This window comes from Miniopterus natalensis, chromosome 6, assembly GCF_054644295.1.
Source record: "Miniopterus natalensis isolate mMinNat1 chromosome 6, mMinNat1.hap1, whole genome shotgun sequence".
Taxonomy (NCBI): Eukaryota; Metazoa; Chordata; class Mammalia; order Chiroptera; family Miniopteridae; genus Miniopterus; species Miniopterus natalensis.
Genome location: NC_142086.1, coordinates 37,000,514 through 37,124,036, shown reverse-complemented (window position 1 = coordinate 37,124,036; position 123,523 = coordinate 37,000,514). Strand labels below are relative to the sequence as shown.

Here is a 123,523-nt window from a genome sequence, read left to right as displayed (position 1 = left end):
TAGAGTCTGGGCATCTTTGCAGGTGATTTGAATGGGAGCCATGGTTAACACTGTCCTAGGCCTTTATCACCCAATCTGTCCCTGTTGTTCCTTACACTCAGCACTTGGCTTCTCACCTTCTGATCTATCCATCATCCAATGTATGCATCTTTAACACCCAAGATGATGAGATTTCTTAGGGCAGAGACCTTGCCTCATTCACCCTACCATTCCCAAAGCTCTGCACAGCTACGTGATATTTAGAAAATGTTTGTCAACCTGAACTTCAAAATGTCTGTTGTGTCTGTGACCACTGTTTCCTCTCTCAGTGACTGAGTATCAGTCTTTTTAAAATCAAACGCCCACTTGGCTTTTGTCTCATCTTCTCCCAGAACCCCCAGGGTCCTGCTTTACCAGTTAACTTCCTTCATTCTTGTAACTGAGCTCACCCTCTTTCTACCTGCAAATACGCTGTGTTCTTTATTCTCAAATACCCTCTTAGTCTTCATAGTTCTAGCTTTGTTCCACCTCTTTCAGGTTTGACGTGAAAGGAAGAAGCCATTGTCTCATATTCCAATACTTTCTAGGTCAAAATTCTGAAAGAACACATCTACATTTGTTGACAATGCTTTTGCTTGGCTCCTTGCAATCTGGTTCTGCTCCTTCCTCTGTACGAAACCACTCTTACAGCTCCTAAAGGTCTCTGACCACCTTCTTGTTAGCAAATCATAAAACCTTTTGACCTTTAAGACTTTTATTACATGATTATTCCTGCCCTAAAATTTCCTCTTTCCCTGGTTTAAGGACCTGCATTTACGTTTTTCATCCTTTCATGATTTCTATGTTTTTTCATCATTTTTGCTAACTCCATTTCCTCCAAAAGATTCATAATTTTAAATGTTTTCAAGACTCTGGTTTTTGTTTTGTCTCTAATTTCCACATCAGAGAGTGCAATTTGGCAGCCCATGGGCTAGATCTGGCTCGCAGACACTTTTAGTTGGCTCATGTAATATTTTAAAAAATTTGAATTAATTGCTAGTATTTTTAAATTGGGAGATTTTACCCTAAAGCCTTGACTTATTGTCTAGGGTTGCTGTGAGGATTGGGTTAAATGATGTATATAAAGCACTTAGCACTGTGTCTTAATTTTACAAATATTCAAAAAATGGTACCTTAATTATCATTTTGTGGTTTTCAAAGCACTTTCATAGATATTATTTCATAATATTTAATTAGCCCCTACAGATTTTTTTGGTTGTTTACAGTTTTTTGGAATGAAAACCTCTGTTGGAATTAATATCCTAGTACATATATCTTGCATATTTGATATGCATATATATTCACCATCTATCCATTAAACACCTGACTCTTGTTAACATTTGTACAAAAAAGTCTGTCTCAAAGAAAAAAAGAAAGAAAGAAAGAAAAACCCACCAGAAAACAAACAAACAAAAAAATCTAGCCCAACGATATGGCTTTTATTAGCTCTGTGTCCTAACAAACTGATACAGACTTTGTGATTATTCTCAGGGAAAAAAATTAGGCCTAGCAATATGGTTTTTATTAACACTGTGTCCTAACCAACTGATACAGACTCTGTGGTTATACTGCTTTGGAAACTAAGACCAAATCTATTATTTATCATAATTAATTTTGATTTCTACTGATTCATCCACTGTTCATTATTGAATTCTTATGTTTTAGAACTTGTTACTTTTCTTTCTTTTTTTAATTTTTAAAATTTTTTTTATATCTTTATTGATTTCAGAGAGAGGAAAGGAGAGGGAGAGAGAGAGACAGAAACATCAATGAGAGAGTCATTGATCAAGCCTGCAACCCGGGCATGTGCCCTGACCAGGAATTGAACCCCGATCGCCTGGATCCTAGGTTGACGCTCAACCTCTGAGCCACGCCTGGCCGGGCTACTTTTCTTAAACATTTTTATAAACTAGCTGGGTGTTTTATTTCTCTCTCTAGGTTGTAGCTGAAGAGTGTGATTATAGATACTAGCTAAGTCATACTTCAACGTATATTAGTCTAATCTTTTGTCAGCTTTTCATATCTTTTGCCCATTTTTTTCAATTAGGCTGTCCACCTCTTTTTAAAAGTTGATTTATGTGTTTTCTGTATACTTTTTAGAGGAAAGCAGCCTTTTGTTTATCAAACCTATTATGAATATTCCACAAAGTTTTGCTTGTAAACATTACTTTAGGCTTTTATATATTTTTTTGCCCTACAAAAGTTTGAAATTCTTTGTACAGTCAAATTTCTCAGTATTTTACTTTATAGTTTCTATGTTTTGTATCAGGGTTGCAAAGGTTTCTTCACTTAAAACAACAACCGTTCCAGGTTTCCAGGGACTTTCCTGGTCCCGTGTCTCAAGAAACCCCTCAGTCCCAGACCAACCAGAAATGTTATCACCTTATCTAGTATTTAACATAAAAAAAATTATGTACATATTTTCCAGTACTTATTTACTCATTTACTTATACTTAAATCCTTGATTCATTTTATTTTAATGTGAGAAATGAATCTGGTTTTATTTTATTTTTTTCCAAATGGCTAGCTAATTTTCCTAATACCATCTATCAAAGATATAAATGATCGTCCTTCCTTCCCTTTATGAATTTGAATGATCGCTTTTATCAGATACTGAATTTCTATATGAAGCAACTGAGGTTCTGAAAGTAATCTATGCAAGATTACAGAGATAATAAACAGACGAGCCAAATGTCAATTTCTTACTCTATAAATGTTGGAGTTTTTTCTATTTTTGTCTCTGCTGAAACTTCAGTTTCCAACCAATATTTTGTTTACGGAACACCTAGTTAGGTGTTGTCTGCTACTAAATTAATGTATTTCAAAATATAAATCACTTTCATAAGTTAAAGTGTAAGAACACGAAATACATGCTGTGACACCAGGATCAATTGTTCACACTGTTATATTTAAAAAGTATTAATTGTACTTCATGTGTTTCTTTGTACTTTTTATCTGAACTTTTTAATATTAACATAAATAAGATATATTAAAGAGTGTATGATATTTATATGTTTCAAAGAATAATTATACAGTGAATATCTATGTACATTAAAAAATAAACTATTGCCTGGCCAGGTGTGGCTCAGTGGTTGAGCATCAACTTAGGATCCAGGAGATCAAAGTTTGATTCCTGGTCAGGACACATGCCCGGGTTGGAGGCTCGATGCCCAGTCAGGGGCATGCAGGAGGCAGCCAATCAATGATGACTCTCATCGATGTTTCTATCTCCCTCTCTCCCTCTTCCTTCCTCTCTCTGAAATCAATAAAGATATATTTAAAAATAAATAAATAAATAAATAAATAAATAAATAAATAAATAAATAAATAAATAAATAAACTCTTGTCCTTTCTTCCCCAATTATACCCTCAACCTTTGGTCTAAGGTAACCATTATCTTCTGGGACAGTCATTCTCTTTGGGGGATAATTATTCCCTGTTTTTCTTTTCTTTTTTTAAAAATATTTATTGAGAGCATACTATATGCCACTTGTCCTCATTCTTTTTTTTTAAAGTACATCTTTATTGATTTCAGAGAGAGGAAAGGAGAGGGAGAGAGAGAGAAACATCAATGATGAGAGAGTCATTGATTGAGCCCGCAACCCGGGCATGTGCCCTGACCGGGAATCAAACCCCGATCGCCTGGATCCCAGGTCGACGCTCAACCGCTGAGCCATGACCAGGCCCCTGTTTTTCTTTATATTTTACCATGTGTGTATGCAGTCCCTAATAATAAAATTTGTTTTGACTTTTTTCATATTGTGCATAAATGAAATCATATTGTGTATATTACTTTATCACTGCTTTTATTTATTCAGTATTATGTTTGAAATTTATCCATGTTTAAGTTTGTAGTTATAATTCATTAATATAAATAATTTTTAACCTAGAATTTCAGATGTTTGCAAAATAGTCTTTTCCTCTGGGAAAATTCTGGCTCAGAAATAACAAACATGACATAATTCTCTAATATATGTGATGGATCTTCACTCAAGTGCCATATGAATGAAAACTACTAGTGAGAGGCTGATCATCATCTAAAGCAGAAACAAAACATCTCCCTTACTTCCAGTGTTTATCATTAAATTAATGCATTAGTTTTCAGAGAGCTTTAGCAGAGAAAAAGATCAAATGTGAGGAAACAAGATGGCGGCGAGGTAACAGCTGCACCCGCCGCCTCCCTCAACCACATCAAAATCACAACTAAAATACAGAACCACCATCCCTCAGAGCCTCCTGAGATCTGGCTGCACAGAAGCCCCACAACCAGGGACCTGAAGGAGCATCAAGACCGGCAGCAGGGGCGGAGACGAGGGCGGATCGGGGCTGAATCGCGGCGTTGGGGCCACCGGCCCACACCTGGTGCTGCGGTTGCAACCCAGGAGGGAATCTCGGCAGTGGGGGTTTCCCGGAGGAGTGAGGGGTCCCAGCCCCACAGCAGGCCCCCAGCCCAGGGCTCCAGGGCCCGGAAGAGACGTCCCCACAACTCCGGGCTGTGAAACCAGTGGGGACTGTCCCTGAGGGTCGCGGAGGCTGCAGGAGCCCCAGCAGCTCCTCTAAAGGGCCCGGCACGGACTCACTCGGACGCTCCCTCTGAGCCCAGCACCGGGCAGCAGCCTGAAAGGACCTGGGACACTCAGGGAGGAACTAACCTGCCTGAAGTTAGGGTGAGAGGTGGAGGGGCGGCTTCCTCCCAGACAGAAGGGCTGGCGGAGGCCATGGCTCCTGTGGCGAGTCCTCCCCGCACAGCCGGCAGGCAGGCGCCATATTTGAGTCGCCAGCACCTGACTCTCACCTTTGGCCCCGCCCCGTGATTCCCGGAGGCCCCGCCCTCCCCACCTGCAGCTCATCCAGGCCATTTCCAGGGGCTTTTCTATGCAAGTGGCCTATCAAGCCTCATGCTTAGGACTTTCCTAAAATCTCTCAAACAAGCAGCAGCGGACCCCATACAGCTTGATAAGCGGCCTCAGGCCTGGCACTAGCGGCAGCTGCATTGTCTCAGAGCTTGGCCTCTCCTGGACACCGCCAAGCCCAGCACAAGTAGCAGCTAACTAAAGTTTGCTGTGTAGCTCATGCTGGGTGGCCCTGGGCAAGGCACTGGCAGAGGCTGACTTTGCACCTTGCCAGAGGCCCCAGAGACAGTGCATCTGGTGGTCAGACTCAATCACGCTGGATTACAACCCTACCACATCCATGAGTGACACTCAAGGGGCGCACTTGGTGAACACCAAAGCTCCACTGAAGTAAATCCTGCTCCATAGGGGTGTCTCCAGCACAGCAGCTCTCTGGCTGTAGCTTCAGCTGGTCCTCACAGCTGATTGGCCGGGGGGGTCAATTCCTCCCAGTGATGCCAACAGCAACCAAGGCTCAACTACAACAGGACAATGCACACAGCCCACACAGGGGAGCACCTAGAAGCCCAGCTCAGGGGACTGGGGAGGCTGAGCCACTGGACCCTACAGGACACCTACTACACAAAGCCACTGTACAAATTCCAGGAGACATAGCAGCTCTACCTAATACATAGAAACAATACATAGAAGCAGCCAAAATGTGGAGGCAAAGAAACATGTCACAAAGGAAGGAACAGAAGAAATCTCTAGAAGAGGAACTCAATGAAATAGATCCAAGCAAGCTAACAGATACAGAGTTCAGAATTTTGTTTATAAGGATGTTTAAGCGGACTATTAGGGAAATAACTGAGAAAATTGATAACAAAATAAAGTACCAATTGAAATGAAGGCTACAGGAAATGAAATGAATAATTTCAACAGTAGAGTAGAGGACACTGAGAATCAAATCAGCAATTTGGAACATGAGGAAACAAAAAACATCCAACCAGAAAAGAAAAAAGAATCCAGAAATACGAAAATAGTATAAGGAGCCTCTGGGACAATTTCAAGAGGCCCAATATTCATATTATTGGGGTGCCAGAAGGGGAAGAAAGAGACCAAGAAATTGAAAACCTATTTGAAAAAAGAATTACAGAAAACTTCCCCTACCTGGCGAAAGAAATAGACTTACAAGTCCAGGAAGCACAGAGAGTCCCAAACAAGAGGAACCCAAAGAGGCCCACAGCAAGACACATTATAATTAAAATGCCAAAGGTTACAGACAAAGAGAGAATCTTAAAGCAGCAAGAGAAAAGCAATTAGTTACCTACAAGGAAGCACCCATATGACTGTCAGCTGATTTCTCAACAGAAACCTTGCAGGCCAGAAGGGAGTGTCAAGAAATACTCAAAGTGATGAAAAACATGGAACTACAACCAAGATTGCTCTAGCCAGCAAAGCTATTATTTAGAATTGAAGGTCAGATAAAGAGCTTCACAGATAAGAAAAAGGTAAAGGAGTTCATCACCACCAGACCAGCACTACAGGAAAAGTTGAAGGGTCTTCTTTAAGAAGAGGCTAATGAACAAAAGAATCTGATGAACTAAATAGATCCAGAGACATTAATGCATGCAACAAAAGATCATATTTCAGAGGGAAGAGGGAAGGGGGGTGGAGGGTGGGAAGAGATTAACGAAAGAAGTTATATGCATATATGCATAACCCAGGGACACAGTTAATAACAGTGTGAAGGCCTGGGGAGGGGGTGGAAGTGAAGTGGAGGGAATCAATTGGGGGGGGGAATGGGACACCTATAATACTCTCAACAACAAAGATAAATTAAAAAAAAATCAAATATGTCTCTTATTTCAACTGAAATTCCTGTTTTCTATTTAGAAAATAACAGAATTTGGGGAAAATCAGTGATGTTTTCAGTTATTCATTCCTACAGGATGATACTATTTTTTACTTATATAGTAGAAATAAAATTCTAAATTAGACTCCCTCTCCAAAGTTACGAAGTTCATGGATATTCTGGCTATCACAGATTTCCACTAGTTCCCACATCACTATGTGAAAACTACTGCATTCGAGGCAGAAATATAATTAGCCTATCTAGATTACAATTCATCTTATTTTCAGGACCTTTGGAAAAGCAGACAATTTATTTCCACAACTTTAACTGGGAAATAATACTTTTATGTCTACCCTACATCTACAATATGCAGTTTTAGAAAATGCATTGCAAACATTCACTAACTAAAATGCTAAGGTTGATATTTTAAACTTTCTGGAGCCAAAAATTTATAGTAAAGTTTCCCACACTGTATTGACTTTTACCACACTGGTGATTAGAAAAAGTCCTGTGCTCAGTGTAACTAAATCAAGGTTATTTTGGCAGTGTAATTTGAATTTCCGGGTCTGTGTGACTAAGATCTCAGCCTTGAAACTGCATTCACTTAAAATAAAACCTTGAATCTTTAGGCGAGATGTACTGCTTCATTTATACTGGGTTTAAAACCTCAGCTTGTAATGTTTTGAATACTGTTCATGAGTTGTTCCTTAATTGTTAAGTGAGAATGATAGTTTGTGTTTTGTGAAGGGCAGAACTAGAATGTATAAATGTATTTGATTATATAAAACGATCCAGGAAAGAAGAAGGGCAAGAAGTAAAATTCATACCCTTCATATTTTCCAGCCATTGCTTAATACATAATGGTCCAGCTCTGTGTTTTTTAATTATAACTTACACTGTTTTGAAGTTTGAAAGCTTGAAATACAAAATGAAGAATGAAATGATTCTATCATCTGGGTTTCCTTGTGTAAAATATCAAGATTTTCCACAGATTTCAATGTACTGAAATGGATTCCAATGTATTCTGTGTTGTTTTTAAAAGTAGTAAATTCATTAAATGTTAAATAACAATAAAAATGACAAGTAAAGATGTGAAGGCTGTAGTCAGCCACAAGAATGACTTCTACTTAGTTCAGTACTAGCATAGAGGCCTCAAGTCCTGGAGAGAAATGTTAAAACAAAATTATTCCACATTATTCCCTTTTACATTTATATGGTCACCTTATTAGAGCACAGCCAAATATTTTATGCTACAGTTTTGCCCCAATTTAAAAATTCTTTTAGCTTAGAATTAATTTATCAGACTCTTTACTCCTTTGTTTGTCTCTCCCCAAACATGAATGAAAGTGCAGGAAATCTTTAATGTTTTTGTTTCTCATCTCTATGCATTAGAAATAATAAATAAATCAAACAAATATATTAATTTTTAAAGTATGGCATAATCTTTGTTCTATTTTGGTTAAAAATAGTTACTGAATCGGGGGTTGTTATTGGGAATGGTGAAATGTCAGAATTGCTTTTCACTAACTTTTTTGTCAGTAGAATACAGCAGAGCACAGGATTTTACAATAGATTAAAAACTGTTTCATATCACAAGAAAAGCATGTGCTGTTTCTGAGAGCCTTTTTTTCCCTCCCCGGAGGAAGGCTTGGGAGTATGGGCTTGCACAGTCATGCCTAGACAATGTCTGATGCATCGGCAGTGTATGCTTGCTCAGGCGTACACGGCAGTGATGATTTGGGAAAGGAAACTTCTGGTGCTCGAAGTGAGTAAGAGGTTTCATTAGTAGTAAAATCACAAAACATTCTTACTTCTGATGATGATTTTGACTTAGATAGAAAAGTTTTGTTTTTAGTGTTAAGCATTTTTGGTTTGCATTTTGTTTTGTGTTTATCTGCGTGGATGCATAGTCACCAACTCTTTCGATTTCTGTTAATTTGAATAGTGTATTTATCCTAGTGTAATTCTTAGGACCCAAACCTGGGTTTCTTCTCACTGCAGTAAGACCTACTTGCATCAGAATAATTGGGCAACTGGAGCATCTTACAAACTGGGTTGCCCTGTTCAAATTATTTCATCACTGTAAGTCTATATTTCTTTGTCTGTAAAATGAAGATAATGGAGAGGCTGAAATAAAAAACATATGTAAATTACCAAAAATCTGTTCCTAGTGTAAGTGCTCAAAAATTATTATAGTAAAATAATGTTTTATTAAAGAAAATGGCAATCAAGAGGGGTACTAGATTCAAAATTTCTCCATAAAAACACTGCATTAAATTTTACCCTAAAATGTTTCTCATTGCTAGTCAGATACACTCCCTGTAGATACCCTAGAAGTATATCACTTCATTGTGAACACTTTCTAAGAGTTTTGTGCCTTCCACAGTTAGAGCCTGCCAATATCCAGCCTCAACTCTAATCTCATATCCAATTTTTCTCACTTTATGGCAATACTGAAATATTTGTAGTCCTTTGAAAATTCCACCTGACTTTATGCCTTCTTCTGAATGCCATTCTTTTTTTGTGTGTGCAATTTTCTTTTTCCTTCCATCTTCCTGGAAAATTCTTCATCTGCTAAGATCCAGATCAAATATCATCTATTGTTGGGGGTCTTCCCTAATCTCTCACTCTTGCTCTCTTAGATGAAACCTCTCTTCTTTTTAACTTCTGGACATTATGCATACTGTTATCATTACAAAAAAACTTTACATGATAATTTTTTCATAGTTGCTTCCTCTCCTGGACCTTAAGCTCTTGGAGGGAAGACCTATTGTTTATTATGGTGTTTCTATGCCTAGCAAGTATTTTGCCAAGTAATTTCTACTCAAAATATGTTTATAGCAATTACCACTTAGAGTTTGCCTTATAAAATTTGAAGTTAATAGATAGTTGTTCACATAATGTGATTTCAACAATGTTTAGGAAAATCATTTTTTTGTTCCGTACCAGCATCAAATCAGCACAGCACTTCTAAAATTTTCCTGCCTAGTCACTGGTTCCTAAAGAGTCTGTGACAGATAGTAAAACCCTTTCTTCTACAGAGATAGACTAAATGCATATAAGCCTGGAAGAAGAAATACTTTTATTTGAATATCAAGACAGGAAGTAGTGAGAGGTATTCTGGGCCTAAATTAGGAGTATGACAAATGGGCAGGAAAATCTGGTCAAAAGTTCATACTGGGGTAAATTTTTTTTTAGACTTTTGTTTGCCTGTCATAATTTGTGTTTTCATTGGCAGCTACAATCCAAAGAATGGCTTCAAGAATGTGAAAAACAATGTGGTTTTAACTAAGAGTCAGAAATACTAATATTTATATCTCTCTTCACCCCACTTCAGAGAACATAAATGCAGGAGAGGAAGGTCATGTTACATCAAGCACCTCACTACAGCAAAAGGACAAGAACAATTGCAGTTCGGGTAATGGTCTTTTTTAATGATAATTCTGATAAGAGAGTGCTTGATGATTGTATAGCTCTTATGTTTTAGGATTTTTAATTGCCATATATGCATTTATAGACTATATTGTCCAAAAAAACCCCAAATACCCCTTGCCTGTCCAGGTGGCTCAGCTGGTTGGAGCATCATCCTGTTCACCAAAAGGCTCTGGATTTGATTCTGGTCAAGGCACATACGTAGTTTGATCCCTGGTTGGGGTGTGACCAAGAGGCAATTGATTGGTGTTTCTCTCTCACATTGATGCCTCTCTCTCCCTCTCTCTCCCTCCTTCTCTCTCTAAAGAAGTCAATAAAAACATATCCTCAGGTGAGGATTGAAAACAAAGTACAGCTTATGTTTAAGATTGTTGGTAAATTTTTCATTCTGAAATTATTTCTGTACTTAGTTCAAGAATATGATCACTAAACAAAATAATTTCCAAAATACTTTTTATTCAATTTTTAAAACATAAATTATTACTCTAAAAAACTTGACAAAATAGGTCTTAGTAGATGTTAGTAATTTATTTTCTCTACCCATTACCCAGCCCTACAGTCTACCAAACTTTTGTTTGCTGTTCTAGTTAACTTTTTCGTTATATTTTAAAATGTTACTTTTGCATTTATTAATGCTTGATGTTATATTAAGCATTTCATGGAAAAAATTCCAATGATTTCAAAATACATTCTTACACTTAATAAATACCCTCAATTATTCACTATCTAGAAAAATTACAGAAGAAACTATATTTACAGTCAATTACAGAATACAATAAATAAAATAACTATATAAACTATAAATCTCAAGGGTGGGGATAATGCATGAGTATAGCGGGTTGAATGGTGGCCCCAAAAAGATATGTCCACCTGAAACCTGTGAATGTCACTGTATTTGGAAAAAGAATCTTTGATGAAGTACTTAGGTTAAGGCTCTTGCGATGTGATCATCCTGACTTAGAGTAAGGCCTAAATTCAATGGCCAGTGTCCTTATAAGAGAAGATTCAGGGAGAAGGTCATGTGAAGATGGAGGTAGAAATTGAAATAATACACCTACAAGCCAATAAACACTAAGGATTTTTGGCAGTGACCCAAAACAGAAAGAAGCAAGGAAGGAAGGATTCCCTGATATCAGACTTCTGGCTTCCATAAATATGAGAGAATAAATTTCTGTTGTTTTAAGAGATTAAGTTTGCAGTTATACATATTAAGGTAGCCCAAGGAAAGGAATATAATGAGTAATTAAGTTACTTTTCTACTATACACCATTCACATTTATTTTGGTCTATATATATGTACCTTGTGAAAGAGTTAATTAGACCTCTGATATTGATAATGTAAAACTATAATCTTTCTAAATTTAAAATAAAATTTGGTTTAATATGAAGAAATTAAAGAAAGAACAGAGGAGCACTGATCAGCAATTTTAAATGTGTGTTGTACTACTTTGGAACTGTATACAAAGCTTCAAGCAAGACTAACCAAGAAGGACACTTTCCATTTTCAATTAAGTCATGATAGTTGATATGAAACTGGCATTTTATAGAAACTAGCTGCCAATTGAGATAATAAAACTAAAGGATTAGTATATTAACAACTAATAAAGTTTAAAAAGCATATCCAATATTGTAAAAATAATCAGAGGAAATTTGTGAAAATAAGCACAATTTTTTTTTCTTCTAAAAACAATTATTTTGCACACTTAAGATTACATTTCAACTTGTGAGTTTTATCTCTAGTATGAGAAGTTGCAGGGATAACTTACTGATTTTCCTTCTCAGGGTATTCTTTGCAGGGAGGTGGATTTTAACTGATTGTGGGAGGATTTGATATCTGGTTTGAGAGGCAGAATTCTCCATGGGTCTCCATTCACTGGAAAGCCTTTATTAAGCAGAAGGTCTCTTCCACATTCCAGGGAGTTTATTGAAACTCAAAATGCTTGAAGACTTCATTCAAGTCAATCATGAAGACACCACTTAATGCAAGACCAGGATCTTCTAACAGACTCCTGTGTTTCCAGACACTTATTTAGTTACATCTGCTAAGAATTAATGTGGCCAAGTTGCCAATATTTCCAGATGAGTTTGCTAAAATGAGAATCCACTGAAATGCCAACAATTTAACAGTTTAGATCTTGAAAAATATTTGCTTTGTCACTAAAATGACAATTTCTATGGGGCATATGAAGTAAAATCTAAAGGATAGAAGAAAAACCTTTAAATATCCCTTTAAAGACATCAATCAAGTCTTAGTTTTTGAACATTTCATTGACAAAAGCCTATACCTTTAAAACAGAGAGCAGATCTCAGGGCTGTAGAGGCTTAAATGGCCACAAGAGAAAGCCCTCATCGACCAAAGTAACCTTTGTCTATCACGGCTGCAATCTCTTAATCACCAGACAGCTTATCTTAGCTGGGAATGGAGCAGGGCGCATTGTAGTTTTCTGTTGTCAGAATCCTATTGGACGCTCTTGATAAGGCACACTTCCCTTAGGGTAAGGGAAGGAAGAAAGGAAGGAAGGAAGGAAGGAAGGAAGGAAGGAAGGAAGGAGGGAGGGAGGGAGGGAGGGAGGGAGGGAGGGAGGGAGGGAGGGAGGGAGGGAGGGAGGGAGGGAGGGAGGGAGGGAGGGAGGGAGGAAGGGAACTTGCTAGTTATGGTAAAAAAAAGTAAGAAACTTATTTAACTTGAGGAAGAATTTGCAGTTGTTAGTAGAGATTTAGTTTATTTTTAAAAGGCAAAGTAAGTAGAAGAAAATAGAATACTCAACAGATGTTTATTGTTTTAAATTGTGGTAAATGCAAGGAATTAGAATGAACAAAACACCATACTTTAAATCAAGAGTGAGCAAACTATGACCCATGGGCAAAATCTAGCCAGCCACAGAGGGTGGGGGGAAAGGGGACACCTAAAATTATGTCAACATTAAAACTTTTAAATTAAAAAAATAAGATGTTTTTTACCAACAAAAAATGTAAATAAAATTTTATTGGAACAAGACCACTCCAGTTTGTTTAAGCATTATATGTGGCTGCTTTCTTGAGGCAACAGCAGAGATGAATACTTACAACAGAGCCCGTATAGACTGAAAAGCCTCAAATGTTTACTTCTTGCCCCGTTATGGAAATGTTTGCAGATCCTTTTCTCTTTTCTAGTATTCCTACCCCACCTTACTTACACCCCTTATTCCTAATAAAACTTTAAATTTTCCTCTTGATGCTTCCAAATGGAAACTCCAACAATACCATAATCAAAAGTACCCACATCCTAAATTTTCTTCCATTACAAACACACAGTCTTGGTTGGTGGTGAATTGGACAATGCAAAAAACTGACAGACCCCAGAGCCCTCGGAAGCTGGCTGTGGTAGGATGGGAGAGATCTGGAAAGGCTAAGCTCTGTTTCGTGCTATGAATTTTAGAGCTCTGGAATCTAGAACATCTAAGTCATAGCTTGATCTGGGTAAGCCCTACAAGGTCAGCTCTGACTTTTTATCTATTTCTGAAATAGATTCTTGAGCCTAATATCAACTAAATGTAATAGTTAGAATCTCATTCATTGCCTTCCTTCTATCCCAAACCAATTACAGTTGCCTAGAAAAGCCAGATTATTTCAGAGGCTTGTTTGTAGCTCATTTCTAAGATCTTTGCTGAATTTTTTTGTTTATTTTTAAATGTGGTAGAACTGGGTGCAAAATTAGAATGGGGAGCAAGAGTATATTTTTATAAACTAAGGACTGATAAATGCTTATTGACTGGTTAAACTCACAGGAAGAACTTTTTTAGGCCCTTAAACCATAAGACATATTTTAAAAAATCTTTGTTGTTTTTAAAAAACAATACTACAAGTTTGACTTTCAGAAATCAAACTTGACGTAGATTAGCATTACTTTGATTATCAGGAACTCTGTAAAACCGAAAGGAAGGAATGCATGGGGGTCTTGGAACTATGAATTAGACATTTGAGCTAGGTGAAGACTGTCATCTCTCCCCGACCCCTCTCTTCTCCCCACCACTCTGCTTCTGTTTTCTTCTTCCCAAGGTAGATGTAATAGTCTGGGTTTCTCAGAGAAACAGAACAGCAGGGTTGTGTGTGTGTGTGTGTGTATGCTTGTGCGTGTGTGTGCACGCATGTGTGTATGTGGAAAGAGAGACAAAGAAAGATTTATTTTAAGAAATTGACTCACATGATTATAGAAGCTTGGCAACTCCAAAATCTGCAGGGTGGGCCAGCAGCCTGGAGACCCAGGAAAGAGTCGGAGTTCAAGTTTGAAGGCAGTCTGCGGGCAAAATTCCCTTTCCCAGGAGGTCAGGTCAGTCTTTTTTTTATTAAGGCCTTCGACTGTTGGATGAGGCCCACCCTCATTATGAAGACTAATTTGCTTCACTCAGTGTCTACTGATTTAAATGTCAATCTCATCTAAAAAAAAATGTCTTCACAGAAACATCTAGAATATTGTTTGACTCAATATCTGGGAACTGTGGCTGGGCAAAGTTGATATAAAATTAACCACCAGAGTCGGAAAAATGGGGCAGAAGAATGAACTATTCTCAGTTCTGGTTGCAAAATTCTCAAGAAAGTACCATAATTTATTCAGCTGGGCAAGGTACCTGTCACTGGACCAAAAATCTTTAATCAGGAGTGGCATCTGGAGAAAGGACTGTAATCAGCCCAGCTCATGTGAGGTGCCCATGATGGGCCCATCCATTGTTTCAAGGAAGGGGTGGAGGCAGGGTTAGCTCATACAAAATAGTAGTTAAATACAAAACGAGGTGTTTCACAAATGGAAAAACATTGATTAATAGTTTATGAATGTAATTTTCAAATGTTAATATATCTTTCCATTTAATGATGGAATAACTGATTTGTTTTGCAAGGCTTTTTAAAAATTTTATTTATTTCCCTAACTGTTTTTGTTCAGTGGTTAGAGCTTTGGCCTCAACTGAAGGGCCCTGGGTTGGATTCCGGCTAAGGACATGTATCTAGGCTGCAGGTTCGATTCCCAGCCCTGATTGTTGTGGGAGACTCGAGCATGAGGCAACCAGCTGATGTCTCTCTCACATCGCTGTTTCCATCTCTCTCTCTCTCTCCCCTCCCACTCTCTCTGAAAAGCAACGGAAAAAGTAACCTCAGGTGAGGATTAGAAAAATTTTTAATTAATTAATTTAATCCTCACTTGAGGATATATTCCCATTGATTTTAGAGAGAGAGGAAAGGAAAGAGAGAGTAACATCAACGTGAGAGAGAAACATGAGTCAGTTGCTTCTCATAGGTGCCCGGATGGGGGATTGAGCCTGCAATCTAGGTGTGCGCCTTAGCTGGGAATCAAACCTGCAGCCTTTCGGAGTATGGGAGGATGCTCCAACCAACCGAGCCACTGAGCCAGGGCTGTCTTGCAAGGCTTTTAATGTAATTTAGTTTTGGTTAATTGATTTTTCTATCATGTCCTATATAAGTTTTTGTGGAGAAATAGTGGTTTCCTTTATTTAAGTACCTAAAATTGATTTCACCTACTTTTCTCTGAATATTTTTCTAGCTTTATCTGTGGACAGAAAGCAGAACCATTCACATCCTCCTACAGAAGGTAATACACTCTTTTTGTATTTTTTCCCTAGAGGCCACTACTGAAGGGATGGCGTTTTGAACTTCCTCAGAAACATAGTTGATGGTCTGGTCTGAGGGCCAGCCTTGTGCCCAGTTGAAGAATATGGGGACCTGAATGCTGTGGTGTGAGGGACCCTGAAAGACCCACCCCTCCTTTCCCAAAGCAGTTGAATTCCATTTGTAAATTACAGAGCTTTCTCTCTCAGGCGCTGTGACAGGCTTCACAGGGAACACAGAGATGAGCAAGACTATGAGAGAGCCCTCAGGGAGCTCAGTTTTGTGGGAGCCCACAGACATGAGCACAGCTATCATGTGAAGTGTGCCAGGAGTCTAGAGGAGGGAGCTGTTAGCATCAAGGCTCAGAGAAGGCTTCCCAGGGGATGCATCATGTGAACTGGATCTTAAAGGAAGAGGGGCCCCGGCCTGGCATGGCTCAGTGGTTGAGCATTGACCAAGGATCCAGGAGATTGTGATTCAATTCCCACTCAGGGCACATGCCTGGGTTGGAGGCTCAAACCCCAGTTGGGGCGTGCAGGAGGCAGCTGATCAATGATGACACTCTCATCCTTGATGTTTCTATCTCTCTCTCTCCCTCTCTCTCTCTGAATCAGTAAAGATATATTTAAAAAAATAATAAAAGAACAGGGACATTATAATAGACAAAGAACATTGTGTAGGACATATGAGACCACAGGAACAATGTGAGGACAGATGTAGAGATGCATGGTGCTTGGTGTTTCCTTCTGAAGTGTGGGGCAATGTAGGGAGTGACAGGATTGGAAGGGTGAGCCAGTTTGAAAAAGGGCTTTCAAAGCCAATAGAAAGGCATTTGAATGTTTTCTTCAGGCAGTGAGAACTCTCTGAAGGGTCTTAGAGTTGAGTGAATCTCATCTGTGTTATAGAATGATGTACCTGGTTGTAATGTAAGGTATGAATTGAAGACAGAATAGTTTTGAGACCGAGACAGAGTTAGGAGGCTTTTGCAGTATCTAGGTGCATGGTGATTAGGACTTAAATTAGGGGATGGTAATGAGAAAAGAAAGAAAAATTCTCAAGAAAGTACCATAATTTATTCAGCTGGGCAAGGTACCTGTCACTGGACCAAAAATCTTTAATCAGGAGTGGCATCTGGAGAAAGGACTGTAATCAGCCCAGCTCATGTGAGGTGCCCATGATGGGCCCATCCATTGTTTCTAAGGAAGGGGTGGAGGCAGGGTTAGCTCATACAAAATAGTAGTTAAATACAAAACGAGGTGTTTCACAAATGGAAAAACATTGATTAATAGTTTATGAATGTAATTTTCAAATGTTAATATATCTTTCCATTTAATGATGGAATAACTGATTTGTTTTGCAAGGCTTTTTAAAAAATTTTATTTATTTCCCTAACTGTTTTTGTTCAGTGGTTAGAGCTTTGGCCTCAACTAAAGGGCTCTGGGTTGGATTCCGGCTAAGGACATGTATCTAGGCTGCAGGTTCGATTCCCAGCCCTGATTGTTGTGGGAGACTCGAGCATGAGGCAACCAGCTGATGTCTCTCTCACATCGCTGTTTCCATCTCTTTCTCTCTCCCCTCCCACTCTCTCTGAAAAGCAACGGAAAAAGTAACCTCAGGTGAGGATTAGAAAAATTTTTAATTAATTAATTTAATCCTCACTTGAGGATATATTCCCATTGATTTTAGAGAGAGAGGAAAGGAAAGAGAGAGTAACATCAACGTGAGAGAGAAACATGAGTCAGTTGCTTCTCATAGGTGCCCGGATGGGGGATTGAGCCTGCAATCTAGGTGTGCGCCCTAGCTGGGAATCAAACCTGCAGCCTTTCGGAGTATGGGAGGATGCTCCAACCAACCGAGCCACTGAGCCAGGGCTGTCTTGCAAGGCTTTTAATGTAATTTAGTTTTGGTTAATTGATTTTCTATCATGTCCTATATAAGTTTTTGTGGAGAAATAGTGGCTTCCTTTATTTAAGTACCTAAAATTGATTTCACCTACTTTTCTCTGAATATTTTTCTAGCTTTATCTGTGGACAGAAAGCAGAACCATTCACAACCTCCTACAGAAGGTAATACACTTTTTTGTATTTTTTCCCTAGAGGCCAGTACTGAAGGGATGGCATTTTGAACTTCCTCAGAGACATAGTTGATGGTCTGGTCTGAGGGCCAGCCTTGTGCCCAGTTGAAGAATATGGGGACCTGAATGCTGTGGTGTGAGGGACCCTGAAAGACCCGCCCCTCCTTTCCCAAAGCAGTTGAATTCCATTTGGAAATTACAGAGCTTTCTCTCTCAGGAGCTGTGACAGGCTTCACAGGGAACACAGAGATGAGCAAGACTAAGAGAGTTGTCAGGGAGCTCAGTTTTGTGGGAGCCCACAGACATGAGCACAGCTATCATATGAAGTGTGCCGGGTGTCTAGAGGTGGGAGCTGTTAGCACCAAGGCTCAGAGAAGGCTTCCCAGGGGATGCATCATGTGAACTGGATCTTAAAGGAAGAGAGGTGCCCGGCATGGCATGGCTCAGTGGTTGAGCATTGACCAAGGACCCAGGAGATGGTGGTTTGATTCCCACTCTGGGCACATGCCTGGGTTGGGGGCTCGATCCCCAGTTGGGGCGTGCAGGAGGCAGCTGATCAATGATGACTCTCTCATCATTGATGTTTCTATCTCTCTCTCTCCCTCTCCCTTCCTCTCTCTGAAATCAATAAAGATATATTAAAAAAATAATAAAAGAACAGGGACATTATAATAGAAAAAAACATTGTGTAGGGCATATGAGACCACAGAAACAATGTGAGGGCAGACATAGAAATGCATGGTGCTTGGTGTTTCCTTCTGAAGTGTGGGGCAATGTAGGGAGTGACAGGATTGGAAGGGTGAGCCAGTTTGAAAAAGGGCTTTCAAAGCCAATAGAAAGGCATTTGAATGTTTTCTTCAGGCAGTGAGAGCTCTCTGAAGGGTCTTAGAGTTGAGTGAATCTCATCCGTGTTATAGAATGATGTACCTGGTGTAATGTAAGCTATGAATTGAAGACAGAATAGTTTTGAGACCAAGACAGAGTTAGGAGGCTTTTGCAGTATCTAGGTGCATGGTGATTAGGACTTAAGCTAAGGGATGGTAGTGAGAAAAGAAAGGGAATGTTCAAAAGCCAATTGGATTTTGTCTGTGTGTATAAGACTGGATAAGCCTGGGAGATATTTATAGACAAAGGGTCCAGAAAAGATGTGATACGACCACTGGTTCTGGAGCACATGTGATAATCTACCCTCTATCTCCTCAGTGAAGTAGGAGGTGAAATCACCCAGCTGATCACAGGAGTGTGTAGAGCATAGTTGTGTTAGATGACAAATCCACTGGGTGTAGGGCCTGACTGGCCATTGCAAATTATCACTGCAGGCTTTAAAAAGGAAAAGGAGGGTGAAGAAAGGGTGAAGTACTAGCAATTCCATAAGAACTGTCATGATAAAGGGAAGGGTGGTTCGTTGAAAGTTATAGAATGGAGGAAGGTGAAAGAACATGGAACATCCACCATGCTTAGATTCCTCACCATGGAGTTACTTCTTTGGATATTGTGACCCTGTTAACATGCATATGTTTATATGATTACCTTCTTTTTAAAAATATAGAGTCAGCTATTGAGGATAAATATTAAACAACAACCCCTATAGTGTTTACAAGCTAAAGTTCAAACTCTCGAGAACGTAAGAGCCTTCACAACTTGCTTCCCCACCAGCCTCTTCTTTCTGGTTTTATCGTCAGCATCTTTCCCTTGTGCACCTGCATGCTTACCCACATCTAACTAGTTGATCCCAACAAGCCATGCTCCTGCTTGCCTCTAAGCCTTTGCCAAGTTGGAGTTTCCCTCTGTCAGGGGATGCCACCTGGAGTGGCGGAAAGAGCATGGCCCTACAGGCTTGCCCCTCAGATTAATCCAGTGGTCATCACTATGGCGGGCAGCACAGGGGTCAAGTGGTAACACCTGATGGAGACTTCCATCATCAATGTCTCTTCCAAGTGTCAGGTAAGGAGCGTTATACGTTGAGGTGTTTCAGATGATCAGATTTGGGACTGACAGAAATGTCTCTTTAAATTCCATATTTAACTGCCTCTCAGATCTGCTTTAAAATCCTCTCTCTTCATCTATGTAAGTGATCTCTATTTGGCTGTGAAATTCAAGGGCGTGTGTATATCACAAAAGAGGCAGGTGACAGCCACAGTGGAGAGGAGAGAGAAATGCCAAGTTTAGCACAAGCAAGTTTCATTCACATAAAAAATTGGCCCCATTACGGCTGATGTTAAAGTGCTAAGATTATTGACACTCACCTCTGTTACAGGTGAGCTGTAACAGGTACACCTAGTCACCTCTCAGCAAACCCTACCTGTCATGGGCACACTGTGTCAATTTACGGGAAAAAGTGAGCTTCCATGTTGGAAAATACTTGCAGGTTGCAGGGCTTAATTTTTACGTTAAAAGACAGACAAAAGGAATTAACTTTGATATTTAAATCTCATAATCAGAATGATTATGTGAGAACAAAAACTGTGAGAAAAGTTTACAGTTGAACTCTTTGGAAGTATGTGTAACTGAATGGGAAGGAAGGAAAGAAGGAAGGGGGGGAGGGAGGAAGGAAGGAAGATCTGTTGGTTTTGCCGACTTTCTGATTCTCCAAATAAGAAAAAAAAAAAAAAACTTAAAAAAATTCCAACTTGTTCATCCTGAATGCCATCTTAGTTATTTTTAATACCACTTACTTTCCATATTTATTTTGGCCCGAAGTGCCACTCTTAGGGGTAGGCATTTAGATTGACATTACTGATTTATTCTCTCTCATTTAAACTTAGAAGGACACAACCACATCACTAATTATTCCATTTTCTATCCTAAGGAGCATGAATTATAAAATAAATATAATAGTCTCTGAACAAAAGATTCATTGTCTTTGTGTTTTAGTTGAGAATTGTTTTAGTTTTCCATAGATATCAAAACTCCTGAATTTATTTAAAAACACTGAAAAACACTCTCACCCATGTAATACATATTGTTTACATAATAATATAATAAAGGAGAAAATGAATTAATCTTTGGATTAGATTTTGTATGTTACATATATCTTGTGAATATTTAATTTTTTAATGTAAGCCTAATATTTTTGAAATAAGATTACCAGCAAAGTAATGCTCTAGTACAACTTCATGTAATATGTTGTGGAAAATTTAACACATGAAGCTCTTACCAAGCTTTTCTTTTTCATTCTTCGTGTGTGTGTGTGTGTTTTTGTCTGTGTGCAGTTAATACTTCCCTGCCTGTGTTGGTGGATAAAAAGGCTGTGCTCTCTTGCTCTACTGTCCCATTGAAAAATGTGCTTTTAACAACATGGGAAATAATCCTCGGAGACAAGCCTCCCTGCATCAGAGCCCACAGGAGAGATAAACATGAGGCCACAAGAACAAACTGTACTGACAAGAGAATGACCTGGTTCTACAGAAATGAACAGAACATCCTTCAGATTGATCCAGTGGTCATCACTGATGATGGCTATTACAGGTGTGAATCGGTAACACCCGATGGGAATTTCCGTTATGGATATCAGCTCCGAGTGTTAGGTGAGAAACATTATACATTGTGGTGTTTCAGATAACCAGATTTGGGGCTGAAAGAAATGTCTCCCTAAATCCCATATCGAATGTGTTAGGACTAAAGCATTTTCCCCTCCATCTCTGCAGTGGCCCCTGAGGTGACCCTGTCTCCAAACAAGAATAGGACTGCACTGTGCAAGGCAGCTGCAGGGAAGCCGGCTGCCCAGATCTCCTGGACCCCAGAGGGAGACTGTGTCCTTGAGCATGAATATTGGGGCAATGGCACAGTGACTGTCCAGAGTACATGCCACTGGGCAGAGAGCAATGTGTCTATTGTGTCCTGCTCTGTCTCTCATGAGACTGGCAACCGGACTCAGTCCATAGAGCTGAATCAAGGTAAGTAATTCTAGTTTTGTGTTGGATTTTTCCACTTTCTGAGGAGTTATGGTAAGAAGGAAAAAGGAGTGTGCAGAGAATTTCACTCAAGGATGTTCTCTCCACTCTCTGTTTTATCTCCTCCTACAGCAAGTAAGAGGGATATCAAGAATAATAATACAGAAATTTGTTGTAAGAAGCCATAGTTTAAAAGAATGATGTTTATTCTTTAATAATTAAAATAAAAAAACACTTACCCTAGCTGGTTTGGCTCAGTGGCTAGAGCAGTGGCCCCAGGACTGAAGAGTTTTGGGTTCAGTTCTGGCCAAGGAAGTGTAGTTTGGTTGCAGGCTTAATCCCTGGCCCTGGTCATTGAGGGGAGAGGGAAGCAAGCAATGGATGTGTCTCTCTCACATCGATGTTTCTCTCTCTCTCTTTCTCTCTCCCCCTTATACTCTCTCTGAAAAGCCATGGAAAAAATATCCTCGGGTGAATATTAAAAAAGTAATAATAATAAAATTAAAAAATATAAAAGAATCCAATGTTCACTTCTATCTAGTAGTAAATTGGCTTGAGTAGTGTACTTTTATTTATTTACTTAGTTATTTAGTTATTTATTTTCTTTATCTTTATTGTTGAAAATATTACAGATGTCCCCTTTTTATCCCCATTGATCCCCTCCACCCTGCATCCATCCCACCCCCAGGCCTTCCTCATACCAATGTCTGTGTCTATGGGTTATGCTTGTAAACATCTAAGTTCTTTGATTAATCTCTCCCCATCTCCTTCCCCCTCCCCACCTTCCCTCTGAGATCCCTCAGTCTGTTCCATGCTTCTATGTCTCTGGATCCATTTTGTTCATCAGTTTATTTTGTTTATTATATTACATATATAAGTGGGATCCTGTGATATTTGTCTTTCTCTGACTGGCTTATTTCACTTAGTGTAATACTTTCTAGTTCCCTCCATGCTGTGCCAAAGGATAAAAGATCCTTCTTTTTTATAGCTGTGTAGTATTCCACAGTGTAAATGTGCCACAGCTTTTAAATGAATATCTATGGTTATAGTATAGGGGTAAAGAGTAATGTTAAATAAAAGCTTATACTTTTACTAGAAAGATAAAATCACCCATAAATTTTCTTCACAAAATTTTAGTCTGGTAGAATTTTCTTCTTCAGGCTTTTTCTAGAATTTCTTAAACATATTATTACACAACATCTATGATTAATTCATCATTGTTCAGTTTCTCCACTCTCTCCTCCCAGCCTACTTCCATTTCTTGTTACTAAGAAATTAAATATTATTTTAATCTTCACACATAAAGTCAAATTGTTCTATAAGTCTTATAATGAAAAGATAAGACCTTCCCCTAACTCTCCACCTCTACCTCTCCATGCTCACTCAGTTCTGTGGAAGCAAGTACATTCAAGTTTTTAGGTGTTACTCTTCATTATTTTTTTTAATCGTCACCTGAGGGTAGTTTTTCCATTGCTTTTCAGAGAGAGTGGAAGGGAGAGAGAGAGAGAGAAACATTGATATGAGAAAGACACATCGATTGGTTGCCTCACACACACACACATCCCGGTCAGGGTGCCTGAGTTTGAGCCTGCAACCAAGGTATGTGCCCTTGGCCAGAATCGAACCTGGGACCCGTCAGTCCATGGGCTGATGCTCTAACCACTGAGCAAACTGGCCAGGGCAGACCTCCTTTCCTTTAATACCTCTCTTCAGTGTGGAACCTCATCTCTACCCCTCATTATGTCTGGATCCTTGACTCTGGAGTCTCCCGTTCATCTACTCTGGGTCAAACTTCCTTTTGTGTTGGCTGGGGAAGGTGTAGTGACCTGGCTGCACAGGGTGGGAGGAAGCTTGGCAGCTACCTGTTCTCAATGCAGACTTTCAAAGAAGCCTCCAACTTTTAGCCCACACTTGTCCTCCTCCCCCACATACCCTTTTCTTTACATTTAGTTCTTCCTACTTTAGAATCTTCCCGAAGTTCTGTGGGCACTGGGGTTTTTACTTATTTTACTCTGAATTATTTGCCATTCTTCTGTTCAGTTTTCATCTAAAAACAAGTTGAAATCTGTCATCTACTCATAACTTCATCCATGTTTTCTTTGTCTTTGCTAGTGTATACTTTAAAAAATTTCTTTACTGATATTTTAATAAGTTTTAAGAAGGGAGAAGCGACAAACCCATGTGTTTGAACTTCCTATTTTCAATGTCCATTCTTACAGTGCTATTTGTTTTTGTTTTTAAGGAGTTTAGCAGTATTTACTAAGAAGAGTAATTGTGCCCTAGTTATGTACGATGTCCGACCATCCAGTAGTAGAATATGATGTTGTATTTGTAGAATTTCAGAATTGAAGGGGCTGCTTAGACCACTCTCACACAGTGCAGGGATCTCCTCTGTCTTCCCTGCAGGGGGATCTTCAGCCTCTCCTGGTACACTTCCAATGAAAGAAAGTGCAGTGAAAGGGAGGGTTTCAAAACAATGTTGTTATTTTAAACTGTGAAACCACGTGTTTCTTTTTCCTTCTTTTTCTTAAAAAAAATATATCTTTATTGATTTCAGAGAGAGGAAAGGAGAGGGAGAGAGAGAGACAGAAACATCAATGATGAGAGAGTCATTGATCTAGCCCGCAACCCGGGCATGTGCCCTGACTGGGAATCGAACCCCGATCGCCTGGATCCTAGGTCAACGCTCAACCGCTGAGCCGTGCCCAGCTGGGCAAGTGTTTCTTTTTCTAATGAAATACCAAGAAATCCAGTGTTTAACAACAAACCGTGCCTGGCCAGAGTGGCTCAGTGGATGAGCAACAACATATGATCCAGGAGATCCCGGTTCGATTCCCTGTCAGGGCACATGTCCGGGTTGCAGGCTCGATCCTGTGTGCAGGAGGCAGCTGATCAATGACTCATCATTGATGTTTCTACCTCTCTCCCCCTCGCCCTCCAAAAAAAAAAAAATCAATAAAAACATATAAAAGCAAACAAATGGTTAAAGGAAGTTGGAGGACTGGATGCAGCCTCCTCAGCCTCTACTTCACCTCCCTCTGCTGCCCCCAATCACACTCACCCAACACCAGGAGCATGTTTTAAAACCACTGCCTGGTCATTCCTTTGTTGACTTTTCCTTTGTCAGACTGAGCTTTGTATTGCTGCCAACAGTTAATAAATAGCTTAAAGTTGCTGCCCTACGTTCATTTTAGTTTCAATGCCCTAGTAGAAAGGTGACTTCAAAATTAGGGTTATTTTTCTAACTACCTCCGTTACAACTTCCTATTTATTTCTGAATCTTGGAGATGATAAAGGCTGCCATTATTATAACATAGAGATACAAAAAATTTACATCTTTGCTATAGCAATTCACTATTCATGAATCCTTAGGGCAACAAGATCCTGACATAAGATAATGTCTTGTTAGAAACCCTAGAGTCTTAACTTTATTGTAACAATTATTAATGATGAACAGGTCAGAAGTGTTTAAAATAAAATGACAGAAATGAATTTCATGTACTGTGAAACACCCTTGAACCATATATATGTATATGAACTTTATTTTATTTTTTAATAGATTTTTATTTTTTAGAGCAGTTTTAGGTTCACAGCGAAAGTACAGAGTTCCTGGACACCCTGTCCCAACACATGCATAACATGCGCTCTATCTACATACCCCACCCCACAGTGGTGCATTTGTTAAAACAGATGAAGCTACATTAACACAGCATTATCATCCAAAGCCCCTAGTTTACATTAGGGTTTAGTCTAGGAGTACATTCTGCCAGTTTTAACAAATGCATGAATGACATGTATTCACCATTATAGTATCATTCAGAGCAGTTTCACTGCCCTAAAAGTCCTCTATGCTCCACCTATTCATTTCCCTCTTCACCCTAACCTCTAGCAACCCTTGATCTTTTTACTGTCTCTATAGTTTTGCTTTTTCCATATATGGATGGAATCATATAGTATGTAGCCTTTTCAGATTGGCTTCTTGCACTCAGTAATATGCATTTAAGCTTCCTCCGTGTCTTTTCATGGCTTAATTGCTCTTTTTTTTTTTTTTTTTTTTTTTAGTGCTGAATAATATTAAAGCATGTATTTTTGTGTCTATATACACAGGTACCAAAACACCAAATAGTTTAAGTATTCTATATATCATCCTTCCTATTTTTATCTTGGTCATCGTGGGATCCATTTGGCTTTTGAAGATCTTTGACTGCAGGTATTGACTGATGCTTTTTCTTCTTCAGCTTTATTGGGCTAGGAAGGGGTCAGGAATAGGGATTTGACTGGGTTAAATTAAGATGTTAACATCATTTCTCCCATATTCTGAAGGTGTTAGATTTGGACTACTCTGAATGCTGAGAGGGATTTGCTAGTTTACCTAGACATGAAAGCATAATGAATTAGGGCATTTACAGCAGAATTTTGGGACAGACTGTGCATGCTAATTTACTATTTGGGAAAAGAATTACCATAATTCATTTCACGTACCAAAGAGGAGGTGTCATATATATTCTATTACAGCAAACTCCTGTTGCATAATTTCACTTCCTTTCCCCAAGCCCAGAATCATCTTGTTTGGGTGTATTAACTATAAGCAGCATTCTTCACTTGTCTTTGAATGTTCATTTCTGATTTATTATGGCTTTTATAAAAATGAAGCATAATTGTCAATAGTACACTTTTGTTTTTCCATTTTCAACCCAAATAACATTTCCTGCAATTTACTCCAACTTATTTTTATTTTTACAGAAAATATAAATTGAAAAAAACAGAACCTACTCCAGGAGCTGAGGAGGTAAGATAAGATTTAAAAGAATATTTGCAAATTTTAAGCCATGTAGTTTGAAAACCTAGCCACATAATTTGTAATCTGCATCAATATTAGTGTTTTAGTTGAAAATTCTGATTTTACAATGCTAATAGTTAGGTGTACTTGTTTTGTTAAGTATCTACCAGGTACTGTTTATATACCACCCTAAATCCATATTTTCATTTCATGAGCCGGATCTTACAAAACACGTAATGTTTGCTTCGTTTGGACTGTAATATTTGGGGAAACTGAATTGGTGTTTCCTCCCCTCAAGAAACCATCTCTAATACTTGACTTCCCTTATTTAATATCATCATCATTTCCCTCTTACCCAAGCTTAAAACCTATCCTACTCCTTAATCTCTTAGAACCAGTAGCTTACTAAATCTTCAATCCTCTTCCTTGAGATACTTTTCATATCACTTCATTCTTCTCCATTCCTGCCTTCACCCAACCTTTATCATCTGACACCAAGACTTATGTAATCAATAACTATTGTTTGATAAAACATTAGAAAAAAGCCCTGCTTTATGTTCACATAAGCCCAGAGACACAAGCATAAACATTATTTGTAGATACTAAAGCTATGTGCCTGTTATAAAAACATAGGTAGTTTCTGTAATGATTTTTGGCTCTTTTGAACTGATTTTGACTTTGAGATCTTTCTTAGGATGAAATGCAGCCCTATGCCAGCTACACAGAGAAGATCAATCCACTCTATGATACTACAGACATCATGAAGATATCTCAGGCGCTACAAAGTGAAGCTGATGAGACAGATCTCCATACTTTATAAGTTACTGGAATCTAGCATCAAGAAAAATGAGTCAAGATATAATACAGTCACTATTTTGATTTTCTTAAGAATTGTAGAAAGGAAGATCTACTTTAAAATTAGCTTTTCAAAGATTCTTAGATGACAGACATGTTCTAAAGGATTTGCATTCATATCCTTATACAATTGAAATTTTAGAATTTTAGTTGCTACCCTAGTTCTCTGAAGAAAGAAAGCACCTGCTCATGATAAAATATTCAAATTGTTCAGTACAGTAGATAATGAAAACTGGTTTCCTCGATAAATAATTCTGCAGAGGGAACAATCATTAACAGGTTTTATGTATTCTTTTAGAAAATTTCTATGTGCCTATGACATACTTATATACCCATGGTATATGTACATTTATATGTCTATTTACATGTGTATGCACATAAGCTTGATGATACACAAATGAGAAAGTGCTACAATGCTGTTCTGTACTTACAGAAAGATAATAATATATTATATCTTGGAAATCTTTTATCAACATAAGCAGAGCTACCTCATTCTTTTTAATGGCTACATAAAATTTCCTTGTATGGTCATATTGTAATTTAATTAACCACAACTCTAGTGATGGACAGTTAGATTGTTTTAAGTTTTGTTTGTTTGTTTTGCTATTATAAACAATACCATACAGAATGTTTCTTCTGGATATGTCTTTGTATTTGTTCCAGTATATTTATAGAGTAATTTCCTTGGGTGGAATTTCCAGGTCAAAGGGCTTGTGCATTTATTACTGACTGATATGTTAAATTGTATCTATTCACATTTCCGCCAACTGTGTTTGAATGTACCTTTCCCTATATTGTTATTTTAATATCCACAAATTCCCACTTTTTAACTTTAATCAGTTAGCTAATATAATGTAAAATTTTAAGAATTATACTATTTAATAAACCAGATTTATATCTGTGATGTTTATGAGAGAGAGAGAATGAGAACATGTATGAGGACTTTAAGTCATTATATCTCTATAGAGGTATTGATGTCTAATATCTAATGCTTAAGAGTTTTGCAGATAAATAAACTGGCAATGTGTATTTTAGAGTATACATTTTATTGTGATGTATTTGTCAAATAACAAATGTTTATTGACTATATAAACAGTTAAATATGCATTATGGAGGTCTTGGAAATCTAAAAAATAGGTTCTATGTGCTAAGAGAGTGGCCATGGAATGACATGATCCTCCCCTCTATTTTCTGTGGAATAAAATGTTAGAAATATGTATATTAATAATTTTTAACATTATTAAATGTATTTTATTTATGAAAAATTGTCTGTTTCTCCACAGCAGGAAAAACATTAAAATTTTTCAGCATAGAAGAAATTAAAACAAAATCCATTCATTCTTTAATCATGTATTTGAAACATTTAAGGCAACTATTTTGTCTTATTAACATGTTTTTCTCCCTCCAGACATTTTGGTTACACTAGGCTTTATCATTAAAAAGAAATTTTAATCTATTTGGATGTAAAACTAATATAATAGCACTTTGCATGATATTTGACCAAACCATTTTGAGTTGGCCAAAAAACCCAATTCATTATGTTTCCCTTATAAATATTACCAAGCAGTGTGAACAATAGACATCATAACCTGGCCCTTGACCTTTTCTTAATTCTTCAATCATCCCTAGTTGGGATGAGGCTCATAGTTAGTTTGGTTCAAAAATACCTGTTTAAATATTACTGAAAAACAAAACAAAATAAAACTGTGTTTACATCTTACTTTGATAATGTCAAAACAACCATGTCAAATGACAGCATAGAAAAGACTTCAAGATGGTTTCTAAATGCTAAATTATATTGTACAGGAAAAAAATGTATTAAAATATTCCACTATAAGGGTGCTAAGTGCAGTTGAACATCAGAATCCTACCGGGAAATAAAGAATTACATATGTTCCAAGAGCCCCAGTGGAAGCCTGAAGCTGCGGACAGTGCTGAATCCCATCTGTGCTATGTTTTTTTCCTCTATGTACATACCTCTCCACTTAAAGAAACCACTTTATGGCTTCTCTTTGACATATATAAATTGAGAGTATTACTACTCTCGTGCTTTGGGCTCATTATTAAGTAAACTAAGGGTTACTTGAACACAAGCACTGTGATACTAAGGAGGTTGATCTGAAAACTGAGATAGCTACTAAGTAACTAATAGGAAGGTAGCTTATACAGCCTGGAGACACTGGGAAAAGGGATGTCCCAGAAGGGATGGAGCAGGACTGTGTGAAATTTCATCACACTACTCAGAATAGTATGCTATTTAAAACTTATGAATTGTTTATTTCTGGAATTTTCTATTTAATATTTTCAAACCACAGTTGACTGTGAGTAACTGAAACCAAGGGAAGTAAAATCTTGGATAAAGGGGATTACTGTATACAGATTCCCCAAATCCACTACAGATTGGACCATGTGTATCAGTTAGGTCCTCCAGTCATCAGAGGCTAAATAGAGTTAGGAGTAATAAATGTTAAATGTGGGAGAGAGGTTACACCTGTGGGAGATTAAAGGGGCAGAAAGTAGCATATGGGAGGGAAAGGCTTTGAAGCTAATCTGAATGAAACCTCTGAAAGGAAAGAGGGGAGGAAGCAGGATAGATGAGGGAGAGCTTAAGGTCACTATTTAAAACTGTCAAAGTCTTGGCCAAAACAATGACAGGGCCTGGAGCAAAGATTGCTTCTAAGAAGAGTCTTTCATGAGAAGAAATGGTCAAGTCCTGATTATTTCTTCAGGCTTAGTCATTGATTGGTCTCAACTCAAAAGCTGAAATATATCCTGAAGGTGTTAACAACTTGAGACCATCAACTAATTGCACTCCTTGTAGCTAAAAGGTTAGTTCTGTTTTGATGGTTCTTTTTTTCTCACCACTTTGCCCCATCCACCCTTTCACTGGTTAGTATTTGCCTGGTATGTCATCATTTGTCTCTTTATTTTCAAATTTTCTGTGACATTTTATTTTAGGCACACCTTTATAAGGAAACTATACCCTTTAAAATATATACATAAGTAAGATATAGCTGATTTTTATTAGCTATTTGAGAATTTTAACTTTTAATAAAAGAATTTAAACCATGAACATTTGTTGTGATTACTTACATATATTTCTACAATTTTATTTTATTTGTCTCATTTACTATGTTTTCTACCCCAAATCTGTTTTATTTTTTTATTGCTTTGCTGGAATGGTTAATTTTCTTTCTTTCAGCTTTAGTAGTTTAAAAGTTATCCACTGTAATATACATATATTAGTGGATATACTTTATTTAGGAACACCTAAAAACAGCTTTGCTGTGGCATAATTTATACATTTAAGGTACACAGTTTGTTAAATTTTGTAAATATTTAAGTGTATAATTTGTTGTTTGGATATAATTTGACACCTGTGAACCATCAGCTCAGTCAAGATAATGAACTCAGTCATCATCACCAAAAGTTTTCTTATGCTTCTTTGTAATCTTTCCCCCAACTTTTGCTCACCTCCCTTTCCAGGCAACCACTTATCTGCTTTCTTTAACTAAAAATTAATTTAGATTTATATCTAAATGTGATCATACAATATGCACTATTGGGGGGGGGGTTGGCTTTTTTTGTTCAACATAACTATTTTGAGATACACCTATACATTAATAGTTTGCTATTTTTATTGGTAAATAGTATTTAATTATATGGATATACCACAGTTTGTCCATTCATCTATCCATAGACACTTGAGTTGTTTCCAGTTTTAAGCTATTATAAATAAAGCTGCAAACATTCTTGTGCCAGTATTTTTGTGGACATGTAATTTTATTTTTTCCTGGACAAAAACCTATGAGTGGTTTAGCTGGATCATAGGTAGGTTTAATCTTTAGAGAAATTGCCAGGTGAATGTTTAATTTTTAAATAAATTGCCAAATTGTTTTTCTAAGTGGCTGTACTATTTTCCATTTCCCCCAACCAGTGTATAAGATTCCCAGTTCTTCCGTATCCTTACCAACACATGGTATGGTCAATCTTTTAAATTTTATACTTTTTAAAAAAAATATATCTTTATTGATTTCAGAGAGAGGAAAGGAGAGGGAGAGAGGGAAGTAGAAACATCATCGAGCCCACAGCCTGGGCACGTGCCCTGACCGGGATTCGAACCCTGATCGCCTGGATACCTAGGTCGATGCTCAACCGCTGAGCCATGCCCTGCCGGTCTGATTTTATCCATTTTAATAGATGCTACTACTCTCTCATTGTGGTTTTAATGTGTATTTCCTTAAAGACTAATTATGTTGACTGTCTTATCATATACTTATTTACCACAGGGTGAGGTGGCTGATTGCTATCAGTCTCTAAATGAGCCTCAGACTAAGTAGATAATGAAATGGAGATAAGTAGAAACTCCATGGGGTAGGGCAAGAGGTCTTCCAGCAGGGTGGGGCAATTGCTTCCCCCTCAGGCAATAGCTGCTTGGAAGATAAATGTCTGCCTCTGCAGTATGGGGGAGTGACTTGGTACAGGAATCCAGAGCAGTGCCCTCTGACCTCTATCTCCAGAGCCCACAACCCTAGATTCTCCTCACAAAGCTCCAATCCACTCTGCCCTCCCTCTGCTGGAGCCCAAGGTGAGTGGCTGTACAACAAACTTTGTGTGTGGGCTCTTTAAGAGGGTGCCTGCATTTCCAGCCACCTCTCCCTGGCAGACAGAAACCTGGCTGCTTTTCACAGCCAGATGTTATGTGGGCACCTTTCTCAGCTCTGGTGCTCTGGGCTGGGAAGCCCAGCTAGGATTGCGGCCCCAGAGTCCTCAGTGGGAACCCCCAACAGCTGAGATACCCCTCTGGAATTTCAGCTGCTGTCAGCCCTCTAGGGCCTCCACACTTCCTACCAGTCTCTCTGCAGCCTCCACTTTTCCTCCTTGGTTATGAGCGTGCTCTCCAGCTCATCTTCAGTTGCAGTTGATTATTCAGGATGGTTTTTCTATATTTTAGTTGTAATTCCAGTTTGATCCTGGGAGATTGTCAGTGTATCTTCCACTCAGTCCACCACTATCTTTAATCTCTCACCTTGTCTCTTGATTGCATCATTTTCTCTTGTGCTTGATTTAATCTTATGTTGTTTTGTACAAAAACATGCTGTACAGTCTTGTAGCCAAGGGGCAATAGACTGTACCATATAGCCTAGGTGTTTAATAGGCTACACCATTTTAGTTTAAGTAAATACACTGATATTTTGTTAAGGCTGCTCCAGGAGACTGGTACACCATGAGACTTGGTCTAACCCGCCTTAAGTGTGGATCATGTTTGATGTAAATACTTACCCATTTTTAGCCTAAACAAACATTTTAATTATTCCACTTATCCCATTCATTGCCCTTATCTTCCCAAATAAAAGTGTTTACTAAATCTTTCTCTGGGATTTTTCAAGTCTCCTACTTTTTTTCAAGATACATTTCTAAGACTATTCTGCCAAACATTTTTAAAATAAGCATTAACATTTAAAGTGAGACATTTTTATGAGTGGTCTCTTAGGCATATATTTTCTCTTTTATTTTTTATTTTATTTTAAATAATGACATTTTATTTTGGTAAAAATGAAACATGCTTATTATAAAATCAAGCAATAGAGAAAACTATAATTGATTAAAATTCTACTACCCAAAAACACTAACATTAGCTGAACACTTTCCTATGAATATATGTCAAAATAAGGAAAGACAGAAATGATACTTTAGAAAAAAAACATTATATTTTTGTTAGTTGATTTTAAACTAGAGAAGCAAAAACTGTGACTCTGAGATAAAAATGTCTCTACCATGTACAACACAAGAGTGAACATTAATGTAAATTATGTATTTTGAGCGATAATGATGTGTCACTGTTGGTTTATTTATTGTAACAAATGTGCCACTCTTGTGGGGATGTTGATAATGGGGGAAGCTATGCATGTGTGGAGGCAGGGAGTACATAGGAAGTCTTTGTACTTTCTGCTACATTTTGCTGTGAACTTCAAACTGCTCTAAAAGACAAAGTATATATGTAAAAGTGAGCTCCCTTTCAGAAGCAGTATTTTCTGGTTTATCATAATGATGTATATGACATTCAATAAACTGAAAACAAAACAAAACCACAGCATGCCAAATAGAGAAAGTAATCTGCATACATGTTTATTCCAATGAGTCTGGACTGTTGCCCCCTATATATTGAAAAAAAAATGTCTTTACCAGATAAGACACTACTTTCTCAAGGAGTTCACTTTTCCGTCCACTTTCTGATTTGTTAGTAATATATTTTTACATTTTGAAAGTTTTAAGTATTTGATTGTATTCTTTAGCCACAATTCTCTTAAGTGTTTAGTCTTTACTATATATTTAAATGGATTTATTGTTCATCGCCAAATATGATTTCTTATTTACATTTGTATCTTGTTTGGTGAGACATCACTGTCTGGTATTTTTGTTGTTTTACAAGTGAAGGAATATGAGAATGAAGAGGAAGGATTAAAAGAATGAGAGTTTTTAAGTTCTCTCCTGTCCTCTTTGATACAGATCTGCAGGTAATATGAAATAAAACCCATCATAGCTCACTCCAGTTCAGAATATGTCTATCTCTCTGTCATACTACTCATTGAATGTGCTGCAGAATCTGTTATCTGACAGTGTAATCATGTAATTATTAACAGGGCAGGTTTTCATTCCAAGTGAGAAAAAACATTAAAAAACCCGGTCAGAAGCAAAGCAAAACAAATTCTTACTCATAATCAAAATCATTTGGAGACTACTGATTAAGTAATATAGTGCTAAAATGTTAGAACATAGAATGTTAGATATAGAATCTATAGCATCCAAAATAACCAACAAACTTGCCTGTGGCTCAGATGAGATGTAAGCAAAAAACAGTTTATTTTAAGCCATGATATTTATGCTGACCACAGTTAACCACACTGTGAGAACCTAATGGTTGGTTTGTGTATATATGTTATATTCGCATTTGTATGGTCAATGTCATTAGATACAATGCTTGTAGTAGCGGTGGAAAGGTCTGAGATAACAATCATCCTGAACAGGAAATACATGTGGGTAATGATTTCAGTATTAAATATGTACTTTAGAGATAGGTGGAGGAGAAAGATGAGAAAAGCTGCTTTGAGAACTGGGGCTGGGGAAGGCACAGTGAGGCAAGTTGGCTGTGGAGGGTGAGGGAGTACCTGGAGCTCCAGATGTGTCGAAGCAGAAGCAGCTAAAGACATGTTAGATGAAAGGCTGCAAAATCTCCAAAAGTTACTTTGAAAATGAACAGATTTTGGCATATAGAAAATAGGTTACCTCCAGTGCAAATAAAAGTGTCTAAGCTTTGAGGAGAATAAAGTTAGAGACTGGCATAAAAAAAAGTTAGAGACTGATGATCTGAGACCATCTGAAAACAAATATATTGAGTGACATCACCCAAAATGGCATAGTAGGGAGTTCCAAAACTCTCCCCTGACTAAAGCAACAAGTGACCTACCTAAGCTGTCAGAATTAAATTTTTTATAATTCTGGAATTTAATTAAAAGTTATAATGAACGGGAATATTTTTCAAAGTAAGAAGATGCTAAAATTTAGTAACAGAGTGATATGACATTTTATTTACCTGCCTAAAGTGATATGACATTTTACTTTACACTCCTCAGCTGGGTAGTGGCTAAAGGACAGTAGCCCACAATTCTGCTGTGACTTGCTAGTAGCAGAGGGGACAATATAGATATGTTCTTTAAGAACTGTGGTTCTGTATTTTGACCTGTCTGGTAGCTCTCTGAAGAACTGACTTAGAGGCTTGCCCTGTTTCTCCCACCTTGGAACAATCTCAGGGCTGGAGCAGCCTCCCTGGTGGCATTTGTTAAAACATTTTAAGACAAATTTATAGTGGCAGCTACTTGAAGGAAGGGATAAAAGATTGGGCAAGCAGCAGATACAAGAAAAAAACTTGGGAAGGAAGAGTCTGGATAAAGAGATACATGGGAGACTGAGGACCTTGAAAAGCTCCCATGTACACTGGGAAATCTAGGTGGCCACCCACATGCCAAAGGCTAGAAACATGCTCAGAAAAGATCTGCGAGGGCCCAAGCTCTCACCTCTGGTTGACATTCATGCTCTGCACAAGCAGGAAGTGAGGGCTAATGCAGAGTTGTAAACTGCATGGTAAATGTTGAAGCTCTACTCTAACGCATACAGAAAGCTCATCTGCAAAAACTAGATTTTTTTAAATCTAGGTCTTTAAGGGAATTACTGTCACATCACTAGTTGACTGATAAGCTAATAGAACAGAGACTTCAGAGGACACACACAACAAAGACCAAAGATGTTAGAAAGATGTTCAGAAAACTCACTAACCAAACAAAAAGAACTATAACAAGCAGCAACAATAGACCCTGCAGAAAGAGAGAATCTTATTTCCAGAGTTTTCATATTAGAATCTTTAAAACCTTCAATTTTCAGCAAAAAAAAAAAAAAAAAGATGAGGCATACAAAAAAAACCTCAAGAAAGTTTGGCCAATGCACACATACACCACACAAAGAAACTATCACTAAAGACATACTTTAACTTACTAGCAAAAGGCTTTAAATAGACTATTTTAAATGTGCTCAAAAAGGTAAAGAAAGCTATGCACAAAGAACTTAGGGAAAACTATGCACAAAGAACTTAGGGAATAATATCTCACTAAATAGAGAATGTCAATAAAGAAATAAAAGTATAAAAACAAATCACATAGAAATTTAGGAGCTGTAAAGTATAATAACTGAAATGAAAAATTCACTAGAGAGGCTCAATAATAGATTTGAACAGGTAGAAGAAAGAAAGAGAATTTAAGATAGGTCAACTGAGATTATTCATTTGGAGGAACAGAAAGAAAAAAGAATGAAGGGAAATAAAAACATAAGAGGCCTGTGGAACATCATCATGTGTACCAACAGATGCATAATGTGAGTCCAAAAAGGAGAAGAGAGAAAGAGAAAAGGGGGCGGGGGGAGAAAAAATATTCAAAGAAATAATGGTCTAAAGCTTCTCAAATCCTCAGGTTCCAAGCAGAAAAACTCAAAGAGATCTCGCACTGAGATATATTATGATTAAACCGTTAAAAGCCAAAATCAAAGATAATCTTGACATCAGAAAGAGAGAAATGATTGATCATGTACAAGGTTAGTGTCATATTAACCTCAATAAGATTAAAAGCCAATAATTCATTAGAAACTCTGGAGGCCAAAAGGCAGCAGGATGACATATTTAAAGTTCTGAAAGAAAAAACTGGTAAACCAAAATACTATATATCCCCAAACTGTCAAAAATGAAGAAATCATGACATTCTCAGTTAAACAAAAGCTGAAGGAGTTCCTTCCCTGCAGACCTACTGTACAGAAAATGTTAAAAGGAATCCATCAGACTGAAATAAGAGAACACTAGACAGTAACTTGTAGTCATATGAAGAAATAAAGAACACCAGTAAGGGAAACTACATAGGTTAATATAAAAACCAATATTATATTTTTGGTTTGTAACTTTTCCCCTATATGATTTAAGAGACAAATACATAAAATAACTATGAATGTATATTAATGGGCACACATGTATATTCATAATTTGTGACAACAGTAACATAAAGTGGAAGGGATGAAGCTTTATGGGAGCAAAGATTTTGTTTTCTATTGAAGCTAACTTGGTATTAGTTCAAAGTAGATATTTATAAATTTAAAGTTTAATTATAATCTCCAGGAAAACAAACAAAAAAATAAAATATACAAAAAGAAAATGAGAAAGAAATCCAAATTACATTAGAAAAAGCCAATTTAATGAAAAGGGCAGAAATGAAGAAATGAGAAACAACAAATGTTGAAGACATAGAGAAAACATATACCAAAATGGAAAATTATCAGTAATTACATTAAATTTAAATGAATTAAAAGGCAGAGATTAGCAGAATTGGGAAAAAGCCCACATGATCAAACTACATGCTGTCTATAACAGGCTAATTTTAGAGCCAAGACTCAAGTATGTTGAAAGTAAAAGGATGAAAAAAAGATATTTATGTAAATATAACCAAAGGAAAGCTAGAGTGACTATATCGATATCTCAAAAAATAAACTTCAAGTTAAAAATTGTTACAAAGGACAAAGAATGATACTACATATTGATAAAAGGGTCAATATGTAGAATATAGCATACTGATATAATATATACAGAATATGATTATTATACACAGATACACAAGTTGACAAAATTGACAGGAGAAATAGGCAATTCTATAACAGTAGCTGACTTCAATATCTCTCTTTCAATAAAGCATGAAACAACTAGACAGATAATAAGAAACAGAAGACTTAAATAACACTATAAATTAACAAAACCTAACAGATATATTCAGAATAACTCATGCCCAAACAGCAAAATACACAGTGTTCTTCAGTGTACATATTTTAGGCCACAAAACAATCTCAGTAAATTTAAAAATATTGAAATCATACAAAATATCTTCTCTGACCATCATGGAATAGAACTAGAAATCAGTAAGAGGAAGAAAACTGGAAAATTCAAAATATAGGGAAATTAAACATCATTCTTTTTAAACAAGTAATGGGTCAAAGAAGAAATCACAAGGGAAATTCTAAAATAAATAGAGATGAATGAAATTGGAAACACAACATACCTAAACTTATGAGACATAGTGAAAGCAGTGCTCAGAGAGAAATGTATAACTATAACTCCCTATATTTAAAAATAAAATCTCAGATCAATAACCTAACTGTATACTTTAAGGAACTAGAATAGAAAACTAAAATCAAAGCTAACAGCAGAAGAAAATAATAAAGATTAGAGTGGAAATAGGAAAATAAAGAATAGGAAAACAATAGAGTTAATAAACCAAAATTGGTTGTTTTAAAAGATCAATAAAATTGGCCAGTTGAGGAGAGTAAGCGTGAGAGAGAGAGAGTGCTCAAATTACTAAAAGTAGGGACATTACTACCAACCTTACAGAGATAAAAGGATTATTATTCAGGAACACTATGAACAATTGCATGCCAACAAATTGGATAACCTAGATGAAATTGACAAACCCTTAGAAATACACAAATTGCTAAAACTGATTCAAGTAGAAACAAAAAATATGAACAAACCTATAAGTAAAGGGATGGAATCGTTAATATAAAACCTCTCAGCAAAGAAGAGTCTAGGACTGTTGGGAGGGGGTGACGTGTCTGGACATGGTCGACGCCACCTGAGGGTCTGGAGTCAGGGACTCGACCCTGCCCGCAGGTTCCTGTGGGGAGCCGAAATGAAGATAGTTACCAAGGTCTGAGCCCATGCAGGAGGCAGGATGTTTACTCTGAAAGTGTGTTTGTGCAGCCATGAAAGAACTACTTTGTATCACCCTCAGTTCCTTACCAGTTGTTTGTTACTCACTATATAATGAAGGTGCTGAAGCCATTTGGGGCTGCACCTCACTGGAGGCAGCCCGCCTGATCCCACAACTGATTTTGTCTCTTTCATTCCCACCACTCGAACTCAGGGTTGTTCGTCTTTCAGGCTGGTTCCTGACCTAGGACCAGATGGCTTCACTAGTGAATCCTAAAAAATATTTAAAGTAGGATTATTGCCAATTCTTCTAAAATTATTTCAATAAATAGAAATTACTTATAAACTCTTCTATGAGGTCAGCATTACCCTGATATAAAGGCCAGACACGGACAACAAAAGAAACCTACACACCAATATCCCCCATGAACATAGAGGGGGAAATTTTCAACAACATACTAGCAAACTGAATACAGTAGCATATCAAAAGAATTGTAAGCCATGATTAAGTAGTATTTACCCCAAGAATGCAAGGTTGGCTCAACATATAAAAATCAATCAATGTAATTTATAACTTTAATAGAATAAAGAAAAGAACCCATAATCATCTCAAAGATGCTAAGAAAGCATTGATAAAATACAACATTCTTTCATGATAAGAACATTCAACAACCTAGGAATAGAACTTCTTCAGTGCGATAAGGGGAATTTATAAAAACAAAACAAAACAACCCATAGCTAATTTCATACTCAGTGGCGAAAAACTGGAAACTCTCCCCCTAAATTCAGGGACAAGACAAAAAATATCCACTTTTGCTACTTTTGTTCAATATTATACCAGTAGTTCTAGCCAGGGCAATTAAGCAAGAAAAAGAAGTAAAAGTATCTCTTTTCACATGTGATATAATCTTATATATAGAAAATCCTAAACATAACACCAAAGAAACCCCTCAAAGCCAATTAGGGCCAATAAACAAATTTAGCAAAGTTGCAGAACACTAAATCAACACTCAAAATGTGATATATTTCTATACACCAGCAATGAATAACCTAAAAAAAGGAGATTAAGAAAAACAATCCCATTTACAGTAGCATCAAAAAGAATGAAATGCTAAAGAATAAACTTAACATTGCTCAAAGAAATTAAAGAAATCCTTACTAAATGGAAAGACACCTCATGTTCATGGATTAGAGACTTAATATAGTTAAAATGGCAATACTCTTCAAAGAAAGGTACATATTCAATACAATCACCACCAAAATTCCAATAGCCTTTTATTTATTTTTTAGCAGAAATGGAAAACCCTCAAATTCATATGAAATTTTAAGGGACCCCAAATAATCAAAACAATATTGAGAAAGAAGAATAAAGTTGGTGAATTTACATTCCCAATTTAAAAACTTCCTCCAAAGCTATTGTAATAAAAACAGATTAGTACTGGCCAAAGGATAAACATATAGACCAATGGAATAGAACTGAAAGTCCAGAAATAAAGCCATATTCCTGTAGTCCATTGATTTGCAATAAAAGTGCCAAGAACATTCACTGGAGGTAAGAATAGTCTTGTCAACAAGTGGTGCTGATACAACTGGATTGGCACATGCACAAGAATAAAGTTATACCCTTATCTCATATAATATTCATAAAGAAACCCCAAATAGATCAAAGACCTAAGTATGAACCCTAAAACTATAATGTTCTTAGAAGAAAACATGTTTACTACCTTTAGATTTGGCAATGATTTTTAGACATAACATCAAGAGCACAAACATCCTAAGAAAACAGAGAAATTAGACTTCATAAAAAAAAAAAGTTAAAAACTTTTGCATATCAAAGTGAAAAACAAGCCATAGAATGTGAAAAAATATTTGCAAATCTTTTATCTGCTAAGGTTTGAGTAATCAGAATACATAAAAAAATGTACTACTTAAAAACAAACAAAATTCAATTTAAAAATGAGTAAAAGACTTGAATAGGTATTTTCACAAGGGAGATATAAAAATGGCCAACAAGCATGAGATGGCCAATGGCATTCGTCATTAGAGAAGTGCAAATCAAAACCACAATAAGATACCACTACACACCCACTTAAAATGCGTAAAATGTGAAGTTTAAGTTGTGTATACTTAGTACAATAAAAAATGCACCTTAGTTACTTGGAACATATAGGGAGAAATATATTTAGGGACACTTACAAATGACAGAATTGAATGTTTTTAATTTTATTTTTTAATTAAATTTTTTATTTTGAGTTAATTGTAGACTCACAAGCAGTTAGTTATAAGAAATAATATAGGTAGATTCTACGTGCTTTTTACCCCGTTTCCTCTAAGAGTAATATTTTGCAAAACTATAGTGTAATAACGAGGGTATTGATATAGTCAAGATACAAAACAGTTCCATCATGTCATTTTCAAACAGGAACAGTTTCGTTTCTTTCTGTCTCATCTGTATGCCCTTAATTTCCTTTTCAACACTATTCAGTCTTTCACAATTAAGTGTAATGCTGGCTGTAGTTTTTTTCCTTCTCATTAAACTTTGTTTTAATGGGTCTCAAAATTCTGTGACAGATTTTTGATCAATTGCTTCCATTAAAAAGTACTAATTTAAAAAACTAATAACTTAAAAACTGCCACACAAGAAAATCCTCCAAAACAAATGGTCCACAAAACATTCTTGTTTCTTTCTGAAGGTTTTATGATGCATTGTAGTCATTAACCGGCCATTAAACTCAAATGGCCAATTGAGACAAACATTTCGGAGGCCATTCTCAGATTAAGACTGGGTGGCAGGTGCTGGGGCGAGGGTCACCGCGCCTCTGAGCTTTCTGGGCCTACCTGGTGCCTTTGCCAGCTGCAGCTGCCTTCTTGCCCACTGCTTTGATCACACCCACAGCAACTGTCTGTCTCATGCCATGAACAGCAAAGCGGCCCAGGGGAGGACAGTCAGAGGAGCTCTCGGCACACATGGGCTTGCCAGGAACCATATCAACGGCGGCAGCATCACCAGATTTCAAAAACTTTGGGCCATCTTCCAGCTTTTTCCCAGAATGATGAGATGCTCTTTATCAAGTTGGGGACATTTATTTTTATTTTATGTTATGGGCTGCGTTGTTCCCACCCCATCCCCCAATTCATAGATTGAAGCCCTAAGGTGATAGGGCCTTTAAGGGAGTAATTAAGGTTAAATGAAGTCATAAGAGTGGGGCCCTAATTTGATGCAACTGTTGTTCTTATTGAAAGAGGAAGAGACTCCAGAGATAACTCTCACTCCAAGCACACACACACACACGGAAGAAAGACATCTGAGACACAGAAGGCAGCTCTCTTCCAGCCAGGAAGAGGGGGCTCACCAGTATCCTGCTAGGACCTTGATCTTGGACTTATATTCTCCAGAACTGTGAGAAAATAAATTTCAGTTGTTTAAGTCATGTGGCCCTAGCAGACTAAGACAACTGGCGTTTAATTTTGTCAAATGCTTTTTCTGTTTTGGTAAATGCACTTTAGTTACTTGTAGCATGTAAGGGGGGTGGCGGGGAGGTGGGGAAGAATCTTTAGGGAAACTTACAAATGACAGAGAATGAAATGTATTTCATATATTTTAATTTAATTTTTATTTTTAGCTATGTTATTACTAAAGTCATGTAGCAACTCATTTAAGTTCTATTGGAAAATTGAGTAATTTCAGAAGAATTAAAAATTGATATTTTGATGGCTGTATTGTAAGTTGTATCTATACTATTTAAAAATATATGTTGAAAAGTCGTTCAGAATACTTTTGGGCAATATTTTCCAATTCTAAGAAAGAATTAAACATATTTTTTTTTTGGAAAATGATTTTATCAAAAAATTTTAGAACATTATACGGACCATAAAACCAAATAATGCTCTGAAATGGTGATGTCCAATACGTTAGTCCCTTGCCACAACAGCTGTTGACCACTTGGAATGTGGCTGGTCAGAGTTGAGACGTGAGATGTGGCAAACTGTCATGGGAGAGGTGGTGAGGATGCGTTGTAACTGGCCCTCTGCAATGGTAGAAATGAGAAATTACTAGTTTGGAAGTGTATTCATTTTCTAAGGCTGTCTTAATAAAGTAGCACAAACTAAGTGGCTTAAACAATAGAAATTACTGTCTCACAGTGCTGGAGGCTAGATTTCTAAGATCACAGTGTTAGCAGGGTTGGTTCTTTCTGAGGGCTGTGCAAAATTTTTTGTTGTTGTTGTTGTTTTAATGCTGTCTTGATTCCTTTTGAGGCCGTGGCTAGAGGCCAGTGAGTTCCTATTCTTGAGCACCTGATTAAATTCCCATCCCAACCGCTTCCTTAGTTGGGCTCTCGCACTCTGGGCCACCGCCCCAGAACGCTATCCCAGGCAACTAGGAACAATCCTTTTGCCCTGGAACCTGTGAAATTTTTCCAAATTTGCCAATACAAACAAAGAATCCCCAAAACCTAGGAAACCCCAGTCCACTTGCCCTGTATAAACTGTCTCCCTACAGTTCCAGCTTGCTGTTACCCTAACCCCAGTGCAACCCCTGTGTGCAACCTTCTCTCATTTGGAGTTACGATTAACAGAGAGTTCTGCCTTTCATCTACTTGAGTGTCCTTGTGTTGTGTCCTGCTATCAAAGGAATCTATCGATCTTATAAAACATTTGTCACTGTGAGCAGAATAGCGTGGCTGTGACCCCTGGCTCTTGCATAGCTTTTTGGGGGTCTGCTCTTGGCTTACTAATTGTCTCTAAACTACCAGGAGAACAACTTGGGAAGGAAATGTTGTCGCTTATTGGTGAGCATGTGCTTTAACATTGTTGCTTACTGCTGGTTTCCATGTCTCTCCTTAGTGTCAAAATATTAAAAAGGAGAAGTTCGAACTGGCTGAATGCCAGGGGCTAGATACCAGCCAGGTGGGGCCACCTTAGAGCAGTGGGAACGATAGGCCAGTTGAGTCACACTCTCTAGGGTCCAGCCTTCTAGAAGGTCTATTATAGACGGAATGTTTGTGCCTCCCCAAGTAATATGCTGAATCCTATTCCCCCAGTGTGATAGTACTTGGAAGTGGGGCATTGGGAGGTGATATGGTCATGAGGGTAGAGCCCTCACGAATAAAATTAGTGCTCTTATAAAAAAGACCCCAGAGAGCAACTTGTCCCTTCCCCCATGTGAGGAAACAATGAAAAGGGTCTGTCTGTGAACCAGAAAGCAGGGCCTCATCAGACACCAAATCTGCTGGTGACTTGATCTTGGACTTCTCAGCCTCCAAAACGTGAGAAAGAAATTTCTTTTGTTTATAAGTCACCTCATATGGTTTTTTGTTATAACAGCCTGAACAGACTAAGATAGTGGGCATTAACAGTCTGATATAATAAGTAATAAATTATAATTAAGTCTTTGGCACCTACAAATTGGCTTGACAAAATGGGACTCCACAGACCCTCCATTAAAATAGTTAATATGACCCAATGTAAGTTTAAAAAGGTCCTTCAACAATTGAGATGTTGTATAAGACCAAATTAATAAATAGGTGATTATTCCCACTTCTTCTTCATTTGACAGTTCAGTTTCGCCTGTTTTTAAACTTAGGGTGAATGAATATGCCTCATGGTGTATTATTACAACATTAATGCTATGGTCAAACCCATTAAAGCCCCTATACCCAATCCAATATTAATATTAGTAACTCCATCTAATATGTTCTATTCAGTGCCTATTTTAGCAGCCTCTCAGCTGCAGTTGCTTTCATTTCCAAAGGAACACAATATACCTTTACTAAACTACCCATGAAGCACCTTTGCAGGCCTTGTCATCACACAGTCTTTGCAGGCAAGATATTTAACTTCATCCACCTGTCTACAGGAACACAAGTACGCCATTACATTAATGGCATCTTCCTCTAAGGAGTTTTGTTTAACATACTTATTGAGGATATTTAAGTCCAACATCTTTTAATCATTTCAGAGTTCTAGAGACAACACATTCCTCGTGTACCAATTTTACTTAATCTCCCTGATGCTAGTACTTACAGATGAGCTCTCCTTAAGTGGTACTTAACCCCAAGAAAAGGCTCTAAAATCTATCCAAATTAAAATCAACAGGCTCTCAGAGACTCCTTCACTATAGAGGCTTTAAGCAACCTCCTCTCATACTTTCTGGAGTCATTGGACTACCTATGATGGCCATAAGTTGCCCATGAGCTTCAGATGCAAAAAACTTCCCCTCTTGACCCTATGCTACATACCCTTAGAGCGAAAATTACTAACCACGTACTAGGTTTCCTGAAAATAAAGGTTCTCACACACTCTGAGCCTGTGACCCTCTATACCCAGCTGTTCATTATGCCTTAAATCATATAAGCAGAATCCCACAAGCTCGTCATGGCTACTGTGGCCTCCTAATACAAGATGGAAGTAAACCTGGGCCCTCTGGATTATTCCACCTGCAGGAGGGGGTGGCCTGCTCAGCTCTCAGTCCCTTGCCAGATGCCATAGTGCTGTGTTTTGTCACACCTTCCCCAGACCTCTTGGTTATCTAGGGAACCCCTTGGGATTGAGTGATAGCAATGGGAGTTCTTAGACTGTAGAGATGACATTGCCACCATCATCAGTGACCCACATCAACCAGAGTGGTGTCCACTTGAAAATAATACCCTAGCACCACATTGAAGATGACATTATCCCAGCCGAAGACCTTGATGCTGGACATGACTTTGTTTCCTGATCAAGAAACAATTTCTTCCAGGACACTGAGACCACTGGCTCAGCAACCTCGCTCTCTGCCTTTTTTAAGGCACTGACAAATTAGACACAGGACATTCATTGTGTTTGTTTCTTTGATATTAGGAATTCTCTGATGTTTCCTGAGCTTGCAGTTTGCTTAGCCCATCATCCTGGTATACTCCTTGCTTTCTGCCAAAATGTCTACCCTTAACTCCCATGTCTAAAGGAAAATCTAGTAGAGGGTACTACTATCTGTGATAGTCTAAAAATTAATGGAGATTATTGCTTTCCCCAGGGGCAACTGCCTATATAGGTTCACCCTTCAACTCCCTGGGAAGAAGACCTCCCACTCCTCTGTGCCTTCTCATACTTTCCACCTCTGGTTTTCCACCACAACCTCCCGCCTGTATCTTTCTTTGACTGTGATCACTGCAACAACACCTTCCTCTTAGTTACAAATACCACAAACCTCTACATATACCTAACCAAACTATCAGTTTATATCCCTCAACAATGTAACTGCTGGACCTGCCACCTCGAATGAAGGAATACACTAAGATATCATTGTGAAAAAACATAACTCACACTTCTAACATACTTTATAACTCAACCAGATATTGTAAGAGATCCTGGAAATTCCAGATTTGTTTTCTTAGCTAATGCAATTTAATGAGAACCCCTTAAACTTCTACTTGTCCTCTGTTTTATTCTCATAAGATGTTTTCCGTGTGGTGTAGGGTAACTTATGCACTACTCACTAAAATTCCCCTCTGCTATTTCGGCCATTCAACTACTCAAGATAATCAAACTCAAAACTGATGTGAAGATCAATGGGTCAATTTTAATATAGTTTTTATTTTTTAAATGCTGTCTACACCCAATTTTGAGGCATTTGAAGAAGGATAGTAAGAAGCTAAGAAAATTTGGGGGCAAGTAGAATAGGGAAACTGAGACAAAGAAATTAAACAAGCCAAACAATTTAAACAGTTTGCAGACAGCTGGTGCATCATAAGACCTTATCTTTCCTAACCAAGAACACTTGAGGACAAATGGTTTATACCTCTCCTCCCTAACCAAACAATGAATAGCTTAAATTACCCTGGTCAGGGAGATAGAGGACAGAGCCCCAATTAGTGAATTTGTGCCAGCCAAACCCAAGGATGGATGAAATTAAGGGAACAAATAACAAAAACCCAATTAGAGTCAGACAAACCAAGATAAAAATAAAGCAGTGAAGCTGACCAGAGAATATCCCCAAATCCCCTATATACTCATTTTGATGCATCAACTTATTAAAAATGAACCTGGAAAGCTGATGAATATTCTGCTGAAACGCTCCCCTAAGACTCTTGCCCATGGAAGAAAGATGAAAACCCTCAAAACAAAGACCCAGCACAGGCTCTCTCTAGAGCACACCTATGTCCATTCTTGGGAATGAACTTTTTACTATCTTTCTCGTAAACTCTAAGGGTCCCTGAGAGACTCTCAGGCTTACCCCCTGATCCTGTCTCCAGGGCCCCCTTTTTCTCTGACTTCCCAGTGAGCTAAAAGCAGCCCTGCCTTGGCTCATTTCTTTCCTATGACATTTCTAGGGAGCCACAGCAAAGTACTGCTTAGGCTTCCTCCTGTTGCTTCTTTTACTCTAAGCCCTTCCTTTGTTTCACTGTCCCCAGCTTTAATACATGTATTCTCAAAATCACCAGGACTGGTCTTGTGAAATCATTCTTGTGCGAAGTCAAGAACCCACACACGACAGGATGGCCTCAGGCAGACCCGCTTTGGGCCTGGTCCTTGTGAAAATTTGACCCACTCAATTACCCCAAATAATCATTCTGTCTACTCAATTTTGAGGCAATCACTGGAGGATGGTCAGTTCCCTTCTTTGTGCAGCTAAGTCCACACCCCAATTATTTCCCTTATTTAAGCTGTCATACTCTGGGCCACTCTGCATCCGCCCTCATTACCCTAAGGCCAAGAAAAACCACTGACATTTCCTGTCAGTTGTGAATCAGCCAAAAGCATGTAGAATGTAGATAAAGATAATATAACAATATGATGAAGAAAAATGATAATCCTGTTGAGAGTAAACAAAGTGACCAAAGGAGACAGATTCACTGAATCCATTGATTGATTTTCAGTGAATGTGCATTAAAGAAGAAAATCTCTCCAAATGCATCCTTTGGGGAAGACTTCAACTTTGAGCTTACTGATCTCCATCATTACCATGGTGCCTGGTAAGTCTGACACTGTGACATTTTCATCCAAAAATAAAGTTTTCTTTTAATAGTGATGAGGATGCTCTTGATCCACTCATAAAATGTTCATAAGATGTTTAATGATTTGTTCAAATAAAAGTGTAAATTTGTGCATTATCCAGCAGACTTCCTTCTGAGTCACCTTACCTAAATGGTGCATTGACTAGTTGACTAGCTGAGTCCAGAGTAATATTTGGAACCCTGGAATAAAGTGAAACTAAACTTCTGGGACAAGACAAAATGTAGTGTTTTTGCCAGTTGTTTGGTTTGTATTTTTATAGTCTCACTTTGAATTCTTATTTTTGGACCTTAATATTTATTGTATAATTATTTTTTTCTCTTTTGATATTTCTAATATTTCTAGCTCTGAAGCTAAGAAAAACCCCCTAATTTCTATTTGGGTTTTTAAATTTTAAAATAGAGGGAAGAAATTTATGGGTACAATTTGTTTCAGAAAATGAGGATCAGGAAACATAACAGTAGATAAATGATAAATAATTAATTCAAATAAAGGATTTCAAGCTCTAACCAGAACTCTATATACAAATGTACTTCTTCCCAAAAACATAAACAGATAGAACATACGAGTGGAGGGCTCCAATTAGAGCAGTCTTGGGCAGCTAGAAACAAACTTTTGAATCCTTTCTGTCTTTCTTTGCAATGACCCCCAACAAGTTCCACAACATTATGAAAAAAATTGGCTTCCACATTTCCATATTATGTCTAGTTAAAAAAGAAAAACAATTCTTAGAAGAAAGAAAGAGGGAACCTAGTGCCTACGAAAGCTGAAAGATATTGGCAGGGAGGGAAGAACATTTGAAATGAACTCAGATGAAAGAAGATTCTGTAGAGAAATATTTAGATGTGGTAGGGTGCTGGCAGGAAACAGGTAGCAACAAAAAAGGTGTAATTGAATAGAGTTTAATTAAAACCTATTAATGTAATTGACTCCATTACCTGTTTAAAGGAGAACACTGTAAGATTGCTTCAGGTATTTGATAAAATTAAAAACTCATTGATTATGAAAAGTTTTTTTTTCCTGTGTGTGTAGTTTAAGACTTAATTTTTTAGAGTTTTATTTTCAAAGCAAAATTGAGAGGAATATACAGCAATTTCCCATACACCTTCTAACCCCAAACCATGCATAGCTATCCCTATCAATACTCCTCCACCAGAGAGTTACATTTGTTACAATTGATAAACTTACATTGACACATCATTATCATTCAAAGTCCATAGTTTAAGTTAGCAATTAATCCATTTATATTTAAGGTTATTATTGATAGGTACTTATCTATTGCCATTTTATTTCTTTATGCCTATGTTTTGCATTTTCTCTGTTTCAACTTCTAATTATGACTGTCCCTTTAACATTTCTTGCAATGCTGGACTGGCAGTGATAAACTCCTTTAGCCTTTTCTTTGTCTGGGAAGCTCTTTATTTCACCATTTATTTTGAATGATAGCCTTGCTGGATAGAGTAGTCTTGGTTTCAGATCCTTGCTTTGCATTACCTTGAATACTTCATGCCATTCCCTTCTGGCCTTTAGAGTTTCTGATGAGAAGTCAGCTGACTGCCTTATGGGAACACCTTTGTAGGTAACAGATTGCTTTTCTCTTGCTGCCTTTAAGATTCTCTCTTTGTCTTGAATTTTTGGCATTTTAATTATGATGCGTCTGGGTGTGGGCCTCTTTGGGTTCTACTTGCTTGGGACTCTTCTGTGCCTCCTGAATTTGTATGGCTTTTTCCTTGACCATGTTAGGAAAGTCTTCTGCCATTGTTTCTTCAAACAGTTTCTCTAACCCTTGCTTACTTTCGACCTCCTCTGGCACTCTGGTATGAATATTGTTACATTTCATGTTGTCCTACAGCTCCCTTAGACTGTCCTGTTTTTTAATTGTTTTTTCTTTTTGTCCTCTGATTGAGTAATTTTTTTTAACCCTGTCTTCTAATTCACTGATTTGATCCTCAGCTTCCACTAATCTGCTGTTTACTCCTTCCATTTTTTTTTTTTCTTCTACTATATCATTCTTAATTTCCTTCATAGTTTCCATTTATTTTCTCATGCTATTGAGGATCCTTACAATCAGTATTCTGAACTCTATATCTGATAGATTTCTTATCTCCACTTCATTTAGGTCTTCTGGAGAATTCTTTTTTTCTTCAATTAGGGCCTTCTTTTTTTGTCTCCCCATTTTGGCTGCCTATTTGGATTTGTTTCTATGTATTAGGCAGATCTGCTAGGACTCTCAGCCTTTTGGGCTGTCTCTGGTGCAGGCAATGTCTCACTGTTTGTGACTGGCTTTGAGTATCTTGTTTGAAGTTTTGCACGCTCCACAGCTTGTGGTTCCCTCTACTGGGGCTGGGTGTGTTTGGACAGAACCAAGATGCACACCAAGGTCTGCTTTTCCAAGCCCTGGGTCCAGAAGAAAATTAGGCCTGGTATTGTGTTTTAATATCAAATTTCACTTTTTCATTGTGTTATACAGGAAAGCATTTAACTTTTGTATAGTAACCTTGTCCTGCAACCTTGCTATAACATTTATTAGTTCCAGGAGGTTTTTGTTCAGTTTCTTTGGGATTTCTCTTGGAATTGCTTAGATGGTCATGCCATCTGTGAACAAAGACATTTTTATTTCTTCCTTCGTAATCTATATATCTTTTATTTGTTTTTCTTTTCTCTCTTATTTTATTTTAATTTTTTTGTATTACATTAGCTAAGATTTCCAGTACTGTGTTGAAAAGGAGTGTCGAGAAGGGACATCCTTATCTTTTTCCTAGAGTAAGCTTATAATTTCTCACTGCTAAGCATGGCTTTAGCTGTAGCTTGTTTTTATTTGTTGTTGTTTTATAGATATTCTTTATGAAGCTGAGGAAGTAACTCCTCTATTCCTATTTTACTGAGGGTTTTTATTGTTGTTGTTTTTGTTTGTTTGTTTTTTTACTCATGAATGGGTGTTGGTCTTGTTAAATGATTTTTCTGCATCTATTGATATAAATCATGTGATTCTTCTTCCTTAGCCTATTGATGTGATGGATTGCATTAATTTTTGAATGTTTGACCAGTCATGCATACTTGGAATAAAACCCACTTGGTCACTGTGTAGTTGTCTTTATGCATTGTGGGTTTGACTTGCTATTATTTTGTTGAGGATTTTTGTATTTGTGTTCATGAGAACTATTGGTCTATAGTTTTTTTCTCTTGTAATGTCTTTCTTTAGTTTTAATATTAGGGTAATACTGAACTCATAGAATGAGTTTTCTTTGTTCTATTTTCTGAAAGATATTGTATAATATAGCTGGTATAATTTCTTTCTTAAATGTTTGCTAGAATTTTTCAGCAAACATTCTGGACCTGGTGTTCTTTTGGAAGATTAGTAATTATTGATTCCATTTTTTAAATAGATATAGGCCTACTCTGATTGTCTGTTTCTTCTTGTGTTTTGGCAGAGAGTGTTTTTCAAGGGATTCTGTATTCAGGTTATCAAATTTGTGAGCATAGAGTTGATAGCATTCCTTTGTTATTCTTTTATTGCCCATGGGACCTGTAGGGTGTCCCATCTTTCATTTCTGATGTTAGTAATTCAATTAGTAATTCTTTTATTAGCTAGTCTGGATAGAGGTTTATCAATTTCATTAATCTTTTCAAAGAATTGGTTTTTCAAAGTCACTGAACCACTTTAAATTCCTCGTAGCAATTTTTGAGAATTTCAATTTTTCCATATTGTCTCCAACGCTTATTATATAATTATCTATATCTCTTTGATTAGCCATCTGAGTGGGAGTGAAAAAATATACCGCAGCAGTTTTTATTTGTACTTCCTTAATGATGAATGATGTTGAGCATTTTTTCATGTGTTTATGTAACATTTGTATATTTCCTTTGGAGAAATATGCAGTCAGGCTCTTTATCTAATTTTAAATTATTTGTTTTTTATATTACATTAAACATAAAAGTAAACTTAAAGCTCTTAGCTTTAAGAGCTCTTTATATATTTCAGATAGAAGTCCCTTATTAAGCATGTAATTTACAAATATTTTCACCCATTCTATGATTGTCTTTTACCTTTCTTGATAGTGTCCTTTGAAGCACAAAAGTATTTAATTTTAATGTATAATTTATTTGTTTTTTTTCTTTGTCACTTGTACATTTTTGGATCTTATCCAAGAAGGTTTTACATAATCCAAGGTCAAAGATTTACTCCTATGTTTTCCTCTAAGAGTTTTATAATTTTAGCTCTTACATTTAGGTCTGTGATTTTTTTTTTAATCCTCACTCAAGGATAATTTTTCCATTGCTTTTCAGAGATAGTGGAGTGGAAGAGAGAGAGAAAGAAACATCAATGTGGGAGAGACACATTGATTGGTTGCCTCCCACATGCTCCTTGATGGGCTTGGGATCGAGCCTGCCACTGAGGTATATGCCCTTGGCTGGAATTGAATCCTGGATCCTTCAGTTCTCACCCTGAGGACTGGCTTAACCACTGAGCTCTAACTACTGAGCAAAACTGGCTAGGGCAGGTATATGATTAATTTTGAGTTCACTTTTATGTTTAGTGTAATAAAGAACTCCACTTAATTCTTTTGCATGTGAATATCCAGTTGCTCCGATACCATTTGTTGAAAAGGCTATTTTTCTCTCCACTAAATGGTCTTAAAATCTTCATTGAAAATCAGTTGACTATAGACACATTGATTTATTTCTGGATTCTCAATTCTATTTTCTATTCCATTGATTTATATATCTATCCTTATGTCAATATCACAATGTCCTGATAACTGTAAGTTTTTAAATAAACATTTGTGAGTCATTCAACATAGTTTTTAAATTTTATTTTAAAGATTGCTTTGACTATTCAGATGTCCTTGCATTTCCACATGAGTGTTAGAATTGACTTGTCAAGTTTTGCAGAAAAAGCCAGCTTGGATTTTGATAGAAATTGTGTTGAATCTGTAGATGATTAATTTGGGGAGTATTGGTATCTCAACAATATTAAATCTTCTAATTCTTGAACACAAATGTCTTTCCATTTATTTAGGCCTTCTTTAGTTTCATTCAACAATGTTTTATATTTTCAGAGTATAACTTTGGCATTTCTTTTCTGATTTTTTCTTATTTTATTTTAATGTTATTTTTAAAAAATTTTATATTTCGATTGTTCATTGCAAGTACATAACAACATGATTTTTGTACATTAATCTTGTATCTTAAGGCATTCATTTAAAATTTTTGAATAAACAAGTTCAGCAAGTTTTCCCTTTATGAACTTTCAATTCAGTATTAAATAGAAGTGGTAAAAATGGCCATCCTTGTTTTGATCCTGATTTTAGAGGAAAGCATCCAGGCTTTCATCAGTAAGAATGATGTTAGATATGAGTTTTTCATACATGTCTTATCAGATAGAGAAGTTCCCTTCCATTCCAAGTTTTTTGGGTATTTTTATTATGAAAGGGTGTTGGATTGTATGAAAGACTTTTTCTGCATCAATTGAGATAATGGTATAATGTGTTTTTTGTCCTTTATCCTATTGATGTAGTACATTACATTGATTTTCATATGTTGAACCACCCTTGCATTCCCGAGATAAGTACCACTTGACCATGGCTTATAATTCTTTTAATATGCTGCTGGGTTCAGTTAGCTAGTATTTTGTTGAGAATTTTTGCATCTACTTTCATAAGGGACATTGATATCTAATTTCATTTCTTGTGTTGTCTTTGTCTGGCTTTGGTGTCAATGTAATGCTGTCCTCAGAATGAGTTGATAAGTTTTCCCTCCCCTCCTATCTTTTGGATGAGTGTGAAAAAATTTAAGGTTAAATATTTGGTAGAATTCACCAGTGAAACTATCTGGGCCTGAGCTTTTCTTTGTAAGTAGTTTCAAAATTACTAATTCAATGTTTTTGCTAAATTTGAATAGAGGTCTATTCAGATTTACTATTTCTTCTTGAGTCAGTTTCAGTAGTTTGTGTGTTTCTTGGAATTTCATGTAGGTTATCTAACTTGTTATATAATTGTTCATAGTATTCCCTTATAATTCTCTTTAGTTTTGTAAAAACAGGTGGCACATTAATTTGGGCAATTTAGTCTTCTGTGAGATCACACTCTTAACTTTCCAGGGGGGCTTTTGTCTAGCTAAAAATGTCTAGTGGTTGCCACTTTATTCTTTCAGAGACCTAATGAAAAGAAGTGACAGCATGCCCTTGATTTGATTTATACTCTGAAGCTGTATGTTAATAGCTGTATCTTTGTCCCCATGCTGTATTATAACTTGAGAAGCTTCTACTAATAGGAGGAGGTGTAGAAGAAAAATAGTTTAATTTTCCAACTCAGAAAGTCCTGGCATTTCAGAGCTTTAAATATTTTATCTAAATTCTGAGGTGATCTTTTGATTTGACCTCTTTCAATTTTCTGCTCAGAAATCTCCTTGTCCAAAACCATTTCCTATGCTCCAAGTTACCATAGGCAACAGTGATATGCCAGTGATATCTACCTACATAAGATGAGCTTTTTTTTTTTTTTTTTTTTAAATCCTCACCTAAGGATATGTTTATTGATTTGAGAGAGAGAGAGAGAGAAATATCAAAGAGAAATATCAGAGAGAAACATCCATCAGTTGCCTCCTGTAGGTGCCCCAACTGGGGATCAAACCTGCAACCTGGGTATGTGCCCTGATCGGAAATCGAACCCACAACATATTGCTGCATGGGACAATGCTCCAGCCAATGGAGTCACCTGGCCAGGGTGAGCTACCTTTTTAAAAATCTTTTATAATGGTTTCTTTGCCATTTGTCACCTGGTTCCAAATCCAATACTGTATATTATCATGTTTTTATTACAACAATATTCAATTTTTTGGTACCAATATCGGTATTAATAACCTATTGCCCCAACAATGATGCATAAACTACCTCCCCCCCGTTTAGTGGATGACAATACTAAACATTTATTATTTATTATTTTTTAAAAAATTTATCTTTATTGTTGAAAGTATTGCATGTGTCCCATCCCCCCCCCCCATTGACTCCTTCCACCTCACTCCCACCCCCTACCCAGGCCTTCACCCTGTCATTGTCTGTGTCCATGGGTTATGCACATATGCATATAAGTTCTTTGGTTAATCTCTTCCCACCCTCCGCCCCCCTTCCCTCTTTCCTCTGAAATATGATCACCTGTTACATGCACCAATGTCTCTGGATCTATTTAGTTCATCAGATTCTTTTGTTCATTGGCTTCTTCTTAAAGAAGATCCTTCAACATTTCCTGTAGTACTGGTCTGGTGGTGATGAACTCCTTTAGCTTTTCCTTGTCTGAGAAGCTCTTTATCTGACCTTCAATTCTAAATGATAGCTTTGTTGGGTAGAATAATCTTGGTTGTAGTTCCATGTTTTTCATCACTTTGAGTAGTTCTTGCCGCTCCTTTCTGGCCTGCAAAGTTTCTGTTGAGAAATCAGCTGACAGTTGTATGGGTGCTCCCTTGTAGGTAACTAATTGCTTTTCTCTTGCTGCTTTTAAGATTCTCTCTTTGTCTTTAACCTTTGGCATTTTAGTTATGATGTGTCTTGCTGTGGGCCTCTTTGGGTTCCTCTTGTTTGGGACTCTCTTTGCTTCCTGGACTTGTAAGTCTATTTCTTCCCCTAGGTAGGGGAAGTTTTCTGTAATTATTTTTTCAAATAGATTTTCAATTTCTTGGTCTCTTTCTTCGCCTTCTGGCACCCCAATAATATGAATGTTGGGCCTCTTGAAGTTTTCCCAGAGGCTCCTTATGCTATCTTCATATTTCTGGATTCTTTTTTCTTTTTGCTCTTCTGGTTGGGTGTTTTTTGTTTCTTCATGTTCCAAATTGCTGATTTGATTGTCAGCGTCCTCTGCTCTACTGTTGATTTCATGTAAATTATTCTTCATTTCAGTTCGTGTAGCCTTCATTTCAAATTGGTACTTTATTATGTCATTGATTTTCTCAATTATTTTCTTTATACTCTTACTAATATCCCTGAGCATCCTTATAACCATTATTCTGAATTCTGCATTTGTTAGCTTGCTTGGATCTATTTCATTGAGTTCCTCTTCTAGAGATTTCTTCTGTTCTTTCCTTTGTGACATGTTTCTTTGCCTCCGCATTTTGGCTGCCTCCAGGTGTTTGTTTCTATGTATTAGGTAGAGCTGCTATGTCTCCTGGAATTTGTAGAGTGGCTTTGTATAGTAGGTGCCCTGTAGGGTCCAGTGGCTCAGCATCCCCAGTCACCTGAGCTGGGCCTTCTAGGTGCTCCCCTGTGTGGGCTGTGTGCATTGTCCTGTTGTAGTTGAGCCTTGGTTGCTATTGGCGTCCCTGGGAGGAATTGATCCCCAGGCCAATCAGCTGTGAGGACCAGCTGCAAGGACCAGATGTGAGGACCAGAGAGCTGCCGTGTTGGAGACACCCCTATGGAGCAGGATTTACTTCAGTGGAGCTTTGGTGTTCACCAAATGCGCCCCTTGAGTGTGTCACTTGTGGATGTGGTAGGGTTGTAATCCAGCGTGGTCGAGTCTGACCACCAAGTGCACTGTCTCTGAGGCCTCCCGGGAGGTACAAAGTCAGCCTCTGCCAGTGCCTTGCCCAAGGCCACCCAGCATGAGCTACACAGCAAACTGTAGTTGGCTGCTCCTTGTGCTGAGCTTGGAGGTGCCCAGGAGAGGCCAAGCTACGAGCCAATGCAGGCTGCTGCTAGTGCCAGGCCTGAGGCCACTTATCAAGCCGTATGGGACCCGCTGCTGCTTGTTTGAGAGATTTTAGGAAGGTCCCAAACATGAGGCTCGAGAGGCCACTTGCACAGAAAAGCCACTGGAAATGGCCTGGATGAGCTTGCAAGTAGGGAGGGGCGGGGCCACAAGGAATCACCAGGGCGGGGTCAAAGGTGTGAGTCAGTTGCTGGCGATTCAAATATGGCGCCTGCCTGCCAGCTGTGTGCGGGGAGGACTCGCCAAAGGAGCCATGGCCTCTGCCAGCCCTTCTGCCTGGGAGAAAGCTGTCCTCCCACCTCTCACCCGATTTCAGGCAGCTTAGTTCCTCCCCGAGTGTCCCAGGTCCTTTCAGGCTGCTGCCCGGCGCTGGGCTCAGAGGGAGCGTCTGAGTGAGTCCATGCGCAGGCCCTTTAAGAGGAGCTACTGGGGCTCCCGCAGCCTCTGGGACCCTCAGCCTCAGTCCCCGCTGGTTTCACAGCCCGGAGTTGTGGGGACGTCTCTTCCCGGCCCTGGAGCCCTGGGCTGGGGGGCTGCTGTGGGGCTGGGACCCTCACTCCTCTGGGAAACCCCCACTGCCGAGATTCCCTCCTGGGTTTAACTTGCGATACCGGGTGTGGGCCGGCAGCCACATCTCTGGGATTCAGCCCCGATCCGCCCGCGTCTCCACCCCTTTTACCAGTCTGGGTGCTTCTTTGGGTCCCTGATTGTGGGGCTTCTGTTCAGCCAGATTTCAGGAGGCTCTGAGTGACGGTGGTTCTGTATTTTCGTTGTGATTTTGATGTGGTTGCGGGAGGCGGCGGGTGCAGCTGTTACGCACGCCGCCATCTTGTTTCCTCCGATTCTGCCTAAACATTTATTCTTACGTTCTTAGGTCTGTGGTTTGGTTGGGGCAGCTCTGATTCAGGCTGCAGATCTGCAGGTCAGCTGAGGTCTGGCTGATCTAGTCTGGAATTTGTTGAGGCTTAACTCCAGGCTGAGAGTTCAGGTCAAGCCTGATTCATGTGTCATTTAGTCTTCTGGGACCTGGTAGGCTATTTAAGCCATGTCCTTCTCATGCAGTAGTAATCCCTTTTAAGGTCGAAGCCAATAACTCGCTCACACTGTCACTTCTGCCTAAATTACATCCGACAAAGCAAATTACAGGGCTAAGCCCAATATCACGGATGGAGAAATATACTGTACTTCTAGTGGGGGGAAGACTAAAAATCACAGGGCAAAGGGTGTGTATACAGGAAGTGGTGAGGGATTAGCAACATTAAGGCAAGTTACCAAAAGGGATATGAGAAGTTGAATTATTCCCGTGTAGAACAAATAAAATTTAAAAGAACCATAATCATTTAGTAAAATCTAAACTCAAATTCCAGTAGAAATTTCACTGGACAAAATCTATATTTAATACTAAAGAATAAAATGATAAAATATCTAGAAAAAAATTAACTGAATAATTAATTTTATTATTATAGTAATACTATCTTATTTTTCTAAGGGAATTTTGTCACATATAAAAGTTTATTCTAACTTTATACTGGTATTAGAGAGTTGTTTGACATGGAATAGGAAGTTCAGAAAAACAATTTTATAGACAAATATAGTATATATTAAAAATGGCACTTAAAATTAATGGGAAAATGATGGGCTGCTTAGCAAATAGTATTAACTCAACTGGTTCATGTTCTAAGAAACAATTTATTTAGATGTCTATAGCACACTTTTACTGAATTAGGTTGCATTCTACTCCAGCCACACACATTTTCTTATTGTTCCTTGAACACACCAATTGTGGGCCTTCTCCAAAGCACTTTACATCTGCCTGGAACATTTTACCCCAGATATTTCTGTGTTTGTTCCTCATTCCTTCAAGTCTTTTCAAAAGCTACCCTGTTTTACAGAGCAACCCTCAATTCTTATGGTAACCATCCCCTAGGATAGCTCCTCATGATCCTCACTATGTATTCATACCATTGTATAGTTCCATCCCATACTTGTATCAGGTTGATCTGTGTGACCAACAGTATACTCAGAAGTGGTGATATGTCACTTCTGAGATTAGGTTATTAAAGACATTTCAGCTTCTGATGGAGGGGAGGGCATACAGTAGTTTAATGATTATTCATCTTACTAACAATAGATAAGAGGTTTTCTTACAGACCCTGGAAAACTGGAGGATGTGTTTCAAGAGAAAAACAAACAGGGCTATAAAAAGATATACATTTTAAAAGTAGAACAAGGGCCTGGCTTATGTGGCTCAGTGGTTGAACATTGGTCTATGAACCAGGAAGTCACAGTTCAATTCCCAGTCAGGGTGCATGCCTGGGGTGTGGGCTGTATCCCTGGTAAGAGGCATACAGGAGGCAGCCAATCAATGTTTTGCTCTTACATTGATGTTTCTCTCTCTCTGTTCCCCTCCCTTCCTCTTTCTCTAAAAAAGTCAATAGAAATATTTTTAAAAATATGGAGGTGGCTTTGGAACCAAGGAGCAGATGGAATGACTTTAATCCAGGGAACTTGTAGGAAAGCATGGCTTAAAGGAAAAGCCAAAGATGTGGACATAAAATCCTTTGTTAGGACCTCAGAAAGATAAAAGGCATTTTACTAACAGCACCTTTCAATCAGACAAATGGACTTCTATAGAGTTTAAGGGTATGCCTCTTAAATCCTCCCAATGAGACAAAAGAACACTGAAAAGCTTAAGGGCATTGTCATCTCAGCAGAAGTCAAAGGTAGAAGAAGACTTAGCCTTAAGAGATTAGTGAAGGGATTGGAGAGGGATTGGAGAACAAAAAACACACAGTGGAAACTATAAAGTTTCCACTAAAGTTTCTCTCTCACCCTTCCACACTCTCACAGTGTATCTATAAAATTTCTAAAAGAATTACGTCAGCAGAAATGCCACTGGTTTATACTAAAAGTTACAAAGGGAGTAGAAAATAAAAACAATATTGGAGCCCTATAATTCTACTGCTACCAAATCAGGCTAAGAAAACTACTCAGCCCTAGTCAGTTTGACTCAGTGGTTAGAGCATCAGCCCACAGACTGAAGGGTCTCAGGTTCAGTTCTGGTTAAGGGCATGGACCTCGGTTGCAGGCTCAATCCATGGCCCCAGTCAGGGTGTGTGTGGGAGGCAACCAATCAAGATGTCTCTCTCACATCGATGTTTCTCTCTCACCCTTCCACTCTGTCTGAAAAGCAACGGAAAAAATATCCTTGGAGAGGACTGAAAAAAATCAAAGAAGAAAACTACACAGCTACAAAACATGTCAACTTTCATAAGAAAGGAAGGGATGACTCAAAAGACAGAAGTAAGTGTCCAGTCATGGAGAATAATTTTGGGGCAGAGGTAGGGCTGAATTTTATTCAAGGAGCTCTAAATATTTCCCTGGATGGATTCTAGAACTTCTACACATTAGTGAGTTCTGTGTGTTTCTTGTTCTCCAATCCCTCTCCTATTAAGTATAAGACAAACCACTAATGTTATGACTTAATAATTTCCAATGTTAAAAGCATGACATTAGAATTTCCTAAGAACTTGACCTGTGTTGCAAATGCTAAATTACTGTTATTTTGACTTTCTCAGTACCAGATAATTATCTTCATTCACTGCAGATAAAAAGATAGTGTATTATTGGGCATATTTTAAAACCACACTTAAATGTTGCAAAGAACATTGAGAAATACTATCAGAGATAACTGAGAACAAAAAGTAGTTTAGAAATCCATTTTCTGCTGGTTCTTAAATTGAACAACTAGCCTCCTAGTTATTGAGTGTGATGTTCTTATTCTCTTAGCAGAACTCTGAATTTAATTCTCAGTAAGAATTCTTGCTATATTTCCTGGGTCTATATTTTATCTAAATATCCAGAACTATCTGACAGAGTCACCAAATAATTGCTGCCATCCCTGAAGATCTACTATTGTAAGTAAGGAGAAACAAAGTAAAAAAAGAAGCCATTTAGGTAAAACTTGAATTGTGGTTCAAATGTTCCTTGGGATACAAATGCCTTAGAAATATACTGCAATCAAAGTAATCACTCTTATGGATATAAAATAATTATTAATTCTAAAATTACATTTTATTTCCACTCTTTTTAAATAGTGATAAAATTTTAAAAGTTGATAGTTTCAGTGAGTATTAAGTAAAGTCAGAGTTCAGACAGAAGGGTAGTTGGGTAAATCTCTTCTGAGGAATGATGTTCCACCTTCAATCTCATCTACTGTCTGGCTTTAATAGATTTCTACTTCATTATGACTACAAATCTTCACTCCTTCCCTGACATCTTTCTGGAGTTAAATACATGTATTTGAAAAGCTTATTGGACATCTCTACTTACCTATGATATAATAGGCATCTTCAGTTTAACATATGGAAACTCAGTCCATAATCCTTACCATGAAATTTTTGTGTACTCCTGAATTTTCTATTTCAATTAAACATATAACCATTTACATACCAACTCTTTCTTCTCTCATTATCTACTTCAAATCTGTCAATAGATACTTACAAATATACCTCCAAAACTTTTCAACATTTTTTCTCTCTTTATTTCCACTGCTACTATTTTAAATTGTCTTTTTTAAATTTTTTATCACTACTTGTCTAAACTATCATTACACTTGCATACTGGCTTTAGTTTCCTTTTCCGTAAGTAATCTTTCTAAATAAACACATCTTTCTAAATATCATCAACTTGCTTAAAATATCACTAAAATATCATTGTATACACCAAGAGTAAATATCATTGTATACACCAACAGTAATAGTATAAAAACCCCTATTTACAATAGCAGCAGAAAACAAAATATTAAAACTACAAATAAACTTAACAAACGTTCCAGATATCAGTGAAAACAAAAAAATTTTTTTTAAATTAACAGTGATTAAAAAAACCAGATTTTAGAGAGAGGAAGTGGGGGGAAACAGAGAGAGAGAGGAAAGAGAGAGAGAGGAACATCAATGTGAGAGAGAAACATCGATCAGCTCCCTCCTGCATGTGCCTTCACTGGGGATCAAACCTGAAACCTGAGTATATGTCCTGGCTGGGAACTGAACCCAACCACATTTTGGTGTATGGGACGATGCTCCAACCAACTGAGCCACACTAGCCAGTGTAAAAAATTAAATTTTCTTGTATTACATTAAGAAATATCTATATTCATGTATCAGAAAGCTCAGCAATGCTAATGTGGTATTTCTCACCAATTTAATCTACATATTCAATACAGTCACAATAAATCTATCAATAGAATATTTTTGTGAATGTTGTCAAGATAATCCTAAAGATTATATGGAAACAAGTAAAAGACTACAAAAGTGGCCAAGAATATTCTGGTGAATAAAGAAAGAATGAGGAAGAACAATGAGAGAGGACTTCTCTTATCAGACATAAATGCAAACATAAAAATTACAATAGTGTGGTAAATGCTTATAAATAGACAAATAGATCAATAAAATAAAACAGATTTATATGTGTATTGGACTTTGTTTATTTCAAAGATGAAAGACAATGGAACCTATGGAGAAAATTAAGAATGACATAGTAGAAATAAAAATACATTGGAAGGAAAAAACGGCAGATTAGAGGAAGCTGAGGATTAGATCAGTGAATTAAAGAACAGGATAGAAAAAAAATCACTCAATTAGAGAGCCAAAAAGAGAAAACAATTGAAAAACAGGAGGACAGTATAAGGGAGCTGTGAGACATCATAAAACATAACAATATTCACATTGTAGGAGTACCAGAAAGGGAATAAAGTGAGCAAGGGCTAGAGAATGCATTTGAAGAAGCAATGGCAGAAAACTTCCCTAACCTGGTCAAGAAAAAAGTCACACAAGTTCAGAAGGCACAGAGAGTCCCAGCAAGAACCCAAAGAGGTCCACATGCAGACACATCATAATTAAAATGCCAAAAATTCAAGACAAAGAGAGAATCTTAAAGGCAGGAAGAGAAAAACAATCTGTTATCTACAAAGGAGCTCCCATAAGGCTGTCAGCTGATTTCATCAGAAACTCTACAGGCCAGAAGGGAATGGCATGAAGCATTCAAGGTAATGAAAAGCAAAGCTCTGAAACCAAAACTACTCTATCCAGCAAGGCTATCATTCAAAATAAATGGTGAAATAAAGACCTTCCTAGACAGTCAAAACAAGGCTAAAGGAGCTTATCATCATCAAACCAGCATTGCAAGAAATGTTAAAGGGGCTGCCGTAATAAAAAGTAGAAAGTGAGAGAGAGAAACATAGTAAAGAATGAAAAAGTCAATAGATAAGTACCTATCAATAATAACCTTAACTGTAAATGGATTAAATGCTCCAATCAAAAGACATGTGGTAGCTGAATGGATAAGAAAATATTCTGTCTACAATAGACCCACCTTAGACCAAAAGACTCACACAGGATGAGAGTGAAGGGATGGAAAAAATGTTCTAAGCAAATCGCAGGGGGAAAAAAAGCTGGGGTAGCAATACTCATATCTGAGAAAGACAAGTATCACATGATCTCGCTCATATGTGGAATCTAATGAACAAAATAAACTGATGAACAAAATAGATCCAGATACATGGAAGCATGGAACAGATTGAGGAATCTAAGAGGGAAGGCAGGGGTGGGGTGGGATGTGTTGTGTAGGGAGAGATTAACCTAAGAATTTATATTCATATATGCATAACCCACGAACACAGACAATTGCATGGTGAAGGCCTGGAGGGGTGTGGGGGCATGGGAGCAGGATAGAGGGGTTCAATGGAGAAAAAAGGGGACAGTAATATTTTTAACAATACAGATAAATAAAAATAACAAAGATTAAAGACGAAAAACTTGAATAAATAAAGAATGGAAATTGAATGAATGATATTGGGATGATTGAGTATCCACAATAAATAAACAAATATAGGAAGGAAGGAAGAAAAGAAAGATGAAGGGTGAGAAAGATCCTGTCATAGTGTAATCAAAATAATTTCCAGAGACATCAAGTAGTAAGATATAAATAAAATTATAGAAATATAGGGAGATATTTTATAATCTCACAATAAGTGGATTTTCTTAGCAAATTACAACACCCAGAATCATAGAAAAAGGTAGAAAGGTTTTACTAGTCACAAAGCAAACAAGTTGTTATAGTACAGGTAGATAGAGGTATGGTCTTGGGCACTTGGTTTATTGAGATTTATTACTTAGAAGAGTGGAAGTGAGAGAAGCAAGATAGGACAAGGGAAGAAAGCCAAGGAAGGATTCAGCTGGAGACTAGATTCAGGATACTCCCATTTGAAGCTTTGGAACATAAAATACATTGCAGAGTTGGCTGCCTTGAAGAAAGGGATTACACTTTTGTACCTCTGTACCACTTAGGCATTGGCTGTCAGCTACTGCGATGGTGGGGGTGGGCAGTGTGTATTTTCTCAGATGAGGCAACTTCAACTCAGCTGAGGGCAATTCCCCAGAGAAGGGGGCAGTCATGAGATTTTAATAATCAACATTCTCAGCAGTTGGGAGATGAATAAAGAAGATGTGAGTGGGTACTCAAAGCATATATTGCAGTCCACTCTTTGCACCATTTATATCCATTGTTGTTTGTTTGTTTTTACATTAAGTTGACTTTATTCAGGCACAGTTTTTCCAAGATTCTTTTTGGTTACAACTTCTGAGAAAGCTTACAAAAGAAGGGTGGGTGACATACTACAGTCCCTGCTGCCATAGTTGGTCCCAAGGCCATAACTGATACCAATTATTTCTTTTATGGGAGCCTGCACAGCAATCAATAATACAATTAAAAAACCTACAACAGAGTGGGAGAAAATGTTTATAAACTATATATAGTCATGCAGCACTTAACAATGAGCATACATTCTGAGAAATTTGTCATTAGGTGATTTCATCCTTGTGCAAATACTTTAGAGTGTACTTACTTAAACCGAGATGGTGTAGCCTACTAAACACCTAGGCTATATGGTACAGTGTATTGCCCCTAGGCTACAAGCTCTACAGCCTGTTACTGTACAAAACAACATAAGATTAAATCAAGCACAAGAGAAAATGATGCAACCAAGGGACCGGGTAAACACAAAATGTATGAGGCTACTGCAGGCTTAACACTATATACTGTTTTATAGTAAACTGTGTTTTTATAAGTAGAAAAAGTAGACTCTGAAATAATGATAAAAAGTATAGCATAGTAAATATATAAACCAGTAACAATTGTTTATTATTATTATCAAGTGTTATATGCTGTACATAATTTCAAGTGCTGTACTTTTATATGACTGGAAATGCAGTAGGTTTGTTTACATCAGCATCACCACAAACACAAGCATAAAGCATTACAGCTACAACATCACTAAGTGAATGGGCATTTTTCAGTTCCATTACAATCTTGTGGGACCACCATTGCATATGCAGTCCATCAGTGACTCAAAAGTTGCTATGTGATGCATGACTGTATTTTATAAGAGATTAATATCCAAAATATATAGTGAACTCCTGCAACTCAATAGCAAAATGACAAATAACCCCAATTAAAAGATAGACAAAAGACCTGAGTAAATATAACTCCAAAGAAGACATACAAATGGTCAGCAGGTATATTAAAAGGCGCTACACACCACTAATCACCAGGTAAATACTAATCAAATCACAATGAGGTATTACCTCACACATCTTAGGATGACTATCATCAAGAAAACAAAAGAGAAGTGTTGGTGAGGATCTGGAGTAAAGGGAACCCTGGTACACTGTTGATGAAAATGCAAATTGGTACAACCAGCATGGAAACAGTATGAAGATTTCTCAAAAAATGAAAAATAGATCTACCATAATATTCATCAATCCCACTTCTAGGCATTTATTCAAAAGAATTGAAATTAAGATCTGAAAGAGACACCTGTACTCCCATGTTCACTGCAGCATTATTCACAGTAGCCGAGACATAGAATGACCTGAATGTCCACTAATGGATGATTGGATAAATACATAAAATGGAATGTTATTCAGCCTTTAAAAAGAAGGAAATCCTGTAATTTGCAACAACATGAATGGACCTGAAGGACATTAGGCTAAATGAAATAAACCATTCACATAAAAGCAAATATTGTATGATCTCACTTATATGTGGAATCTAAATTAGTCAAAGTTATAGAAGCAGAGAGTAGACTGATGATTGCCAGAGGCTGGGGAAGGAAGGGGGGAGCTGATGGTCAAAGGGTACAAAGTTTCACTTATGTAAGATAAATAAATTGTGGAGATATACTATATAGCCTAGTGTCCATAGCTAACAATAAATACTCTACAGTATACTTAAAATTTGTCAGGAAACTAGATCTTATGTTAAGTGTTTACCACACACTAACAATAAATAATAATAACAATAAAGGGGCTGGGAAGAAACTTTGGATTATGATGGATATGTCTTTGACCTTGATGGTGGTGATGGTTTCATGGGTCAACACTTATCCCTAAACTCAAAAAATTATATATATTGAATAGATACTATTTTTCACATTTCAACCATACCTCAATAAAGTGGTTAAAATTTTTTTTAAAATTACTGATCCCATAGTATGGAAAAAGTCAGGAGCACTGTATTAGTTTGCTAGGGCTGCTGAAACAAAGCACCACAAACTGAGTGGCTTTGACAGCAAAAATTTATTGCCTCAGTTGTGGAGGCTAGAAGTTCGAGATGAAGGTATTGGCAAGGCTATGCCCCCTCTGAAGGCACCAGGAAAGGATCTGTTTCAGACTTTTTCCTGACTTCTGTTATTCCTTGGCTTGTGGCACTATAACTCCAATTCAACATGGTGTTCTCCCTGTGTTCATGTCTGTTTGCTAAATTTCTTCTTTTTTTAAAGATACCAATCATACTGAATTAGGGACTCACTTTACTCCAGTGTGACCACATCTTAACTAATTACATTTGCAATTAAGGTATTTTTAAATAAGGTCACATTTTGAGCTAACAGGAAAGGACTTCAACATATGAACTTTTGGAAGACATAATTCAACCCATAACAAGTACCAAGCTATACTAATAATTGTTGTATTCTTCACTTGTACGTACATATACATGCATACACCCTTCCAGTTTCACTTAGAAGTATCCCTGATGAGTCAATAAAAATGATCAATTTCATTACATTTCAATGCTTGAATACATTATCTTTTTAATATTCCATGTATGAAACTGGAAATACATATATTATAATATTGTTGCATACCAAAGTATGATTGTTATCTTGAGGAATAGCACTTATACAACTGTTTAAGTTGCAAGTTGAACTAATTTCAACCATATTTTAGGTGCAGAATGGGTAGAATATTTATTAAAGAAAGAAAGGTTTTATGTGGCCTTAAATAAGATCCTATAGAAGAAACTGACATATAGAAATATTTACCATTTTCCTTTTCTTGTGACCAGTTAACACTTCTCAGAGGACTCATAAATGCTTATTGAATGGTTAAACCCAGGGAAAGAACTTTTTTAGGCCCTTAAAATGATAAGAAATACTTTAAAATCATTGTTGTTTTTAAAAACAATACTATAAAACTGAAGTTTTTCAGAAATCAAACTTCAGATTAAGACTACTTTGATTGTCAAAAACTCTGTAAAACCCAAAGGGAGGAATGCATGGGGGTCTTGGAACTGTGGAATTAGACATTTGAGCTAAGTGGAAGACTGTCATCTCTCCCCTCAACCTCCTCCCCTCACCTCCCACACCCTACTTTCCCCCATCCTCTATCCCCTACCCCCCACCCCACTCTGCTTCTGTTTTCGTCTTCCCAAGGTAAATGTATTAGTCAGGGTTTCTCAGAGAAATGGACCAACAGTGTGTGTGCGTGTGTGTGTGTGGAGAGAGAGAGACTTATTTTAAGGAATTGTCTTATGTAATTATAGAAGCTTGGCAAGTCTAAAATCTGAAGGGTGGGCCAGCAACCTGGAGACCCAGGAGAGAATTGTGGTTCAAGTCTGAAGGCAGTCTGCTGGCAGAATGTTCTTTCTCAGGAAGTCAGTCCTCTTTTTTATTAAGGTCTTTGACTGATTGGATGAGGCCCATCCACATTATGGAGACTAATTTGCTTTAGTCAATATCTACTGACTTAAATGTCAATCTCATCTAAAAATGTCTTCATAGAAACATTTAGAATAATGTTTGACTCAATATCTGGGAACCATGATCTAGCAAAGTTGACATATAATTAACCATCACGGTAGGAAAAATGGGGAAGGAAGAAGAATGAACTATTCTTCTCAGCCCTGGTACCAAAATTCTTATGAAAGTACTCTGACTTGTCCCCTTGGGTGAGGTGCCCACCATTGGACCAAACAATTTTAATCGGGTGGCATGTGGAGAAAGGACTGTCATCAGCCCAGCTCATGTGAGATGCCCGTGATAGGCCCATCCATTGTTCCTAGGGAAGGGGTGGAGGCAGGGTTAGTTCCTATAAAATAGTAGTCAAGTACAAAACAAGGTGTCTCATAAATAGGAAATCATTGATTAATAGCTTATAAATGTAATTTTCAAATGTTAACATATTTTTTTTCCCATTTAATGATGAAATAACTCATTTGTTTTGCAAGACTTTCAATGTAATTTAGTTTTGGTTAATTGATTTTCTATCATGTACAGAAGTTTTTGTGGAGAAATAATGGCTTCCTTTATTTAAGTACCTAAAATTGATTTCATCTACTTTTCTCTGAATACTTTTCTAGCTTTATCTGTGGACAGAAAGCAGAACCATTCACAACCTCCTGTGGAAGGTAAAATATTTTTTTGTATTTTTCACCTAGAGGTAAGCACCAAAGGGATGGAGTTTTGAACTTCCTCAGAGACATAGTTGATGGTCTGGTCTGAGGGCCAGCCTTGTGTCCAGTTGAAGAATATGGGGACCTGAATGCTGTGGTGTGGGGGACCCTGAATGACCCACCCCTCCTTTCCCAAAGCAGTTGAATTCCATTTGGAAATTACAGAGCTTTCTCTCTCAGGCGCTATGATAGGCTTCACAGGGAACACAGAGATGAGCAAGACTATGAGAGAGTCCTCAGGTAGATCAGTTTTGTGGGAGCCCACAGACATGAGCACAGCTATCATGTGAAGTGTGCCAGGAGTCTAGAGGAGGGAGTTGTTAGCACCAAGGCTCAGAGAAGGCTTCCCAGGGGATGCATCATGTGAACTGGGTCTTAAAGGAAGAGGGGCCCCGGCCTGGCATGGCTCAGTGGTTTAGCATTGACCAAGGACCCAGGAGATGGTTTGATTCCCACTCAGGGCACATGCCTGGGTTGGAGGCTCAAACCCCAGTTGGGGCGTGCAGGAGGCAGCTGATCAATGACGACACTCTCATCATTGATGTTTCTATCTCTCTCTCTCCCTCTCTCTGAAATCAGTAAAGATATATTTAAAAAAAATAATAAAAGAACAGGGACATTATAATAGACAAAGAACATTGTGTAGGACATATGAGACCACAGGAACAATGTGAGGACAGATGTAGAAATGCATGGTGCTTGGTGTTTCCTTCTGAAGTGTGGGGCAATGTAGGGAGTGACAGGATTGGAAGGGTGAGCCAGTTTGAAAAAGGGCTTTCAAAGCCAATAGAAAGGCATTTGAATGTTTTCTTCAGGCAGTGAGAACTCTCTGAAGGGTCTTAGAGTTGAGCGAATCTCATCCATGTTATAGAATGATGTACCTGGTTGCAATGTAAGGTATGAATTGAAGACAGAATAGTTTTGAGACCGAGGCAGAGTTAGGAGGCTTTTGCAGTATCTAGGTGCATGGTGATTAGGAATTAAACTAGGGGATGGTAGTGAGAAAAGAAAGAAAAATTCTCAAGAAAGTACCATAATTTATTCAGCTGGGCAAGGTACCTGTCACTGGACCAAAAATCTTTAATCAGGAGTGGCATCTGGAGAAAGGACTGTAATCAGCCCAGCTCATGTGAAGTGCCCATGATGGGCCCATCCATTGTTTCTAAGGAAGGGGTGGAGGCAGGGTTAGCTCATACAAAATAGTAGTTAAATACAAAACGAGGTGTTTCACAAATGGAAAAACATTGATTAATAGTTTATGAATGTAATTTTCAAATGTTAATATATCTTTCCATTTAATGATGGAATAACTGATTTGTTTTGCAAGGCTTTTTAAAATTTTTTATTTATTTCCCTAACTGTTTTTGTTCAGTGGTTAGAGCTTTGGCCTCAACTGAAGGGCCCTGAGTTGGATTCCAGCTAAGGACATGTATCTAGGCTGCAGGTTCGATTCCCAGCCCTGACTGTTGTGGGAGACTCGAGCATGAGGCAACCAGCTGATGTCTCTCTCACATCGCTGTTTCCATTTCTCTCTCTCTCCCCTCCCACTCTCTCTGAAAAGCAATGGAAAAAATAACCTCAGGTGAGGATTAGAAAAATTTTTAATTAGTTTATTTAATCCTCACTTGAGGATATATTCCCATTGATTTTAGAGAGAGAGGAAAGGAAAGAGAGAGTAACATCAACATGAGAGAGAAACATGAGTCAGTTGCTTCTCATAGGTGCCTGGATGGGAGATTGAGCCCGTAGTCTAGGTGTGCGCCCTAGCTGGGAATGAAACCTGCAGCCTTTCGGAGTATGGGAGGATGCTCCAACCAACCGAGCCACTGAGCCAGGGCTGTCTTGCAAGGCTTTTAATGTAATCTAGTTTTGGTTAATTGATTTTTCTATTATGTCATATATAAGTTTTTGTGGAGAAATAGTGGCTTCTTTTATTTAAGTACCTAAAATTGATTTCACCTACTTTTCTCTGAATATTTTTCTAGCTTTATCTGTGGACAGAAAGCAGAACCATTCACATCCTCCTACAGAAGGTAATACACTCTTTTTGTATTTTTTCCCTAGAGGCCAGTACTGAAGGGATGGCGTTTTGAACTTCCTCAGAAACATAGTTGATGGTCTGGTCTGAGGGCCAGCCTTGTGCCCAGTTGAAGAATATGGGGACCTGAATGCTGTGGTGTGAGGGACCCTGAAAGACCCGCCCCTCCTTTCCCAAAGCAGTTGAATTCCATTTGGAAATTACAGAGCTTTCTCTCTCAGGAGCTGTGACAGGCTTCACAGGGAACACAGAGATGAGCAAGACTATGAGAGAGCCCTCAGGGAGCTCAGTTTTGTGGGAACCCACAGACATGAGCACAGCTATCATGTGAAGTGTGCCAGGAGTCTAGAGGAGGGAGCTGTTAGCACCAAGGCTCAGAGAAGGCTTCCCAGGGGATGCAACATGTGAACTGGATCTTAAAGGAAGAGGGGTGCCCTGAGTGGCATGGCTCAGTGGTTTAGCATTGACCAAGGATCCAGGAGATTGTGATTCGATTCCCACTCTGGGCACATGCCTGGGTTGGGGGCTCGATCCCCAGTTGGGGCGTGCAGGAGGCAGCTGATCAATGATGACTCTCTCATCATTGATGTTTCTATCTCTCTCTCTCCCTCTCCCTTCCTCTCTCTGAAATCAAAACAGATATATTAAAAATAATAATAAAAGAACAGGGACATTATAATAGAAAAGAACATTGTGTAGGATATATGAGACCACAGGAACAATGTGAGGACAGATGTAGAAATGCATGGTGCTTGGTGTTTCCTTCTGAAGTGTGGGGCAATGTAGGGAGTGACAGGATTGGAAGGGTGAGCCAGTTTGAAAAAGGGCTTTCAAAGCCAATAGAAAGGCATTTGAATGTTTTCTTCAGGCAGTGAGAGCTCTCTGAAGGGTCTTAGAGTTGAGCGAATCTCATCCGTGTTATAGAATGATGTACCTGGTGTAATGTAAGCTATGAATTGAAGACAGAATAGTTTTGAGACCGAGGCAGAGTTAGGAGGCTTTTGCAGTATCTAGGTGCATGGTGATTAGGACTTAAGCTAAGGGATGGTAGTGAGAAAAGAAAGGGAATGTTCAAAAGCCAATTGGATTTTGTCTGTGTGTATAAGACTGGATAAGCCTGGGAGATATTTATAGACAAAGGGTCCAGAAAAGATGTGATACGACCACTGGTTCTGGAGCACATGTGATAATCTACCCTCTATCTCCTCAGTGAAGTAGGAGGTGAAATCACCCAGCTGATCACAGGAGTGTGTAGAGCATAGTTGTGTTAGGTGAAAAATCCACTGGGTGTAGGGCCTGACTGGCCATTGCAAATTATCACTGCAGGCTTTAAAAAGGAAAAGGAGGGTGAAGAAAGGGTGAAATACTAGCAATTCCATAAGAACTGTCATGATAAAGGGAAGGGTGGTTGGTTGAAAGTTATAGAATGGAGGAAGGTGAAAGAACATGGAACATCCACCATGCTTAGATTCCTCACCATGGAGTTACTTCTTTGGATATTGTGACCCTGTTAACATGCATATGTTTATATGATTACCTAGTACTTTCTTTTTAAAAATATAGAGTCAGCTATTGAGGATAAATATTAAACAACAACCCCTATAGTGTTTACAAGCTAAAGTTCAAACTCTCGAGAACATAAGAGCCTTCACAACTTGCTTCCCCGCCAGTCTCTTCTTTCTGGTTTTATCGTCAGCATCTTTCCCTTGTGCACCTGCATGCTTACCCACATCTCACTAGTTGATCCCAACAAGCCATGCTCCTGCTCGCCTCTAAGCCTTTGCCAAGTTGGAGTTTCCCTCTGTCGGGGGATGCCACCTGGAGTGGCGGAAAGAGCATGGCCCTCCAGATTTGCCCCTCAGATTAATCCAGTGGTCATCACTATGGCGGGCAGCACAGGGGTCAAGTGGTAACACCTGATGGAGACTTCCATCATCAATGTCTCTTCCAAGTGTCAGGTAAGGAGCGTTATACGTTGAGGTGTTTCAGATGATCAGATTTGGGACTGACAGAAATGTCTCTTTAAATTCCATATTTAACTGCCTCTCAGATCTGCTTTAAAATCCTCTCTCTTCATCTATGTAAGTGATCTCTATTTGGCTGTGAAATTCAAGGGCGTGTGTATATCACAGAAAAGGCAGGTGACAGCCACAGTGGAGAGGAGAGAGAAATGCCAAGTTTAGCACAAGCAAGTTTCATTCACATAAAAAATTGGCCCCATTATGGCTGATGTTAAAGTGCTAAGATTATTGACACTCACCTCTGTTACAGGTGAGCTGTAACAGGTACACCTAGTCACCTCTCAGCAAACCCTACCTGTCATGGGCACACTGTGTCAATTTACGGGAAAAAGTGAGCTTCCATGTTGGAAAATACTTGCAGGTTGCAGGGCTTAATTTTTACTTTAAAAGACAGAGAAAAGGAATTAACTTTGATATTTAATCCTCATAATCAGAATGATTTTATGGGAACAAAAACTGTGAGAAAAGTTTACAGTTGAACTCTTTGGAAGTATGTATAACTGAATGGGAAGGAAGGAAAGAAGGAAGGGGGGGAGGGAGGAAGGAAGGAAGATCTGTTGGTTTTGCTGACTTTTGGATTCTCCAAATAAGAAAAAAAAAAAAAAAACTTAAAAAAATTCCAACTTGTTCATCCTGAATGCCATCTTAGTTATTTTTAATACCACTTACTTTCCATATTTATTTTGGCCCGAAGTGCCACTCTTAGGGGCAGGCATTTAGATTGACATTACTGATTTATTCTCTCTCATTTAAACTTAGAAGGACACAACCACATCACTAATTATTCCATTTTCTATCCTAAGGAGCATGAATTATAAAATAAATATAATAGTCTCTGAACAAAAGATTCATTGTCTTTGTGTTTTAGTTGAGAGTTGTTTTATTTTTCCATAGATATCAAAACTCCTGAATTTATTTAAAAACACTGAAAAACACTCTCACCCATGTAATACATATTGTTTACATAATAATATAATAAAGGAGAAAATGAATTAATCTTTGGATTAGATTTTGTATGTTACATATATCTTGTGAATATTTAATTTTTTAATGTAAGCCTAATATTTTTGAAATAAGATTACCAGCAAAGTAATGCTCTAGTACAACTTCATGTAATATGTTGTGGAAAATTTAACACATGAAGCTCTTACCAAGCTTTTCTTTTTCATTCTTCGTGTGTGTGTGTGTGTTTTTGTGTGTGTGCAGTTAATACTTCCCTGTCTGTATTGGTGGATAAAAAGGCTGTGCTCTCTTGCTCTACTGTCCCATTGAAAAATGTGCTTTTAACAGCATGGGAAATAATCCTCGGAGACAAGCCTCCCTGCATCAGAGCCCACAGGAGAGATAAACATGAGACCACAAAAACAAACTGTACTGACAGGAGAATGACCTGGTTCTACAGAAATGAACAGGATATCCTTCAGATTGATCCAGTGGTCATCACTGATGATGGCTATTACAGGTGTCAAGCGGTAACACCCGATGGGAATTTCCATTATGGATATCAGCTCCGAGTGTTAGGTGAGAAACATTATACATTGTGGTGTTTCAGATAACCAGATTTGGGGCTGAAAGAAATGTCTCTCTAAAACCCATATCGAATGTGTTAGGACTAAAGCATTTTCCCCTCCATCTCTGCAGTGGCCCCTGAGGTGACCCTGTCTCCAAGCAAGAATAGGACTGCACTGTGCAAGGCAGTTGCAGGGAAGCCGGCTGCCCAGATCTCCTGGACCCCAGAGGGAGACTGTGTCCTTGAGCATGAATATTGGGGCAATGGCACAGTGACTGTCCAGAGTACATGCCACTGGGCAGAGAGCAATGTGTCTATTGTGTCCTGCTCTGTCTCCCATGAGACTGGCAACCGGACTCAGTCCATAGAGCTGAATCAAGGTAAGCACCTGTTTCTTTACAAGTAGTGAACTTGATGCTCAACCTTTTCTTCCATAGAAAGTTATGAATTAAGCAAACATAGGTAAAGAAATCTTGAAGTCCTAATTTGTAGATATTCTCTAAAACTTAACTAGGAAATGCATTAGTATGCTAGAGAAATTGTCTTCTTTTATGAAATAGAAGGAATTAATTTAATAATCTCTTACCAGTACATTCTCTAAGTATCTTTTAGTGTGGCAGCTGTGAAAATATTATTTGCTAGCTTAGTGATCTATAGGCTTTTACTTTGAGATCATTTCTTGTAGTGGTCACCACTTCGTTACCCTGAGTAAGAGATAAGTTTTCCCTCTCACTCTTTGGTCATCTGAAACCAGTTTATCAATTCATTCACAAAATATGTGTTAAATGTTATTTATATGTTTAAAACTGGTAATACAGCCTTGGCCCGTGTGGCTCAATGGTTAGAGCATTGGTCCACACACCAAAGGGTCTTGGGTTCGATTCCCGGTCAAAAGCACATACCTGGGTTGCAGGTTCAATCCCCTGCGCGAGGCAACTGATAGATGTGTCTCTCTCACATCGGTGTTTTTGTCTCTCCCTCCCCCTCTCCCTCAGCCCTTTGCACTCTCTCTAAAAATCAGTGGAAAAAATCTCCTTGGGTGAGAATTAAAAAACAAAAACAAAACAAAACTGGTAATACAAAAGTGAAAAAACAAGGTTCATTTCCTCATATTGTTCCAGGGAGTGCAATCTGGTAGTTAGGAACAAAGCCTTTGGCATAATATGGCTTCTCATTTAACATCAGTGTGACCTTGAACAATATTTAATTTCTCTGTCTCATGATCTGTACATCTGCTAAAGGAGGGTGATGATACTGCCTCATAGAGTTATGTGTTAATTAAATATAATAATATGCATGTTTAATATAGTGCCCAACACATAGTTGGTACTCAATAAATATTAGCTACTATTATATTAGCTACTATTATTATTATTAGCTACTATTTATTATATTAACAAATATTAATTATTAATGTTAATAAGTGTTAGTTCTAATATTTATTATATTAACACACATGAGCTATTACACTTGTTATTAAAATTATCATTAAAAATCATTGTAGCTGGAAACACAGCTTTGTTTTGGGCCTGGTTCCTTCACAGCTATTTTCTGTCCAACTAAACAGCCTCTTGAAGACAGGAGCCAACCAAGGCTTCATTGGAGGTTGAAATTGGGCAAAGATAAGACACCGATTTAGATGGGTATTCTTTTTTAAAAATTATTTTTATTTTTAAAAATTTATTTATTTTTAATTAAATGTATTAGGGTGACACTGGTTAATAAGATCATATAGGTTTCAAGTGTATATTAATATGATACATGATCTGTATTTTGCATTGTGTGCCCACCACCCAAAGTCAAATCATCTTTCCTCACCATATATTTGTCCCCTTTTACCCTTTACTGCCCCCCCAACACCTTCCCCCTTGTAATCACCATACTGTTGTCTGCGTCTATGAGTTTCAGTTTGATATCCCACATATGAGTGAAATCATATGGCTCTTAGCTTTTTCTGACTGACTTATTTTGCTTAGCAAAATACTCTCAAGGTCCATCCATGTTCTCGCAAAAGACAGTAATTCATCTTTTCTTATGCCTGAGTAGCATTCCCTTGTGTTCAGGTACCACATCCCTTTATCTAGTCTTCACTGAAGGGCACTTTGGTTGTTTCCATGTCTTGGCCACCGTGAATAATGCTGCAATGAACATGGGGGTGCATGTATCTTTGCAAGTAAATGTTTTTTCTTTTTTCGGCTAGATACCCAGAAGAGGGATTGCTGGGTCATATGATAACTCTATTCATTTTTATAGTGTTACTTTTATTTTTTCAAGTTTATCTTCATTGTTGAAAGTATTACTGATGTCCACTTTTTTTCCTCTTTGACCCCTTCTACGCTGCACCTGCCCACCCCACCCCTCACCCCAGCCCTTGGCCTTCACTACACTATTGTCTGTGTCCATGGGTTATGCATATAAATTCTTTGGTTAATCTCTTCCCATCCCCACCTTCTCTCTGAGATTCGTCAGTCTTTTCCATGCTTCTGTGTCTCTGGATCTATTTTGTTCATCAGATTATTTTGTTCTTTAGATTCCACATATAAGTGAGGTCATGTGATACTTGTCTTTCTCTGACTGGCTTATTTTGCTAGCATAACACTCTCCAGGTCCCTCCATGCTGTCCCAAAGGGCAAGAGAGCCTTCTTTCTTACAGCTGCATAGTGTTCCATGGTGTGAATGTCCCACAGCTTTTTTATCCACTCATCTACTGATGGGCACTTGGGCTGTTCCCAGACCTTAGCTATTGTAAATTGTGCTGCTATGAACATAGGGGTACATATGTTATTTCTGATTGATGTTTCAGGTTTCTTAGGGTATATTCCTAGAAGTGGGATCACTGGGTCAAATGGCAGTTGTATCACCTCACACCTGTCAGAATGACTACCATCAACAAATAAACAAATGACAAATGCTAGCAAAGATGTGGAGAAAAAGGAACTCTAGTACACTGCTGGTGGGAATGCAGACTGTGCAGCCACTACGGAAAACAGTACGGAGTTTCCTCAAAAAATTAAATATTGTAACTCTATTCTTAAGTTTTTGAGGAACTGCCTTGCTGTTTTCCATAGTGGCTGTACCAGTGTACATTCCCACCAGCAGTGAGAGAGGGTTCCTTTTTCTCCACAGCCTCTCCAACGCTTGTTATTGCTTGTCTTGTTGATAACAGCCACTCTAACAGGTGGTCTCTCATTGTAGTTTTGATTTGCATTTCCCTAATCACTAGTGAAATTGAACATCTTTTCATATATCTGTTAGCCATTTGTATGTCTTGTTGGGAGAGGTATCTATTCAGGTCCACTGCTCACTTTTTAATTAGATTGTTTGTTTGGTGTTGAGTGGTATGAATTTTATATGTATTTTGGATATTGAAGTCTTGTCAGAGCTGTTGTTTGCAAATATTCCCTATTCTGTTGATTGTCTTTTCATTCTGTTGTCATTTTCTTTTGCTGTGCAGAAGCTTTTTAGTTTGATATAGTCCCGTTCATTTATTTTTGCCTTTACTTCCCTTGCCTTTGGTGTCAAATTCATAAAATGTTCTCTGTAACTTAAGTCCATTAGTTTAGTACCTATGTTTTCTTCTATGTAATTTATTGTTTCATATCTTATATTTAGGTCTTTGATCCATTTTGAATTAATTTTTGTACATGACTTTACTTTCATTCTTTTGCATGTAGCTTTTCAGTTTTCCCAGCACCATTTATTGAAGAGGTTTTTTTCTCCAGTGTGGTACTTCTGGCTCCTTTTGTCAAAAATTGTTTGCCCATATACATGTGATTTATTTCTGGGCTCTCAATTCTCTTCCATTGATCTATGTATCTTTTCTCTGCCAACACCATGCTGCTTAGATTCTCGAAACTCTAGTATAATTTGAAGTCAGGTAGCGTGATACTTCCAGCTTTGTTCTTTTTTCTTGGCATTGCTTTGGCTATTCAGGGTCTTTTGTGGTTTCATGCAAATCTGATGGGTTTTTTTGTTCTCTTTCTTTAAAAAATGACATTGGGATTTTGATGGGGATTACATTAAATCTATATATTTCTGTGGGTAATACAGCCATTTTAACTTTGTTGATTCTTCCAGTCCTCGAACACAGAATATCTTTCCACTTCATTCTGTTATTATCAGTCTCTTAATAATGCTCTGTAGTTTTCAGTTTATAGGTCCTTCACAGCCTTTGTGAAGTTTGTTCCTAGGTATTTTATTCTTTTTGTTGCATTTGCAAAAGGAATTGTTTTTCTATTTCTTTTTCTGAGTTTTCATTGTTAGTATACGAGAAAACAGTGGATTTTTGTACATTGATTTTGCATCCTGCAACTTTACTGTATTTGTTTATTGTTTCTAATAGTTTTTTGGTGGGGTCTTTAGGGTTTTCTACATACAGAATCATGCCATCTGCAAAAAGGGACACGTTTACTTCCTCCTTCCCTATTTGGATGCCTTTTAGTTGTTTCTTGTGCCTGATTACTCTGGGTAGGACTTCCAGAACTATGTTGAAAAAGAGTGGCCAGGGGGCCCTATGGGTTGGAATGTCGTCCCATACACCAAAAGGTTGGAGGTTCCATACTCTGTTGGGGCACATAGAGGAGGCAACTGATGGATGTTTCTCTCTCTCTCTCTCTCTCTCTCTCTCTCTCTCTCTCTCCCTTCCTCTCTTTTTAAAATCAATAAAAAACATATCCTTGGGTAAGGATAAAAAAAAAAAAGAGTGGTGAGAGTGGGCAGCCTTGTCTTGCTTCTGATTTTAGAGGAAAAGTTTTCCAGTTTTCACCATTGAGTATGATATTGGCTGATGGTTTGTCATATGTGGCCTTTATTATGTTGAGGTACTTTCCTTCTATACCCATTTGATTGAGTGTTTTAATCATAAATGGATGTTGCACCTTATCAGATGCTTTTTCTGCATCTTTTGATAAGCTCATATGGTTTTTATCGTTTGATTTTTAAATGTGGTATATTATGTTGATCAATTTGCTCATGTTGAACCATTCTTGTGCCCCTAGAAGGAACCCCACTCGATCACGATGTATTATTTTTTTTAACATACAGTGCTGTATTCGATGTGCTAGTATTTTTTTTAGGATTTTTGCATCTGTATTCATCAGAGATATTGGTTGATGGTTTTCTTTTTTTGTGCTGTCCTTGCCAGGTTTTGGTATCAGGGTATGTTGCCTTCATAAAATGTGTTAGGAAGTACTGTCTCTTCTTCAATTTTTGGGAAGAGTTTGAGAAGGATAGGTATCAAATTATCTTTGAATGTTTGATAGAAATCTACTAGTGAAGTCATCTGGTTCTGGACTTTTATTTTTTGGGAGGTTTTTGATGGTTGTTTCAATTTCCTCACTATTTATTGGTCTATTCAGATTTTCCAATTCTTCATGATTCAGTCTAGGAAGGTTAAATATTTCTAGGAACTTACCCATTTCTTCTAGGTGATTGAACTTGGTGGCATTAACTATATTTGAATTCTAATCTGAAAGGTGTTTTGATTATGATAATCTGAATTTTGGGGAATATTTTAAAGGGTTCTTTTAAGCTAGCGGCTCTAATTTGCTTATTAGAAGAGCCCTTGAAATGACCTTTTACCCCTGCCTGTGCTGCCTCTGTTTAAAGGTGTGAGAACCACGGTATTTCCAGTGTCATATTTATTGATCATGCTCTATGTGAAATCCTCTGTTTTCTTGGTTATCCTGGTCATCGTGGGAATCATCTGCTTTCAGAGGATGAATGGTTGCAGGTAGGAACTGAATACTGAAAAATATAAACTCATTAGAAAGCAGACATCATTGTAAAACTTTGAGTTTGCAATGTTCTGGGGAAAGCTTGATCCTTTTTGGGGGGGCATATTTTGTTTGTTCCCTTGGCCCCTTTTCTGACATAAAAACTTTTTTAACAACTGAAAGCCCAGGCAGAGGTGGGAGGGCTGGAACTATAGCTTCTGCGTTATTGTAGTTTTCCCCAGGAGATACCTATCCCAGACCACCGTTTGAGAATTCCATGGGGGACACCTTAAGTGTTTACTTCCCAGTTTCCCTACTTTGGAAGGTTTGCATTTATTCCTGGGTAATTGTATATTTTATGTTTTTTCCTAGAGCACGAAAATAAACTCTGGAAATCAATATAAATTTGATGAGATATCACAAAAATGCAGCCAGTTGGAATCAGCCTTGGAGGTCAACATCTAGCTCAACTGCTCCTGTTACTCTTTGATACCTTTGTGTTTGTGAGAACCAATGTAATAGCTTGCAAGGCCTGTTTCAAACTCTTTATATATATATTCAAAGGCTTGCTGTCTGCCATCGTACATGTCTAGGATGACTCATCTTCTCTCCTCTTTGCTCTAGTGAGTTTTCTTTGAAAATGAGAAACTACCCTGCTTCTCATGCTAAATAGGAAGATGACACAGCAAAAGCCAAGTAGCAATGCTGTGCAGTTTTCCTGCAGCCCCTTGGGTTCTTTAGACATCACTTTCATCCTAGTGCAGCAATTTTCAACCCGTGTGCCACGAGAATTTTAAGACACACAATAACTATTTAGTCAGAGGCACTGACCTCTTTTCCCTAAGACTGTCCAATAAAAAAATGACAACAACCAACACTACAATAGCAGTCCAGTGTGAATGAATTGAAATTATACCTATTTTTTTTGCCAGATCGGCAACAAATATAATTATTTTTTGGTGTGCCACAGAACTTTAGTAATCGGTTTACGTGGCTCTGAGATGAAAAAGGTTGAAAATCATGATCCTACCTGTTCTGCCCTCTCAAGGTGCTCTTCAATGTTGCAATGGCAGGAGCCGCTACAGACACTGCCTTCTGACTTCCCATCCCCTGCCCCTTGGCTTGCTGGCAATTACTGGGGCAGCTCTATTTCAAGTTTAGACTGCTCACTGAATAAATGGCCAGGAGTTATTTCTAGCAGTATGTGCATTTCTGAAGAAATTATAAGTTGATCCCAAGTAAGGAGCTATTAGAGTCGTTGGAGGCAGAGCTGAAAATCACCTTGCCACAGCTCCAGTGTCTCAAGTCTCTCAGTTCTCTTTTATCTGCCTTCCAGGTTGGAATAGATTAATGGTGGTGAGAATAATCATGCTTAATGAAACCCTAACATCTTCCAGGGCCACTGGAAACTGAAACCCTCTCTTCACTAATACATGCGGCAATCCTATAGTAAAAAGTGTTCTTTTATTTAAAGGAAAAACTTTTTATGTAAATTGGCAGGTGATTTGGAATATTATTTTTATTTTTAGCAAAACTTTAAGGGAGGAAATTAATGATACTATTTGGAGGATACTATATAAGTAGGATAGTGTAAGTGTTGAAACAAACAGCTGCAAAATCTCAGTGTATTTATAGCACAGAACGTTAATTCTTGCTCATTTCATATTCCAGTGCAGATTGCTGAGGCTAGGGCAGGGGGCAGGAGTAGTTCTCTCAGCTAGCATTTTATCCTATGGCTCTGCCCTTCTCAGAGTTTTTCCCATTCAGCTGGTGAATGGGGGGGGGGGAGGGGAGGGAAAGAGGAAAGATTGAGATTGAAAGAAATTTTATTGGGGAGGTTTTCATGAACCTGGATTAGTAATCACTTCTGCTTACATTCCATTGTCTGGGACTTATCATATGGTCACACTAACTTCTATGAAAGCTGGAAAATGTAGTGTAGCTGTCTTGGAAAAAATAGAGTCAGGTTTTGGGTACATTTAGCCAGTTTTTGCCTATAGTAAAGAATAGACAAATGCTAAGATTAATACCTACTCCATTAGTAATTAAACACAAATCAGGAAATAATTAAATTGGTAAATAATGTCATACATAACTTGCATTAGCTCTTTTCTCTATTTCCATTTTATTATCATTTCCTCATGTTTAAAACAGAGTACAGGAATGGAAAAAATGTCTAGTAATACAATTTCATAACAGACTAAAAAATGCTGTAGCACAGATTGCTAGTTGCCTGGGTCAGTGCTCATCTTCCCCTTTTTCCTTGTGGTAGATGATTGTATTCATGACTCTAAATCTTCACCCCCTCCCTCTCTTCATGTAATTTGTCAGTGACTTTAGAGTTCTTTCCATAAAAAGAGTGCATGTTTCTCCACCCCATGCAATGTACTTTGGCCATTGGTAGTGTACCGTCTTGACCCAAACTCTCAAAGATCCTGCATATTTCTACATGCTACATCATGAGAACATGCCTGGACTAGTCTTCTGGAGGACGAGAAACATGTAGAGCCGGTCCTCCCCCCCCCCCCCCCCATTTCACCGTTGAGTCCAGCTTAGGCAGTCCAATAGTCAGCCACCTCCTGGACATGTGAAGAAACTCAGTTAAGTTCACAAGAGCTGCCTACCTGACATTTGAGCACTATGAACTCTGACTTTCACTGGATTCCCAGATATTTGAGCAATTGTTTTATGGTTGTTTGTTACACAACATTCTTGTGACATTAGGTCTCTGATATATTGTTTAATAACATAATTCCAGTTTTATTTAGTGTGGGGACATACTTAGCTAAAAGGCATTTCTTGGTTTCCCTTGCAGCTGAGTATGACCACCCAAAAAAGTTTTCACAAAAGAGATGTGAGCATAGATCTTGTTTAATATTTTTAAAAATGTTTTTTAAAGAGAAAGGAGAGGTCCTCTTTTGCTCTTCCTTCTTATCTCCTGGACTTCAACATTGGTGTGATGACTGAAGTTCCAGCAGTCAACTTGGACCAAGGGGAACATTGAGGATGGAGACCACTCACTAAAGAAAGATGGAAGAATCTTGGGCCCTGATGACCACAGAGTTGACAATACAAACCGTAGGTCACCTACGTATAAACTTCTTTTGTGTGAAAGCAAATAAACTATTTTGTTCATGGCACTGTTATTTTAGGGTTTACTCCATACACCGCTGAACTTAATTTTGATAGATACAAATAACTAGTTTGCCAATCTCAAGGTTTGCCGTCAACATTGCAACAGCAGGTTATGCTCTATTTGTGTGCATTTTCATTCTTCCTCTAGAGATAATGAACTACGTAACTTCAGAAGATAGTAATCGTAAGTATGAGTACCATCTCTACAACAGTTCCAGAAGAGCTGCTTGTTATGTAAACTCAAGGGATGCTGTGGGCTTGTGGTAGGAAAGGGCTTGGGAATCTGAGGTGTGTGGAAAGATCATCTAATAGTCAGCCAATCCCTAGACATGGAGGATATGTTTGCATCGTAGGATTGGAATGATAAAGATACTGTTGTGGGCTCATAGGGGGGATGTGAGGATGTGAGTAGGAGAAACAGAGGAAATGAAATCTATGGGAGTTTATTGTGTTAATTCTTTTTCTAGTAAAAGGACTCCATCACTACTGAGAATAATTTATCTGAATTCATGTTCCTTCTCTGTTGCATTCTCACTGTCATGATTTTCTGAGTAATGCTGGGTTGAAAGAGTGAAAAGCTACAGCTACTTTCCCTCAACTTCCCACCCCTGCAATAAAGATAAAAAACATATTTTCTTTTCTGAACACATATATGCATATACATATATGCACAATAAATTAATTGTGGTCCTGAATTGAGAAAAATTGGGAACAACTTTGAACAAAACACAATTGAGAGCCACTAGATGATGCTTCAACTTAATTCTTTTAACATTTTGAAGGAAACTAAAATCTATTAACCTCAGGCAAGTAATTCTTCATTTTCTTCTTAATTTATGGGAGTCTTAATAAAATTTATAGGAGTCTTAAAATTTTCATATGACTGCCACTCCATTTACTGATTTTTTAGGTCTTCTTGGGTAGTTTTGGAACAATAACAGAAGAAAGATAAAATGTTTTAAATCAAAATTGAGGAGAAAGATTTTTTTTCAGTTCCCAAACTTGAATTGTACTATTCCTGTCACTTAATTTTAGTAGAAACATTTTGTTTATCAAATGAAGTAAGGGTGGGTATTAATAATCTCATTTGAGGGAAAGGGGAAATATGAGGACCTCTTAGTGGTTAAGCCAAGGTTAGTACTCACATATTTCTTAAACTGAAGAGTTGAGATCACTAGTCACTAAAAGGCAAATAGCTGCTTGTTATATTAATGGGAGCAGACGGTTGGAGCTACAAATATAATTAGCTGGCCTTCTCTACTTCCTGGGTTCAACCCCATATCTCCTCTCATGATCTTTTAGAGGCATACATGATATTCTAAAGCTGGAAGGAAACTGGATAAACTAGGCCAACTTCCTCATTTTACAAAAGAGGAAATTGAGATTCTCAGAGTTAAGTCACCATTCTGTGCTACTAAGAAGCCAGCAGGAGTGTGAACTTGCTTTGCTTGCTGATGAGAGTACTCACAAAATGGACTTTACAGTTCATTTTATTTGGAGTGAGACATGGGGTTCAAGACGAAATTTATGGGAGTCTTAATAAGAGTCACAAGATGAAAAAGTAAAACAACACATGAAATGTTCATTAGATTAATTACTACTTTAAGGAAGAATTGGTTATTATTGTTGCTAAAAATTATTGAATTTCACCACACACCAAGGACATCACATGCCCAGCTCTGACATGTGAAATCATATCTAAACTTTGAGAATATAAATGCAATAAAGAGATTTTGAAAATTACTTGTTTGAACCTTACTTCAATCCTTTCTACAATCCAGAAACAAGAGATGGAGCAGAAAAGAAAAATTTGTCTGTTTATGGAAATACATCAAAAGTTTAGACAGGAAAGTTAGGGCCCAAGTTATAGAATGCGTGGGAATACCAAAACGAAGGGAGCTAAAATGATCAGTATTGAAAAAAAAGTATTCTCTCTGGGCTCCAGAGATAGGGGTTATTGGGATTGCTGAGGAATCAGGTAAAAGAAGAAATAAATTAGGCCTTAGCTACAAAGAGGGAGTTGGTTGGTCATAAATTCTCTATGATGGGACAGTGAAGTAAGAAGGCGCTCTGCCACATTCTGGGGAAAACAGTACAAAGAGGGCAGCAGTTGGCAGGACTGGTGAAGAGAAACCACAGATGACCAATAATTGGTCTGGGAGTGAAAGTTTAGGGTGAGAGGTGATAAGAAGGGGAGGCAAGCATTCCACCAGGCATCTTCAAAATGCTGGGGAGGCTGATGAACTTCTCCAAATTGCACTGGCCACAACTTCAGCTATTTTATTTGGACATTAAAGAAAAGTATTTTTCTAGAAGGCTGGAACTCTTAGGGACCATCGGGAATTGCAAGGATGTTTAGAACAGGAAGCTCAGTTTACCTATAGAGTTGTTACTTGGGCTCTTAACATTTATTATATGTATAACATGCCCTGGTAGCAGGGAAAAGAACTCTACAATCTTTGAAGGTCCTGACTGGATCTAGAGTCTAACATTCACCTGCCTACTTCCCTCTGGCTTGTAGTTTGTAATTTTCTAGACTAAAAGAAAGAAACAAGGGTTATAATAGAGTTACTTAGAAATCCTTAAATTCCTAGAGAATTTTCTCTTCTTGGGGATCTGCATGCTCTCTCCTTTCTAAACATTCACAACAGGCCAGAAGGATGGTTCAGGAAACCTGTCCAGTGACTGTGTGTAACCAGAGTCAGGGCCCACAGTGCTCAGATGGGTAACAGCACTCTCTTTTATTTTTTTCTCTTTGACATGTGTCCAACTGTACTTCCTGTGAAGAAAGCTAAGCATTTTCTTGTCAGTACTCGTCTATATGTCTACACTGAGAGCTATAGTCCTGTTCACCAGCTTCCCACAGGTACCCAGACAGAGTGTGCAACTGAAGTGTCAAATGGATAGAGGGCCCCGAATTTTCATTGTGGTGGACAGGATGACAGTGTGTATCTGAATTCTTAGGGATTAGCATGGTGCTTGGCCCTTCTGTGGGTTGGAGAAATGAATAGACAGATGATAGATAAAACATAATCAGCCCTGGAAATAGGGCCCAAAGGGCTACAGTCTCAAGAGGTTATTTAAGTTTCTTATGCCTAAGGCCACCCATGGTATCTACATTGATAGGTTCTAAGTAAATTCACTCATTCACTTATCAAATATTTACCAATTAATTGGTATGTATGAGCCATAATACTAAACTCTAAAAATAAATGTCAAATAAAATGTGAATCAAATATTAAATAAAATACGATCCCTGAAGATTTCACAATGAGGAAGATAGACATATAAGCAGATCATTAAAATCCAGTATTGATGTTGTAGTAGAGGTATAATCAAAGTGCTGGAGCAACCCAAGGAAGGACTACCCAATTCTGACTGAACATGTGGCTTACAGCTCAGGAAAAAACACTGGGTGAATGAGGAAGTTTTCAGGTGCAAGAAACAGAAAGTAGAGCTCTAACTTAATTAAGAAGGACATTTATTATGTCACATAAGAAGGTATCCAGAGGCAGGGCCAATTTCAAGTTTGGTTGTTTCAATGACTCTACAAAGCCTTGAGGGACCTGGATTTATCCTGGTCTTTGCCATTGTCAGTGTCTGCTTCATCCTCAGGCTGGAGGTGAGAAGATGGGAGTCACCCCAAGGCCATACGTCATGTCCAGAAGAAGAGAGCTGATCATCTCTTTTTCAAACCCCATCTCACCAGTGAGGACCAAGAGTCCCCCTACATGCTTCTTCTCTTATCTGATTAGCTGAGGCCACAGGACAATTATTTATCCAATCTTTGACTGAGATTATGCTTATGTTGATTAGGCTTTCCATGGAGCTGGGCTAAAGTCAACAGCTTCATCAGCACACATCCTGGTGAGAGAGGAGAGAAGACCTGAACAAAACTGGGGCTCTGTTAAGAAAGGAGAACTGGGGAATGCATGTGAAGCCTTGATGAAAGATGTGGTAACAGTCCAACTGAGTTTTAAAAGGTGACTAGGAATGCTGCATGTAGACAAGGGCAGGGAAAAAAGGCATGCTAGGAAGAGAGGCACTGGTAAAGGCAGGGAGCTGTGACAGGGTGTGTCTCTTTCAGGGCGATGGGGAAACTATTGGTATCATCTTCTCACACAAGTCCTACATTTCATGAAGTCATCTGGGGACAGAAGACTGCTAGTCTATTAAGAATGCCAGGAGAGGTTTGCAGATCCAGCAAATCTTGATAAATTTATAACATATTCTGAACAGTATGTCCAAATTTTCTGACTGATTCACCCAACACTGATTTTAAGATCAAATAAAGAGCCAAGAACACTGGTTTATACACAGTGAGAATGACAGAAAGGCCAGGGGAGTTCAGGCTGGAGAGGCAGTGGGTCTGCTGAATGATGGCACTCATCTTTGGAGAGCGGGACTCGGTTTCTGAGCTGGATAAAACTGACAGAGGTGAGACACATCTTATTCTGGTTTCCCCTTATGAAATATGGAGATAATTCTTGCTCTTAACCCAGTTGAAGGGAGGGTTTTGAGGATAATCTTTATAGATATATAAATGTCCTTGGGAAAAGTGCCATAGAAACACGAAGTCTTGTTATTCATTTCACCTGCTTTCAATGACCCTTATGCGCACACTGGTATGTTAAAAAATTTGATAATGTGTTGTTCCTTAAAACTTCTCTTCTACCTAAGGCACAGAGACCCCACACAGAGGCACCACAAACAGACTTCCATTTCCAGTTGTGTCTTCTCTACTCTAAAATTCCCACACATTGAGGAAAGAGCTCCTCACAGATATGGTAATCACCAGAGAGGAAAGAAATGATCATCTCTGCACAGGTAGAGGGTGGCCATGGAACAAATCAAGAGAACTTTCAAATTTCACAATAGGGAGAAGAAAAACATACACAGGCTCAAAATCAGAAAAAAAATTGAAATAAGATAGACTAAGACAAGAATTGTAAAGTTCCACGAACTGTTAAGACTCTGGGTAAAAATGGTGAAGGGGTTGAGAAGTACAAATTGGTAGTTACGAAATAATATTGAACACGAACTGTAATTGAAAAACAAAATGAAAATAGAATAAAAAAGACTCTTGGGGGAAAAATGACTTGCTTCCAAATTGCTGCTGTGACTTGCCTGTTAATAAGAATGTGATCCTCCTGGGAAAACAAAGTGGTATATGATGATGAGACTCATCATTTACTCTTGCTCCTTAACATGATGAAATGCTTGAGTACAGTACATCTTTTCAGTTTCTCTGTTCTCTTTATGAAAACAGAGAGCAAGAGGCCTATTGAGCAGCGTGGTTTGTGGCTTCTCCAAGAGCTTTGCTATGTTTCTGAAGGGCATCTTGTCTACTGTGCCGCTTCCGGGGGTTGCATGGGCGACATGGAACCTGGAGAGGAAGCAGGTCTCCGGGGTAGGTGCTGTAAGGAGAGGACACGGTACTGGAAGGATTAACTTTGTATGTCGCTGGAGATCCTTGGAATGGACATGAGCGTTTTTGTAGATTTGAGTGATGTTCTGTGGCAGATGATGGGAGCCAGACCAGGTTATGTATTTTGTGTCTGCCTACAAGAGTTTGCAGTTTCTTTACAATTTAAACACTCCCAATTTAAGGCTTTTGGCCTGAGGATACCATTTGCGACATAACACCTTTTAAAAACTCTCCCACAGACTTCCCATATTCTGTGTAATGGAAAATCACAACACAGCATCATTTACAAGACGTTGAGAACCAAGGAGTGGCCCAAGATGTCAGCTCCAAGAAACTACAGTAAATGTCTTGGGACTAGAAAGAATGATTAAACAACTAGCATTCCAGCAAGAAGCATCTGTCTTTTGTCATTCTCCCCAAAGCAACATGAAATGTGCAGAGGAAGGCAGCCATGTCGGTGGGGGCTGAGGAGGTCAGCTGTTTGTAACATTTTCCATCATTCCCTCACAACTAAAACCCCAATCCCATTACTTTCCAACTGCCTATCAAAGGAGGGTGTTTGCTGATGCAGCTCAAGGAAGCCTAATCTCTATCCATGGTAACCTGTGGCAGCCCCTGTGTCCTGGAGGCTGATTAAATGGCACAGCCTCTGGAGGAGCTGGATGTGAAACCACACCCCTATGCCAAACTCGCTCGGGTATTTAACATTTTTATTTTTTTATTTTTACTTATTTTCAGATTTCTATCCAAAACATGCTTTCCTTGGCCATGTCCCCAGAGGACTGTGAAGTCATAGTGCATAAACCATCCAACTCTTACCTCTGCTGGATGGTAAAACAGACTTGAGGATTGCAGATTGCAGCTGTTCTCGGGTAAGGGCTCTGGCCAGAGGAAACCAGCTGGTGCACTGGCAGTGCTCAGGCACACACTGGAGTGCTGTGCCACAATCCGTCTTTGGGCTGTCATCAAGCCTGAGGGTGAGGCTATCTCTGTTCATGCAATCACTCCAAATCTTTACTTAACTCCTCATAGTCAATACTGTTCTTTTCCTTAATGACTGTTTTTCAAGGAGCCTGGAAAGTACTGAATTTATCACTGTATTTCTTACTTATGGGTAAAAGATTAAGAGAGTTCCACCTTAACTTTTTATTTATCTATTTTTATTTATTTATGGAATTTATTGGGGTGGCAATTAATAAAATTATGTAGGTTTCAAGTGTACAATTCTATAATACATCATCTGTATATTTATTTTGTGTTCACCACAAATCAAGTTTTCTTTTTAAATTTTATTTATTTTTTAAAAATTATCTTTATTATTGAAAGTATTACAGGTGTCCCATTTTTTCCCCCATTGACCCCTTCCACTCTGCTCCTACCCTCTCCCCAGTCCTTCACCTTATTATTGTCTGTGTCCATGAGTTATGCATATATGCATATAAGTTCTTTGGTTAATCTCTTCCCGTCCCTCAACCCCCTTCCCTCTTCCCTCTGAGATACGACAGTCTGTTGCATGCACTAACGTCTCTGGGTCAATTTTGTTTGTCAGTTTCTTTTGTTCATTAGTTTCTTCTTAAAGAAGACCCTTCAACATTTCATGTATTACTGGTTTGGTGGTGATGAACTCCTTTAGCTTTCTCTTATCTGTGAAGCTCTTTATCTGACCTTCAATTCTAAATGATAGCTTTGTTGGGTAGAGTAATCTTGGTTGTAGGTGTTTGCTTTTCATCACTTTGAATATTTCTTGCCACTCTCTTCTGGCCTGCAAAGATTCTGTTGAGAAATCAGCTGACAGTTGTATGGGTGCTGCCTTGAGGAGAACTGCTTTTCTCACACTGCTTTTAAGATTCTCTCTTTGTCTTTAACCTTTGGCATTTTAATTATGATGTGTCTTGCTGTGGGCCTCTTTGGGTTCCTCTTGTTTGGGACCCTCTGTTCTTCCTGGACTTGTAAGTCTATTTCTTCCCCCAGGTAGGGGAAGTTTTCTGTAATTATTTTTTCAAATAGGTTTTCAATTTCTCGGTCTCTTTCTTCTGCTTCTGGCATCCCAAAAATACAAATGTTGGGCCTCTTGAAGTTGTCCCAGAGATTTCTTATGCTATCTTCATATTTCTGGATTTTTTTTCATTTTGCTCTTCTGATTGGGTATTTGTAGAGGATGTTGAGAATAAAATCAGCAATTTGGAATATGAGGAAGCAAAAAACACCCAGTCAAGTTTCCTTTTATCACCGTTTATCCCCTCTTTACCTTCTTCTACACCACCCCCTCCCTCTGGCAATCACCATATTGTTGTCTGTGTCTATGAGGGGTTTTTTGTTGTTGTTTGTTTTTTGCTTAATCTCTTCACCTTTTACACCCTGCTCCCTGACACCCCTCCCCCTGACAGCTGTCAGTCTGTTCTTTGTCTCTACGAGTATGTTTCTATTTTGTTTGTTAGTTTATTTTGTTCCTTACATTCCACATGTAAGTGAAAACATATGCTATTTGTCTTTCTCTGACTGGTTTATTTCACTTAGCATAATACTCTCCAGGTCCATCCATGCTGTTGCAAAGGGCAAGATTTCGTTCTTTTTTTATGGCCAAGTAGTATTCAATTGTATAAATGTACCACAACTCTTTTTGTATCCACTCATTTAGTGCCAGACATTTGTGCTGCTTCCAAATCTTGGCTATTGTGAATAACACAATATAGAGATGCTGTGATGAAGACTTGGATTGTAGGTAGTAGTAAAGAGAGGCTTTAGCTTGATCTGTAATATTTGGATTTTTTACCAAGAACATACCCATGTAGCTTGCAATTAAAAATAAGAATTTCTAAAAGATAAAAATGAAAAATAAGACAACTCAATATACTTTGTTGCCAAAAAGTAGGGCAAGAGTTACAGGATTTGCTCATGCACAGGGGCAGAGTTTAAAGCTGACAGGCTATTAAGGAAGAATCCAATCAGACTGGGGTGGAACTGGCAGAATTCAACCTGTAGGAAATGGTGATTCTGCATTTTTATTTATTATTCATATAGGTAATTCCTCTAGCCTCCCTACAGATTTGTTGACCAGCCTGAAAATACCAGAATTTATGAGAATTTGTAACTCAAGAATTAATCAAAGGCATATGAGGAGAAATATGGAGCATTAAATCCAAGTTTGTCATGGATACGCCTTTTTAATTATACGGAAAAACAGTATAAAAATCTGATATTTATGACTGTCTCATACTTTTATAGCTGGTTTTGATTCCAAGCATGTTAGGTTATGCATAAATTAAATTTCACTTTCTATGTGTCTTTGCTTTAACTCATATGGCTTTAAAATTAATTTTGTTTTTCATTTCTTAACGCCTTCTCTTGAAGTTTATGAACAGTTTGAAGTAATTTTTACTAAGTTAATGAACATGTAATTATAAGACTACTGAAGGTAAAAACTTAGTTGAAAAATATTTCATTTATATATCACCAGTGTTTGAGGATCCCAAATTCCTGGTGCACTGATGCATACCTATAATGGTTTATCTTTTTTTAAAAAAATATGTTTTTATTGATTTCAGAGAGAGGAAGGGAGAGAGATAGAAACATCAGTGATGAGAGATAATCATCTGTTGGCTTCCTCCTGCACGCCCCCTACTGGAGAATGGTCCCACAACCTGGAGATGTGTCCTAACCAGGATTCCAAATGTGACTTTCAGGTTCATGAGCCACACCAGCCAGCTATAATGGTTTATTTTAAAGACACTGTGCCCTATAACCTACTTCTTTCCATATCATGACTCAGTTTCTCCCTTCCAATTAAGTTGTGCTTTTAAAGACAGATTCAATTGTCCAGAATACAGTAATTCTCTCTCAGGCAATTCCTATTGACAGCAGCCTTTTGATGTATCTGATGCTTTTGTAATTTCCATTACACCTACCATGATACAACATGCACGCAGTAGATGACAATTTAAGCGCAAAAGAAATTTATTAATGAATATTGGGTAGCTCACAGAATCTTTGTGACTGGAACACCAGTATTAGAAAATGAGCAGGAACAAACCAGTTCAATGAGGAAGGAACTACCACCATAGTTTCTGGACCATACTAGTCAGCATAGTTTATAACACCACCATTACTGTGAGCAAGTACACCTGACAAACCACGCCTGGGACGCTTGTCCAACAGCTGCCAGAGGAATTTGCATTTTCTGGGTCTAGAGTGGAAGGAAATGCTTTGCCTGCCACCAAGACTCAGAAGGTAGAGACTTCACAAACATAGGAAGGAAGTTCAAAGCCAGTGAGTCATTAAAACCTAATACATCTCTATCACAGGATTGAGTTACTTTTCCTCTCTTTCTTTCTTTCTTTCTTTCTTTCTTTCTTTCTTTCTTTCTTTCTTTCTTTCTTTCTTTCTTTCTTTCTTTCTTTCTTTCTTTCTTTCTTTCTTTCTTTCTTTCTTTCTTTCTTCTCTCTCTCTCTCTCTCCTCTCTTCTTTTTCTTTTTTTTGGTGTGCATTTATAAGCCCCGAGAAGTTAATAAACACTGGCTCCCTGAACACTGGGTTTTAAATGCCTACCTGAGTGTATTAGTTTTCTGTTGCTACATAACTCACCTCCAAGCTTAGCAGTTTAAAACAAAAAGGAGCATTTATTATTTCTGTGAGTCAGGAATTCAGGGGCAGCTTAGCTGGCTTGGGATTTCTCATGAGGTTGCAGGCAAGATGTCAGCTGGGTTGCAGTCATCTGAAGGCTTGACCCGGGCTGGAGGATTCACTTTCAAGAGAGCTCACTTATATGCTGACAGTTTATGTCTGGGGTTGTCAGGAGAACTCTGTTCCTCCTGTATAGGCCTCTCTAAAGACTGTTTGAGTACTCTCATGACTGTTAGTGAGTCAAGAGAAAGCAAAGCAGAGCTTCAGTGTCTTTTATGACATTTCTGCACAATAGTGTACTGGTTACACAGGTCACTCCTATTTAGTACACGAAAGGACTACACTGGAGGTATGAACACTAGGAGGAGAGGATCACTGGAAGCTCGCTATTACACTAAGAAGAACAGAAATTTGCAAACTACCTTGTTAACTGCATAATCAAAGTGGAAAGTGAAATAGATCCAGTATCTGAGATATGTAGACACAAATTTAGAATGAGATTATCATAATTACTTTATTTGGAGGCCAAAATCTTAGCTGAATCTACTAAGTTATAATGATTAAACAAACCCCAGAAGTTGAAAGCATCTCAAAAATAGATTAAAGATTTTTTTCAATTGAAGCCAATTTAGAATTTTTTCATCAAAAGATAATTCCTGTTCTTCTCCCAAAGTTGTCAGAATAGAATAAGAAACTAGAAAATAAAGGATATTTATTCTTGATGCATTATTTGGCTGAAGTGCTACCTGATTGAAAAGTCCTTAAATTTTCAAATATTAGATTCTTTTCACCTAGAATTATGAGAAGTCATGAAGTTTTGGACATGGGTAAAAGGTAAAGACTACTGTTTTTTTATACTGGGATAATTCTGAGACTTTTTCTCAAGCTTGGCTCACTTTCCTCTTATCTTACTGCTCTCCAAGGATCAGCCGAGAAATAGAATTTTGACAAGTTTTCTCTTCTCTGGCCCTAAATGAAATTATTTGTATATATGTCTCCTTTGGTTTAAATAAGTATCACTGAATTTAAGATGGTAAGAAAAAGTAAAGAAAACTGGACTTATCAGGGAGATCATTTTGTAGGTTATGTAAATGTCTAATTACTATGTTGTACACCTGAAACCAATAAAATATTGTATGTCAGCTGTAACTGAAAAATAAAAATATTACATTAAAAATGAGTAAAAAATAAAGAAATAAATGCTTCCTGATAGCCAACTTTTCAAGGGTGGAGAGAATAGGTTACCATCCTGAGGGGGTGAGTGGATTTATAATATAATCCTGGAAGGGCTGGGGAATTTACTGAGTTCTAGGTAATGTCAATCATTTCAGTACTGCAAGTGGGACTTAAGCTAGAGGTGTCCCTCAAGTGGAAAAAGGACACAATAGAAAGTCCTTCAAAGTTTCATGGTGGTTACAAAATACAAGCAGACCCACTTAAACAGGGAAGAAACATTTGGCTGGAGTCTATATCAGCCATGTGCTGAAGCCAGCTCTTAATTTGTGAGAATGATTGTTAAATGTTCAGGAAATTTGTGCACTCGCTGTTAAATTATTGGTACCTTGAAGTAGGACACAGTGGGAATACCTGCACCATGCTGCAAATCAGGGCTCCCTTTCCACCCCCCTTGCCATAAAACCAGTTGTTAGGGGCTGAACCGTTGCCCTCAACATCCATATGTTAAAACCTTAACTCCTAGTACCTCAGAATGGAACTATTTGGAGACAGGGCTTTTTAAAGAGGCAATTAAGTGAAAATTAGGCCATGAATAGTAGGCTCTAATCCAATCTGAATGGTATCTTTATAAGAGAATTGGACTTACAAAAATACATCAGAGGAGTGTATGCAGAAAGCAAAGACCATGTAAGGGCACAGTGAGAAGGTGGACATTTGCAAAAAAGGGAGAGATCTCAGAAGGAACCAGACTTGTTGATACCTTGATATTGAACTTCTAGCCTCCAGAACTGTGAGAAAATAAATTTCTGTTGTTTAAGCCACCACAATATATGCTATTTTGTTAGGGCATTCCTAATTCACCAGTTTACCAAGACCTGTAGGAGGTTTACAATGGAGACTTCCTGAAAATGTGATACTATGACTTAGAGTTTATAGCAATGGGTGGTGGTGGTGGTAAAAGCTGAGCTTCATCTGAAGGGAAAGCTGATTGGGCCAAGTGAAGGCAATGCTCACAGAACAAAGATAACTAGCTCAGGGAGATATTTAGGGACTAGAGTCACAGAGAGATTTTTAAAAAGTAAGAAAGTTATTGTAGACCAGAGTGGGATGATCTATAGCCTAGAGTAAGAATTTACAGTTTAATTAAGGAAAAGAGAGAGGAGCCAATACTTATAGAGCCACCTATTTTACATACCTTAATCATTTCATCAATATGTCCAGGCAGCTACTTATCAATGGTTTTATATATTTTATAATCAAGAACATTAAAATTCAAATTATTAAGTGGTGGAGAGCCAAGGTTTTAACTCAGGGTTTTCCCACAATACTGTTACCACTTAGACCTTAATTTAGAAAATTGGGAAAGAAGTTGAAGAAGAAGTGTAATTGTTCGAAGACCAGAAATCTCCAGAAGGAGCAGGAAGGTGTCACTAAGTTAGTGAAGAAAGACATAAAATTCAAGGGAGGAATATCTTAGTAAATGAAACTTTTCTCACCAAGAGAAGAAGATAGCCTGACCTGGGAAATGAGTGTGTATCTAAGTTTCTGCTACAGAGCCAGGAAACTGTGTGCACGACTAGGAGAACTGCAGTTTTATAGGGGCCAAAAGAGCATTTTTATAAATTAGACCTGAGCCATATAGGGGGCCACACACCCTATATGCTCTTGGATGACAGGAACTTGGTCTTCTTCTTTGGTATGCTTCTTGACAGCATGACATATTGGATAAAAAAATTACTTCAAGTAAATGTGTTAAACAGACATCTAAAGCCTCTGCTAAAAATAAAATTGGCTTTAAATTCTGTAGTTCTACCTCTGTGGTCTTATTGCACAAACATTTGTTTTAGATCTTAAGCTATTCAAGACATGTGTTTTGACCTATTATTTATAACAAATTGAAATGGAAAATGCAACCAAAAGGCTTAAAGAATTTTCCTGAGGACCACAAATGGAACACATGCAGGCTGTGAGATGGCAAAGTTGGGGACCCAGGAAGAATCAGGAATCATTCATTCAAGCTATGTGGCTCATAGCCCTATAGTGGACTTTTTCCTTCATGCTGTGTAACTTACCCTGCAGAGGATTTGACAACTTCAGCTCAAACTTTGTTAGAACTTCAAACATTGTTTTGTTTTTCATCGTGACTCAAAATCCAGAAGATGTTGAGGCAAGAACAGCCTTTGTTTGTTTGTTTCAGCATTGTTGAGTTATAATTGAGAAATAAAATTGTAAGATATTTAAAGTATACATCATGATGATTTGATATCTGTATACATTATGAAAGGATTCCCCCATAGAGTTAACACATACATCACCTCACATATTTACTTTTTTTCTTTTGGTAAGAATACTTACGTCTACTCTTTTAGCAAATTTCAATTATACAATACAGAGTTATCAGCAGTAGTCACCCTATGCTGCATCTCAAACTTTACTCATAACTGAAAGTTTCTATCCATTTACCAACCTCTCTCTGTTTCCTCCACCTCCCAGTCTGGCAACCACTTTTCTCCTCTGTCTCTGAGTTTGACTTTTTTTTTTTTTAAGATTGCGTGTGTGAGTGATACCATGGAGTCAGTCTATCTGGCTTATTTCACTTAGTGTAATGCCCTCTGGGTTCATCCATGTTGTTCCAAACGGTAGGATCTCCTTTCTAGAAGTTGAATAACGTCCTATTCATGTATATGCTGCATTGTCTTGATCTATTTATCCACCGACAGACATTTAGCTTGTTTCCATACTGTGGCTACTGAGAACAACGCTTCAACAAACATGGGAATGTATTATCTTTTTGAGGTAATGATTTTATTTCCTTTTTGTACACCCAGAAGTGGAACTGCTGGATTATATGGCAGTCCTATTTTTAATTTCTTGGGACAACTACATACAGTATCAGTTTACATTCTCACCAATAGTGTGCAAGTGTTCCCTTTTCTCCACATCATAGCCATCATTTGTTATCTCTTGTCTTTTTTATAATAGTCATCCAAACAGGTGTCAGGTAAAAGCTCATTGTGGTTTTGATTTGGATTTCCCTGATGATTAGAAAAATCCAACGTTCACTTTTCCCAGCTCAGAATACTGAAAACCAGGGTGTGAAAGATCCCGATAAAAGGAAGAGCTTGAATCATCTGTTCCAGAGGAGCTTGCAAAAAGAGGTGAGTGCTCATTTCAAATATGTTTCCCTTCCTTGCTTATAGATGCAACACCATTCGTGAAATACTTGAGGTATCCATTAGGTAGACAGTAGATAAACAGGATATGTTATCATAATTGGGGACATTTCTATTCCCTTTGTCTTTTCCACAGAGTTAGTGTAAGCATGTAAAAACTCTTGAGCTTTAAACTTTCATGTTTCCAGCCTCAACTTTAACAATTTTATTTCCCTTTATTTTGTGAGTTAAGAGAATTAAAAAGAAAAATTAAAGGTCTGACAATGAGTTTTGGATTTTTTCCCTTCCAGGGATAAAACACTAGAATTTGTCTATGAAATGCTTCCATTATAGAAATCTACATGGTTTAATGTAAAAAATCCTGATTGAGAGCCTGAAGACCTGTGTTCCAGTATCAAGCCATAAGTATTTAGCTTTCCCATACTTTAGTTTGCTCATCTGTAAAATGAGAAGTGTAAATTAGATCATTCTTACCTAAGTTATTTCCCCTCTTATATCTCAGGCTTCTGTGGCACCAGATATGATTGCAGAACTTTATCTTAGGAGGAAAGGCACACGACCCAAAAATATGACATTTAGATATGACTTTGCCCATTTTATGGTTTTATTTTCTCATCTCTAAGAAAAAAAGAGTAGTAACTGTCATTTGGTCTCAGGTACAATGTGTGGTTAGATATTTTCTTGTGAAAGAAATTTACAAGTAAAAAGGTCTAGATAAATACAAGAGCCCCAAGATATTACAACATATTAAAAAGCTAGATTAGACAGATGTGGCATCCATGTGGGAAAATGCAAATAGATGGAAAGAACAGAAGCACAGGAAGAGCTTATGCATTTATTAGAAGGTAGTTTATTTAAAAGATGATACAAATAACTAATACATTCTTGAAAAGATGCTTACTATTACTACTAACAAAAGAAATATAAATAACGACAATGAGATGCCATTTTTCTGTCATTAAGCAAGAAGTGAAATATTTTATATTAAATGGTTGTGAAAGTACAGGAAAGTAGATACCACAATATCCTGCTATCCTGCTGGTCAGAGTATAAACTGGCATAGACATCTGCAAAGGTAATTTGATGGTGGTGTAATTTTAAATGTGACCAATTGCTTTTGTGTAATTGGTCAAATATATTCATTGCAGCAGTATCTATAAGAGCAAAATATTGGAAATTACTCACTAGATAAGTCAATAGATAAATGATTAAACAAAAGATAGCACATTATGCTGTGGAGTACTATATAGCAGTTAAAAAGAATAGGGAGGATACCTGTGTACTGACATGAAACTATCTCTAATGCACATTATAGAGTAAACAGATAGTTACAGGATAATTTTATTATTTATGTATAAATATACACTAACAAAACCATGTTCAGTATATAATATACTATGTATTAAAAAAATGCCGAATTTTGAAAACTAGTTCCGAAAGTATACACAATGAACTAATAATAGTAGCCACCTTTGCTAAGGGGAGTGATGATGAAAGGGACTTAAAGTTTATAGGTATATATTTTTGAGTTAGAATATATTCACATGTTATTTAGAAATTAAAGAGTTAATTTTTCTCCAATAAAAGAAGATAAATTAACTTGAGAACTTTCTATCCAACTAAACTATTGTCCTCCAGGCAATGTTATATAAACTTTCATGTATACCTTATGTTCTAGAATACCACCCAATTCACTGGTTCTGAACCCTTAAAATACTCAGGCTTTCATGAGTGGTATCCTTTGATTTACCCAACAATACAGCCAATTGGCTGTAAAATTTGATTTGTACAGTGTTCTGAAACTATCACTCAGATTTGTAATAAAGGTAGTTTTGGGATTTAAATTGTTATGGAATTATTCCATCTTATTGAATTTGAAAGTATAAGGTCACAGAAGGTGGTGGCGTTTCTCCAAAGGTGAATAATTATCTTAATCATGGCCATTACTGGTGGTCTGTTGTAAAGTTGCTGTTTGCCTTTGCATATAAAATGCTCCCTTAGAGAAGACTAGAATTCCAGAACCTGGCTAAACTTTTTTCACTGGATTTTTTTTGAAAGCTACTCATTCCATTAGATGTTGGTAATTTCAGGAAACACACATATATACTTAACAATGGTTGTTACTTTTAGAAACAGAAGGAATGTAGAATCTGAAGATTGGGGAAAACAGAGAGAAACTTTGCCCTTCTCAATAATCCTAGAATGTACACAGAGAAGATATTATTATGCCCCATTTTGTACATTAAGAAAATAAGACTCAAAAAGTTGAGAAATTTGTCCAAAACCACACAGCAACTAATAAGTACAATTTAGTGTGTGGGGTTTTTTTTCTTGGCTCAAAGTCTAACACCTTTCCCACTCTATTATTACCATTCCAACCATCTTGAAACTGGGATCTGAAATTTGAAGACATGTGTCCAAATTGATCTGTTGAGTCAAATAGTATTTCACCTAACATTTGTTGAATGCTTCACACGCATCTGGCTCTGTCCAGATTCTTTCATAATAGTCACTTAAATCTCACCAGAACTCTGTGAGATATATATTATTATCCCTGCTTTACACATGAAGAAATGAAGACCTAAAAATTAAGCCGTTTAAGCAAGCCACATTACCAGGGAGTGGTGGCTCAAGCAAGTACTTTTCTCATTAATGTTAAGATTTTAGTATTCCCCCAAAAGAGCTCCCACCAGCAGACAATGCAATCCTTGAACAAAGTTTCCCCCCAAATAAGGCACATGCCCGTCAGTTAACTACCTTGTTGTGGGACACTTGTCAAGCAAATCGGTGTGGGTTAAAATGTTTTTATATATGGCTGGGAGCCATCTGGTCATACTAGCAAAACAAGCCATTTCTAAATAATGTCATATGTGAGCCAACAAGAGATCCATTCTTTCACTCCTTCTCAGGGGGCCTCTCGACCCCTTCTGTTGGAATGAGTGTTAGGGTTTCTCTTACACTGACCCAGAGTGATTTGTTTTAATAATGTCTGAGCACTCTGAGGTAATGGTTTCATGACCTCAACTAGTGCTTTTAAAAAAGAAAAACATAAATAAGTAGAACATTTTTATTTCTTTTATTCCAAAGTTCAGAAATAACTAGAAAATGGATTATCAGAACAGCAAATTAGAATGCATGCTACCATAAGCCTCAGGAAAGTGATTTGAATGAAAGTATTTAGTCACAGGGAAACTTGAAAATGGCAGCCATCTGGGAAAACGTAAGAGCAAGAGATTCAGAACCAACTTTCCTAGACTGGTGACTTATATAAATCTTGATGACATTACTTAGAGTGTTTATTGCACGCCAGGTATTTTGCACGTGGTAACTAATTCCATCCTTATAAAAATCCAATGAGGTATATTTGTCTTATTAGTTCCATTTTACTTATGAAAAAATCAAGGCTAGGAAGTGGCACTGTTAGGATTCAAACCCAAATCTTTCTCTGTCTGGAATGTCAGTGCCCCCTTTCCGCTGGCTCCTAGGCTGAGGGCAAGAACATGGAACACACCCTCTGGATTTCTGAGTGCTCTTGAAGAAGGGCCCAGGTTGTACATTTGGGACAGTGTTACCTTCTTCCAGAATGAGATACTGTGAGTTGTCTTCATTGTTTCATCTGAGATATAAGTTCTCAGGAGCTCAGGCACAAGATGGTCAAAAGAAGGCAATGTGTTACAAAGATGATGGGCAGGCCTTTGCTTTGATCATTTGAAGGGGATTTATTTAAAATCTCGGAACCCCAGTTTCTGTGTCTTAAAGCATGAAAAATGCTACCTTTGTCCTGAGCCTTTCCTGTAGATTAAATGAGATCATATCTGTATGGTACTGGTGTCTAGTAAGGCTTCCACTAACAGTTGTTACATCATCATAATGAAACTCTCATCCAACTGAAAAAGTGTTTTAAAACGCTACAACTTCTCAATGGAAACTTACTCCTCTCTCCTTTTAGAGGCATTTGTTGAGGATTAAGAATTTTTCTGAAAAAGGTACATACAGTTCAGTGGGGAAAAAAAAGCTGGAAATACCTTCTCTTTCTCAGTTCCCCAAATGGAACTGTTGGTTTTGTTGGGCAATCCAGGTACACAACAACAGAGTTTATTAGGCTGGGCCTTGAAGACCAATAAAGTCTGAAAATATAACCTGTTCATATTGAGATGATAGAAAACTGGTCCATGTTGCCCCTGGCAGAACATTTTGTTTGGCCACAATGTTTTTCAAAGCCACAGAACACTCTAGTTGTATACAATGTGCTTATTCTTTGACTTTGCCCAGCTCCATATCAAAGCTTATTTGTCTATCCCATGGACACCTCTAACACACACACAAACACACCCACTATACACACTAATGCTTAAATTGAGTTAACAGCTTATAAATAGAAAGCAAACCTTTATAAAATAATTGAGAGGCTTGTTTAGACTTCCCTTGTCAACCATGATCTATTGGTGTCTTCCAGAGACAGATAATTTTGCTTAGAATGTCATAAATACCTGTCCGGTTTTTCTAACAGGGAGTCAGCCCTTCTTAATATTAGGAAGTTTAGATCTTTTTCAAGAATCCACCTTAAAAGAACAAATAAACCTAAAAGTTTTGGTGAAATATACATATTCAAAAGGCCACAAATGGGTAAAGACAACCAGAAATCTTAGTTTGTAATCCTGGACTGTATAGTCTACTAGCTGTGGTAGCTGAAATGAGTCACAATCCCTCTGAGCCTCAGTTTACCTCTTGGGTAAAGGGGAGCTGCTAAAAAAATAAGAAGCCAGAGGTCCTTTTAGATTCCTAAATGTGCCCTTCTGGAAGGATAACGAGGATTTCTGCAGAACCCCTCTGAAGCCGCATGTCAGAGCTTAAGTCCCACAGGCACCAAGGCAGTGGAGCAAAGTGCCTGCTTCTGAGCATCGTCTCCCAGGTCACTGGGCCTGGTAAAGAGGGAAGCAGCAGCAGCTCCTTGACCTCATTTTCCCTGCGCCCTGCTGTCTGTAAACAAGTGGTGTGCAGCAAGTGTGAGGGCTGGTCAGTGCCAGGGGTCCTGCTGCTTCCTCCAGGCACAGAAAGCTCTTTTTGCTGATTTCAAAGGCAGCTGCTTCTGGCAGGAGTCAGGTAAAGCAGGGCCTGCCTTTGGCTGACTAACCAGAATTATTGCTGACATTCTTCTGGAGGGCAGGGGCTGGGGCAGGAAAATGTCTTCCTAAGTGTTTACTTCTCAGAGATGATTCAGGACTGTGTCCTCGCAGACGTCTCCTCTTCAGGGGGGTGACTCCAAGAACAACATCCCTAAACTCAGGATTTTCTCAAGTGCATTGTGCTTCAAACTCAGGTGGTGGAGTCATTCCAGAGATGGACCATAGTCCAGAAATGAAAGTGCTAGAAGACTCATTTTTAAAATCCATTCCTTGGCCTGAAAATATTACTACTCCTGGAGCATCTTTTTTTTTCTTTTAATTCATTGGAGTGACACTGGTCAATAGGATCATACAGGTTTCAAGTGTATAGTTGTATGATACATGACCTGTATGTTGCTTTGTGTGCCCACCACCCAAAGTCAAATCATTTTAGTCACCATATATTTTGTCCCTTTTACCCTTTACTGCCCCTCGCCGCCTTCCCTCTGGCAACCACCACACTGCTGTCTGCGTCTATGAGTTTCAGTTTTATATCCCACATATGAGTGAAATCACATGGTTCTTAGCTGTTTTTGACTGACTTATTTCTCTTAGCATAATGTTCTCAAGGTCCATCCACGATGTCACAAATGGCAGTATTGCATCCTTTCTCACGGCTGAGTAGTGTTCCATTGTGTCGTGTACATCTTCTTTATCCAGTCCTCTATCACAGGACACTTTGGTTGTTTCCATGTCTTGGCCACAGTGAATAATGCTGCAATGAACATAGGGGTGCATATACCTTTACAAATAATTGTTTTTGAGTTTTTTGGGTAGAGACCCAGAGAGGGATTTGCTGGGGCATGTGGTAACTCTATTCTTAAATTTTTCAGGAACCATCATACTGTTTTCTTGTTAAATAAATGCTTGAGTATTTTGTGGAAACATTAATTTGTGTTTTCTTTTCACGGTATGTTTTCCTCTCCCTTTCCCAGGAAGGTAGCTTTGCCCCCTGAGCCCCTGCCTTGCCTCAGGGGAGGTTTGTACTGTGGCTGCAGAAAACAAAAATGACTATACACCATGGTTTTCCTGGGTTTTATGTCCCCAAGGACTGATTGATCTCCTTGAAAGGATTGTACTAAGGAAATGGGGAGCAATGAGTGTCCTTTGGGAAGGGTGACTCCCCAAGACTGGAGGGACTGGAACTCTGCATGGAGAATCCTGCACCATGAAAGGGACCCTGGATGAAGGCAGGACTCAGGAAAGCTGCGCCTAAGGAGTCTGGAAGCTAGCTCAGGACTCCTGTCTTAGCTACAATTTCCTCACCTACACCCAGCAGAGGAAACTTTGGAGTCACCAAACTTTAGAGAGTAAGCCAACCTGGGCAATGCATATCAGCAGATCAGGACGGCTGAGGTCAGTGACTTTTGCCTCTATTTCCAGGAACCACAACAGGCCCCTAGATTATAGTTGGCACCTAAAAAGGAGATGACATCTTCCCACCAATCCCAATAATGATGGAAGTTGAAATTTTCTACAATTTCAGGAAGGAAGAGGTGTAAACTTGGATTTAATTGGAAGAAAATAAAGAAATGATAAACTTTTCTTACACCCAACTTTGAGGGGCAAGGTTCCTATAGGCTATAATTGCAAATGACGCAGGGAGCTAAAATACATAAACTACATTCACTTATTACTAGTTATTAACAATTTAGTGAAGGTTTGTTCATCAAAATAGAATCACATCAGAGCTTGTTTCCTGATAGTGGACAGGTGAAAGGAAATTTTGAAAGGGTTGAAAGAGATAGCAGGAGACAAAACTCTCTGCCAGCAGTTGGTAAAAGCTTTGGGCCATTTTTATGAGACTTTGGTATTCACCCATTTTGTATATCCACAGTCCAACCTTGGGGAAAAACACACTAATGAGTTTTTAAGAATTCCTGTGTGTGCCTGTCCTTTCTCTCTGTGTATATAAAAGCATGTATAAAACTCTTCATTTAAAATGAGACTTTAATGACTAGGTGATACTTTAGGGTATATTTTTTTTCAGTTTTCTTTCCCTTTTCAAAATAATGTTTTGTCGCTGCTATATCTTTACCAACATGCATGTAGCCTAGATATCTGCTGGGCCTATATGTAATCTCTTTTTCATCCCCTTGATAACCTCAGCATCTCTATATTTCTCTAAACCAGTAGCAACATAAGAATTATCAAGCAATGTATTGTTTACCAAAATTTTGATAAAGAGGATAGGGGATAAAGTTTTCCTTACACACTAAATAGCAAACTTTTTCAAAATGCTGTTAAATATCTCTGTTCCCCAAAGTTCTCATTTTGGCTACTCAACAAACAGGGTGTTCTCCTTTTCACTCTTTCCAAACATGATCCAGTTTCCTTTATTTTGCTGAGTAACTCCATTCTTGTGCTAAATTTGCAATCCTTACTCAGCTAGGTGGTCAACAAAGCAAAAAGGTCTGCAGTGAATAGGACCCCTCCCCCTTAAAAGGAAGTTTAGCAATTATTTATTTCTATTTGAACATGGACTTGAATGTCTCACTCTGCCTTACTCTCATCTCATCCCCACCATGTGGTCAATCAAAGTGTATTTTCCTAAACATATAGAGCAATCTCTCTTAGAAGAGTTCTGGTAAATATAATTTTCTCTGTTTGATCACATATTGTCAGGGCCATTAACTGTTAGCAAATTGTAGGAACACCAGGGAGTTGGAACACTCGAGGTAAGTGTTTCAGAAAAGAGGCTCCTTTCCTAAAGGTGGCCAGAAACTTCTGATTTTCTTAGATTCTGAAACAGTCTAAATAGTAGGAAGTAAAAGTAATTCTGAAGTAATTTTATTCAGGCTACTATTATAGTATAACAAATTACCCCAAATTTCATGGCTTAAAACAGCTATTGTATTTTGCTCAGTATTTTGGGGGTTGGGAATTTGGGAACAGCTTGGCTGGGTGGTTCTGGCTTGGGGTCTCTTAGGCAGTTGGAATAAGATGTCCCTGAGGCTGCTGTAATTTGAAGGCTAGACTGGGCTGGATGTTTAAGGTGACTCACTCCAAAGTTCACAGTTGGTATTGACTGTTTGCTGGGAGCGCCACTGGGCCGTTGAATATGGAACCTGCCTGCGGCCATTCCTGTGGTTTGGCTTCTTGACAGCATGGTGACCTCATGGTAGCAGGACTTCTTACATGGCAGTTATAGGCTCCAAGTATACATGTTCTAGTGAACAAGACGAAAGCTACATTGCCTTTTATAAACAAGTCTTGGAAGTCATATATCACTTCTGCTCTACTTTAATAGTAGAAGTAGCCACAAGCCCTGCTTAGATTCAAACCAAGAGAAATTCATCTCCTTTATTGATGGGGAGATTGCCAAGGTTATATAGCTAGCGAGCAGGAAGGACAGGAGATATTGTTACAGCTGTTTTTGGAAAATATACTCTTTCTAGTTATGTGAAGGTCACAGCCAGAGGCTCAACTCACTGATTTTATAGCTACAATGTGCTGAACAAAAATTCAGTATAGAATGGGTTCATCTGTGTCTTTTCAGAAAACTCAGTTCTACAACCCTTTCTCATTGCCCCCGTCTCCTACTAAATCACTCATTGCACCATTGGAAATTTACCTGAGGGGATGTGGCTTGAATTCTTATGTCTGTCAGTAGACAGATAGTGTTAGACATCTGAGGATATACAATAGATGTCCTCCTTGATATTTAGAATCATAGAAATGGGAATAATTTGTTTTGGCTAAAGTGGTTGATTGGACACGGACCTTCTATTTCACTACTTTTGCCTACATAGGACCAAGACAGTATTAGATCTTTAGTCTATGGAAACCTACATCTTAGAGATGTGCCACACTATAATATCTTTCTCAAGTGATCTGTTACTAAGCCCACATAATACCATTAGTTTGAACTAATTGCTTATCAGAAAAAAATGGTTTAGACTCGTTTCTGCAAAGCTTTCTACTAGTTTTTTTCTATGCTATGAATGAATATAGGCTGATCCCACTGGTTTATCCACTGAAAAACTGTTCAGGCATTATTGATTATCAAGTGAACTCCATGACTAGGATACAGAACATGGCAAAACCTGAGTGTGTGTGTGTGTGTGTGTTTTGAATATGTAGTGCTTTTTTTCTTCACTGAAGAAATTTTAGAATTTCCTCCTTTATCACATCCAGATTTTTGAGTTATAGGGGATGAACACTGTTTAGTATCTGAACACTATTTTTTCCTAAATGAAAAGATAACTCCAAATCACAGTGAGAGGTCTTTTTATGTTTCTGCATAACTGAAAAATTCAACTTTATTTAAAGGGATCTTTGAGCTCAGCATAGTGGGAAAACAGGATACTGTCCCTGGCAGAGCTATGTGGCAGTCTTGCAAAATAAACTCCTGATAAGGCTGTAATCCCTTTGTTGGTTTAACCATGATTAGAGTTGAGACTCTGGAAAAGTCCACAGAGGATTTTCATGTAACATGGGTAAAATATTTATTATTCACATGTTCATAAGGGCACCAGAGGGAGAGATGTTAGGCCCTTTGCTAAATGCATGATTTCAGCAAGCCTTTAAAGTCAAATTGATGTACCTGTAATTCTGAGAAATTTGAAGTCCTTGTCTTATTCCTACTTCTCTTAGAGTCCTATGCAAGTGGTTGGCATAGCAATAAGGACAGAGGTAATGTGTCTTTCAGGTCAACCTGAATCATGGGGCAGAAGGTGTACTCACATGATTTGATTATGAGTGTAAGTTCAGTTTTACTGAAAATTATGTGCAGGAAGCAAACAGCAGATCCAGAGGGATTTATCCTTGGCCCACTTATCCCACTGACTGGTTAGTTGGAGGATGGGGAGGGTTTGATTAGTCTTTATAGTTTTTATTCAAATCTGTGGGGTTTTGTGTTGCTGGAAAGTGAAGTACGCTAGGGTGGACTTCCATCCTCCAGCCCCGGTCATTATTTAAAGAAGTGATTTTCAGAGCCACAGTAGGCCTCACATATTCACTGGCACCCTGTTTAATCCTGCCCCATGAATCCCCTGGTCTGCAGGTGTGGACCTCAGATGTAGCAGTTGGTCTTAGTCTTGCCTACAACTGGAAAAACCTGGGAGGAGTTTTAAAATTCTGACTCCTAGAATTACTTAACTTAATTAGATCAGAAATGCTAGGGCCTGGGGCCCAGGCATCAGTAGTTTTACAGCTCTCGAGGGATTCCAATATGCAACTCGAGTTGAGAACCATGGTTTTCAAGTTCTACATTCAATGTCAGTGAACCAACATTATTGACCTCCAGACCTGTGGCATGTAGCCTTTGCTGAAGGTCCTAACTAATAAGGTTTTGGGAAATGTGCTATAGTAGGAGTTTGGGAATTTAGAATAGCACTGATCTTCATTGTAGGTTCAGTGCAGCTGGAATCAGCTGAACTCACAGACCCCATCAATAGCAGTCAGGTCACAGGCACTAAAAAATAACCAAAAAGAGCCAGACCCCCTTGAGCTGAGTGTGGCCGTTCTATCTCCCCTTTTCTTAATAGTATTCTACACCCTCACATTCACCACCCCAGCCCCAGACTGCTGTCTAGCTATGCTCTTATTTTTAACTAAGAAAAATAAACTTCTGTGCCACCTATTCTCCTCTCCATCTGATAAAGCAGTCAGCAGCTGTGTTCCCAAAGATGTGGAAAATGGATCTGTTCCAATAATCAATCTAGGAAAATTATGTTTGTAGGCTCTGTGTGACGGGGTCAATGAATGGGAGCACTAAAGCCCATTGTACTTCCTTTTTGAAGCTGGATGAAGGGATGTGAAAAAAGGGATCAAAGATTCTGTAGGCAGCGATATACGTAGTTTTGTTGCTACTTATCTCCTAACTCAAAGATAAAGAAATTGGAAAACAAGGGCCTTTAGAGTTGAAAGCTCTTCAGCATCTTCTCAGACTAGTTTCCTGAGGCTGGCCCCTGTAAAGCTGGCCAGTGGGAAGATCGTGGGTGGGGCCCTGTCTTCAAGCCCTTTTGCGTTAGGTCCTAGAACCTTGCAATTCCCTTCATCTGTTATTTTCACATCTGTTTCACTGGGGAAATCATCTTTCTCACTTACGGAGGAAGAAATAGTAAACAGCTCAAGATCCAAAAAACCAGAAAGGTCAAAAAATCCTGTGCAAAGCAGACTAGGCAGAAGTTTCAAGTGGAATTGCTCAGATTCTTACCTCTCACTGGAAGCCAGGAAAGCGTATTCTGCTCTGTTCTTAAACCTCTCCCAGTGCTAATGCTAAAAGCATAGTAACTGTGATCCTGTTCTTGGAACACACACACAGAACTGGTTTTCTGTATGGTTGGGGCATGTGCTTCTCTGATTAAAGATGGATGGAGTGTCATGTTTGTTTTGGGAAACAATTTCTTTTCTTTTTAAAATATTTTTTATTGATTTTTAGAGAGAGATGAAGGGAGAGGGAGAGAGGGAGAGATATATTGATGTGAGAGAAAAACATGGATTAACTGCCTCGTGCATGCCCACTAGAAGGGATTGAACCCTCAACACAGTCATATGCCCTGATTGGGAATCAATCAGCAACCTTTTGGTGCATTGGAAGACATCCAACCAACTGAGCCACACAGGGCTAGGGCAGGAAATGATTTCTTGATTGTGCCTAGCTTTACAATTTTTTGCTCAAATGAAATTTTGTTTGTTGAGGAAAACAGTTTGTTGTGCTTAATTATTCCAATAATCATTTATTGAAATGATGAACATGGATTGATATGTGTATTGCAAGTGTGAAGTTTATAAGAGAGTGCAATATATGGGCAAGGAGAAAGTAAAGATAACAACCTGGTCTGGATAGACATGTATGTATACATGTACATGTACATAATATGTATATTAAAGGGGAGGCTGCACTTCACTAAAATCTACCAGTCACAAGGTAAAGAACCTTTAATTATTTCTTAAGGTTTGAATCAATTCAGAAAGTAATTTGTGTCAAGTAATGGAAAGTCCAACTAAGATGCTAGATCAGTCAAGATCCAGTCAGGGAAGCCCAATCAATGCCAGATAATCCAATATCAATAATTTATATAGGGAACTAATTATAAAGGGGCTGGAAAAGCTGAGGAGCCAAATTAAGCATCTCAAAGAGTAATACCTCAAAGATTAGTAATAGCAGAAAGCCACTACCATTCACAGGGCTCCAGGAACAAAAGGAAGAAATGGTATTTACCAGAGCTTAGGAGTCATTGCCACTTGGACCTGGGTCTACAGGATGGCTCCATGGTGAAAGATGGGACCATGGAAGAGGGACAGTCAGGAGGCATTACAGTTTTGGAGGAGACATAGCCAATGTGGAGATACTGCCCGAAGCAGAGAAGAAGAGAAATTCCCTGGCTTTTCCATTTCTCTCATGCTCCAATTGCTTGCTGCTGCTGCCAATGGACTATACCAGTTTGAGGCCAGCTGGCAGGGGAGTTTGGAAATAGCATTTGCACAGAAGGATGTAAAATAAATCTGGGAATAAACAGGTAAATGACCAGTAAAATGGATGAGATAAAGATTTATGTTTCCTATTTAACAGAAGATCCTGAGGCAGACATTTGTTAGTATTGGTTCAGTGTCTATGAAACAAAAGTTGATGAACCTGAAATTCTCTTGACCTTTCCCTCAGGCACTTGAAATGGCTTGTGAACCTCTAGTTCTTATGTCCTATGTTCAAGGCAAAAGGAAAAGGGAAGGACCGTGCCAATTATTTATGTCTCTCCTTGTAAGTAAACCTTTTTCTTTTCCAGAATATGCCCAGTTGACTTCTACTTAGTTGTCACTGGTGTAGACTGAAGAGCTGAGATACTAGGAAAAGCAACTTCCCTACCTGAAGTTGTGCATAATGTTATTATAAACAAAATAGGGTTTCAGATCTTAATTCAGAATGGGGAATGGAGAGTGAGTAGGCAGCCATCTGCCAGGGTCAAAGGTCTCTGGGCTCCCACTCATTGGTGACTTGGTTCTGGCTTCAAACCTTCAGAGCAGCTCAAAATCCTGGGGCTCACTGAATTTCAACCCTTGGTCCATCTCTGTTAAATGTTTCTCTACTTGCTCATGACTTAGTTTGAATCACTCATACTTAACATTTAACAGGCTGACCTTCCCTACTTGGTAGGCTGTCTTCTAGTTCTATGTACACAGGACTCACTGTATACACTTTCAACACACATTTATTCAGCATCTACTGTGTACCAGGCACTGTGCTAGGAAGTTGCAATCCATCAGTGAACAAAACTGACAAAAATCCTTAACCTTTATAGAACATCCATTCTGGTAAGGAGAGACAGACAATAAAAATTAAACAATAGTCTGTTAGAAGGAGGTTGTGCTATGGAAAAAACAACAACAACAAAAACAAAAACCAAACAGAGCAAAGTAAAGAGGTTTAGAAATTTCAGGACAGGGGTATTTGCTATTTTTAATTGGATGTCCAGGTTAGGGACATCCAGTTATGCTGTAGCTTCATCTGACTTTTACTAGCATGTTTCTATTTCTTTTAGAAAAAGTCAGACAGACTTTTCTTATAGTTTGAGACCCCCCTCACACTTCCCATGGATCTAGGTAAAAGCCAGGAGAGTTTTTAATTCCAAGTTTCTCTATTTTCTCCAGCACAGTACTTCTCTGTTCGTTGAAGCTAGAATTTATGTTATTTTGTTCCAGATTGCTGAAGAGAGTGTATTAAACGGAGAAATCATTCAGGATTAAAAAAAAAAATCTACTTTCACCAAAAGTTTTAGAGTTTGATTTGTTTCCATCAACATATCCTTTATCTACATATTTCTGAACTAAATAGTCTTAAAAATAGATATGCTATTGTGAAGTAGAGATATACCTTAAGGATTTCTAACCATTGACTTCATGTAAATTTTATGCTTACCCACATAATTCCTCTGATTTAAAACTTTAGTCTTCGGAGTATACTTTTTCCCCAAGAAGGTGGGACTATATAAAGATGATTACAAGGCTGCAAGGCTAAGCATTGCTGACTTTTTGCATAGATAACCATCCCTTATCTGTTATTCCTCCTCTTTTCATTAACTCCAACTGGGCCAGCCCTCATCCTGCATCCTATTTCTATCCTGCCCAGTTGTCACTATTAGTCCAGAGCTAGGTTCCTAGACCCATCCTACTCTATGCTGAATATGTAACCAGCTGCCCCCTGCTGAATCCTAAACAGAGAAGCCCAGATTTGCATGTAATCCATATTTCTCTGTGATAATCAAGAGCACTTTTCACATAAATCCAAAGCATAGTGTTATCCCAATTCTCTTTGCTCTTTATTTACTGAATACCATTCTCTTTCTTAGGATTTTTTATTAGAAATAGTCTTCCTCCTCTAACCCTAGTAATAAGTCAGAACTACTTGTATGTTTCCAAGTAATTTGGAATTTGTGTTTAGAGATAAAAACGAAAGCAATTCAAATTCTGCTCCATTTTTCTAGTGATGGATAATATTTTAAAAATTGGACTGCTATTCAAGTCTTCAATCATCTATGTGCTGATGATAGAAAAAGCCATTGCTATTTCAATAAGTCATAGAGAAGACACTTGAGGAATTCATTGGCAAGCTTTGGGTGTTGCTTTTTACAGTATTTAATTGTGAAATGTAGGGGAGTCATTGACAGATCATTGCTATAAGACTGCAATACTCTAAAAGGATTTTCATATAAGATTTCAAATGGGGTTGAAACAAAGATTTTGGAAGGGAGAGACGCACTTAAATCAACCGAGTGGCCACGTGTGGTACCATGTGAGGGAATCCTAGTATAGCATTACTCCCTTTTGGAATGTACTGAATTTATGAAATGTGGAACATTTTTGTTAGAGCCTGTGTATTTATTCTTTTTTAAAATATGTTTTCATTGATTTCAAAGAGAAGAAGGGAGAGGGAGAGATAGAAACATCAATGATAAGAGAAAATCATTGATCAGCTGCCTCCTGCATGCCCCCTACTGGGGATCAAGCCAGAAACCTGGGCATGTGCCCTGACCTGGAATTGAACCGTGACCTCCTGGTTCATAGATCGACACTCAACCACTGTGCCGTGCTAGTGGGGCCTGTGTATTTAATCTTAATATGCTACCACTTTCTGACTGAGACCAGGGTTTGATTCAGTATTTACTATGGGACAATAACACTATCAATGCAACAATACATTATATGGAATTATTAGCAGAGAAAAGCTATTAACCAGCCAATGCAAAGGTGGAACCTTTGAACAAAGATTTATTGACAGAATTACTATGTGTCAAATACTTTCCCAGGTGTAGAGGGCTGCTGATATGAGTAAACACAGTCCCTACTTTCAAAAAATTTACAATCCAGGCCAGGAGTTGCCTCAGTATCAGCTTTCAACCCGGCTCTTCTGGCAGATGCTCCCTGCTTAATTCTTCTTCGCCTTTGCAACATCTGTCCTTGCCTTGAAGGGTTCATTGTAAGCTTCATTGTTCCTAAGGCTCATCCAGAATCCACTTTCTAACAATGGACTTCACAGGGACTTGGCCTCTCTTTCTCTTTGGTGATGACCCAGTGTCTGGCCCCTCAGATCCCTATCCTGCCATGCTTCATGCTAGTTCTTCAGTTGGGACTGGACCAGCCTCAGCTGGGATTTTTATATCACACTCCAATATGTTTTCATTTTATGTATTTATTTATGTTTAAAAATGTATCTTTATTGATTTCAGAGAGAGGAAAGGAGAGGGGGAGAGAGAGATAGAAACATCAATGATGAGAGAGTCACTGATCGGCTGCCTCCTGCATGCCCCCGACTGGGGATCGAGCCCGCAACCTGGGGATGTGCCCTGACTGGGAATTGAACCCCAATCGCCTGGATCCTAGGTCAGCGCTCAACAACTCAGCCACTCCTGGCAGGGCTGTTTTCATTTTAACCAATATGTACTGTATAGTATCAGCGATTATGTGGGAAGGTGAGGGTGGTCTCAGCCTGAATGAGTTCTGGAGAACAGAGTGAGGAGCTCTGCCTTCGCTTTCCTGATTAGTCACCTATGCAACAAATATTTATTGAGAACCTATAAGGTGTCAGTTTATTGGTCCATGGAAAACATTACTTAGAGTAAAAAATAGTAAGGAAGACACAAACAATATTTAAAAATTAGTTACCTGTTACCATGCCAATTTAAATATTTTTCTACTACCTTCTCTAACATCCAAAAATTCTAATACCTTGGCAGACATTGCTGAGACCGGTGTGAGAGCCTTGAGCCAAATTGCATCACCTAATCATTACTTCCCATAGCAGAAAACTGCCCATCGCCTGGTTCAGAGCTTCTTTCAACCTGGTCGGTGACAAACTCGCACACGTTCAAGTGCCAATTTCACTCTCGGATAGCTTCAGTGAAATTGATAGCCAGTGGTTTCTTTTTAGAAGGAGAAAGGAAACAATTTACCAGTGGTGAGGCAATGGATGAATTACGTATTTGATTTCTGCTTTTAAAGTTTAATGAACTCTTATGAGAGAGACACAGAGGGACAAAATTTCACTGACTTGCCGCTCATAAAAGGGAGTATTTTGGAAGCTCTTTAATTCCAGACCTAGATCTGAGATTACTGGCAGTTAGTAAGTGTACTGTTTAGCGTCTTTATGATGATGTGTGTGCCAGCTGGATTTAAATGACACCCTTAAGGACGCCACAAAATCTTCCTACCCATGGGGAGCCTGAGACACACATCTCCCAAATCCATCAAGCATGTACCACACTTTGCCAACCAAACATTTCTCAAACATCCAAGATTCCAAGGGACTCCTTCTTAGGTGCATACACCTTCTGGTGCTAACAGGTATTGGGCTTAGAGTCCACGTAACCTGTTGATAGTGCATAGTCTTCTGGAGAAAATATGGGCTAAATTCAAAAAACAGTATTAAGTAGGGACATTTCTGGTATTATCCAGGCCATACGAAAATCTTTGACAACAGAAGAATTTTCTGGACAAGGGGACCTTCCCATTCCATCAGGTTGTATCAAAGGCCTCCAGCAACTCCAGGGCCCTGGGCCACTGAAGGCCTTCCCCTCCCCCAGTGGTTCTCCACCTTTTGTCCTATGTTGACATTTGTCCATCAGTGAAAGTGGCTCATAGGGACTCTTACTTGGGGTTAGGGAATGGAACATACATGCTCTCTGAGGGCATGTGGGTCAGAAACCCCTGGGGAAGCATTTTCATCTCCTCCAGGGTGATTCTGATGTCCCCCAGGTGGTGAACCCACTGTTTGATCATTACTGCAGGGCTTAGGGTTCTGGAGTGCAAAACAGCAGACTCCTAAATTGGCCGCATGTCTTAGAGCTGTTTCTCCACCCAACTTGGACAGAAGTTTCCCAGACAGATGATGTCAGTGCAACTGGAGAGGAGACTTGTTAAAATCTGTGCTCCCACTGGCTGAGAAAACTTTTCCGGGAACCCTCAGGCACTCACGGTGGGAATGTAGACGGGCAGTCATTCTGGAGAGCAATGAGGCATTACGTGGTGCAATTGAGTGTGCCTACACCCTAGGACCCAGCCATCCCTCTCTGGTGTCCTCACCCCAGAGAAGCACAGATCCATTAAGGGGTGTGTAGGAAGGTGTTCAATGCAGCACTGTGTGGGGAGCCGGCGGGACTCCCCCCGGGGAGGACCCGCCGGGCGAGGTGCTGCCCTGGGAAAAAAACCTGGGAGGCCCGCTTGCCCTAGTGTCATCGAGAGAGAAATCTCTGAGGCATTGACCCGAGTGGTGGGCAGCGGTGCGAGCACTCGCCCTGCTCCCCCCGCTCCCCCTCCTGAAGGGCTTAGCTTAGCGTAATATTAACAATGCTTGTATGAGGAGTAGCTCAGCATGGGGCCAATATTAACAATGCTTGTATGAGGTAGTACCTTGGTCCAGGAACCGTGGCTGGGTCAGAAGTGCAGCATGTCCCAGCTACCAATGATGTATGTACGAGAACAAGGAACAGGGTGGAAAGAAGGAATTGGGACAAGGGTCACTAAGTTTATGTGCTTCCGCATTAAGTGTGCTATAATTACAAGCTGAAAAATAAACTCGGGGCTCAGTCACGTACTGAAGCCCTCCCGATCCCCTCCTGTCTCTTGTCTTTCTTTTCCAATCCTCACCCCCTCAATCAGGTTACTGCTCGACTGCCGGCAGGCTCCGGCAGCACTGGGTGTGGGAATAATAGTGATGATGATGCTGTGATGGTTAACACTTGCTGGATGCTTCTGTGCTCAGTACTTTATGTGTTCTGGGTTGTCTATATGAAGTAGATACCATTGCTATCTCTGTTTTAGAAATGAGAACACGGAGCCCGGCCAGGGGTGGCTCAGCAGTTGAGCGTCGACCTGGGATCCAGGCGATCGGGGTTTGATTCCCGGTCAGGGCACATGCCCGGGTTGCGGGCTCGATCAATGACTCTGTCATCATTGATGTTTCTATCTCTCTCTCTCTCCCTCTCCTTTCCTCTCTCTGAAATCAATAAAGATATATTTAAAAAAAAAAAAAAAAAAGAAATGAGAACACGGAGATTTGGGGAGGTTGAATCAATGGGCTCAGTTCACAGCTGTGAATAGGATCGATGCCAAGCAGTGTGGCCCCCGAGGGTGTACCCTTAACCATTCTGCTTCATGGACACTTCTGTGTCCATCACGGGAAATGGATAGATGAATGTGGAATACTGTCATCAAGCACATGGACAAATCTTAAAAGCATAGAGCTGAAGCGAAAAAAGCGAAGACAAATAATAAGTCCCACAGTCTACTATTACATATACATATACATATACATATACATATACATATACATATACATATACATATACATATACATATACATATACATATACATGAATGCAAAGACAATATATCATAAAGTTTCAAATATACACATGCATCCAAGTACATATTAGTGAATATCTGGAGTGGGGGCAAGTAGGAGTCAGGAGTGAGGAGGAAATGTATAAAACAAAACAAGTAAAGGCCTTGCCCAGAATGGTAATGATTGGGTGCTATGAATTGAGAAGTTGCTTAACTCTGCTCTCTTTTTCTGAGGTTCATATTCCTGTTCCTCATGATTCTCTTTATAAAATACGTGCAAAGCTCCACTCCACCTTTAGAAAAGACCAGAGAAGGCAAATTTATTCTCATTCTCTGCTTCAGGGCTCCATCGGATGAGCAGCAGAGCCCTGCAATATGTGTTCTACCAGGTATTTTACTCCACTTTAAGATTTGAGCTAATTTTCTCCCATTTTACAGATGCAAAGAGAAGCATTTCAGAGGGCTTGTGACCCTGCAGGTTACCAGCGGAAGTGGCACTTGACCCAGGTTCCAAGCGTAGAGGTTCTGTGCTGTGGTTTGTTGCACAACCTCTCTAATGTCCTGGTAACCACCAGCTTCCTCTGTAGAAACAGCCATTATTTCCACGAATCAGAGGAATTTCCTTGCTATTGTTTAATGAAGACCTCAAAACAAGAACTATATATTTAGGGATGGCAATACAATTATTTTAATGAAATTTTGCCTAGGATTACATAGGGATAGGGCATTGTTGCAAGCTTTCTGAGAAAATTTATTTACATTTTCATGTATATCTGGCAGTGGCTGATCCTAAGGCTTGGCCTCGTTTAGAACACTCCCACAACTCCATGCCTTGTTTGTCTGCACATGAGCATCTCTGTCCATTCTTGCTGGAGATCTTAGACATGTGAGTTCCAGGATTTTTAAATGAGTTTAATATGGGCATAGCTCACATTACTGCCTATCATTGTTTCCTATACAGATGGAGAATTAATTCATAGTTAACGTTGTAATCAGACAGACCTCAGGAAATGATTCAACAAGACGTTATTTGGCAAGTGCACAATGACTATAAAATGCAGTTACCTCATTTGTGCTCTTTTAAGAGTCTGGTTGGCATAAGAATTTGGCTTCTTGCAACCCTTGGAGGTTTTATCCTCACAACACTTATTTATAAGTTGTTCACTGTCTGACACTGACAAATACATCTCTGATTTGGGAACAAATGGACCATGAAACTGACAAGACAAAGGCCTATGTGGATAAACACACAGGATTGTGCAGCCCAAGCTGTGATTGCTGGTTAGAACGGGGCTCTTTATAAATTATGTACTTGTCTCTCTCCCTTAGAATTTTATTTACCTGGGTTGCCTGTCTTTTTCTTATAGATATATGTAATTTCTTAAATCCTTTTTACATAAATCCTTTGTTGGATACATGAGTTGCAAATGTCTTTTCCCCTTCTGTCGCTTGTCTTTTCATTCTCTTGATGTCTTTTTATGAGCAGTTTTTAAATTTAATGAAATCTAATCAATCTTTTCCTGTAAAAGCTAGTTATTGTTGTAATCTCTATGAGAAATTTTTGCCTGCTTGATACAGATAGTTTAAGGTTAGTAAATTTTACAAAGGATACCTCAGCACTGGAGACTAAAAATTATCAAGAATTTGCCGTATTAGCAATTCTGGTAAACTATTTGACAATTCAAACCATCTGTGTTATCCTTCTACATGGCATAAGTTCTCTTCCTTGAGTCATGTTCCCTCCCTCTTCATTTCCCAAATCTCATACCCAGATTTAAACACTTGCTCTATGGTCTTTCTCTGTTTGTCCTTCCCATCCTTCCGTTCTTCCCTCTGCACTCCTGGGCTTCCTTTGTGTTCTATTTCAAATGTTTATGAGGTTTTTCTGTGTATACTAATTATTAGTGTTTAATAAGAGCTTATTTGCTGTGTGCCAGGCACAGGGTTAAGTTTTTTCCAGGCATGGTCTTATTTAATTTCAGGAAAAACTGGTCAGATACCTACTAGCACATTTTCAGATGAAAAAAACTGAGGTTTAGGGAGGCCAAGGTTCTAGCTAGAAAGCTACAGAGCCCCAATTCAAACTGAGGTCTACCTGACCCAAAGTTGGTGTCCTAGTTTTTAGTTTAGCTGTTTAGCCCTGATGGGGCCCCACATCTTCTATCTAGGATACAAAGGTCATTTAGAATGGCTTTTTTTTTTTTTAATTAGCAATAAATTTAACCAAAGAGGTGAAAGACCTGTACTCAGAAAACTGTAAGACACTGAAGAAATAAATTGAAGATGATACAAATAAATGGAAGGATATACCATACTCATGGATTGGAAGGATTAATATTGTTAAAATCCTTACTACCTAAAGCAATATACAGATTTAATGCAATGCCTGTTAAAATACCAATGGCATTTTTCTTGGAACTAGAACAACTTATCCTAAAATTGATATGAAACCACAAAAGATCCTGAATAGCCAAAGAAAGAACGAGTGAGAGGTATCACTCTCCCTGATTTCAAACCATAGTACAAAGCTACAATAATAAAAACAGAGCATGGGGAAGGCTCTCTGCATGACTTCAGAACCATGCTGTGGGATGAGGAGACATTCTTTCAAAATGGTCCTTCACAGCATAAAGGCATTTCTGCTGTTACTGCACCAAGAGAGGTGCAAAGGTCCCATCCCTGGCTTCCTGCAATGCAATCCAGACCAAGACATGGATGTATACTGGAAACTCCCGAGAAAACCAATTTCACATTTGTCCTGAACTTTCCACTTTCATATGCTTTTATGTCATGACCTCATCTGACCCTTAGAAGTATCCTTGTGAGGTAAAAAAAAGTAGGTACATTTTATAGCTGTACAAGCTGATGTCTACAGAGGCCAAATAAGTAGCCTAAGTGAGTTCAGGTAAATGGCAATAGGCCCAGGACTAGAATTCCAGTCTCCATATTTCTAGTCCAGTGTTTTTCTAGGACCTTGCTACTTCTATAGCAAGGGTCACTAACATTTAAATCAATGGCTTCTAATAACTCTTTAAGTGCCAGGCATTTTTTATAAGTTGGGGGGCAAAAGAAATGACTGTCCTCAGTGAAAAGTCTAGCTGAAAAGATAGGAATATTTAAAACCTTTATTGAAATACAACATATGTATGGAAAAATACTCCAATCATGAATATTTGGCTCAATGGACTATCACAAAGTAAATACACCTATGAAATCACCACCCATGTCAAGAAATAGAACAATATTGACACCCAGGAGCCCCCTTTGTGGTAATGATGCTAACAATTAAATATGCTAAAGCAGACCAAAATTAAGGTAAATAGCTGTAGAAATTAAACTTCCAGAGCTCAGTGGAAAAAGGAAAGGTCATTGAAGGAGTTTTTATGGTGAGGTGACTTGAACAGCAGCCTAGTGCAGATAACTGTCACAGGAAAGTGTCAAAGAGTTGATAGATAAGGGAGTGATGGCAAGAGATATGCTTGAAGAACAGGTGGAGGCTGCTTCTTAGCCTCATGGGAAGAGACTCAGAGGGGCTGGGCAAAGGCTGGGCATCCACACCCTTCTGAGGGCCTGGGCAGCCCCAGCAGCTGAGGAGGCCCCGGGAGCTGCTGTAACCTCTCACCCACACTGTGCCTGGGTCTGGTGGCAGTGTCTCCATGGCTGAGTACTTTTCAGTTCCCCTCCTCCCCAACACTTTCAACCTCATTTTCACATTCTTTCTGTGGGGTTTTTATGTCGGCAAGAAAGATATGAAAGTGTCAACTGTACTCACATAAGGGAAGTTAGAAGAGATGCTTGTGACTTTAACCCAGCTGCGTAGACTGCAGCCTTCCTAAGGTACTGCCTGAGATCAAACACAGGGTAAAGGAATCACACACACACAGTTCTTGCACAATTTAGAGAGAACTGGGTGGTGGGTGTGGTTTAACTGGACACTTCCTTATGAAAGACTGCTGCAGTGTTTGTGATATAAGTGACTAAGAAGATGAAACTTCAGGTTTTCTCATGTTAGAATTATAACTGCTTCTTATCTAACTTAAAACTGGAGGCTCTGTCTATATATGTTATTATTAATATAAATATTTCAAAGCAGAAACTCTAAAATTAGAAGCTATGTGAAAAAACAAGTGGGTTGATCACCCCTTCATTAAAATGTTTACATCCAACCCAGCAAAGAAACAGAAAATCAAATTGTTATTGATCTTCCTGTGGACATCTACCTGGACTGAAATTTTCCAAGACTCCTTCAGATCAAAGGTAGAGTCTATGGCATTTATGCCTGAGGCAGCAGTTGGGAAGCTTTTAGGAGAGTGATGTTAGGGATAGAAAAATGTGCATGTAGGGTGTGGTATGGTGCCGTGTGTGTGTGTGTGTGTGTGTGTGAGTTTGGCAAAGTTGTGAAGGATTAATCTATTTTGCGTGCCTGCCCAGGCATCTACATTTCCCTGTCGCTACCCTACTCTTCCCAACCTGCCTCTTTCAACTTTCTAGCATTATTCCACTCTCACCTTGGACCAGGTTCCTATCAAAAGAGATTTTAAACATTTCCAATTGTGACCATGGAAAAAATATTTTGCTTACACACACACACACACACACACACACACACACACACACTTTTTTAAAAGTTAGTGAAATAATATCTACCTGTCCTATCTGTTTTTTATTTGGATACTTTCTATATTATTCTATGCTTTTATTTTAAAATTCAGAACTCCATCCCCCTAAACTAATTTTCACAACCAATGGCTTTTCGTCTCATCCCAGGAAAAGTATTGATAAATAAGGCAAATTTTTGCTTTGCTTTACTTTGGTTTTCAAAAAGCATTAGGTTTCACCACCACTTGAGCTTTCTGAATTTTACCGATGAGCTACACAAGGCTCTCTCAGCAGCCTGGCTGAAGAAGAGAGGTTCTGTGTAGGCCCTCAACTCCCTCCCATCTAGGAGAGTGGTCCCCAGGACTCTTGGGTCTTGCAGAAACAATGGGTGCTCTTCCAAAGTGTACAGAGGTCAGATAAGAGGGTGCAATGGACAGGTGATGCAGTAGTTTTTCCAGCATTTAGATTCTGAAGTACTTTATCATGTTGACATAATACTACAGTAAGTTTTGAAACTCAGAATCAATATGATCCATCATAGTCATTTCTGTTTTAACCTGCATTTACTTCAAGAACAACAACGAGCTTGCAGGCTCAGGTTCATGGGCTGCCCACCCTCCTTCTAGGTGGAGAGTGAGAGGCATCACTGGTGCAGCTGAGACTGGTAGGAGGGGGTTAAAACAATAGCTCAAAGAGTTAAAGGAGGGCTTCTGCAGGAGGAAGGCAAGAGCTGCAATGAGAGGCCTTATGGCAGCCGCTCAAAATAAGGTTGTAATGGGAATGCCAAGTGAGAAAGCTAGGAATGTGGAGTTCAGCTCAAAACAATGAAAAATAAACAAGTCAAGCCCAGCCGGGCGTGGCTCAGCGGTTGAGCATCGACCTGGAATCCAGGCGATCCGGGTTCGATTCCCGCTCAGGGCACATGCCCGAGTTGAGAGCTCGATCAATGACTCTCTCATCATTGATGTTTCTATCTCTCTCTCCCTCTCCTTTCCTGTCTCTGAAAAACAAAACAAAACAAAACAAAACAAAAAAACAAGCCAAAACAAGAACATTAGTTAACCACTGATCCTAAACCGATGCTGTATGTGAAAAACAAAGTGGGAGCATCTTTCTCCAGTGAGTCCAATATGCTAAAAAATCAGTTTTTTATTTGTTGTTCAATTTCCCTTTATTAAACATCTGCTCAGATTAAAAGGATTTGCCCAAGGTCACACAACTTACAACAGAATTAATTCCAGATCTTTCTGACCCCCAATGCCATGTCCTTTTCACAAAATCCCACTGATTCCCAAAATGATTTCTAATCTGGTGGGGCTCTAGGTGAGTGGTTTTGTGGTTGTTTTTTCCTCCCTCCTTTTAACATTTCTCAATTTTTTTTCCTAGTGATCATGAGTTGTTTTTATAATAAAAAACAAAGTTAACATACTCTATTTTTTAGAAAAACAATACTCACCAGGGAATTATTACTAGTCTCATAAGAAAACATTACAGCTATCTCAAACTATTTTGCCAACTCTAGTTTATTTTATCCCTAAATATTTTTTTCAGGTTGAAATGCATTTCATATTTGAGAAGTTCTTTACTCCAATAACCATCTTCATGTGGTTGTATTGGAGTCATTTTTAGGCTCAATTCCATTTTCTTTCCTCTTCCCATTAGGCAAAACACAGCTGAAGTTCCTGGCTCTTTTTAAAAAAATTTTTGGATTGACAAAACTTCCCCAGTGGAAGAAAGTGACTGGAGTGAAAGATTCATTACTAAAGGTAAAGAATGGTCAATATAGCAGTGACTAAGGAGTTCTGACTTTTGAAAGCTTATGTCCATAGAGCAGCTTTCTCTTTGTAATAAAAGGTGCTATAAGAAAGTGAATCCAATAAAGGTGAATATAAAGTTCTGAAGAGGGCTGCAAAAACAGAGAAACTGGGCTTGACCTCAAAACTTACCTGAATTACAATTTTTTTTTTTTAAACTGGCCTCAGTTCTGGGTGATTCTTCTCATTGCTATCATCCTCACATGTGAATTGAGAAATCATGACTTCATGATCTTTGGGTCCAAGGGTCATCCAAGAAGACACTTGCCTGTCTAAAACGTGTCCTCTGAGACAAACTTACTAAAGTGAACACAGGTGGAAAAGAAAGCAAATGTGCCTTAATCATGTACGAGAGTGAAAATTTGGTCAAATGAAACTATCTTCTATCCCTCTCTCGTGGAACTCTACTTCTAAAGTTTTATTCCATCCATACTAGCTTGGCCCTCAGGGTATCATAGGGACAGGGGGATTGATAGGCTATTCAAAATGTTGGCTGTATGATTTTTTGCCTCAGGGAGGGACTGTAAAGGACAGTACCCCTTGTGGCTCAAGGCTTACTGGTTTTCCCATAGGCAAAAGAGACTGAAAGCAAAGTCCCCAGACAGGTTTTGTCGATGGAACAACCAAACCTGACGGCGCAAATCATCTGTAAAGGGTCCCCAAACCACTAAGCATTTAGGGACATGTATTGCCATATTTTAGTAAGTGACTATCAAAGCTGCATGCATAAGAAATGCTGCTGTAGCTTCCAGTATATGGAGGGTGTCTGGAGTGTGCCCTAGAAGTGATCAGGATCTGGGTAAGTCTCCCATATTCTCGTGACCTTGGGGATATACAATCCTAAGTAAAGAAATCTCCAAGTGACAACCTGAAAGCCTTCTGCAATATAAGAGAAGGCCAAAGAAGAATTGTAAGCAGCCTGGGAAGGACATAGGGAGACCTGCTGTGGGAGGAAGAAATGCATCGCTGTGGAGGGAGTGAGAGCTCAGGCAGCTTCCCGCCTGGTGCACCGCGGGGACTGGAGCTCCCCCAGGGAACCGGAGCTCCCCCAGGGAACCGGTCTCAAACGGTGTAATTATCTAGTGAATTCATGGCCTCACGTCAAACACAACCCACCAATTAAGCGTGAATGAGGCCCAGAGGAGTTCTGGCCATGAGAAAAGCAGGGAGAGTCAACCAGGAGGGCGTCCTCTTCTGTGTCTGCAAACGCAGTTTTAGGTTGGAGCCCGAATCAAGATCTTGTG

At 38.4% G+C, this 123,523-nt stretch overlaps 2 protein-coding genes across 2 annotated transcripts; both read left to right on the top strand.

Annotated features, from left to right (window-relative positions):
* The first annotated feature begins 8,388 nt into the window (after positions 1 to 8,388).
* On the top strand, positions 8,389 to 88,749 carry LOC107527331 (cell surface glycoprotein CD200 receptor 4). The gene is made up of 9 exons (XM_087817802.1): positions 8,389 to 8,470; positions 10,043 to 10,123; positions 17,754 to 17,801; positions 21,091 to 21,336; positions 21,457 to 21,705; positions 73,373 to 73,687; positions 73,808 to 74,056; positions 79,284 to 79,407; positions 88,692 to 88,749. The coding sequence occupies exons 1-9, from the start codon at positions 8,389 to 8,391 to the stop codon at positions 88,747 to 88,749; spliced, it is 1,452 nt and encodes a 483-aa protein (XP_087673928.1).
* Positions 22,155 to 28,637, top strand: LOC148092886 (cell surface glycoprotein CD200 receptor 1-like). The gene is made up of 4 exons (XM_087817868.1): positions 22,155 to 22,173; positions 25,810 to 25,912; positions 26,446 to 26,491; positions 27,177 to 28,637. The coding sequence occupies exons 1-4, from the start codon at positions 22,155 to 22,157 to the stop codon at positions 27,300 to 27,302; spliced, it is 294 nt and encodes a 97-aa protein (XP_087673994.1). The 3' UTR covers positions 27,303 to 28,637.
* Positions 88,750 to 123,523: the final 34,774 nt, after the last annotated feature.

Excerpts from the sequence above, each read along its gene's own strand:
- LOC107527331 (XM_087817802.1), top strand. The coding sequence starts at position 8,389 with ATGTCTGATGCATCGGCAGTGTATGCTTGCTCAGGCGTACACGGCAGT. Across the intron at positions 8,471-10,042 it reads GGAAACTTCTGGTGCTCGAA|AGAACATAAATGCAGGAGAG; the intron begins GTGAGTAAGAGG and ends ACCCCACTTCAG. Across the intron at positions 17,802-21,090 it reads TTCACAACCTCCTACAGAAG|ATGTGCTTTTAACAACATGG; the intron begins GTAATACACTTT and ends TCCCATTGAAAA.
- LOC148092886 (XM_087817868.1), top strand. Across the intron at positions 25,913-26,445 it reads TTGAAGATCTTTGACTGCAG|AAAATATAAATTGAAAAAAA; the intron begins GTATTGACTGAT and ends TTATTTTTACAG. Across the intron at positions 26,492-27,176 it reads CTACTCCAGGAGCTGAGGAG|GATGAAATGCAGCCCTATGC; the intron begins GTAAGATAAGAT and ends GATCTTTCTTAG.